At 40.9% G+C, this 143,023-nt stretch overlaps 8 protein-coding genes and 1 long non-coding RNA gene across 12 annotated transcripts in view; 7 read left to right on the top strand and 2 right to left on the bottom strand.

Annotated features, from left to right (window-relative positions):
• Positions 1-232: 232 nt before the first annotated feature.
• TBC1D16 (TBC1 domain family member 16) lies at positions 233-14,187 on the bottom strand. 2 transcript variants are annotated; one of them, XM_053452848.1, is made up of 13 exons: positions 14,088-14,168; positions 8,183-8,327; positions 7,642-7,849; positions 6,540-7,008; positions 5,995-6,186; positions 5,693-5,840; positions 4,213-4,377; positions 3,692-3,840; positions 3,218-3,352; positions 2,093-2,279; positions 1,593-1,772; positions 954-1,100; positions 233-540 (listed from the first exon to the last, which is right to left on the bottom strand). In XM_053452848.1, the coding sequence occupies exons 3-13, from the start codon at positions 7,811-7,813 to the stop codon at positions 295-297; spliced, it is 2,190 nt and encodes a 729-aa protein (XP_053308823.1). In that variant the 5' UTR covers positions 7,814-7,849; positions 8,183-8,327; positions 14,088-14,168; the 3' UTR covers positions 233-294. The 2 variants fall into 2 exon arrangements, with proteins under 2 accessions (XP_053308823.1, XP_053308824.1); XM_053452849.1 differs by lacking the exon at positions 8,183-8,327 and having other exon boundaries at positions 14,088-14,187.
• Positions 14,188-14,820: 633 nt separating this feature from the next.
• Positions 14,821-24,095, top strand: CCDC40 (coiled-coil domain containing 40). Its single transcript, XM_053452845.1, has 20 exons — positions 14,821-14,870; positions 15,494-15,542; positions 16,236-16,334; positions 16,486-16,660; positions 17,012-17,187; positions 17,425-17,508; positions 17,801-18,020; positions 19,066-19,223; positions 19,315-19,437; positions 19,578-19,699; positions 19,922-20,165; positions 20,488-20,670; positions 20,981-21,226; positions 21,512-21,725; positions 21,856-22,025; positions 22,105-22,196; positions 22,366-22,486; positions 22,675-22,863; positions 23,257-23,415; positions 23,688-24,095. The coding sequence occupies exons 1-20, from the start codon at positions 14,854-14,856 to the stop codon at positions 23,949-23,951; spliced, it is 3,105 nt and encodes a 1,034-aa protein (XP_053308820.1). The 5' UTR covers positions 14,821-14,853; the 3' UTR covers positions 23,952-24,095.
• A 1,536-nt stretch (positions 24,096-25,631) lies between these two features.
• GAA (alpha glucosidase) lies at positions 25,632-39,112 on the top strand. Its single transcript, XM_053452847.1, has 20 exons — positions 25,632-25,672; positions 27,049-27,485; positions 27,563-27,708; positions 28,449-28,614; positions 30,072-30,168; positions 30,352-30,471; positions 30,614-30,732; positions 30,996-31,127; positions 31,526-31,636; positions 32,060-32,173; positions 33,327-33,411; positions 34,047-34,164; positions 34,724-34,857; positions 34,946-35,097; positions 35,545-35,693; positions 35,801-35,942; positions 36,048-36,146; positions 36,660-36,824; positions 36,957-37,109; positions 37,475-39,112. Exons 2-20 carry the CDS (start codon positions 27,057-27,059, stop codon positions 37,535-37,537), a joined length of 2,694 nt encoding a protein of 897 aa, XP_053308822.1. The 5' UTR covers positions 25,632-25,672; positions 27,049-27,056; the 3' UTR covers positions 37,538-39,112.
• A 6,581-nt stretch (positions 39,113-45,693) lies between these two features.
• CARD14 (caspase recruitment domain family member 14) lies at positions 45,694-56,900 on the top strand. The gene is made up of 20 exons (XM_053452846.1): positions 45,694-45,946; positions 46,640-46,777; positions 47,154-47,470; positions 48,373-48,513; positions 49,048-49,164; positions 49,266-49,391; positions 49,718-49,870; positions 51,112-51,243; positions 51,400-51,488; positions 52,023-52,099; positions 52,261-52,324; positions 52,485-52,674; positions 53,479-53,605; positions 53,800-54,037; positions 54,320-54,395; positions 54,603-54,687; positions 54,778-54,951; positions 55,035-55,156; positions 55,235-55,350; positions 55,624-56,900. The coding sequence occupies exons 1-20, from the start codon at positions 45,736-45,738 to the stop codon at positions 55,829-55,831; spliced, it is 2,901 nt and encodes a 966-aa protein (XP_053308821.1). The 5' UTR covers positions 45,694-45,735; the 3' UTR covers positions 55,832-56,900.
• An 897-nt stretch (positions 56,901-57,797) lies between these two features.
• SGSH (N-sulfoglucosamine sulfohydrolase) lies at positions 57,798-65,809 on the bottom strand. The gene is made up of 8 exons (XM_053452854.1): positions 65,678-65,809; positions 64,350-64,510; positions 63,338-63,443; positions 62,808-62,958; positions 62,514-62,670; positions 60,991-61,072; positions 59,098-59,301; positions 57,798-58,838 (listed from the first exon to the last, which is right to left on the bottom strand). The coding sequence occupies exons 1-8, from the start codon at positions 65,763-65,765 to the stop codon at positions 58,282-58,284; spliced, it is 1,506 nt and encodes a 501-aa protein (XP_053308829.1). The 5' UTR covers positions 65,766-65,809; the 3' UTR covers positions 57,798-58,281.
• LOC128471016 (uncharacterized) lies at positions 60,527-60,780 on the top strand. The gene is made up of 2 exons (XR_008346085.1): positions 60,527-60,655; positions 60,698-60,780. It is a non-coding gene; the product is annotated as an uncharacterized LOC128471016 (long non-coding RNA).
• SLC26A11 (solute carrier family 26 member 11) lies at positions 65,789-74,367 on the top strand. 3 transcript variants are annotated; one of them, XM_053452852.1, is made up of 18 exons: positions 65,789-65,887; positions 67,537-67,777; positions 67,982-68,174; positions 68,389-68,474; positions 68,558-68,637; positions 68,713-68,855; positions 69,088-69,263; positions 69,466-69,538; positions 69,730-69,780; positions 70,300-70,360; positions 70,437-70,492; positions 70,903-71,043; positions 71,267-71,394; positions 71,559-71,658; positions 72,228-72,361; positions 72,465-72,537; positions 72,927-73,028; positions 74,331-74,367. In XM_053452852.1, exons 2-17 carry the CDS (start codon positions 67,562-67,564, stop codon positions 72,992-72,994), a joined length of 1,779 nt encoding a protein of 592 aa, XP_053308827.1. In that variant the 5' UTR covers positions 65,789-65,887; positions 67,537-67,561; the 3' UTR covers positions 72,995-73,028; positions 74,331-74,367. The 3 variants fall into 3 exon arrangements, with proteins under 3 accessions (XP_053308827.1, XP_053308826.1, XP_053308825.1); XM_053452851.1 differs by lacking the exon at positions 74,331-74,367 and adding an exon at positions 73,871-74,311; XM_053452850.1 differs by lacking the exon at positions 74,331-74,367 and adding an exon at positions 73,862-74,311.
• Positions 74,368-77,675: 3,308 nt separating this feature from the next.
• Positions 77,676-127,321, top strand: RNF213 (ring finger protein 213). Its single transcript, XM_053452844.1, has 71 exons — positions 77,676-77,761; positions 79,912-80,058; positions 80,381-80,544; positions 80,783-80,906; positions 81,473-81,573; positions 81,808-81,934; positions 82,190-82,353; positions 82,598-83,455; positions 84,547-84,647; positions 84,967-85,125; positions 85,512-85,714; positions 86,807-87,087; positions 87,633-87,892; positions 89,363-89,563; positions 89,699-89,885; positions 91,271-91,326; positions 91,648-91,798; positions 92,436-92,570; positions 93,137-93,238; positions 93,771-93,893; positions 94,106-94,289; positions 94,646-94,813; positions 95,337-95,483; positions 96,604-97,184; positions 97,309-97,474; positions 97,917-98,134; positions 98,298-98,438; positions 98,609-98,773; positions 99,494-100,655; positions 100,984-101,177; positions 101,356-101,511; positions 102,010-105,555; positions 105,676-105,812; positions 106,059-106,154; positions 106,744-106,862; positions 107,371-107,478; positions 107,788-108,020; positions 108,469-108,610; positions 109,065-109,200; positions 109,494-109,685; positions 109,826-109,965; positions 110,058-110,212; positions 110,383-110,583; positions 110,988-111,169; positions 111,573-111,693; positions 112,864-112,964; positions 113,364-113,546; positions 113,985-114,142; positions 114,224-114,323; positions 114,953-115,067; positions 115,436-115,628; positions 116,320-116,498; positions 116,667-116,786; positions 117,720-117,821; positions 118,199-118,441; positions 118,532-118,607; positions 119,013-119,047; positions 119,531-119,625; positions 119,946-120,105; positions 120,265-120,445; positions 120,907-121,001; positions 121,194-121,451; positions 121,896-122,028; positions 122,826-122,909; positions 123,254-123,431; positions 123,548-123,749; positions 124,062-124,139; positions 124,542-124,739; positions 125,391-125,480; positions 126,213-126,391; positions 126,741-127,321. The coding sequence occupies exons 1-71, from the start codon at positions 77,731-77,733 to the stop codon at positions 126,889-126,891; spliced, it is 16,152 nt and encodes a 5,383-aa protein (XP_053308819.1). The 5' UTR covers positions 77,676-77,730; the 3' UTR covers positions 126,892-127,321.
• Positions 127,322-131,875: 4,554 nt separating this feature from the next.
• ENDOV (endonuclease V) overlaps positions 131,876-143,023 on the top strand; it is a 12,958-nt gene continuing 1,810 nt past the window's right edge. Inside the window, exons 1-7 of the mRNA XM_053452861.1 lie at positions 131,876-131,996; positions 133,180-133,351; positions 134,152-134,286; positions 134,817-134,856; positions 135,611-135,723; positions 137,361-137,429; positions 138,028-138,156. Of these exons, the coding sequence (XP_053308836.1) occupies positions 131,908-131,996; positions 133,180-133,351; positions 134,152-134,286; positions 134,817-134,856; positions 135,611-135,723; positions 137,361-137,429; positions 138,028-138,156 (747 nt within the window). The 5' untranslated portion in view covers positions 131,876-131,907. The remainder of the gene's footprint in view (positions 131,997-133,179; positions 133,352-134,151; positions 134,287-134,816; positions 134,857-135,610; positions 135,724-137,360; positions 137,430-138,027; positions 138,157-143,023) is intronic.

Below are 143,023 nucleotides of genomic sequence, written 5' to 3'. Positions count from 1 at the left end.
GATCTCCCAACTAGAGAGCAAAGACAGCTTCATCACCAGCTAGTCCACCTTGGCCATGTCTGGTAAGGATCAGTGGAAATCCTAATGCCAAAGAACCCCCCCCCCAAAAAAGAGAACACCACTTTTAATGTGGTGCATAAGAAGGTTGGCTTCTTAGATGCTTTGGTTGAAACCAATACTAAGTTTTCCCACGGCAGTCTCATTCTCATCTGATGATACGACCCAAACTTCTCAAGGTTCCGTAGCTTTGCCCGCAATAGCTTCTAAAGATCCCTACTGAGCCACTAAAGGTCCCTACTTCCTGAAGGTGAATACATCAAGTGGTTTAGGTCCTCGCTTGCTGTCTTTGGGAGTTTTTGGTGACGTTTCCTCCACGGTGCCTCCATAGGGGCAGCTTTCCGACTCGGAGTGCTGGCCTGTGCACTCCACGGTAGGAATGTAGCCACTGTCCCACATGCCCGAACCGCACAGCTTGCAAAGGTCGTGAAGACTGCAAGGGATTTTGGGTAAGAGCCGGTACTGGTAGAGCAAACTCCGAGCCTGTAACAGGACAAAGGAGGTTACATCGAAGGTTCCAAGCACACCAAAAGAGGACTGAAATCAACAGAACGGATGGAGCTGAAAAGAAGTCAGACAAGGTGGCAGTAGCTAAGGGTGGAAAGATCCAGGGAATGAAGAGGGTGGCTGTTAAAAAGGATGAAGGAGGATGTTGTGAAAAGCATGGAAATAATTCACATGGGGATAATGTGCTAAGTTTGCATTAAAGGTCTTTTTCATTCTCTCAGACCCAAGGTAACAAGCCCTGGTTAGGTGACAGAGTGCCTTTGGGCACTATATCCTTTTACCCCCTTCTTACATCATAAAGAGTTTTTTTTTTAATGGGAAACACTCTGCAGGATATGAGGATGGCAAAACAACCAGACAACCTTGCTAACGGCTTCGTAACAACTCACCTTTCGGAGAACCAGCTCCCCATTCATATGCATGGCCAGGTTACTGAAATGCAACAACATCTGGTCGGTTGGCAGCTGTTGCTCGATAACATCATCTCCGTACAGAACCATGATAGCAACGCAGAGAAAGAGGTGGAAATAATCCGTCTGGAGGAGACACAGGAGGCATCAGGAAACCACAAAAAACTGTTAAATACCACTAAGCATTACCAAATGTCTTACTCATTGTCACAGCTGTCACCAATACATGGAATGTGGTGGCATTCAACAGCCCCACGCCCCAAACATTTTCCATTTCCTCTGTGAACCATCATATTTCTTCTTACCTTTTCATTGCTGTCATACTTAATGGGCCCGACCTTAGACAACAGACAAAATGCTTTTGGATCATTTCCATACTATGGTATGACATCAAGACCTCGTCATGCACCATTTTAAGTCCAACATTCACAGTTTTCCATGTTTTAGGCGCACATCAGCAACAAATTCCCATTCTAGAAGCCCCTAAGACTCGTGGAGCCACCACGGTAAATAAAAGACGGCGAGAGGTGGGGTAATTATACCAATTCATAATAAGAAGTCCCAATTCTGACGTAGGAATACCTGAAGACAACATGTTGTGAAGAGCTGGTTCAGTACCTGATAGTGAGCCCAGCAAGCCTCCCACATCCTCAGGGCCTCTGAATCCGAAAATTCTCTTTTGAAGCAGAGTAGGATCCAGCGATGGCAGAACAGCATTTGGAGTCCGTCCTCTCCCAGAGACAGCAGGTGCTGGTAGAACCGGGGGTACATGAGGCGAAGTAGTTCTCGGAGGTACAGCTAAGAAAGGAGTCCAATGATATGGGTTAACGTTTAATGCTGTGGGAGCTAAATCACAAGGATACTTCACGTATGGACATCCTATTAGAAGAGCATAACTCCTTCAGGGCTATTGGAGTATTGTATTCTGTTTGTTAGTACAACTCACATTTGTTCCATTCACAAAATGGAACCATACTTAAGAAAAGTAAAACGCTGCTGCTCTTACGAATGTCATGGTATGCATGATAGGTGCTGCTGAAATGCATTCCATGACACACGTCTACTCCGAAACCTTCCTGAAAGACTTTATCTGCCTGGGGGATCCAATGGCCACCCACCAGTTGCTTCTCCATGTCCTCATCACAAGGGGAACTGATAAAGATTGTATTCTGCATCAGGCCGACAAAACACCAGAACGTGTCTGACTCATCCAGGACCTCAGCGAGCAACGGGGCCACCAAGTCAGACATTCCTTGGGAATACCCCACTCCGGGGCTGTACACAGCATAATTCAGCAAGATCCTCCTGGAACGAGAACAAAGCACAAGAATCAGATGCTGAGCAGAATTTAAGACGGCATCATTGGGAGACGTTCATAGAAGACGCATTGGAATATCATAGGCGAGGAGAAATAAAATGAGTGAAAAAAAAGATTTTTGAGGAAAGGTTGGCAAAATTTAGTTTATCATCTACAACAGAGTTATAAACATTATAGAAATACATTTCATGTCGATACAAAGAAATATTGATTTTTATTTTTCTCCATATGAATGACTGTGGAATCTTTGAGTCTTCTCTCTTGCAAGGTGACACAGATGTATGTCCCATCCCCCAGCCTATAAATAATTTAAAACTATAATCCCTTAATCTTGAAGTGGGAGTAAATCATTAATCAACCCCCTAGCTCAAAAATAATAATTATAAAAATACTGCAGGAAGAGCGCAATTCCATGGAAAATATAGACCTTGTAGATACTTGAACATACATGAAACAACAACATACTACTTTATGACTTAAAGCCTAGGACGTGTTGTGTTCTGCTTTATCTATAGAAACAGAGTGAGAATATAAATTGATCCAGGGAGAAAGCACCCCAAGAAATTCAGGGAGCCAAAGGAACTACGGAAAATGCACTTTTGGAACAGAAACCATGGAAAAAAGCCAAGAAGAAACACCAAAGATTCACTTAGGGTAGAGTATTTACTTTGGACCCGCCAGGGTATCTGAGTTAAGGGTGGTTGGTAAAACAAAGGGATTGGTGATTAAAAGTCTATTGACTTTGGGTTTAGAGTTGGAAGTATGGACCTTGCTAGTAAAAAGGAATTTATATCTCAACCACAAAGCATATGCTTTACAGCATTGATGAAAATTAAGTGTGTGTGTCCAGCTCTCCCGAATTATCTACCATGGACACCAGATATAACCTCCAGCCTCATAAGCATTGGAAGTATTCTATCATCACCTCATGGCCTCCACATTGGGGTTGTCCTCTCCTCTGAAGAATTGGTTGCTACGATCCGTCCTCACCACATCTTTATCGACAGTAAACTGGACATTCCTCCAGAAGTTCTTCTGGGAATCGGGACTCATGGAAACCCTAACGAGGTGGAGGGAGAAGAAGATAATTAATAGGTCAATGTTTTTGGAATCTAAAAATGTAATGTTCCAAAATGAACCAAAGCTGTGAGGCAAAGAAAGATGCTAAGTCACCAACTACATTTTGGTCTATTGTCATAAAGAACATGGATCTGTAGAACAGACTGGTCTCCATGACCTTCAAGGTGATTCCAGACCAAATAAACTGTGATGGAGTATATGAAACCTACCCTGGTACCATCAGCGGGTGCAGAATATTTACAAGCACATAACCCGGATCATTATTTTTACAGATTACTGTTACTTGACGATTTTCATTTGCAGATATACATCAACGTACCTCTTCATCTGAATTTGAGAATATTCGTCCCTCCTTTGAACCCGAAGGGCTTCGCGCTCCTCGGAGGCGGTCTCCCAGTTGTAATATCCCAAGAGAAACGGCCAGACCTCGCCCCTCAGGGATGGCTCGATCCCTCCAAAGAATATGGCCTGGGCAGTTGATTTAAAAAAAAGATAGCACAATTACAAAAAATGTAGCACAGGTCGCAGAGCCACAAGCACTTCCGTAAGTAAGGAATATCAATAGTTAAATAAATGTATCTGGATTTTGATTCACATGCCTACAATGTTTCCCCACCACTGCAAGAATCCATACTTATAGATTTAATATAACCAGGTATGATCCAGTTCCACATCTTTAAAATGATCTAGAACTCAGCTGACAGCTACTATTGGCTGTGAGGTGATCAATCGCCACAGCCAACAGGAATCTGGAACCGAGTTGAGTTGAGCCTAGTTTGCCCCAGCCTCAAAGAACTCAAGTTCATGGGCACCTTCACCCCACAATGTAGGCAGTCTTACTTTGCGTAACTTGTATTCTTCCTCCACCTGTCCAGACTCGTTGAAATGCTGGAGCCAGCTGGCGACATCCAGACGTCGGTACATGCCTTCCTCTGGGTGGGATTCACAAGAGGGAAGATTGGGTCTTCGGATGGAGAAATGGAGACAGGTCTTCTCCTCTGTCACCTGAGAGGAAGGGAGGAGAGCGGCAATAACACCCCATTTATACATTGGGATAAACACAAATTGACCCTCTCCCCCCAATACATTTATACATTTATTTACATTTTCTCCACTCTCTCTATTGTTAAGTTGCTGATTGTTGTTGATTGGTTCAGACAATCTTTGTAAGGGTGGGAATTGAATAGATAATGCTGGTACTGCCACAGGCTGCCTCCAGACTGAACTAAACAGCTCCAAGACAATTACCCTGACAAAGCAATCGGTAGTAATGATAGAGGAATTTGGTTCCCCTTTAACCCCCGAGCCCCGTTAGCCCAGCCACGTGGTCCTGTGATTGATGCCAATGCACCTGCTCCCCGTGAGATCATTAATTACGCTAATTAGTTCCCGTCGGAAGCCCCGGGGCATCTCATAGTGATACTCAGCCATAATATCTAATGCACAATATATATGTTCCCTGGTGGGAATAACGTTACTTGACTTGTCTGCACAGCCAAGCCCCCCGCAAGGAGAAGGGACATCATTCCTATTAATTACAGTTAATTAACCCTTTTGCTTTCTGCTGGCAGAGGAATTCTCTGCGATGCCTAGAAGTCGTTCCCTGCCCCTAGGCCGGCGCATGAAGGATTTCATCTCACCGGGTTACGCGTGGCCAATGGTCCGTGTTAAAAGGACGGGGTACGGGCTGCCACCAGGGTCTGTGTGCTGCAGGCGGGTAATTAATTGTCATCATCACCCCCCCATCTGAGGTGCAGACGCAGAACGCTGCCATTCTCAGCGAGCCCTGCGGGAGGCCATCAAATGTCGCAGCGTGGGAGCAGGCTTCAAAAATAAATGAGACGCAGGCCTCGGGATTCAGCTATTCATTACCATTAAATACCTGCTTCCCTTCTTGGCCTACAACCTCCTCCGGGGGGTCCGACTATTTCTCAGGGAGGGGAGTCGTTCTAAAGGGTTAATGGGCATCCCCGGGAACACTCAGGGTTTGCCCTTGAGTCTCAGGGTTTTTGCCCCAGTCTCAGGGTGATAGGGCAGATTCTCAGGGTCACACAGTCTGGAGCAGATGAATCTACCCTCACTTTTTATTGAGTTTGGGGAAGGTCCATGTGTGACATCATGTTATGTTGCTCCCTCTTGCCCCTTTTCATTATAAAACCCCAGAACACCTGGAAATATGATGTCCCGTATTGTCCCCATTATCCTTGAGATGGTCTCCTTTCGCTTTGAAGGTGTATTTTCCCCCTCGAAAGCCTCGAGTTTATCCTGAGACAGATTTCTCCGACTCCCCATCTCTGACCGAGAAGTCCTTCTTTCTCACCTGTTCCTTCAGGTGAGTCTCTCGGCAGTACTTCCATTGCTGGAACACCTCTGACAGCTTCCCCAGACCGCCATGGTGGAAATGGAAGACTTTGTATTGACTCTCCCTGCTGGCGATCACCAATTGCCCACTGGTGCAGGCGTCGTCGCTGCCAGACACAGAGAGACGTCAGCAAATGAGTCTACATTGGGAGGAACAGCTCCGCCATATACAAGAGGACTGTCTAACCTGGCTTATAACAAAGCCATGCCAAAATATCTGGCATGACTAAGTGATCGCGTTTTGTCCCCTTAACCACCAACCTGAAGAAGAAACGCAGTGAGCGCATCTGACCCAGGTCCACGCGGAAAACTCCGCATGTCTGCTCCAGAGCCAAGAGCTTCTGCTGCTCTTCCCACCTCGCGGTTCCTCCCTGGCCGTTCACGTCCCTGAACTGGGAGTTGGCATTCAGGCTGGACGGGGTAAAACTGGTCTCGTGACTGTCGGCGTCGTCCCTGGCCAAATGAAACATAAAGGCCTATTAGTGTCTGGCATTTGATTTTAGGTAAAATGCGACTTTTCTGATCTCATAAATGTTTCCTTTAGAAATACCGACTATAACACGGAAATACCGGAAAAAAATAATAGCTGCAACTTCTGTTGGTCAAGAATGGGGAAGAATGCATGAACAATAGCTCCCCCCAGTGGCAGGTATTATTAATACAGTAAGTGCTACTTTAGAAATATCAAATCTGATAATATTCACACTTTAAACCCTAATTTCTAGGTATATAGGCATAAATTTAAAGAAGTCGCGAGATGTATTGGACCAGTAGCTGTTCCATTTTCATGGCTCTACAATCCTTACCGGTTCTCGCTTTCCAAAAATACCGAGCCGCTGCTCTCTCCCAGAGCCTCGCTAATGGGGGAGAGGCAGAAGGGCGAGGAGAAGGCATCAGAATCAGAGTCCAAAGTACTGTCCTTGCTCACTTCATCAGAAGAGAGGTCCAGAGACCTCTCCTCCTCCACCTGTTCCGTGACTTCTTCTGTAGAACCCTCAGATAGGTTCTTCTCTGCTTGAGAGTCTGCGTCCCTGGCTGTGGTGGTCTCTGCGGCGCTTTCTTTGAGACCCACCACTGCCTTGTTTTGCGTGGAGGCAGCGGCTCCCGGAGGGTGTCTGTTTCTTTTGCGTGGCGCCCGGCGGACCGGAGAACTTTCTGGTGTGATGTAACGGAGCGCCTCTTCATCCTGACGCTGGATACGAGAGTTAGGAACCCAAGCGAGGATCAAGGTGGTTCCCAAAAACTCATCTTTTTCCATGTACACACACATGTAACCTGAAAGAATATCATCACAAACAATTTAACACGGGGGACGTTCCCATTTATTTATTTAATCTCTGTAGATATTTCTACTCATGTTTCCTTCCTTGTCGTTTCGAAGTCATTGTTTTTTGAGAAACACAACAAATCTCAATTTCTCCTATAAAATACATTTTTTTTTCCTGTACCTAGGGTCACCACATCCGCAATTTTTTTTTCTGGGGTGCATATAATTTTCCCAAGTCGCTGATATCCACGTAAAAAGCTGCCCCTCCCTGCAGAATGTGTAATGTATAAACTCTCAGGAGAGAATCAGGTATTTGTTATACATCCCACAGGGGGCAGCACTTTACAGCAATATGTGAAACGCGTCTGTGCCCAGGAAAAAAATGGCGGATGTGATCACCGTAGCTAGTTGGAGGCTGAATTGCCATAGACAGTAGTTCACAAAAAAAGACCCCAAGTGTCAGACTCCAAAACTCAAGGATCATTAACAGGCGAGAGTTTTTGGATGCCCCAGGTTAATCGTGCTTGTGTCCAAGTCCTTGTCTGTTTGTGACAATCAAGGCATGGAATGAAGCACCACTGATGGAGGCAGAAAACCACAATGAACCAAACGGAGAGGCAGAAAGATTTAGATAATTTCACCTGGGTGATGAGACCCCACATCTTGCAGCAGTTCCGGGGGGTGCACACACACATTGTTCTTAGAGAATATGATCTCTCCGTCCAGCACTGAGGATGTTCCTCCTCCAGAGCCGAGCGTCAGGAGGTCGGAGGCCTTGGAGGACGCACGACGCAAGAGCCGACCCAAAGACATGGCACCAGTTCCATCATCTGCCAAACTTCAAATCACCTGCGGTAAAAGAAAAGATAAGTGGAACCAGATATCTCTGCATCCAATGTGGTTTTGGACACGCTCATAAAAGCCATAAAATGTATGTGTTCTAGGAACATCGCGTGCAGGTACAGACACAAGGCCAATACGCCGTAAGGACAACCTATTGCCACAAGCAGCCTCATGGAGACCTTCTTTGGAGACTCGCGGTTCATTCTTCTGGTGTACAGGGCGAGATAACCTCAAACTGCAAAGCACTGGGCAATCTACCCTGACAGGATAAGCAAAGAGGTCCTGGCGGTATTCCAGGAACAAGTGAAATTCAGAGAGGCGCACCACGCCAAGACTCACATTTCATTATTGACTCTGTAGCCGTCACGTGTAAGCTCTTGGTTCTATTTCGGAGCTTGAATAACAAGGTGGCCTCCAGCTGTTGATAGCTTAAGAGGATACACAATGGCCACAGGTTCCGCAAACCCTTCTAAAGAGGTCCTCTCTGTAGATCAAGGAAACTGTATATAATCACATGGAGTAATGTAAAGGTGATACTTCTCACGGGCCGGTCGCAGAAGCTTTTGGGGCCCTCAAAGATCTCTCAATCTCTAAAGCTCTAAACTTTGTAGGCCAATAGTCAGTATTCAAAGCATCAAGGCTAATTAGTGCTTCCACCGCTTCATTCAGGAACAAGACCTGGTAAATATACGGCAGCTAAAAACATATAACATTACAGGATACACGATACAGAAAACAACACTACTTAAGAATAGTTTTTACGGGAAAGTGGAGACATAAAGGATGTCACAGTAGCTTGAATTTCAAGAATTGGCCTGTGACGCGTGATACAAACCAAGGTTCTGTACGATAAGACATTCCAGGCAGGAGGCCAAAACCAGAGTGTAAACCATGCGTGCTTCTTGAGATGGGCATACAGTCTGTCTCTTTAGCAAACACCATCCTTCGTAACTTACTGGATGAATGAAGACTTCGCCCAAACCTTATCTTTGGCTGCTTAGTAAGGTGGTCAAACACATGGCCCTACCAACACCTTTCCTTGGGTTGAGTTTACCGGAGGAGCAGTAACTCCTGAAGACCCCGTGTTTGATTTAACATTGGTGTCATGTTCTCTGATGTCTTCTATATATTACTACTACAACCCACAAAATGATCTCACCAAATCCAACACGAAATCTCAGATTTCTGCAACAAATACTGCCTTGATGTATGAGTTGGAGACCATTGGGGAGCTTCTGAGCTGGCCCTGCATAAAGCATAGATGAATTTTCAAGCCATTCGCTGGAGACTCTTGGCCCTTTTGGCCCCTTCAAAATGTATTTAGGAAAGTCGCAAGTTAAAATGTTTCCTCTCACCCCAAATCATCTGCCGGTTTAGTGAATAAAGCATCAGACACGAAAAAGCGTGAACAGGTGCAAAAATGGTGCACGGTCTATTTGCCCTTATGCAGGTTGTGGTTGTCACATCAGGCAACTTGCCACAAATACTCCTTTCATTCCCTTCCCACTTCTCAAACATTGTCCCGGGCTCAGAGGCGTTTGTAAACATTTAGTCCAAACTGGTGCTACTGGGATTTCTCTACGTGGGAATAACAGTGGTTTCTGTAAAGCTGTCTTTTAAGGAGTTGGCTATACATCAAAGGGATAATCATGCCGGGTCCATACCTCCGAAGTGCCCTGGTTTAAATAAGAACAGCCCCTCCTTCCTCTCCAGATGCCCCTCTTTCCTCCCCTGATGCCTCTCTTTTGTAGGAGCTCAGAATGTTTGTTGGGTATGAGGGGATCACAGGGTTCTACAGCCCTAAAAGCCCCAATAATGTGAATATGTGTGAATTAAACTGTGCAATAAAAATGCAATACAAAAAAAAAGTTACGGTTTTTGCTTGTGAAAAAAAAGTTACATTTTTTCAGGCAAAATTTATAAAAAAACCCAACATATTTTTGCTAATCACACAGCCAGCGAGATTCATTTCCTGCCCTAAACTGATAACTTGGTGGAGAAATCACCATAAAAGCCGAACGCCATAATGCGGTGAAGGAAACAGCGGTTTCCTTGTAGAACTCGACGTCTTTTCTTTGCTTCCTGACTCCTTCTCCGGCCGATCTCCAGTAAAATCAGCGTTCCCGGGAATTCAGGACGCGGCCCCTCGGCCCTCGTTCTCCTGACTAAGCACAAAACAAAAAAGAAGGAATTGGCTTAGTCAAAGCCCTCAAAAAGCCTTTGTTTTGGGATGTTCCTGGAAACATCAATCATGCTAGGGGCACTTTGGGCACAGGACGACCGCGTCCTCTCTCCTCAACACAATGCCTGTAATAAAACATGTTAAAAAAGCCAAAAGAACTCGAGCAGAGATGTATTCTGATCTACGCCAACTCTCGGGTGATACCTCCGATGTGCCAACGCTCAATGGGCCGGTTACAAGGGAGGTCTTCCACCCGTCCAACTGGCCAAGTTACTCTATGGAAGTTGGCACAGCCTCCATAGACTACGTTAAAAGGTGCTGTACACCTTATGATGTCACGTCCCAACATATGATGTCATATCCCAACGCATGAACGTCTGAGCCGGCCCTGTATAATGTATAACTCAATGTATAAGGAGACTTTGGGAAGAAAAATCAACTTTACTATACTTTAACTATACATTATACTATACATTATACTATACATTATACGGGGCCAGCCAAGCTCTTCCTTCACTGGGGTTGGAGTTTCATGACGTATAATTAAGTCAAGGAGCTGATGCACATTTCTCCTGCACACTCTCCCTTTAGTGAATAGATCCCAAAGTCAACAAACGAACCACTAGCTATTAATATAATATATATGTATAATATATATATATATATATATATATATATATATATATATATATATATACAAAGTTTTAAAGGGACTATTGCAACCATAGAAACCGGTACAAAAGCTACAAAAAATATAAATAACAAAAATTTGGAAACAAAGTAAAGACCATAGTCTGGTTATTCCTGATAATCATATTCTACGTCTGCTGTATATGTCAGAGGGCTTTCCGAGAGCCATAAATAAGAATTATTATTATTAAATATTATTACATCATTAACCCCTTCACGACAAAGCCCGTACATGTACAAGCTCACAATGCATTGTTTTTAATGGGTTTAAGGACAACCCATTGTCCTTAAAGGGGTTAATTGACATTTAAATATATGTTTTGGCCGAAACAATCAGCTTTTTGTTATTCGGGTCAGACCCATTTCACGCGGATGTACGTCGATGTCGAGTATCTCGCCGCCCCAATTTCCCAATTACAACCCTTGTGGTGTATGCTACACTATGGTATGCGTGACCTCTAAATGTATGTTCAGAATGTATGTGTAACGTGTTACTGTAACAATCCTGTTTACCTTTGGGCAGGGGGGTAACATTTAGCTATTTTAACCCCTTAACAACTAATGACATGCCAGCCATATGTACTTCTGGCCAACACATGATCTCAGTCACCATCGAAGACCATATATCACCAATGACTTATCCAGAATCCTGGGATATCCAGCATTTCTGTCAACGGTGAAGAAGGTGGAGGCGATCATGAGGCTTCGTCAGCACTCAACGGGCCACCGGGTCCTCAGTCTCCCTCTTCTACGGCTGCATTCCACCCCATGAGGATTCACAACCTCTTCTGTCCCACCTTGGCCGAAAGACCAGGAAGAGGGCTGGATCTTCTTAACCCCACGCTGAACGAGGGCAACCAAAAAGCCAGCCAACCTCTGCCATCTCTCAGGGACCCCAAAACATCTCAGACTTGTTGCCTCCTCAATCTGAAGGCCAGAAGATCAGGCGTTTCCATCTCTTCCATATCCTACAAGAGTGTCAGGTGACATGGGGAGATGCGCTTCTTCAGTGGCAAACTGCCCCTGGAATTTTTTTTGGTGCTCCCTTATTGGTCCATACAGAGAACAGCTACAACCCTCTGCTCTGGAAGGATCTTGAGTATCTAAGTTACTTTTTAACTCTATATTTACTTGCACGCTATTTCAGGAATCTGCTCGGAAACTTTTTTTTTTGTTGTTTGTTTTTAAACCAAACCAAAAATTCTGGTCTGGCTGCATTATTCCAACGAGCCGCCCGCCGGGTAATCGTGCCTTCGGAGGAGGCAGGTCAATGCGTTGCGGGTCACTCTGGCAATTAGATGGTTAATGCCTTAACATCTGTTAAAACCGAAATCACATTCTAAGGGTCACTAGGGACTTGCTGAGTGGATGCGCCGGCCATCGCAGAGTTAAAATCTTTGGAAAGACGCCGTTAAATATTTATAACCGGCTCGCCAGGACCTATCTGGTATTGACTTTATGGTTAATGTGATCAATATATACACCAATATTTTAAAAGTGGTCCCCTCCCCCCCCTGCTTTTAAGATAAAGATTAGGGGTTACGGCATTTAAACGCAGATCGGCCCCATTTGGCCCCCCGTCTACTCTAATTTACTGTATTAGCCTCTACCGCTTCTGCCAGGAGGCTGCTCCACTTATCTACTACCCTTTCAGTAAAGTAAAACATCCTTTCATTCCATCTAAGCCTCCGACCCTCTAGTTTTAGATTATGACCTCCCTCTCGTGCTTGGTTAAACAATGCCCTGAAATTGGCTGAGAGTAACGGGAGCTGCACGATCGCCCCCCCTGTGAAGGTGTTGGGAGGCGGGGGGGGGCTGCCTGCTCCCGAATGGCGCTGCGTAATGCAGGTGTATACCCTGATCCTGCTCCAGGCAGAGGTCACATGTAGAGTGCTATCGTGAAAGGGATCTCTCCGCAGCCGGAGCTCTGGTTTCCTTCCCATGCGGCCGTCACATGGTTGGATTCCTCTGGCTCTTTTCCAGTAGCGTCCTACTCCAATCCAGAGAAACATATCCAGAACAGATGCGGGGGTCTGCCTGCAAACCTCAGGTCCTCGGTCTCAGATTCGGGAGCCATTTGCCTATCCCATGCGTGTTTAAATCCCCTCACTGTATTAGCCTCTACCACTTCTGCTGGGAGGCTGTTCCACTAATCTACTACCCACAGTAAAGACATTATATACTGTATAGTGGGAGAGGACAATATACCAAAAAATATTGCAGTAATACAAGTTTAGAGGCGCTGGAACAACATAAGCGCAGAGCCCCTAAGCTATAGATCTATAGGGGGCGTTAATGATTTGAATGCGAAATAGCGGTTGGCACATGTCTGCTAAGCAATGATTTCTATTTAATGGAATAAAGTACGTAGGATACTCATGTTATTTATCTTTATTAGAAGCAGATAGTTTAGTCATCTGCGTCGAGCAGATCTAAGAAGTAAAAAAAAACTATTTATCTTTTTAGAATATTTTTTCTTTCTTAATTTGATTATTTTTTTCCTGTTAACCCCGTGAGGATCCCAGCGGAGCAGCAGATAAAGAGCGATGTTATTGTAGTTTATAAATGAAAGTGTTATATGGGGATCACTAGAACGTGTAGATGTTTACCTTGTCCTAATTATATATATATATATATATATATATATATATAGTGTGACCAGCCTGTGCATATGGTAATTGACAAAGCTTATAGCGTAATGTATAGTGCTGCACATATGGTCCTGCACAAATAGGATCTGTATTACATTAGGATGAGGAGTCTATAAGGTAATGTATACATTTATAGCCAGGGACTTTATTGTGTGCAAAATTAGATCAGTGTCAAATTATGTGAAGCCTCTATAGGGTAATATAGGGTCCTACCCCCTTTATGTGTACAGTGAGGCTCAGTGTGACAGTATCAGAAGCCTATGTATAGGGTAATGTATAGTGCTGTCACATCATGGGAAGTCTGTATGTATAGGGTAATGTATAGTGCTGTCACATCATGGGAAGTCTGTATGTATAGGGTAATGTATAGTGCCGTCACATTATGGGAAGCCTATGTATAGGGTAATGTATAGTGCTGTCACATCATGGGAAGTCTGTATGTATAGGGTAATGTATAGTGCTGTCACATCATGGGAAGTCTGTATGTATAGGGTAATGTATAGTGCTGTCACATCATGGGAAGTCTGTATGTATAGGGTAATGGATAGTGCTGTCACATTATGGGAAGCCTATGTATAGGGTAATGTATAGTGCTGTCACATCATGGGAAGCCTATGTATAGGGTAATGTATAGTGTTACCCCCGTGATCTGCACAGCCACAGTCCCCCATCAGCGATGCCCATTGCCCCCCGCGTTGCCCTGGCCTGAGTGGTCCCCTACCTGCCGGTCCCTCCGGTGCCCCCGTCCCCTGCAGCTCCTCCCGGGCTCTCTGTCCCGTCCGGCCTGAACCAAGCGTGTGCAGAAGGAGCTGAGCAGGCGGGGCGGATCCGGGTAACTCCTTCACTGCCAGCCAAACACACAGCAAACAGCGAGCCGGCTACACAACCCTGATCTGATTACAGACAGATTGCTGCCAACTCCCCGCATGTAACAATAAACAGCAGCGAGCATTCCGAGGCACATCTTACGTCTCACACACCCAGGGTACCCCGTTAACTCATCAATGGGGTCTCGCGAATCAAAACAAGCATCTGACACCCGGTGGGCTTAAAGCAAAGGTCCCTGTACACGCACACTTTAAATAAAATGACATTTATTGCAGTCGTGCTTCCATTGCTGGGATGCCCCGCGCATGAGCACGGCGGTCACCTACGGCTCTCCCGTCTATTTACCTTAATCTAGGTATAGTAACCGACGATGAATTTAAAGGGTTCCCTAGGGACAAAACCATATGCTTTGGGGGGGTCGCTGGGAGCACTCTCCATACATCAAGTTCTCTGTATTAACATAAGTAGTTAACCCCATCACACCCTGTCTACCAGCACTCTATTATTCAACACAGCGCGTCTTGTTTCTCTCTAGAACGCTTTGTTTATTTTTCTGTAGCGTGCTGGTTCACCCCCCTTCTACGTTCTTGAGTTGGTACGCTCCAAAGACTGTGCGGTCGCTCTCCCGGAAGTTGACAGTGTTGCTCAGCAACGGAAAGATGTCTGCAACCGGGAGGTGAGTATTCCCTCATTTTATTATAAATGAATGTAAATTACAGTATATAACATCCTTTAAAGATATTTATAGAATAAGGCTGACGTATTTGAAAACAATTACTAATAATTACTAGTGTTTATAAATAAACAAAAAATACTTATAAAACAAAAGGCTTAACTATGGGTTATTAGAAGAATAGATCACATTTTTTTATGTGCAATCTACTTAAAGTTGGCACCGGCAAGTTTAAATTACAATGGGTATTACATAAATGCTGCAAAAAAAGTGTCCAATCCGTGGGAAGATTCCAGTGGTTGCTATGGTGATAAGATCTTTCACACTTTGCGCCAGCATCTCCTTTTCATAACTCAGAAATATTGAATGAAATAAGCATAAACATACATGGGAAGCCTGTAATGTATTTAGGATGCAACGCCATTAACGTCCCTGTTGGTGTAATGATCAGGCGTCCCAATACTTTTGTCTATATAGTGTATATGGACAACAGGTTTAATGCAAATATTTAAGAAAACAGTACATAACGTTAAGCACAGATTGTAGTATAAAAGTATATAATAAAGCCAACCACCAAATGTCACAGTAACTCTGGATACTCAGTTAATTGTATGAAATATATTTAGCCCTAGGTCCGAAGCAGAACAAGAGGACTTCCAGACATCTGATAAGGAGGTAAGTGAAGCCATGTTTGCGTATTTTAATTTGCAGTTTTATCTTTTGGCAAAAAAAAAAAAAAATCCTTATGTGTCCTTAATAGATTCTCAAGTAACTAAACACACATGGTCCTTTAAATTCTCATACATAAGGGTACAGGTCCCAGTTCTATCCTGATGATGATGACGATCATATTCCACAGCTTCCTCTTGGATCTCATCTTCCATTTATTCTCAGTTATTCTCCTGTAAAACAAATATACTTTTGTCTCCTATAACATGGTTGATTCTGGGAAGATACCCATCCTCCCTTTCCAAGCTAAAATAGGGGGTCCCATAGCAGGGATCCTGTCATCTACATATTATTTACAGCTTGGGCGAGGAGTGTTACAAATAACTGCTATACTGCAATACCAGAATTGGAAGCAAAGGTATAGATCAAAACAAAAATATGTCCGCTGTGATGATATCGCCATAAACAAGATGCTATCCACCTTCTTATTCTCTTTGCTTGTATTTGTTGTACAGCACTGCATAATTTGTTGATGCGATATTAAAAGGTGTTGCTAATACAAAAATTCCTTGATCTATACATTTGCTTGTAATATTGTTAGCATGGTATGTAAATCCTTTTTAGTGTGCTACTTTCATTTAATTTGCCCATCATTATGTTCCAACGTAACATTAGATTTTCACTTGTTTGGCTTTTTAGGAAACATTGTTGCAAAGGGGATGGGAAACCGTAAGAGAAGATGACGGACAGGCTACTCCCCCAGCCACGGTCTCGCCACGGGGGACAGAGAGAGATGAAGTAAGTTGTTCCAACTATCAACTTGGACAAAAGATTTAGGGTTGTAGTTTGCCTTTTGTCCCTCCTCTGCTTCCGTCATTTGCCAGTCATCTGGTGCGGGTTGTCCATGAGCACCTAACGCAAATCCTTTTTCTATATTTCTTCTTAATAGGCCGAGGAGGTTGGCACGTCAGCCCAGACCGCCGTAGAGGAGCCTTTAACATCCAGAGGACTTGAGTCGATGGAGGCAATGAGCACCAGCTCTCCGAGTGTCCTCCAAACTTCCTCTGTGGCTTTTACTGAGAGATACACATTATCCCAGTACATGGAGCAGCTGGCAGAATCAGGTATAGGTAATATCACTCCCTGTGCCCAAATCTTCGCTGCGACACAGACATGAGCCAGTTTGTACAAAGGACCAGTGTTAGACAACTGATAAAGAGAAACAAAAACAGAACCAAATACAAAATATAGAGAGAAATAATCCTCCCCTAATTATATCTCTGCAAGATATAATGAAATATTGCTAACGTTTTTCCACCTTGCCAAGGCTGCAATCCATGAACGTCCAGGTGCTTTGAGCTAGCGATCCTATGGTGGTCGGCAGCTGAAGAACCAGGACTTGCTGTTGTTCTCCACCTCTCGCTCTTGCCTTTTTATCGACCCCTTGTAAAAATGTGCATGTTTTCTGGATTCAGGTGAGACCGGAGCGGTCACCTCCTCCACATATTCTGGTCTCCATCAGTTTAGCCAGCAGTTGGAAGAAAGCGAAGATGAAGATGATGTTCCTCAAGGTTTACGCGAGGAAGACGGAGCAGCCGAGGAGAAAGAAGAAGATGACGCATCAGAGCTGGTGGTTCTAGATCCCAATCATGTAAGAAAATTAGCTCTTCTATTTATGAAGACTTTCGGATGAAGCCCACAAAATAAAATAAAAATAGTATTATTTTTTATATATAAGCACTGCCACTAAACAGATGTTTATGAAACATATGAGTACCCACACCTAAAACTTCAATAATCCTGGGTTTTCTTCATCTTACAGTCACTAAGATCATTTAACTATTATTGTTTTTCTTCATGCCGATTTCATTCTTTTTTATTTTTCCAGCCCCTGATGACAAGATTCCAGACGGCTCTCAAGACATACCTCACTAAGCAGATACGCAGTCTGGATCTGGAGCTGCGAGAAATGGTATGTACAGGAGAGTGATATTTTAGGTCAAACGGGACATCTCTGTTCCTCCCCAAGCATGCTTGTGTCTGCTCGGCTATTTCCATATCTCCATGGAGATACAGAATTTCCAATAAAAAAACATATGTATTTCGTGTGGCAGTAGAGTTTTATTCACATCTTTTCAAGAGTACAAACATGCACATATATAAAATAAAATGATAATGTGGAATCGTAGATTAGGACATAAATGCTTGGAAGGATGGCATGTATGATGTCTGTAATACTCCATCTTCAATGTTACCTTTTGCAGCAAGAATCCTTGAAGAAGAACAAAAACCACCGAGATGATATTGGTGTGATCCTATATGGGATACAGCAGGAGCTGGCCCGTCTCCAGATGGGGCTGGAAAAGCAACATGACAAACATGCCCAGGTCTCCATGATCCGGCGGCAGAAAGAAGATGAGCTAGAAGCCATCAGGGATCTGTACAAGAAGACCCACCAGATGACAGGAGAAGAGCGCAAAAAAGGTAGGCCTGGTCTTAATAGCACCTTTCTCTACCGTCAAAGCTGGTAAAAAAAAAACGGATGGTGTGTACGATCAAAACTTCAGTTGACCTAGAATCCTCATATAAATTATGGCGAATCATTTTGGATACCCCTGATACTCACTCTGTGTTAAACAACCTAGCCAGGTTTGCTCACAGCCACCCTTTCTCATAATTAGTCGGATAAACAGACTCTGTTTCTTGTGATGCCCTATTTTTGGTGGTGCGCATTCTAATCAGCCCTCCTTAGCTCTTCCAGGAGAACTATGGGGGCAGAAAATCAGAAACAATGATTAGGTTTTCATATTGTAAAATCCACACCAACCATTTAATACACCTCAGCACAATCGTCTAATAGCAGACAAGCCTAAATCCCTTACTATACCTTCAAGGGAACCAAAACCTTGGTTGTGGTTTAAACTGATTGGAAGGAGGGGGGTTTGATGCCTTGCAACACAGGATGATGCTGTTCCTTTCTAGCAAAACAAAAAAGGTGATTAAGCCTTCAACAGGGATTTGATTACAAGCACAAAATGTTTAAGGGCAGAGCGTCCTGCTGAAATATCCATTACAGGGTGATGTTGGGTATCAAATATCGCATCTCTAGATATGGAAAATCCATGTTCTTTCAACCCTGTGAGTGCCAGAACGTACTGCAGCAAATTGAAATGCTAGTTGCCCTTATTCTAATGCAATGTAAGCCAGTCATACCCAGTATAACTAACTTGGATTAACTATCACTGTTTGGTTGGTTAAAATATAAGTAGGATATATATAAGGAGAGAGTAATCTTAAACGAATAACCTAAAAGATAACTCTGTAATTATTTTTTTTTTTAAATGTGTATATGTTGTATTAAAATTATTTGAAAACAAAGTTAAAAAGGTTCATATAAATACACAATGAGCTGCCATTCAAAAAAAAGGAGGCCAAGGGCAGAATGGGAATATTATGCTGTACGTTTAATGGTTCCTCTAAGCTCGGCAGGGGATAGGGTGGCATTAAATGGTCTCTTTCGACACTCCAGTTTCCAGCATGCAGACAGAGGTGGAGAACCTGGCCCTGCGGCTTTTTTACATGGAGAACATGAATCAAGACGTGCACTCGGATATCTCAGTGATGAAACGTGCCGTGCAAAAGGCGGAGGCAGAGAGGATGCAGGCCGAGGTGGAGAAACTGAAACAGGTACTCCATCTTTTTAGCCCTACTACTGTGTTTTTTCTGCAAACTTTCCTATACGTCCACCACCCACCTCTTTTCTCTCCCTCTTCCATAGGATATGTACATAGATCGACTGACCAGGGAGGCTGACCGTCTACGGGAGCAAATTGCATTGTACGATGCACAACTCTCCGCTCAACGAGATGATACTAAGGCTGCTCGGGGAGTAGTTGCAGAGGTAGGTGTAGTTAACGTACACTTCTATTTATCTATCTGTCTGACAGAGAGTACAAATGTTCAGTGAACACCAGACTTTCTCCACCCACACTACGCACTTGTTCCTTTGTGGTCTTCCAACCATGTCTTCTGTCATTGCAGGCCAGCATGGAGATTGAATCCATTGGGTTGGAGAAAAAACAGCTGTTTCAGCAATGGAACAGCAGCCTGATTGGGATGACAAGAAGAGATGAGGCCTACGCGGCTGTCCAGGAGGCTCTTAGGTATGTGCATCCTCATTGCTGTTTGTGTGCTTCCAGCTTGGTGTTTTTAGAGATTTCAGAAAAAAATTCTTGTATGAGATACAGATATTGGTGGGGTCGACATGGCATCGGTACGCCATTGTTTATTTAGCCCCTCTCTTATCCAGTGTAAGGACTTTTGGTTAAATTGTAACAAAATGTGAAAATGTAAAAAAAAAAATTTGAGTCTCTTTCTTTTTCCAGTTTGGCTCGGCAAGAGCTACGCGCCATGGACACCGAGATCGAGAGCTACAAGAAGTCCATCACAAAAGAAGAGGACAGGAACGAACAGCTGACCTTCATGTTCAACCGCACCGAAAGAGACTCAGCCATGAGCAAGAAGCTGATCGCTCAGTGTCAGGCCAAGCAGGAGGCGCTGCGCGTGGAGTTTAGCACATACATGCGTACTCTGCAAGAGACGGAGCAAGCACTAAGCAGAGTCACCGCGGTGAGCTTTTCACAAGAGCACCTTATATAAAGTGGAGTATACAATGCTTTACCCTTCAGCAATCAATGATGATCTGGCTGTTATAGGTCAAAGTACTGCCTTTTATTCTATATTGGAATAAGATCCCTTTAGTCAGCCTCCAAAACTGTTTAGTCCACCACTATTTATGCATCCCCAGTTCTTGGACTAACCAGTGATTAAGTGAGTTATTTCACAACTATAACTATTAACACATCAATATTAAATATACAGAATTTATTTGAAGACAATCGTACATCCCCAACTCATTGTTTCATGTCGTCCTCTTTTTGTATTATTAAAGGAGCGTACCGTACGTTTGAGTGAGGTGGCTACCATCCGCAAACAGATCGAGAAAGAATCCCAAGTGAAGGTGGTCCTCGAAAATCAGATCATGGAGAAACTGCAGGAGAAGATGACATCGGACAAAGCAACCAAATATACATCTCTCTTGACTGAGAAGTTGCAAAAGAGGAAACTAGATCTGGTAAGCAAGAAATCATTAGACATTTGCTTGTTCTGGGTTGAGAAAATGGAGATTTGGTCCCATGCTTGTAGTCACCTTGACTCTCTGTCACCGAGAGGGTCTTATGGATGGAACAGAATCTGTTTGAATAACACCAGTATATTTTCTGTTTCCAATAAGTAATTGTGATAGCCTTGGTTATTACCCGTTATGAAGGTCTGATGTGCTCTTATTTTACCGATTAATAAACACCGCCACAAATACAGGAATGATTTTGGGGGGAGGACACATAACCAACTACATTTAATTTGTGTGCTCTTGCCTCAAACAGGAGATAGAATTTGCCAAAGTTGAGAATGACACGGCTCAAGTCCAGCTGGAGATTAATCACAGCTCATCTCAGATCAAAAGTCTACAGAGGACGCTGGCAGAGCTAGAGAAAAACATCCAGAACACCAACGATCTGATCTCGCGCAGCCAGAGCGAGATCGCCAAGCGCACTATCGCAATCGAGAGAAAGCAGGCCACCATCAACCTATTCAGCAAACAGATCGAGTCTACTGTTGCACAGATTGGGGTATGTGGGACCTTGAATATATTTTGGCCACTCTGTATTACAGCGAATGGAATAGTAATGCAAAACAGACAATAGTCTATTAAAAAATCTAAGTTATAAAGTGCCAAAAATGATTCTAGTCCTAGAAGTTGCGTCTTATTTTGCCTAATATGTCTGCAGATGTTTTAAAGTGATATTATAAGAACGATTAATCCCACAGCATACGTTAAAGATCAGTGCCCTTGCCACACAAAGAATTTGGCCGTCACTGCTTTGTGACACCGAGATTTTTGGGGTTTTGTTTAGGGCAAGGAACTGGGGCCTTTGGAGATCCAGATCTCAGCTCTGACCAAGCAAATAGAGGAATGCAGTGCAGACATAGCGTCCATCCAGCAGTACTGGCTGCGTCTGCAAACAGAGATGGTGAGACTGACCCAGCAGAGAGAAGAACAGGACGCCTCTGTAGAGATGCTAAAGAAAGAGCTGACCATTCTCCAGCAGAAGAAAATTCGCACTGAGAGTAAGTGCTGTTAAATGACCACCTTGCATAGTTACATCAAGAAAACCTCATCCATATATTCCCTGGTTTTTGGTCTTTGAATCTTAAAAAAGACCCAGATTCATCCAATCAAATTGTTTTTTACTTTCAGATGAGATTGAGCAGGAGAAAAATGAACAGAAGGACATCGAGCACCACATGAAGAACCTAAGAAATGACATGCTTCGGTTGAACACGCTCATCAGCAAGAACAGCAGCTCCAAGGAGCAACTGCAGCAACTCAACCAGCTGATGGAGAGCGAGTTCATGAGTTCACTTCGGGTAAGGTAAAACCCAGGCACTGAGCTTGCCATGTGAAAGTACCACGCAGGGCAATGACTGTGTGATTTCTGCATTCTAGGCTGCAGAGAAAGAGTCCGTAGAGATGCAGGAGAATCTGAGATACCTCCAAGAGGAGAAGGAGAGAATGTTGCATAGCCTGGTGGAAACGGAGTAAGTGTCTCAAGCGCCTCATGCCTTTCCGTATTATACATTAATATCAGATTATAAAGCATCATCAACAGACACCTTTACAGTTAGTTCTGAAGTTTTTATGAGCCGGGAACAATTCAGATATTGACCAGTAGTGGCAGATCTGCTTAGACCAGTTTGTCGTCTCCAGGCATCAGATCATGTTGTGGGAAAAGAAGATTCAACTCGCTAAGGAGATGCGAAACGCAGTGGACTCTGAGGCTGGACAAGGAGAGATCCGAGCCATGAAGGCAGAGATCCATCGAATGCAGGTATATATAAGGACCGATGTTTGTATCACTCCATAAACTAATAGGGCGTCATCCTAACTTTATTTTACATTTTACTTCTTGCTTACGGAAATCTTGTATTTAGCTTATCACTCTTTAGAATTAGTAATCTCTACTAACCCTGCTTTGATGTTTAATACATCCACTGCTCTTTATGTGTACTTGTACAGGTCCGGCACACACAGCTGATGAAACAGCAAGAAAAGATGATCCGTGATATGGAAGCTGTGGTAACTCGGAGAGAGACCATTCTAACCCGTGGGCGCAGCGTAAACGAGAAGGACAAAAAGAACCTTATAGCCAGTGAGTTCCGCAGTAAACTACAGGACCTGAAGAAGGCGATTAAAGAGACTCATAAGGTACGGGGTAATCATCCGATCAGCAGGAAATACTGAAGAGAGCAAGACTGCCATTTAAAATTCCCCATAATTACTTTGCTGCCCCCTAGTGTTGATTGATGGTATGCATACGTCGATATAAAGGAACAATCATTTTGTACATAACTATTCCATTCAATTAAAGTCCTCTTTAGTCCTTTTGGCGAAACACTCTATTGCCGTGACTCTACCACCTTTGTCTTGAGGGCATGTAAGCATGTTTGGCGCTAGAAGAACGAGAATGCATGCACAGTAGACCTGCAGTGTTACAAGACACAGACTAATAGGCAGCAGGAGCTGACCAGAAAGTAAACCAATGTTTTTTTTAAGTGAAATCACTTGTTTGAGGCGACTTACATGTTTTGTATTGAGCAGAACATTGAAGAATCTACCAGCACTTTCAACGACCTCCAGGACTCTCAGAAATCACTCAGTGCGGCAATCGCGGATAAGCAGCACAACATCACCACCCTAAAGCAGGACGCCGGCTCCATCGAACTAGAAATCGAGCAGCTTCAAGAGAAAAAACGCCAGGTAAATCTGTCTCCTGATAGCATGTGCAGATTCTAAAATAACCTTTAAAATAAATGTGGCTTCTTTTGAGGAAGCAGCTTGTAATTTAGCAGTTATGGGCTGCTTTCTCAGCTCCAGGGTGTATAGTAATTTACCCATATATGTCACTTTTAAGACCCTAACGCAGTTGTATAGGGGTCAATGTGATATAGAGGTTAGCCCAATAAGAGCAATGAACCTAGGTGACACTGTTCACTCACTCCCTGTACATTTTTGCTTGTTTTCTGGGTTAGAATCTTTCGCAGATTGTATCCTATCAGACCCGTCTGAAGCACCTACAGGCCGTAAAGGAAGGGAAATACAACCCTGTTTGCCGCACTCCACGATCGCTGGAGGCTGAGCATCAGAAACAAGAGAGCCGCATACACACCGTCAGCACCATCGTCCACCAGATCCAGCAGGAGTATCCGCAGTATCAAAGCGCCCTGCGCAGCGTGAGCCTTGCCCTGGAGGCTCGACTAGGCACCCAGGGGAACATGTCTGAACGGTCCCAGTGAACGCACTTCTCGTTTACCCAAAGCTTTGCAATGCGGCATCCTTCAGAAGGAAACAAACAAGAACCGTATCAGTGTAAAAACCTATTGACCAAGAAAGACAACAATAATGTACAGAATAAATGAAATGCAGTAGGTTTGCAAGTACTTTCCATGTGTGTCCATGTTTTTCTTCTGTTTCCCCCAAAATGTAGAAGTTCTTGATTGTAGGGGTTGGAATAGCGTCATTCCTCAGTCTCTGATAACACAGCCGGTGTTAAGCCGGGTAGGAGACATCTTTACAGCGAAAGACGGAGAATCCATCAGGGGCATTAGGAGACCCCACCAACCCTTAATGTTACTACTTTTTACGTGATAATTCATCTGGGTTTCAGAGCTGTCTTTAGTATTAATATCCCCCCCCCATTTATTTATTTAGAGAGGATTTTTAACCATTTATAAATATTGTTGACAGGGGGTTAAAGTACTTGGTTAATTAGCACCTATTAGAAAAGACAAAGTAATAGATTGTCCTTTTTTTTCTTTTTAATAACTAGTAACTTGGAATTTGCAAAATTCAGCCAGTATGAAACTGGTATTCGCCGGAGCTAACTGGAATGAGTGTTATAGTTGGAAAATTGATGAAAGGTTAATCCGGTGTAGTGTCCGTGTGGTTTAATCAGGTGCTTATCACACAATTACCAAAAACAGCCAGCTTGTAAACGGAAGTTACAAAAACTGCTTTCACGGGCAGAGGCAAGCAATCCGCGTCCGTACCTGTCAGCAGAAACCATGGACGTATTCTGGACCCTTCAGACATCAAAAGCCAGTTCCGTGTGTGGGAATGAATCTATATTCTATACGTTCCCAACGCATTTTCCTTACCTGTGCGCTATAACTCTATAGAACAGTCCTCGTACAGTCAATTCCTATTTAACGACTTGCAAGAACATCTGTTTGAAGAGGAACTTTAATCTGCCCTTAATGACAGGCGCCTTAAGGGGAGGCTCCAGGATAAAATGTAATGCAGCAGCAAGCTGGTGGTCCAACTGGGCAACACTGAGATAGATGCCTCCATCAGTACAGAGGTTTTATGTCCTCCACTGCACCACTGAAAGGGTTAAACTGGTGGCTGATACCCTGCAGTATATGGAGCAGTGCAGTGAAAGAAATCCAGGCTAACAATGTGTCTCTCCTACCAGACAGTCAATCATAGAGCCCTCTTCATCTATTTTGGGTTCCTGGGACATAAATGTGACCCGCCATAAAGTAATAACTTCTTAATCCACTCATTAATACGCCAATTATCTGTCATCAATATTCTCTTTGTGTGGGTGCACAAAGAGAATATTATGGTAAACTACAAAAAAATACATACTACCAACAATTACAAATACGCTACCTCCCCACATATAAACTGCCCAAAGAGGGATACTTTGGTTTTAAGGGGGGGGTCAAACATATATATATATAATGTTTAACGTAGCAGGATATATATATATATATATATATATATATATATTTATCTATTTATATAATATGATATAATGTATGTATATATATATATAAAACATTATGATTGCATGAAATCCAGGCATTAAAGATTTATAATAAAGGATTCCAGCCCTCTGCACTCATTCTGCCCACACTTCCTATTTTTGTCACATGGCTCATAGTCATGTGACTTGCTGTTATTAAAGGCACTGTACAGGAGGAGGGGAGCTGTGCAGCTGGTGTAAGTGGGGGTGAGTATCTGTGTTTGGGATGACATTGCACCATCTCTAATGCTTCTTTTAATGCTTGTGCAGTAACAGGAGCTTGTGATCTGATCTTGAAACATTCAGAAAAGCTTCACCCTGGAGGACAAGAAGTACCAGATCTTTAAAAATGCTGAGTCCACTTCCTATGTGTGTGTGTGTATATATATATATATATATATATATATATGTATATATATATATATATATGTATATACAGTGTGTGCAGCACAGAGCCTAATGTAGCTGCTCAGTATATAATCCCATTGGGCTGTACCAGATTTCTTTAGGCATTATATGTTTCATCAGCTGTTTAAAATTGTATCAATTTTGTGTATAGATCGCAAATGCTTCAGAACACTGAGTACTGTAGTAGAATGCTAGCTTTTGGGTCAAGTACCATCGTCCGACTATTGTGGGATTGCATTATTCTTTAAATGGAGGTGACCAGAACTTGAAGTAACCCTTTAAGGACAGATCGGAGTGCCAGACTTTACCCCTGTGGAATTGAAAAGGTTAAGAGGCAGTTCTTTTTCATCCATTTGAACCCCAAATAGTTTTATATATAAAAATTGTTCAGTTGACTGAATCTGATAAATCTTGCATCCAAAGTGTTTTTTTTTCTTTGCAATAAAATGAAGTCCCTACTGACTTCACAGTGGAGTGGGGTCTTTGACGACTCGGTTTCGGAGAAAGGAGTGGGTTGCGTCCTTTGGCTGTCACTCCTTTCTGAAGGCTTCAGTGGGTCTCTTCTTTGGGGAGCTCCTAGAAGATCCAGTCCTCCTTAGCCTTGGGTCTGGGAGGGAAGGAAGGGGCTGCATGTCCCATTGTAGAAGACATGCAGAAAATGAAGACAGAGGACCTAGCATCCGTTGTGGCCCTTCCACTTTTGAAGTGGAAGGACTAAAAAAAAAAAATCCCACCGCCTTCTTAATGGCATTTATTTTTGGCTGCTAAAAGCCATGGTCATGGGAGTCTTGTTAGACCCCTCCACCATAGAACCTTATTGGGTCACATGGGAGTAAGCAGCGGGGGAGGCCAAACACCCCTCCTACAAAGAGGCAAATGTATATGCACATAGATTTGAAAGGACCATTTAGCTATTGGATGCATTAAAGTGCATATGATGACTGGAGTGTCCCTTTAAATAGTCAGAAAGTCCTTCTGGGTGATTAAGACTGAGACCCTCTATTGATTACACCAGTCAGTGTAAGAACTTACTTGTTTTGTAGAACAAGGTAGGTGTTGAACTCATCCAAAGGTAAACTCACCACCTATCTTGTAGGTACTTTTAGAAGTTGGCCATCAAATCGTTGATCTCATCACAGACTCATACGTTCCTAACCCATGTGTGTATTTTGCAGAAGGAAAGATGCTGAAGGGAGACTCTGGAGGAAGGACGAAGCTGAGGTCTATGGATACAGTCTTGGGGGTGTATGTTCTTCTCATGATGGGTGCAGCTTGTTCTGCGGCCCCATCTTATGCAGAAGACGCAAAATCCATGCAGTGCGAGGCAGCACCAGACAGTAGATTTGACTGCGCCCCAGAGAAGGGGGTGAGCAAGGAGCAATGTGAGGCCCGTGGCTGCTGCTACTCTCCAACAGCAAATGGTCTTGAGATTGGGCAGCCCTGGTGTTTTTACCCACCTACCTACCCCAGTTACAAGTTGGTCAACCTAACAAATACTGAGAACGGGTACCGTGCCACCCTCACCCGCTCAGTGGGGACCTTCATGCCTCATGACATCATGACCTTGCAGTTGGACGTGTTATTGGAGACTTCAACCCGCCTGCACTTTACCGTAAGTGTCTGTGGTCAAAGCTTTTACGATAATGTGTAACTTCATGTAACATTATTACCATCGTGCCTTTATTACAGATCAAGGACCCAGCTAACAAACGCTATGAGGTTCCCATTCCCACCCCGAAGGTCACCGGCAAAGCACCCTCCACAGAGTATGACATTCAGTTCAACGCTGACCCCTTTGGTCTGGTCGTCAAAAGGAAATGCACCGGCCAAGTTCTGTGAGTTCGGCTTGTGTTCTGACTACGCAAATTGTTCTTGGAGGGGAGAGAATTTGTGAAGCCCTTTAGTGGGGCGGCACATTCACGGAATGCGGTTTAGAATCGGCTTTTGGGCCTTGAAAGTCCGAGGTCGGATGAGACAATGGCTGAACTTTGTATGTGACTCGTCAAGGACGAATGATTCAGTGGATATTCTTTATCTCTCCGTGGTTTTGAAAACCAGTTTGTCGAGCTGCATACTGTGTGGCTATAAAATATAATGTGCCAAACACCAGGTTAATGCCCTGGGGGCCTGTGGCCGTTAGGGCCACATACTCATCAGCGCTAGACGTCCAGCAGCAGATTGTGTCCAGCAGTGTGTGTTGTGAAAGTATGAAAACATAACGTCCGGCACGCTTATTTGGTGGCCCGGCACTGGAGATGACTAGGCATGGCTCTAATGGTTTTAGAGAGATGGGATTATTTGTACATCTGCCAAGCAGAGACCTCTTTGCTTCGCAACCCTCCTTTATAAAGGCTGCCAGAGCAGGATCAACCAATCGAGCAGAATAATCAGTGATCCTGAGAACAGGAAGTTATGTTGGCTGCTCTTGAGGTATCTGGGCAGCCATCTTGACTTCCTGCTCTCAGGAGACATAAGATGGGTTTATTTATTGCACAGAACTGTAAAATCTGAGAAAGGGGCAGTCCAAGCCGTATTTAATTTTTATATACATTTCTTTCTCTACTGCTGATTACAGGCTCAACACCACTGTAGCCCCTCTGCTTTTCGCAGATCAGTTCCTGCAGATCTCCACGTCCCTTCCCTCTCGGTATCTCTACGGACTCGGTGAACACCTCACTTCTCTCAACCTCGACCTCCGATGGACGCGACTCACATTTTGGAACAGAGACCTAATTCCAACAGTAAGGAGACCATCTGTTCTTTTAATGGCGTGTAAGATCTCCGACAGAGGTTTCATGTTCTAGTTCCATTGAAGTTCCTGAGGCGATGGGGAGGGGAACCAAACCAAACCAAAATGAGTCCCGAATAGTGTCCTTAAAATCCCTTTCCTTCTTTGCGCATGGTTGGATTACTAGATCTTCTATCGTTGAGTAAAAAATGAGAATGCGTTGGGCCAAAGTTTGCATTAATACCAAATCTTGAGTTACTGTAACTGGAATTTTTTTTTGGGGGCGGGGGGGGAGATAAAACATTTCAACAGGACAACTAAGACGGTTATTTAGCGACTGATGTTTTTAGGGGCCGTTAATGTTAGACTTTAATCAGATTAAACCCGGTTAATGTGTTTTTTTTATTTCACCCTGTGTGAACCAACAAAGTTTGAGGTCATTAGGAATTTAGAGGAATTCATTGATGTTTATGGAAAGCTGTTGTTGTTTGCTACCATTTTACAGGTTTTAGTTTGAACACAAATGTTGTTCACAACTATGTATTTTTTGTTTTTATTTCACATTCTTAAGGGTTCTAAATCCTATTAATATATTAATGCTCTATTAATATTCTTAAATATCCCACTGCTGCCACCAACTATGTGCAAGCAACACTAGCTTTACATCTACAAAATATATAGCTAGTAAGCCGTGGAGTGGGTGCAATAAATAAACTTGTGATTCAGATTTAGGTGAGGAGTACCCAACCAGTTCCTCTTTTCGTAGTTTCATAATGCATAGTTAATTCAGCAAGATGAGCTTTTTTGACATTAACACACTCTCTGTTTAGAGTTGTAAACACTAAAAAAAAAGTTGGTGATCCCTAAAAATGCTGATGATGGGCCTGCCTTATACTATGTTTTTTTAATTTATTCGATATGTACTGTTTGAGTGACCTGCCTTTATTGAGTACGAGTAAAATTATCTTGAAGTGCTACCTACCACCTTATTTATTTAATATAAGTTTATCTGTATTGTTTGTTTCACACTTTGCTTGATGTTCTATTGAATCACCACCAGGTGGAGCAGTAATCTAAAAAGAACTCTAATAGTCAAGTAATAAACTTATTATTATTTGTTTTATATAGCTCTATCAAATTCCATAGCGCTGTACAGTGGGTAGACAGGACATAACAAGTAGTATGTAACATAACAAATTGACTAACAGAGACAACAGGTGAGGAGGGCCCGGCTCAAAGGAGCTTACAATCTAGAAATGGATGAGGCCATACTTAATGCTTTGTGTCTCAAATATTACATTCCGTATCAAATGTGTCTAACTTCATGTAAAGTATAAAGGTTTAACAATAACATGATAATGCTTGGCTATAAACTGAATGACACAGTGGGGCTTCTCAGATACTTGATGGGTAAGCAAAGGGTCAGCTGCCTCGGATACGTCTGATCATCCCTGATTTTTGCTTTCTCAGAAAGATTCCAACCTTTATGGGACTCATCCTTTCTATATGTCCTTGGAGAAAGATGGCTCAGCACATGGTGTCTTCCTGCTCAACAGCAATGCCATGGGTGGGTATCATCGTAATGTCCGACGATGTGATGGGACCGGCCATCAGCTAGCTGACACTGTGAATCTGCCCATTCGCCTTCACAAAGGCTCCTGATATGATCGTGATCTAAAAGTGGAGATATTTGGAGCCACGTCCACTTGCTTCCATGGCAGGAACCTACAAGCTTGCTTTTTATCCCCAGATGTCCTTCTGCAGGCGGCTCCTGCTGTGACTTGGAGAACCACAGGCGGGATTTTAGATTTTTATGTGTTCCTGGGGCCTGAGCCGAAAGCGGTTATCAGACAGTATCAGGACGTCGTTGGTAAGGACATTTCTGCCATGCACCAGTATTTTTGTATTGCGAAGCTCTAGGAGTGGCTGCCACTTGACATTGTAGCCATGATCTGAAAAATATATTAATTTTGAGTTTTAAATAAGTAGTGTCAAAAAACCTTCTATTGTAGGGTTCCCTTTCATGCCTCCGTTCTGGGGTCTTGGGTTCCACCTCTGCCGCTGGGGTTACTCCTCCTCAAAAATCACTCGGGAAGTGGTAAAAAACATGACCGACGCAAAGATTCCTCTGGTAAGAGGTCCTCTCCTCGCATCATAATCCAGTTCTATCTACATGTGAATCTGTGTTCTTTTTTGGGCCAAAAGTAGAACGGTTGCCAGTAAGCTTTGTTTCTGGCTCTATGGACCTCTGGCTGATGGACAAAGTAGTTACTTCAAAAACATCTCCACCAACTTTAGTCCTTATCTTCATTAACATTTCCGATGGCATTGCCATACGGGCCTTTCAAAAGATCTGTCTCTATTTCATCGTACGCTCTGTTTATTCAACTCCAGGAAGTTCAGTGGAACGACATTGATTACATGGATGCTTCGCGAGATTTCACATACGACCCAAAAAACTTCGGGGATTTTCCACAAATGGTGAACGAGTTCCACCAACAAGGAATGAAATATGTCATGATTGTGGTGAGGAAGATTTTTTTTGTTTTGTTGTGTTTTAGTTTTTGGATTTTTCTGGCTTAAATGACCAAAAACTTATTAGTCTTGGTTGGTTACTTCCCATGTCAGTGGAAGTTGCTGATGAGCTCCTAAACTTGGTTGAGGATCAGGATTTCATGTCAATGAGCTCTAATAATTATCTTTAGATTATATTTTCATTTGCACTGCCCACCAAGGGACAGCAAGACCTCCAGCTTTCCATGGTGCAGAAAATTGATGACTTCAAGGGTGTATAGCAAATAACCTTCTGGAATCACTGGGGTTGGGTGATGGGGGTGTATGTGAGATCCTCTAGGCCACGGGTTTCTTTTGATGTTGTTTATTTACTATAATGAACAAGAACCATCTCTGGCTCCATGTTTCAGGATCCAGCAATCAGCAGCACCAGCCCACCCGGCACTTACCCTCCATACGACGATGGACTCAAAAGGGGGGTGTTCATCACGAACGAGACAGGACAGCCCCTGGTAGGGAAGGTAATGACTCCGGTGGAACAACAGTGTAATATTTATCACTTTGTATTTTCTGTTTTTCTTCAATCGCTCTTCTGGTGAGCACTGAAAGCTAGAGTCATCAACTCCTCTAGTCATTTCCGTCCACCTTCGTCAACAAAGTTGACTAAAGTTCCTTAGTTGGCAAGCAATGTTGCCTTTATTTCCAGTTAAAATATTCTTTTTATTCTATCACATCGTGATTTCCCAAAATGCCGTCACGACATAAAGTGTGGGACACGTAATAAATGCAGAAAAAGCATAGTAATTGAAGTGAGATTTTTTTCCTCCAGTCCCTATTCTCTCCTGTGTCTCCTTTTTGAAACGCCACATATTTCATTTATTAAAATGGTCTTTTGCTGATGAAACCCCGATATAAATTCCGATTCCTCTCTTTTCTATTCTCAGGTCTGGCCTGGCCTCACTGTGTTCCCCGACTTCACAAACCCCGAGACCTTTGAGTGGTGGTATGACATGGTAAAGCGTTTCCATGACCAGGTGCCATTTGATGGAATGTGGATAGTAAGTATCATCATGCGGAGACGTGGCTATCAGCTGGCCAGCCATGATTCTGGGTATCCCAGGCTTCGGGGGTTAATGCCATCAGCTGGCCAACCATGATCTGAATTATCTGATCTAAAGAACATGGTTATGTTTTCCTAATTCCCCCAGATGATTAACCAAATTATGAAATGGTTTGTAAAGGTCATCTTTGGTTTTGATCGTTCTGCGAGAAAGCTAGTTGGTTTATTTTTTTTGTTTTTTTTCCTTTTCTTTCATCCTCAACCTCATAAACCACTTCAATAACTTGTGCTTCAGGCACCGTAGTTACACCTGACAGGCCATCGGGGAAAGAATCTACAAAATTTTTAACTAATCTACAATATCGTAAAAAAAAATTTTTTTAACACCCACATATTTACAAAAATACAAGCAAAAATTTGCACAGTTGTCAAACTGCCTCCCACAAAAGATACGGCGGTCAAAATTACTCGGGGCCAAAAACTTCTTCTCCCCTACAAAATGTTTTTAACCCATGGTATGCTGTTCACAAGATTCTAGATATGAGCCAGGCGATATGAGGGGCGATTTTGAACACCTTCTTTTTGTTAAAATGTGTGATTTATTCCATGTATTCATCAAAAAATGCATTAAATGCTTTTCTCCTACATCAGATGTTGAGATAAGCCAGCATAATGCCTGGTTAACCCATTTTCCTCAATTTTTACTGATTTAAATGTATGTAATAAAGAGCTTATTCAGGAGAAGCTCATCTATGTCGACCCTTCATGATCCACACTGAAGGTGACAATTTAAATATATTCTACCACCTGCTACAACTTGGAGTTTAATGCATAAAACCTATAACACCGCCACGTTATATGCGGAAAATAAACGTGTCATGGAGGATTGGCTTCTTCATTAAATTCTGTTAAAGGCCCTTTAAGTGGTAACCAAGCATAGATATGAACCAGGAACTAACGTCGCATCATTGATTCTCCCCACCACCAACCAACCGTACGGTGATGCCTTGTGTTGTTTTAGCAACATATCTAAAGGTCGGGACGCTTTATTTTTGTAGAGGAAAGTTGTGATCTTACCGTTAATTTGAAGACCTGGATTATGGTCATTTTGCCCCAACAGATTGCTAGCCACTTCTTTTCTTGTGTCGCAGGATATGAACGAACCATCAAACTTTGTCCATGGTTCCATTGACGACTGTCCCAAAAACGACCTGGAGAATCCTCCTTATGTTCCAGGTAATATTTGATCCCCCATCAGCGCTCCGGTATTGGATGTCCCGATAAAAGCCCTAGAATCTACCGCTTGCGTCTCTCTTCTATAACCCAGTAATCGGCTCTGTTTCCGAGTTTGATTTGGGGAGAGAAAAACATAAGGAGATGCGTTTAATGTCAGCTCCTGTTTTGTTTGCTCACTTTGTTTGCACCTCTTGGTTGTTTTCTTGCGCGAGATCCCGCCTGTTTGTTATTTATACGCTCCTCCTGAAATGTAAGCTGAAAATAAACAGATTTTTTTAATTTTCTGCATTAAAGTTAGGTTGGGTTCTCATCAGCTTTTGGTTTAGAAGAAGAATTAAGATGACTATAAAAGATTAAGACGTATGACCGCTTTATGACTTGTGGCATGTTCGAGTTTCTTGAACTTCTCTGCCTAGTTCTACTCGGCCCTAGGAAGTCTCTGGCCTAGTCAGATCTCATTTCTTCTGCTTCAGCTTGGTGAACCTTTTTATTAGAGTAGCCAACTCGCTATTCAGTGACTCGGCCGCATCTTCTTATATTATGTTCCTTCCCTTCGCTACTTTCTGTGTTGGGTTTTATAGGAATCTCTTGCCTGACCTTCTTCTTTTCTTGGTTGACTTTTTTCCCCCCTACAGGGGTCGTTGGAGGGACCCTAAATGCAGCAACCATTTGTGCCTCTAGCAAACAGCACGTATCTTCTCACTACAACCTCCACAACCTGTATGGACTCTCCGAGGCAATGGCGTCCCACTAGTACGTAAGCCAGAGGACACAAATCATCATTTAAAACTTTGATTTTAAGCCAGTTGCAAATAACGTTGCCCATCACCTAATAACCATTACTTGGGGAACATGATTTACTAGTAAAGTACCCTGCGGCAGTAAGAAATGAGGTGATAACATCTCAAAGTGTTATATTTAACCAAGTTCCTGGAATCTGCTGACATATACTCTGAAATAACACCTTAACGTGCCAGTCGCCTTGGGCCATGTCGGCCACCACTATGGAAATTCCTTAGTTATCGATAGTTGGGTGAATACGTTTTTAAACCATTCTGCCCCACTAAACCTAAACCGGTCTCTACTGTGTGTTTAAGTTAATTAGTAAAATAAATCTAAAATGTGGTTCAACTTCTCGAGCTCGTGACGTAAGCTACCTTGGCACTCAAAGGTAAGCGGGTGGTGATTTATAAATATAATAATAATAATGGGTTGTGACTTATCTTCCGTCCCGTGTGGATGAATTGATTCTGTACGTTGTATGTAGATGTCTCAAACTCTTTATAGAAAGGACATCTGTGCTTCGTTGCAGCGCCTTGGTAAAGGTCCGGAAGAGACGTCCTTTCATCATCTCGCGCTCTACATTTGCCAGCCACGGCCGCTACGCGGGGCATTGGACTGGAGATGTGGAGAGTACGTGGGACCAGCTGTATCACTCGGTACCTGGTAGGTAACTAACCCCGTGTATGAGCAACCTCTCAATGCATGTGGCAACCTCGTATTGAGCATACATGCCGGACTTTTCCTATTCTAGCCATACTCCTCTTTAACATGTACGGAGTGCCCTTAGTGGGAGCCGACATCTGTGGATTTGTGGGGAATACCACCGAGGAACTCTGCGTGCGTTGGAGTCAACTGGGAGCCTTTTACCCGTTTATGAGAAACCATAACACCCGCGATGCAAAGGTAACTAATCGGGTGATCTCTTTCTGTTCTACGTCTGTTTGTTTTACCGGGAATTCTGGGTATTCATCTCTGTGTAAACTCATCAGTTAACGGCTCATTCCTGGTGAAGGAGAAAATGTAAATATTGTTCCACTAAAAGAGCAAGTTTGTAGCCGTCCTTTGTTTCCGTTACGTACGCTCTTAAGCTTGTATGAGCTTGCGGAAAGAATGCCTGCTAGAAGCTCAAAGATGGCAAAAAGGTTTTGGAGAATTGTGCATTAGCTAGGTTTGGCCTTACCAAAGATGTGCTAAAGTTCTAATGAACCTCAAAACATCAACGCCTATCAGCGACAGAAGACTTTAAGGTTGTCCACCTCCACCGTGTCCCATTTGCGGACCTCCTTGGCACCGGCATCCATAATCGTCTGACCGTTCCTGCTAATAACGCCGTATGCCTTGTGTTCTTAGTCGCAGGAACCGTACGTTTTCAGCGAACAAGCGCAGAACGCCATAAGGAAAGCCCTGTATGTGAGATACACCTTGCTTCCGTATCTCTATACGCTCTTCCACAAGGCTCACGCCAACGGCGAGACTGTAGCCCGAGCGCTTTTCATAGAGTAAGTCCCTGACCTGGTGGTGGCCAAAGAGGAACCAACTCGTGTTAGCCGAGCGATACGGATAACGTCTGTATGTCTGTCTCTCTCTTTCTGCTTCGTGTATTCAGGTTCCCTTCTGACCCAAATACGTGGACAATCGATCGCCAGTTCCTGTGGGGTGAGGCTCTGCTCATTACCCCTGTTCTGGAGCAGGGAAAGACCGAAGTGAATGGGTATTTTCCGGCAGGGACCTGGTATGCTCCGGGGTCGGTAAGTTATTCCTTTTCTGAGAAGTTACCAAAGAAATATATAGAATAATTTAATATAATGAATCGTATATCATGTACTGAGCGACTTTGTATTCCGCTCTTGTAGGGGAAAGGGATTCAGAGTAAGGGTCAGTGGATCGTCCTTCCGGCTCCTCTTGGCGACATAAATATCCACGTTCGAGGGGGCCACATTTTACCTGTGCAGGTAAGACGCTGGAGAGGTGAATTCTGCCGTCCCTTCCAGATTTAGAATAAGTTTAAACACAAGATTAATAGATTAACCCTTTTAGTGATGTGCTGTGTTTATTATAAATGGCAGACAATATTTTATTTAATTTTTTAGTTATTGTTGTTGACGCGTTTAGGTTTGTCTCATGTAACTCCTCCCCGGCTGCCTCTACTGAAAGCCGCGAGCATACTTCAGTACACTTCTTGCACATGCTCAGTAGAACCCACCCTTTTTGTAGTTATTGCAAATTGATCCCTTATTGAAACCAATGGGAATAGCAGCAGCCAATCACATGAATGCTTTAAAAACAAAAAATATAATGTTGGGGTCCAGTCTGTGGTTTAATCCAAGAGTCCCCGTCCTCTACGAGAGGAGGTCATGCTGTGAGGCCATTGATGTGTCCATGTAATGGTATCATATGGTGGGTATAGTCCAGGCTATTTTTCTTATAAAACTGTGTTTTTTTGGTTAATTCTGCTTTCTCCTCAGACGCCTCTTATGACCACGGAGGAGACGCGCAGAAGTGACCTGACCCTGGTGGTGGCTTTGACGGTCGAGGGATTTGCCCGTGGAGAACTCTTCTGGGATGACGGCGACAGTTTAGGAACATTTGAGAGGGGAGACTACACCCAGATTATCTTCTTGGCCACGAATGTACGTTTTCGGCGTGTCCACCATGGAATAAAGCTATACATCTCTGGTTCTTGTCATTTTTGAGCGAGAATGAAAACGACGGGCGGATTTAACCATCGTTTGGCTAAGATGAGAACCTTTTATTTTCTGCAGAACGTCGTCCTGAGCGAGGTGATACGGCTGAACAGCCAGGCAGACGCCCTGAAGCTGGGGACAGTGGCGGTCTACGGAGTACCCGCTCCACCACGCAAAGTGGTGGTGAATGGAGTGGCCAGTGAAAACTTTGAATACAACATGGAGACCAAGGTAATTCCGATGTGCCCAAAGGGGTAAATGAACCAGCTTTCCTTCTCAGACTATTCTCTTTGGCCAAGCGTCACCAGAGGATCCTTCAACAACCAGGTCCAGAGTCCCAAAGACTCAATGGCTCAACGTTCATGGTGGCCCCGGGCTGGCCAGCTACCGAAGTAGCGCATGATGTCTTCTCCTTGCACCCTCAGTTAGCAAAAAAAAAAAGCGACCACAATTATCCCGATCGCTTTTTGAGGCCGGTATAGACACGCAGTGATTAAGGGTGCTGTTCCACCTACTCTGCAGAATTCTTTTAAAGGCTTCTGAAGATTTCCTTCCTCGTTCTCTGTCGTCTATAGCGTTTGTTTTCTGTCTTTCAGGTGCTGTCCATAAACAACTTGTCTTTGCCGATCGGAAATCCTTTTGAGATCTCCTGGTCTTGAGAAGGTGGATAATCTTCTGTATGCGATAGAAAAACTAGGGCAATGGGGGATGTTTGCTTAGAAAGACTCAGTAATGCAGTCATTTCATGTTAAATGCTTTTTGAGGAAGAATGCGGTACAATCATAAGGTGGGTCCGTCGGTAAAATAACTTTTTTTTCACTAATCATAAGCGCATAAAGCTCAGCCTAAATCAGGGGTGTCCAACCTGTGGCCCTCCAGCTGCTGCAGGACTAAATCTCCCATAATGCTCTTTCAGCTAAGGACCTGGCAGAGGAGGATGGGAGATGTAGTCCTGCAGCAGCTGGAGGGCCTCAGGTTGGACACCCCTGGCCTATATGTGTGATACACATAAGATAATGCAATCATTCGATCCGGGAGAGAGGCCGCTGTGTATCCCGGGATATCGAATATTTCTCGCATGCGTTGCATAACCGGCAAATGCTACGCCCTTGGGTCAAAAAAAACAGAAGAAAATGAAACTTTAAATTCAACGGAATCTAGAAGTAACGAAATCGGATACACCGTACGTGATCAGCGTGAGGTCATTTTCAGGATTTTTTTTTTTACTCTAAATGTGATGATCTTTTGGGCTTTTGAATGGAGTAATATAATACCCTCTCTGCTTCGCCATCTTCCGTTTAGCACTGTGTCTCGGGGGGCCACAGGCATAGAGGGAGGTCTGTAGGTCACTTAGTTTCACCGTTTAGTTAACAAGGCATTTGTGCAACAGTTTTATTGGGAGTGGGGAGGGTGAAGACGTATAACCCCGTCCGTGTATTTGGGGAGGAAGGCGGATGCCGGAGGATGTTCCAGGCACCGGTCGGAGCTGAGCAGGTCCTACTTATTCTGCGTACAACGTTTTTAGTGGAATTGAGATAATGAAAGAGTTATGTCTATAAAATATATATCGCGGAATTACCAGAAAATGTAGAAATCAAATAGAATTTTTTTTTTTTTAACAGAGGCTTAATATATCTCTGTGTCTTTGTCAAGAGCAAAAAAACACAAGGGAATTCCACTCACTCAACAAAAATATTTGTATTTAAATGCCCAGAAGGTATAAATGTCTCCCACGATTTTTCTTCGAAGTAGAACGACAAAAAAACAGAAACCACTCTGTGTTTAGCGATTGGCTAACGCGTCCTCAAACAGCTCTGGAGAAACCTGCGGATTTTACAGTTTTCACTTTTTACAAAAAATCCCAAAAATGTGTGGGTTTTTTTTGTTTTTCTTTTTTCACGGAAGTAAATTTAAAGCAATCAACAAACTTTGCGGACTCCTTGTCCTGCTCATTCGTGATCGTCGGGGATGACCGTATATAGATGTCGATTGAATATTATTAAGCGAATATACTTGGAAAAAAAATAATTTAAATCCTGTCGGATGTTGCTGTATTAGTATTTTTTTGGGTCTGGAAAACCGCAGAAAAATCAAAAATACCTATTTTGCTGTTAATGAATCGTCTTGGTGGAACGGCACCCTAAAAATATAGATTAATTTCGTATGTTCTGTAAACGGATTCTGTGCAATTAATTGAATTTCACTTTTTTTGTAATAAAATGAATTGCACTTCATGCTGCGTTTGTCATATCATTGATCAGGGGTGTTTTGGGTTTAATTCAAGTGCATTACATTTATTGTGCATTTTACTTATATTAATATATTTATTATTAATAATACTGCACAGCACTCCAGGCTGTGTTTAAATATACATTTTGTATGTAAAGTAAAGCTGCTCCTTCTCCAGCTGCCGGCAAACAAACAAAACTTTATTGAAGACCCAGCCTGCCCATGCAGAACCGCATACACGGGACGCCTGAAGCCACAATTTAGTGCCACTAATCCTTTTTAATAAAATATGCAGATTGCAACAGAGTAAATCACACAAAACCTTTACTTTATCGCTGGATAAGTAAAAATTAAGTGCCAGGAAACAGATGACCAAATACACACCAGGACAGGCTCTGCCACACCAACACCCTAACACTCACACAGACCAGGACAGGCTCTGCCACACCAACACCGAGACACACACCAGGACAGGCTCTGCCACACTAACACTCACACCTGCAGACTGCTCTCCTCCGACATGTTCTTCCGGCTGTCATGAGGTGTTCTGTGTGAGCCCGCCCCCTTGAGCAGCACGTCGCGTCTTCAAAGGGGCGGGACGAAGAGCCTCAATGAGGCACCGGGCGGCATGGTGCAGGCACGTCTGCCGCTTTAAAATTGTTAATTGGCTGGCGGAGGTGTGGTTACGGGCGCTTTAAAATTTGCAGCTGCATCAGCTGCAATGGCATTTGCCCCGCATTAAAGACGGCCCCGGCGGTCGTGCAGCCGTTTAGTTAAGATTCAGGGCGGCCCGGGGGGAAATTGCCCCCCTGCCCAGCCCGTCCGTGGTTGTGCCGCTGTCCTCCGTCACGGCAATGTGGGCTGTGCGGCCCGCTAGCGGCCCACGGCCCGGTGGTTGGGGACCCCTGCCCTATGGTATACTCGCCAGTTGGCTCCAGTGCTGTCTCAGTGACTTGGGTCTAACAAAACCCTTCGCTGGGAGCGCATCCCTGCCACTGATTGGCTGTTTGGCGCAGTCAGTCATTGACAAGAAACGTCTTGACCACAGAAGGAAGGAAGGAAGCTGCAGCAGCAGGGCTGAAGCCTCTAGGTCAAAATGCTCTAATATGCATTCAAAGAGAAAATCAAAGAGAGTTAGTGTGCTTTTTAATGTGCGTTCCTCTATAGCGAGGCTGTCGGGGTCATCGGTCGCGTGGCGTTGCTGATTGGTTTAGGCAGAGATGGCGGTCTATTAACCGTTTTGTGTGTTTCTTTGTACGTTTGTCAGGCTTTCACACTTTGCGTGGATCAGGCACGTGTATGGAAGGGGTGTCTCTTCCGCTCCGGCTGGGTCTTGCTGGGACTCTGTAATTCTTTTCGTGGCTTTCTAGGGTTTTTGGCAGCCGCGCGGCTTCTTCCTGCGACCTTTAATGTCAGGAGTGGCTGGGAACGTGATCTTATTCCACGGGGCTCAGCGGGTGACACACTCAAATATGCAGCCATTAACTTATATAACAGCCTGAAAGCTGCCGCTACGACGAGGAAGAGACGCTCGGTCGCATGGTGTGCGTGTACACGATATACATATATATATATATATATATATATATATAATGCGCGGCTTTTAACCTGTTAGTGGCTAAATGTCACTCAGCTTTTAACCTGTTAGTGGCCAAATGTCACTCAGCTGAGGCACACAGCATAATACCCGGGGGAACGCAGGGATCGGTGGCCGGATTTACAGAGGCAGCTTTTTTTTTTATACTGTAAACGCCATCTGCCCCGGGGCACGTCTGTGACGCAGATTCCGATTGCCCAAAATATATTAATCTGGGTGTTCCCCGTTCTATATGTTCAGGAACGCCGGTCTACGCATGACATGGCAAATTGTTAACTATTTATTAGTAGTTCACAACCCCGCGTTGCCACGTCATGGAGTACTTTCATATATTTGTCATGAGTTTGACATTCTCGGTGAAGGGCAGACGGCGGCTCTTTACTTACCCCCCAGGGCCAACACATTTGGCAGAGCGTTCGTGTCCAGCATGCCTTTTCCAATTAACACTAGAAAGATTATAGAAAGGACCCAGCCAGGGTGTAAGTGCTAGCCATTCAAGAAGGCCCCTGGTGGTTGGATGTGGAATGACAGGTAAAAAATGACAAAGGACTCTTATACATTTCAAACCAGAGCAGCATAAGAGGCGACTGTCACGCATTCTCTGTGTAGCCTTTGGGTTTTCGGGGGATTTGGTGTAGCCTGGGGTGAAAAAAAAAAAAACAATTTGCCAGAGGTTAAGAAAACTGTAATGGACTTTACTTGTCACGAGCTTACATGTCCATAGTGTCCCGAGATAGGACCTTAACAACCCCCCCTCTTACTCTCCTATATGTATTGGGGCGAGGCGATGCACCTATAGACCCATTTTCCAAACATAAACGGGTTCTTCATTACTGCAGATGCATGATGGGATTTGTAGTCCGCAGCCTTTAGAGTCTGACAGGTGCTGGAGGCAGGATTAGCAACCAGCAGAACTGGACTGGTTACCTTCCCCTCTCCTCCTCCTCCACCTTAATGTCATCGTTGGCTTACAACACGGCCAAGCAATCTCAGTCCGGCCCCACAAGGGCCACAGAGAGGAGAGCAGCTCATGAGGTGAGTACAACCTACCTGAGTCTGTATGAGCTCCTGTTGGGACCATTAATATATTTGGTGTATTTCCTCCCCATTGAGGCAATCACTGCTTCAACCCTTTTTGTGTTTAAATTCCTGACGCCCCAGGCGAGTGCCGTAACATGTTCTGCGTCTTCTCCCGTGTTGCGTGTTTGAGTTTGTACCCGCTCCTCTTTGCGATTATTGTATGTATTATCTATACAGAGAGGGTGGTGGATAAGTGGAACTGCTGTTCAGCATTGGTGGTAGAGATTAATAGAGTGAGGGAATTGCTGATCATTCTGAGCTTGTTGGCCACCGAAGCAGGTGGCAAATGCCAATTGTGGCAGCCACAAACCCCCAACCTTAAGCCCACCACTACCGAAGGGTTAATTAGAAAGCAAATCTAGTGCAAATTGACCAATCAACAGACGTGTACCATTGGTTTCCATGGTGACTGCTCTTTTTTACCACTTTGGACCAGAATTATTCTGTATAACTTCCTATGTCTCATTCTACATGTACACGCGCTCTGACGTTACGGTAAAAAGTGATGCCGGGGCAAAGTGTGGTCTTATTACCATAGCAACCGGTAGAATCCTCTAATCCTCAGCAGGATCAGTCTGGATTTTTTTTAATTTATTGTGCTTTTTGATTATTTTGTTACAATTTATATAGAGAGAGAAAGATAAAATTCCCGAAGCAGGAAACTGAGTGTTTTTCTTTTCTCTGAAAGGAGGAAAAGAAGGATAAACATCAGGAATGTGTACTTTGTGCGGGACTGTTGGTAGAGATTTAAGTGTTGGTTACAAATCACTGTTATGATTCATCACGCGTTTTACAGGATAAAATATATGAACCGCTCGCAGATCGCGATACACTGAGGGCGGACTACGGGTGAATAAGTGGTGCTGGCCCTTTAAGGCCAGCGACTGCACAGATCTAGCTGGCGGCCACACGCCGCCTGCTCTGGTCTGCAGTACTCTCGGCCCTCCCGGCCACCCGATGGCCAACCTGTCTCGTGTTAACGAACCACGTCTACAATAAACTCAGTGTCGAGGCTAGGCGTCTTGGCTTACGCACTGGCCATCTGGCAAGCAGTAGGCTGCCGGCCAACAGCTCACCCGATGAGCTGCTGCAGAGGCAGATCAGTGCTGCAGCGTGCAGCCACTGGCTAGTTAAGTCATTGGGTCATTTTGATAATTAACGTGCCGGGGGCCGCCTCGTTCTCCCCAGCCTGGCCCTCTTTATACGCATTGTTATGGCAGCGATGTTCTAGTGACTTCGCCCTGCCTTTGGAATCCAAACCCCCGACGCGTTTTATGCACAGAGCGGCAATTTGGTGCAACGCGTTAACTAAACCGTTTAATGATGAAACGGTTACACGGAGGACACCGCTTACGGGCGGCACGTTTACTCAACATGCTACAAACGGTATTATGCCACAAATACATCTCGACTCGTTCACTCGTTACTCGTGTTTATAGGAAACAGAATTTACCGGTGCTGAAAAAACTTTTTATTTATAATAATAATAATATATCTCTTGGAACGAAGTACCGCTTCACCACCCGCTATGTCTTTTCGAGAAGCTACGTTCATTAATTAACGCTGTACAATGTCATGCCATCCATGTCGGGCCGTCGGGCACACCGGGCGAATGCTTTATATAGCGCCAGCAGATTCCGTAGTGCTGCTATCGAGGAGTAAATTAAAATCACGCAGAGTAACAAACCGGTACAAAAGGAGAAGAGGGTCCTGCCCTTGTGAGCTTACAATCTAGTAGAGAGTGAAAACCTAGTATGCTGCCGCGCATATCAAGCCGTCGGCCACGCTAACCCCGTCAGACGGCTGCTGGCCTTAAAGTGGCAGGGCCGGACCGACGACGATGAGCCGGATCCTTTTAGGACGCGTTGGGTTCTGCAAGCGATTGTGTTGTAGAGTCGGCTGTGATTGTCGTTAAGAAGACGCGCTGGACGCGTTGGCTGCGCTTGCGTTGTGTCGGCCCATTCCACGCGCGTCGGACGATTAGTTTATTCACCGCTCCGATGAGTCATTTAGTTAGTAATTCACGTTGAAAACTGGATTGGCGTCGGCGCTCTTCAGGAGGAACGAGACATTCCAAACATGTGTTGCAAACCCTTTGAGGTTTATTCACTGATTTAACTATACATTGTAAAGGGCCGGCCCAGCTCTTCCTACAGCAGCAGCTCACTGGGATTATACCTTCATCAACGGTGTGTATTCTGAGATACTTAAAGGGCGGTAAATGCCCTGCTTGCTTGGAGGTGATTGGGCTTATGGCATTTAGGCGAGGAATTTAAACGGGGTTAATTATTTCATTGCTGAAAAGCTGATATTGTGCTAATAAGATCTAGCGCTGGAGGAATAACCGTCTCTAATTAACTCCGTTCCCTTTTGCTTGAAGCTGTCAATCAAAGTGCTTCCAATGAACTCAATGGGAACACTTTCTCATCGATGATTGACAGTTTAGGCAGCCAATCAGGCTGAAGTATTTTGAGTGTTATTATTGAGCATTAGCAGAGCCAGAAAGTTTAATCGCTAGCCCTTTTTTTCTATAGCGGTGTCAGAAAAGCTAAAAATAAGTAACTTAACTCTTTTGTGTTTGTTTTGTGGGTTTTTTAAAATCTTTTTCGTCTGTTTGAGTTGTTTCCAAGTACCCGCAACTTTTTTTTTTGCTCCCAGTTGACTGGAACTACTTGCTTACAAAGTAGACAAAACTCTGATCTGGTCGACATCTCGTAACATTCTGTCGTGGAATGTTTGTCGGCTGAAAAATAACAATTTCTATTATTGGATGTTTTTGTTGTGTCATTTATGATACCCATACCCTTAGGGGCAGATCCATGACCAGATCCTGCTCATACAGGTCACTTTAGTTGTTGGTTTTCTGTTTTAAAGCTTAAAAAAAAATAAAAAATCTGCTGCTATGGCAACTTTTTTTGTTACTGATTATAGGTGAGAAGCACAGCATACAGGTTCTCTGCATAACCAGCAACACATATGTTAAGCTGCCAGAAGTTTAATGGTATTGAGACTGTCCAGAGCACATTAGGACTGTTGACAGCTATAGCGCAAAAGCCTTGAGACTTTTAAGGTATGGCAAGGTCAAAATCAAAAGTGAAAGTCGTGTCTTATCTTCACATCTGACCTTTGTGCCGTAGTAGGAGGCATTTAGCTGTCAGAGCTTGGAAATTACACTAACCAGGTGGGGGAAATTCTTCATAGCTCACTACCTGAGAGTAACCGGGATCCGCCGACCCACCGCAGAGGTTCATGCAAGGCGGGTATCTGATCTTTTCCTTTATTGCTCTAGAAGTAGAACTAAATATTTTAATAATAATAATAATAATGTATTTTTTATTCTGCTGGTGAGTCCTCTAAGCCATTATTTTTTTTAAATGTTTATAATATAAATATATAGAATTTTGTAATATTGTTGTTTTTGTTTAAATCACAAATAATGCATAAAAAAAAAAACTGTGCTGTGGGATCAGAGCTTCTCGCAGATCGCTTATTCACAAGACGAGACGCTTTAATGACACGTAAACCTTTTTTTGGGGATGATGGACTCTTTGATTTACTTCCTGGGATTTCCGTGCATTCTCGTTATTCAGGAAGAGAGCAGAAATAATTTGCTTCCTATAGCTGGAACGTAACCGATACTGCAACATTCTTTTGTCGCTTGCTTACAAAAGAACCGATTTCCAGGGATTGCCACCAATTCTGTCTGCGCTTCTCGCTAGTGTCTGCAAACTGATACTGGAACAGCCTCCCGGCAGATGTGGTATATATATATATATATATATATATATATATATATATATATATATGATGGTACTTGGATAACCTGGAATGAATATGGAAGACTTAACTATTCTCCTTTTGTCCCCCAGGGTTGGCGTTGAGCTCTGACGTGGTAGACCACCAGGCACGCTTCCTTCCCACCAAGGCTTGGAGAGCTTAGCTTGTTTGACAATGTCGGCGAGTTGGAACGGCGACCCAGAGATCCTCGATCTGGGGGAAGAGGAACTTTGGGAGATGATAGAACAGCACAGGTGTGTAATCGTGAAAAAGCTGTCCCCGGATCGTCTCACTCCGTACCTGCGCCAGGCCAAGGTTCTTGACGAAATGGACGAAGAAGAGATTCTGCATTCTGCCAAGTTCTTCAACAGAGGAATGAGGCAAGGTGAGTGCGACCCATCCTGTGAAAGTCTTCTACTCTGGAATCCGGTTTCTGCTTCCTCGTTATAAATTCATGTTCAAGTGCGTGGTCGGAGCGTTGGTACATTAACCAAATAAATGTCATGTTTCCACTCTTTGGATAATACTTTGAAAGAAGTTAAACATGCATGGCATAGGCATACGGCTCCTGAATCTAAGAGGAGACCAACGACTGATTAAGGTCTAAGTCTCTACATCATGGGCCGAATGGGTCTCATCTGTTGTATCTGCTCGGTATTTCCTTAGGGTGGCGAAATATGATGACGATTTAAGTTTTACCCCCCCCCAAAAAAAAAGGGGATAGTAATATTTTGAACGTCACATGGGTACAAACGTGTCATAAACTTGAAACGTGCAATTAACTCGCCCAATCGACAGTCTATCAATCATTCAAATATACGTTCTTACAACGGGGTGTGAGGCGCTGTCCACAAACCCTCCCACAGGAGCGTAGCCATATTACCCTCTCTCTGGGGTTATTTACTAAAGCGAGAGTTTGCAGGAGTTTCTGTTGTTGTTTGGTTTTCCTGGGAACACCTAATGGTCATGTGACATAGAAGCAGTCACTGGTAGGTTGTTGCCATAAAAAACTGAAAAGTTATTATATATGTTTTCAACGGCTATGCTCATTTGTCTTCAATGGCCCACTATATTCTAGGACGTCTCTTGGACGTGCTCCGAACCCGCGGGAAGAATGGAGCCATTGCCTTCCTAGACAGTCTGCTCCTGGTCAATCCTAAAATGTATACCTTCATCACTGGGAAAGAGGCATCCATGGACCCAAACAGCTTTAGCAGTAAGAGACGGGAGAGTGTGACGGGGTCGGCCTACGGGCTACTCTGCAAAACTGGAACATGAAAAGTATTTGTAGACCAAGTTGTTTTAAAATAATAATAATAAATATTAATAATAATTAATAATATATAATTGATATGTAAGATAATTAATTCATAAAATATGAAAAATAATTAATATAATTAATAATATATAATGATAATAAAAATAATAATTATTATTTGTGTATTTGCAAACTAATTCCAATACGTGTGCATTGAGTATCATGTCAGTAAATTTAGGCACAGCCAAGAAGATATCTGGACATCAAGAGCAGATGAGCTATGCGTGGTCTACCTCTCTGTCTCTTATATAATTTTGTGTTTTGACCCCCGCAGATCTGATCGATAGCAGCCAGCTCCATGCCTTTCTGTTGAATTCCCTGCAAGAGGAGTTGCAAAAGGAGAAGCAACTGAATGGGATTGTCGTGCATCACCTGCGCGACCTGTTGAAGAAAGTAAAGCGGCTGGAAGCAGAGAAGGAGTCCATGCGCAGCATAGAGACTGAAAACCAGAGACTCCGCAAGGAGATGGATGAGCAGAGCCAGATACTAAGCAAATTCAAAGATAAGCAGTATGATCTGTCCATGCGCTACTCGCTTGCCCTACAAGAGAAAGACACTTTGCAGACCAGGAACCATGAGCTGCGGGAACAGGTCAGCCATGTAAAAGAACATACATGATCCTACTGCTTGCCCTGTGGCCACAACCTCAGTCCACAATACTCGTATCATCAGGGAGGTCCACCTTAAACGCTCCAAAGAACTTCCCGTGTTCTGTTTGAGAAGGCGTTATGGGGATCTTTGTATCACAATTAGTATGATTGTAGAAGGTTCCTGTTACAATCAGGTTGTTGTCAGAAGACATTTTTTTAACTTTGTTCTTCGCTAAAGTACCGGTTCTAGCCTCAGGAGACGCAGGATCTCCACACTAACCCTTGGATTATAAATACTCAGGGCTTCCACTCGCTTGCAGTGAGTCAGAGATTACAGCAGACAGGTAGAGAAAGTCCTAAAGGTTGAGAGTCATTGTATTTGGCATCGGGTGCTCCGTATTTCACAACGCCTGAAACGTGAATGGGTGTGATACGCGTTTACCAGAAGTTACTAGTTTTATTAATGCTTGCATTAATCATGCCTACAAAAATAGCCTGCTTTTGACTCGGTCTGATGCTTTCTGTACTGCTGACATGAGGCATCCGAGCTCAAGCTGTAGATTAATGGCTGAAACCCTTCCGGCCGTTCTCTTATGTTACGTTTCATTCCGGTTCTAGATTCAGCTTCAAAAATGTAAATTACTGTAAACATGGCTTAAAATATCTCTATCAACGCAAATAGTCAATAGCAGCACGCCACAGGTGATAAATAAAACCAGTAAATAACATTAATATTTTCCCAATATAGTATATGAGCCTATTTAACCAGCATAGATATCACTTCCACCGTTACGTCTTTCTGCTGTCTCCGTATTGCACTATTGCTGTCCCCCCCCACATGTATTGTTAAATATCTCTATACAAGGTATGTAATAAGGCCATTTATTAAATGTCCCCCTGTAGTTACATACTTTGAGAGAGGAACTCAACAGAGTACGGATGGACCTCCAGATGGCTCAGAGCTGGAAATCCCAAGCGCAATGTGAAGAAAACCTGATGATGTTGAGGAAGGAAAACAATCAGTTGCGAGAGAGCTTGAAGCAGGTGGGTCCGGGTTTGAAGCAGGTGGGTCCGGGTTTGAAGCAGGTGGGTCCGGGTTTGAAGCTGGTGGGTCCGGGTTTGAAGCTGGTGGGTCCGGGTTTGAAGCAGGTGGGTCCCGGTTTGAAGCAGGTGGGTCCCGGTTTGAAGCAGGTGGGTCCCGGTTTGAAGCAGGTGGGTCCCGGTTTGAAGCAGGTGGGTCCCGGTTTGAAGCAGGTGGGTCCGGGTTTGAAGCTTGTGGGTCCGGGTTGGAAGCAGGTGGGTCCGGGTTTGAAGCAGGTAGGTCCGGGTTTGAAGCAGGTGGGTCAGGGGAAGCTGGGGACTATTCAGCTCTTGGTACATGGGCTCCATCTATAGTTGTTCAATATCCAAACTGCCCAAGCTGGTGACTATTGTAGATTCAATTGTTGGCAGTTGACCTTCTTCAGGCTGGAATTATATAATTTCCGTTCCTTTTCACCGCTTTCTCTTTGCTTCTTCTACTTGCTCTATAAACGCTCATTCTGCTGCATACATCCATGTTGGTCTTGATCTCTTCAGATGCCTCTGGACACAATCAAGCAATCGGACCTGACTCTAGAAACTGCACAGGAGTTGATGACGCAACTGATCTGTACGAAGGAGAAGATTTCCTCTTCCGAGACCTTGGAGAAGTTGGTATGTGCAGCTCGTTTTCCAGAGCGGGATGCTGATGTTCCATTAAGTGTCTACAACCGGTATATTTACACAATGATAACTGAATGTTACTCTTTCTACAGTGGCAAAAGGAGAAAGAAGCCATGCTGCAGGACAAATGCAACATTCAGGCGGAGAATGAGGTCCTAAGAAACAAAGCAGAAGTGTTTCACAACCAGCTGTCAGAGTTGCAGAAAGAGCGAGACCAGGTATCTACCCGAGGTCAACATGCATGCATCGGAGAGCCAAGGCTTTGAGACAAATTTAGGACCACACTAGGGTATCTGTATTCTGTATCTCTGGACTTTTAAATTATGGTTCCGAGCCTCTCCCTCTTGGGTCATGAGCATGCCCACTAGCACAGGTCACAGGAGACATCGGGCAAGCGAACAGTTAGAAGAGACCACTCTCCGGCTAAACCTAACTTGGCAGCCGTGAGCAGGTCTCCTCCTGCCGCTTACAGTAACGTGTTGCTGTTAACTTTTTTCCTAGGATGCCCTCAGTCATGTATGTTTCTCTTGATTTGCCTGTATAGGCTTACAGATCCCGCGATACGGCCCAAGCGCAGATTAACCACTTTCTTGTGGATATGGACTCCTTGAGGCAACAGATAATGGAACTTACGGACTTCAACTCTGACCTCAGGCTGCAGGTTCGGAGTATGGAAGCGCAGCTACAGACACATAGGGTAAGAGTCCTCATTCCTGGGAACTTCCCAGGGTAGGCTACTCGGAGCTGTCCCACTTCTGGGGGAGTGGTTTCATTATGGGTGGAGCTAGCTATGAGTATGGGAGGGGCTGACCTTACATGTTGTGATTTGGGAGGGGGAGTGTGTGTGGCCACATTTTGCTCCCCTACCCAGAGAACGAAGAAACTGACTCAGAGACCCGGGGAAGCAGTGCTTCACCCGGAGACTCCCAGTCAAACCCAGAGAGTTTCCAGTTATGACAATTGTATGCACTTTACACACCTAAACAAACACAAACACACGCAAATATCCCCCAGGGAAACGGGACGTAAACAAAAGAAATGTATCAACAAAGGCATTGACCAAAATCCCAGCACACCCTCTGATGCAAACTCTCAAATATAATTTATCGGTTTCTACATAATCTGCGAATAGCATCAGCTTTAAACATTGAACATAAAAAGGACTTGTGCTTCTGTGTGTTTGCACAATAAATGTATTTGCTGCTTTAACTTCTAAAGTAAATACACGGCTTTGAGAAAACCTACATCGCACAATGCATGAAGCTCATGGTTTGGCAAATGGAGCGCGCTATAAATCCCGTTGTACTTTGCCAGCCCAAAGACAAAGAGGCAAAGTTCTTTTAGTAGCTAAACAGGCCCAATGTAAAACAAACACATCATATGCACACAGTGTACGTAACGTATACGGAATACATAACCTTTATTTATAGGGCATCAGCAGATTCCGTAGCGTTACTAGAATAAGGGAAGAGTAGAAATAAACGGTAACATTAAAATTGTCAACATACAATGTGACAGTAATATTAATACACGTTAAGAAATACTGTACAAACGGAGAAGAGGGCTTGTGAGCTTACAATCTATTAGAAGGTTGAGGGGAGAATGAGACAGATGGAGAGAAAGGAAGGAAATCATATTATCACTTTTTGGTGAGAGCTTGTGGCTTTTGAGTTCTTGCGATGTGGAGGACCAAATCCATGTAGCTGAATTAAGGAGGGCTACCCTACACCCATGGACTTCACAAACTAGCATCCAAGTCAGAAAATAGAGTGAAACTGACCTCCCAAGGGGTAATAATCATCATATATATGGGGCCAACAATGTCTTCGCACGTTCTGTATTGCATGGGGTATTAATTATTCAAGTCAAGTGCTAGGAATTGGCAGAGAGGAAGGAACAGCAAGTCCTCACCCCGTTCTTCTGTGTTCCATGGGGCAGATGACAAGTTGCCCACACTCCCCCGAGCAAAAGAAATGCACAGAATCCAATCAGAAGCAGAGACTGGTCCGGATGGATGCCATATTCCCCTCTGAAGATGGAGACAGGGTGTCCAATTCAAGCTTTTCCGAGGTACCTACTGTTATTTTAACCCAACTGTCTATTCTGTGTCTTTTCTGTTAATTCGTCTTCGTCGTATATTGGTATGTATAGCTTGGGAAAAAGAAGAGAGCGGAGAAATATGATCGAAAAAGTTCGACGCATATATGTATTTTCTTTGTGTTCCAGTCCTTGCATGATCTGTGCATGCAGAACAGCCAGGACCTTGGGGAAAATACCCATCTTCAGGAGGGATATCTTAAGGAGCTCTCCAAAAGGTAACTGAATGAACCCATCCCTCAACCATCATAGCAACTAAGGAATTTAAATAATATATTCTTTTCAAATTATACATCGCCACCTGTTGTTAAACCATAACTACCATAACCCGTTTCTTACTCATCTCTTGGAGCCAAACGGGTTGAGTCTTTCGTGAGTTAACCCTCCGGTATCCGTATCTGTGTGAAGAGAATGTATACAGGCTCATAGTCGCTTCTAAGGCTACTGGATGAAAGATTTGTCAAAAAAGAGAATCCAAACGGGGTAAATGCCAACGTGTGCTGGTAGTCCACTGCTTATCTTGGTCTTGGTTTGTCTTGCTCTTTGTGAGTGGTCTAACTACTAAGAGGAAGCCACATAGTTGGCCATTCTGGTTGGAGGACCACTGGTTAGGATGAAGGAACCTAAATTCCATCACCTAGTTAATTACTAAGTCTTGCCTGGTTAGTGTTCCTCTAGGACTGCCTCGAGGACTACTGCTGTAGAACGCAGATTGACACCAGGTTGTCCTTAAACCCGTCTTTTTACCATAGCAGCTCCCAAGATCTCCCCGACCTTCTTCAGAGTGAGAAAGCCGACACAGACTCAGAGTTTGAGGAAGACAACAAAGGTGAGGATTTATACATTTTGTCATTTAGTAATTTATCTCCAGCAGCTGAATATTAAAAGCCATTCGCTTGCAGATATAATTAACAAATAATATATAAGTATATATGACAATCACATTTCAATTGCATGACTTGTTTTTAATTATATGTTCTGTTCTATCAGGTCTGTCGATGCTGCCAACCATTGAGATGGTTGAGAGCGGTGATGGCTCCAGTTCTCTTCCAATGTAGGTAAACTGTGTCCCACCTTTGAACTAAATTTTAATTATGATCTGGAATATTTGTATGTAAATTAATTGGCTGGGTGGATGGGACTTAGCACTCTATGTCACTTTCCACTCCTGCTTGGAACTGACTAATTTGCCTTTGCCTCTTTCTGTCTTCCAGTTCCATGCCGCGGAGACGCCATGCACAAAGGATGACCAGCCGGACCACCATAATAGCTTTCCAGGGCGATAACCTCCTTAAGCAGATCAGCATCATTGGGGGGAATCGAACTGGAATTTTCATCCACCATGTGACCAAAGACTCTGCAGCAGATGAGATGTCATTGATGCCGGGATATCAGATTACAGCCGTGAGTTTTGTTCACCGACACAAATTCTTTTTTTTCGGCCACATCCAATACTGTTTCCAATCGCTAACCTAGCTGAGTATTTTGGGACTTCTTGCTGGTAGGAGCTGGAAGGTGGTTCTCAGCTGCAGCAGGCCTCTCCTTTTCTTGTGTGATTTTTGAATGTCCTTTACCAGCTGTTTTTTTTTGTTTTGAGATCACTTCCAACCTATCCCCGTTACCCTAAAATACATTAATAAAAGCAGAGCACATAATGTCATCCTCTCATAACCGCATGCATTTATTTTTTATGGTTGGAATTTAGAGAAAACGGGTCGTAGCGACTACGGTACCCGTTATTTTCTGTAGCTGTTCGACCGACGGCTGATTGGCTGCGATGGTGATGCCCCCCCCATGGTATTTGCTCCCAAATGGTAAAGGGACTCAAGTGAAGATCCCCTCTATATCATTTGTCCACCAAGAACCCTCTCAATGTCTCCAAGCAAGCAGTGCAGAATGCCCAGGGAAAGCAGCCTGTAACTGCTAAAGTGCACGCTGCTTTCTCAAAGGCTTCGCAAAAATAACTACAAGATGTTTTAATAAATTCCAAGGCAAATATTCATTAGAATACTTTAAAATGGATGACATGGTTTCATATTTTAGGAAATTCTGTATAAATGAGTTTATTGCCTAGTGAACCATTTCCTATGCCTGCGTTAAACTCCATGCTATGGATCAGGAGCTTGGCTAATGTACAGACACATACAGAGTCTTGTCAAATGATACCTTTGCCCGTTGTCCTTATTTAGGAAATTTGTGCTCTTGCAGGTGGATTTCAATGTCATAAATCCTACTTATAAAGTGGACATGGCCGGAATGACATCAGAGGACGCTCATAGCACCCTGAACAGAGTCAACGGGTTCTGTTGCCTCTCCGTGCGATGCAAAATAGATGGTATTGATATAATTTGTCTGTCTAAAAAAGTTCCATTTTGATATTTGTATTTAAATAATATAAATTATGAGTTATAATTATTATAAATTCTAACAATAAGTATCACGTTATATTGCTACATTTCATTTACTAAATATTAATATTATTGAATATTAAAAAAAAAATATTTATTAATATTAAAATTCGCCTTTCAGAATATCGGAGGCTGTTACGGGACCTAGAGAATGGGTCTGAGGTATCTGGAGACTCTTTCTATGTCCGCGTTAACCTGTCCATGCCAGGCCGTATAGGGGGAGGTCTACAAGTGACCTGTGGCGAAATCCTTCACATTAAAGACACCATGTTCAAGAATCGCTGCCAATGGTTTGCTCATAGGGTTAATGCCTACACCTTGAAGGATGGAGAGTCCGGGATCATACCCAACTACCGCCAGTGAGTATCCGAAACTATCTGTTAAGACGCACGTTCCTGTCACTCACGCTTCACTTATACCTAACGGGGATGTATATTTAGAGTAAAAACAGAAAAAAAATATACAGATCCCCGTTGTCCGTAATATTGACTGTGAATGCTAATGTTCTATGTGTTTGAATTATTATATAGCAGGGCATATTAATGTAGTCATTTTGGATACTTAGTATTATTGTAACCTTTCCATCATCAGCATCGCTTTTGCCGACTTGCTTTCTGATATCTCTCTTTATCGCCGCTTAGGGCTCAGCAGCAGCTAATTACCTGCGTCCAGCACATGACCTGGCAAATGACCTGGCAAAGTGCAGCTTGGCGGAAGGTACGCTCGGACTGCATTTCATTCTCTTCGTTGCTCTGAACACAAAGATACCTATGGACTTCGACAATAATAGAACGAGATAAAAATAATAGTCTTCTCCAAGCTTAACGAAAATATTATCTAGACTCCTTTAATCAACTAATTCACTCTTTTTTTTTTTTAAATCTACATGCCTTCGTAATATTCTCCACTTTAAATCCCCCGCAGTGTCGAAAGCAAGTGCGTGTTGTGAGTACAGACCGGTGCATCTCACACCTGCTCTGGGCATCTCTGGATTGTGGAATTTGTGAAGGTAATTCTAATCATTCTGGTTGATCTACGCAGTAGACTTGGTGTTTGTCTAATAAAATGCACTAATTAGAATTTTATTTTTTTTGTCCAGATCCTTCCTCAGGTTCCACACTGGGAAGAAGTTGCCCCACATTGATGCCGTACACCTTGGTGACCCACGTAACGGTTACAAGTCCCCGGCCTGTGTTGTTCGTTCCTTCTCTGCTTGGGAGGATCCTGAGTGATAAGCTCTGTACCAGCAAGGACTTCATGAAATGCGACACAGGTACCCTCACCGCTATAGTTATGTCAACGCGGCGTCTCCTCAGCTGAAGAAAGTATTTGCTAACCCTCTGCCGCTTGTTGCAGAGTGCCTAACTGATGCGCAGTACGCAGCGAGGTATCAGCGCGGAGAAATTATCGGGGAGAAAGAGGGGGAGAAGGTCCGCTGCTGCTTCACCAGGCAGAACGTAGAAGCCGTGGCCCAACAGGTACGAAAGGGCAAAGACCTCTGAGTTATGCCATTTAAAAGGTTTTCATATGTTACTTAAGACTGTTCTTCCTTACAGAACGCGCACTGCCTCTTGGAGCTCGGTCTTTCTTGCGTCTCCGTGCTCCTCCGGGCAGGAATATACCCAATCATCCTGCATGTCCCGCTGACGGAGAAGAGCACAAAAAAACTAAAGTACGTTGATTGGTATAAAAGTGAGGAAGGGGTTTATAGACACGTCGCGTGCGTGGGATGTTAATATGAATGAAGTTACCACCATTTCTTGATTGATTTAAGGGACGGCCATGATGAATGTCTCTAATAAGAAGTTGATGCTTCCAAAGTAATGTCTTAAAACAAACATTTTGATCCTTGGCCAAAAGATTTCTGTGCTGATAAAGGCAGAATGTCACCGAGGTACTCCGTACTGCTAAATGACCCTTGACTCATTCGTTAATTTCTCTTTAGGAAACTGCTACATTGGTGGAGGAACTGCGAAGACCTGCTTCTGGAGTGCGCTCACCGGGAAGAAACCGAGTTAGACTCGCTGCCCTGCTTGTACCGCACGGTGGAGCCAGAGAGCTGGAGTGACACCGAATCTTTGATCAGCAGCGTGAAGGAAGCCGTCACAGACGAGCAAAAACACGTCGTGTGGCTGGAGAATAAGCAGTGCTGACCTTTTGGCTTCTACCACAATCACGGAACTTCCTACCTAACCAGGATTTCCTTGTGCTTCAGCGCAGAGATACACAGTCACCAAGTAACGGTGGCTTAATGAACTTATGCGGCTATCATCCTCCAGCTTTTGGTTAACAACATAAACAGATACTTTACCAGTCTTCAGCTATTGATGAACTACAAACCCTCCGTTGTTCCCCAGCTAACAGGGTACTCAACGGTTAACCAGAATGGATATTGTGGAGCCGACTAAGCTAAATGCTTGTCGGAGATTGACCCAGAAAGAAAGAGCAGCTTCATTCCCAATGAGACAACCAGCTCTGGAGATGATACCAAGTGTCGCGAAGAATGTTGCCAATGGTCCAAGTTGATCCCAAGTGCACCTAAGGAGTTGACGTGGCCCTTGGGTCCAGTTTAACTGGACAAGCATGTAACGTAACCACTTTAAAAATGAAATAGTAGATCATATTATTCTAATATCAGTCATATCACTTGCTTATATAGTTATTATGGTCCTGATAATAAGATATTGAGCATCTGGTAATAAGCATATATTACAAATAAAATGTTGAGGTATAAATGACAATGGTTTAAAATAGTTTCAAGTGTTTGAAAAAGAAAGCAAGGTGCTATATCGCTCCAATAAGCTATATTGTATCAAAATACACGTTTTCTTTTCAGCTCTATACAATCGTAGATCATTTTATACAGTTCATTAAGCTCCCTGTATCACTTCTAAGCAACGGGGTGTGGGAAGTTTGAGGAAGAAGGGAGGCGGGTCTTATAAAACCAAAATGGCTGCATGCGCACAGGGATTCAAAATCAACAGAAAGATTAAAAAAAAACAAAAAACTCTAGCACTTAAATACTCCCAAGAGCACTTTATATAACCATGTATGTAAATGTGAAAAATGAAAGCAATTAAGGCCTATTTCCCTTAAGCACTTTAGCAATACAACTTAACCAGCAAGACTCGGGCTAGCATATGGGTCTCTAGGGTGGTTAAAGAATAAATTGAGTTTCGCCTTTAAGTCACAACTGGAGCAGTCATGGTCCAAGCAAGAGAATCAGGAAAATTTGCATGGAAAATTCTAGCATGAAATCTAGTTTCTGTTTTCACTTTCTATGGCATTCTTGACACACAGACTTCCTCTGTTGTGATTTTCGTCTTTTTCCTATCGCGTGTCTTCATCGCGAACTCGCTCGGGTTTACATAAAAAGTCATGTTGAACTAATTGAGCTATTTTGTGGTTTCATGCCATTATGTTTAATGTCCTGCTGACTTTTCAAAACTGATCCATGACGTTCTGCGGACAGACAAGGAGGTCACAGATGGAACGTTAACGAGAAGCCTTTAGAAGTTATGTCCCTATCCACACCGCTTTGTACCCTCCTGATGCATTAAAAAAAACAAACTTGGTCATGGGTAGATAGGGCACTGCATTTACACCGAAAGCAAAGCGGGTGAACAATCTCAATCTCACTTAAAAAAAAGTGGTTCACAGATGATTAAAGCGTAAATAATGTGATTTATGTTGCTTTTTGTACACTGTGCCTGCGCTATCTCTGAAGATAACAGGCGCTCTTTTCTTTGTGATTTCGCTCTTGTAGTTGTTCTATGTACTGGTCCATCAACTGTATGTTTGTAGAGTTTTTTTAATGCTGTATATACAGAAATGCAAAAAATATATTGTAAGTTTTCTTAATTTTTTAAATGGCTCATTACAGATTTATTACAGCTATATAAAAAAAAAAAAAAGTTTGCGCATCATTTTTCAAAAAGAGCTGGCTTTCTCCAAGTTATTTTCAATTATAGTAGAAAGTTTTAATACTTTCAATGCGGGCTGATGGGAAAATTCCGATTGAATTCTGCCTATGATTCTTGGTGGAGGCAAACGTAGGAGCTGGAAAATATGAATCTGAATAAACTAAATAAAAACAGTAAGTGGCAAGCGATCAATGAATTCTGTAGTTAATTTAGTTTATTATTTGTAGCAGATACAGCATAATAAATTGACTGTAGGCTGGTGAAACAATAAGGAAGCCATTTAAAAGGTAGGAAGATACTAGGAGAGGTGAAGGAGGCTCATTCAATAGGAGGTACAAGGAACGCATAAAACCCTGGAGCGAGCTATATGATCAGATTGGACGGCGTGCACTACGGTCCTCTCTTTTTTTAAGGCACAAGTCAGTATATAGAGCAGCTGCCTTACTGCAGAAGTGCATGTTGGGATTAAAGTGCATTGTTATGGAGGTTGTGAGGTACAAGCCACCTAGTGGTTTCCAGTAGCCATGCGCGTTGCATTCCATACACCTGATGCATTTGGGAACTTCACTGTGGGCAGAAGCTGTGGTATGATGTCATAGTCAGCGTGCCGACTTTCTAGCTACAGGCAAAAAAATGGCAGATCTGCACCTTTGCCGTTCCACAGTCAAGATATTCATCCATTATAGTTCATTATGAAGGGGGCGACACTTTGGATCTAATTTCTCTTCCAGAACACCATCAGGGGCACACACCCAGGGGTCTGAGGTCTCCCATTGCCACTTTTGTAATAAATCCCGCAAGGCCTTAAAGATGCCCTGGTAGCCGGGATCTCCAGCCACATTTCTTGCCTCTGAAGGGTCTCCTGATCGGTCATAGAGTTCCCAGCGGTCTCTGTAATAGTAGCTGTGAAGAGTCTTAAACCAGTTAGTTGGTTTGCCAGAAACGGTCCTGTTTAGCAAGTCTTCAAAGGTTGGGGACACATAAAAGTCCTGGTCAATGGGGAAAGGCATCTTGAAGTTGAGGTTGTGTATGAGGAGATACTGCATATGCTGGACTGACCTCATGGGATAATACATGGTGACCTCATGGTGAGACTGGCTTCCAAATACCGTAGCCCACGGCTGTTCAATTTCCAGAGCAGGAAGAAGAGATTTCCCGGTCAGCTCAACACTCTTACCAAAAACCTTGTAGTTTGGGTACGGAATAGAGAACCAGTCCAGGATGGTAGGAGTGATATCTGGAAAGAGGAACATATACATAAGCCAGATGTGGCATGTTGGCTGGTCCAGTTTAAGGAGTTGACCTTACACCCGGCTTAGTTTACTAAAGAACATTACTTTTCAAATTCCCCATCTGACCCGCTGTAATGGTAATGGTCATTTGCATATGATGTCATGAATAAGAGATACAACTTACAGACTAAATTATGTTAGGACATACAGAGCCCATATTAACAGTGCAGACCCTTCCTTAGCTACCTCTTGGTGTCTCCTTACCAAGAAGACTTGCAAACGATTCACTGACTTGCCCCCAGCGTCTTGGATGGTCTGGGGATGACACCAGAAGGGGCTCTGCTCTTCCAGACCAATACAGGTTTGTGCGTCCATTTGGGAAGGGTATACCATTATCTGAACTGAAGATGACTAGCGTATCATTCTCGTGCCCAGCACTCCGGAGCTCTGAAAGGACAAGACCTACTCCTGCCATGGATGAAAACCAAGAGGACTATGAAATTGTGTACAAAGTGACATCCTACCATGAAATAACCATCTTGCAACAATGTTACATACGTCCTCTTTTTAATGTTTACGTGTATAAAAGGATCTTTTCTCAGTCTAGTGGATAAAAATATGCAAAAGGAAGGTCTAAGAGGAGAAAGAAGTCCCCAGCCATGATGTAACATTACCTGGAATAATGTCATTACCAAGATCTCAAAATCCTGGGTTTTGATGGTTCTAAGTCTTATGTATTAAAACCCAGAAGCTACAGAAAAAGAGATACCAACGGACTTTAAATTAAGAGCCCCTCTGCCAGACAGGACAAAGACAGGCGTTGAATTAGTCTCCATACTATAGTGGAACATGGGGTTTCTAGGGAGGTTTTCTTATGTCTGGCTTTGCTGGATCTGGCAAACCTTCAGCGGTCAGCAAAGATCACAAAAAGTATAAGCCTATAAGACTAAAATAATACAATATATATATATATATATATATATATATATATATATATATATATATATATATATATATATATATACACACACACACACATATATATATATATACACACATATATATATATATACACACACACACACATATATATATATACACACACACACATACACACGTAATTACACTATAATATAATGTAATCATGAAGTCCATGTATTTTTTTTTGGTTTGAGGTCTCTTGTGGCAGGAGAACAAACAGAAATCCAAAATCCGGATTAAGAATTTTCTGATGGGCTTTGTAGTGCCCGTGTCCCATAAGCCATGTGACTGCACGTCAAAGTCCTTACCCATATTTTCCCAGGGTCAGGCAAAGTCGCGCAGGTATGTGCCAGGGGACAAGCTTTGTTTCAAAACATCCAGTAATTTTACAAACGCCGTTTTCCTAATTAGCCTAAAATCCCCAAGTCATCTGCGACTCCTCTTTCTGTGGTCTATTACAGCGGGGCAGGGAGACTTGCTGTAACATACAAACAACATGCATCTTTCAGATGTGTCCTATTTGGGGTCTTCATTTTCAGTCTTTTATGCTGGTTCATCGCAGCCAGAAGCTCTCATTCCACTGGACTGGTAAGACAGGGTGTGAAAACTCCCTGCTTTTAATGCAGGTGACCCCATACCCCTTTTCTGACCCACTCCAGAGGCTGAGAAGTGCTGGTCAAAACTAGACTACAAAGTATGGTTTAAGATTAACCCCTTAAGGACCGGGCTCATTTTTTCTTTTTGTACCCTGTGGGACCGAGGCTGTTAACACTTTTGCGGTGCTTGTGTTCAGCTGTAATTTTCTCCTCACCCATTTAGTGTACCCACACATTGTTTTATTGTTATATATTGTTTTTTTCAGGGCAAGATGGGCTTTCTTCAGATACCATATGTTTTGATCATATCACCTTATTTACTATAAAAAAAAATAATAAAACATGGTGAAAATTTGAAACAAAAAAAAAACACCTTTTATGACTTTTCTTTGAAAAATCTTTTACTAACCTACAAAAGCAACGCCGTTTAAGCGAAGAAAGTGATCGTTGATCACTTTCTAAGCTTATTTAATTTTTTGACGGTTCAGGACCGTCAAAGGTCGTTAAGTGACCGTTTTTCCGTGACGGTCCTGAACCGTCAAAGGTCGTTAAGGGGTTAAAAGTTCTGCAAAGCACTTACCTTGGTCCAGTCGGCCAATGGTGGTATATTGCGCTGCCAGATCAGCTCGGGCACTGGGGGTGTCTGGAATAAAATAGGGTACCTGAAAGAACAAGAGCCCAATGTGAAAAACATATCATGGGATACGTCTGTGCTACCTTATAATACACATCTGTCCTCTCTTTGAGACGGGGCTTTCTAGTATCGAGTGCCACCTTCTGAATTTAATATATCGTGATCTTACAAACATTATTATTCCTTCCCAGAAACCAATCCAGGATGGTTGGAATGATATCTGCAAAGATAGGTGCTGTCACGGACTGGGTCCAAGCTGATGGCTGGAAGGACCCAGCGCGCCCGATGGTTGTTTGCAGGAGTCTCGATGCAGTAGCGGAGTCTGGGGCAGGGCCTGGTGCAGGGTGACCACACTCGCCCAGGCGTTGAGCACCTAGGTAGTGCAGCCAAACACCAGGGCTCTGATATGGCAGCAGATGAAGTCCAGAACAAACGAATCCTGCAGGCACCCTGGAGCAGGCATGAAGCATATCACATGGATCACGAGCAGGATGCTGCAGGCTGGGAGAATGAAGGCTAAGCAAAGGGTTAATGTAGCAGACACAAAACAAGCAAGAGAAAGGGAGACCAGGCAAGAAACATGATACAAGATATACACGAGAAGTGGCTAGAAGCATGACATGAATTGAAAGATATAAACAGGCACAAGACAAGGAATAAACATAACCTGACAAAACATACATGGTACAGGGCACAACAAAGGACAGGGAAGAAGGCAAGGAACACAGGGGAAGGAATGAGGAGCCGGAACCCTCGGACGCTTCTCCTATAAGCAAGGATAGGACATATTAACTGGGACATGGGGAGAGGAGAGAGGAACCGGAATCCCCAGATGATTCAAGGAAGAAGGGCAAAGGTACATAAGAGACAAACAAACATGAATACAAAAACTAGCCTAGGACTACAAGATAACTATTGGAGATTTCGTCACATGATATGGCCATAGTATGCTTAGCCCACCACTACGCCAAAGTACTCCAATGACGGTGGGTCCTAACGCTAATCCCTGCTGACAAAGATACAAAACAAACCAAACATGTAAACCAAACACATAGCACTGAGACATACCTTAGACTGAAGACTGCAGACTGAGACAAACAGAACACAGGTGGGGCACACCTAATAAAGGAAGCAGAGCTGAAGCAAAGAGCCGGAGCAGAAGCAAGGAATGGAAAATAGAACAAAGCAAAAGGAAATCCAGGAATGGATCAAAGCAAAGCAGAAAAACTACAGCAGGACAGATATGCAGCTCCGCAGCCTGGGCAGACCGTGACAGGTGCTTTGTCTTGCAGCATTGACCACTTCAAAGGTTGTATGTTCATGGGGAGCTTCATCTCAGAAAACTTTTTTGCTACACTAGTTGACACCACAGATGATCCAGTATTGAAGGAAAGATTTACTACTGACCGGCTTTGTGATACGAACTTTATTATGATAATGAGTGAATCTGGAAAGTTCTAAGATCTAACCTGGACCTGCTCCGGGGTGTAGTACCGAGGGGTCCAGTCTGGTATCCTCCCCATGCCAACATCGCCATTTCCAAACTTCTCGCAGAAAGCCCCGTACTGGGGCTGGGAATGTCCACAGCGATGAGGGTCGTGAAATGCAACATACAGAAAGAAAGGCCTGGATGAGAAAGAAGTTGGTGTCACATAATATAATTTTAATAAAATTACACACAAGAGAGGACACATAAAAAAATAATCAGGACTGATACATGCGCTAATCCATAATGAATACCTAAAAATGACTTAGTACACTACCTCTGGTCCTGGCTTTCAAAGAATTTTCTGACCAACAGCTTGATCCGAGTTATGTTGCGTCCGACTTGCAGCACCGAGCTGTTCTCTTCCGTGTAAGCGAAATCAAATGGATAAACTGATTCCGGGCCTACATGCTTCTTTCCGATAACACCTATAGGATAGGATATAGAGACCGGTTACAGATGACATCTATGTGGGGCTACCAGACGTGGGTAATTAAATCTACTTTATGTGTTTGCAAAGATTCCAGCTAGTCTTCTTCACTTAGGGACACATCTGGTTCTCTATAGAGCTTTTTTAGGCGACATGATGGTACAATGTAACACAGGTTTCTCAGGCATAATAAGTCAAACAGAAGGGTTACTTTCAACAAGAGGTTGACAAGCCAGCCTGATCCAGCCTTCAGCGCGAGCGTCTAGACTCTTGGGCCAAACCAAATGTTGGGTTTGAGTTGATCCAGGTATACATTTAGCATACACCTCCATGTGGCTTGGTTTGCTGTAGGAGTTGGGTTATCACCCAGTTTGTACCTGTGCGGATGCCGGCTTGCCTGAGCAGCAGAGGCAAACTTTTGACGTCATCGAATGAGTTAAAATGGTGCACGTCCTGGTGGAGCCCATACATTCCATTCTGGTGCTACGGAGAGATGGAGAGGCAAAGCTTCAAAAGACACCTATTTCTGAGATTTATTACCACCAAACCCTAACAATTTTGGTACAAAATTGGAGCCATCAGATGAAACAAAGAAACCCAACGTATGTTTGCCCAGACGTCAATCGTGCAACTTCCTCTAAGAGACAAGAGCATGATTCTTGCGGCTATTTATCAAATCTGGGCATATGAATCAATAAACCACATTGATGCGATATCAGCCCACGTCTCTCATGTGGCCATCATGATCAGATAAGTCATCAGTGCAGCAGACGCCGCCTTTGAGTGAAGTGCAAGCTCAGCGTTTCCTTACAGTGACTGCAAGATGTTGGCACATTCTATAACAACAACAGCTCTCTCTACATAAATAACGTGTGGTTCCTGCTTTCAGGGAAAAACAAGAAGTTTTGGTAGTCGGGACATGGCGGGTTGTGAAATCCCACCTCAGCCCAGGCAGCTGACCCTGAATAAAAGTGGAAAAAGCAACAAACACTTATAATTCAGCATTTAACCCCTTAGTCACTTTTAATAAATGTCTAAGGCTTTGTTTTTTCTTCATGGTCATTTCTTAGGGGATTTAAAGTCTCAAAACGCAGATTTTTTGGGACATAAATAATTATTGCCGCCCGTTCATTTATCTCCCCATTGTTGCATTTTGTATAATTATTCCTCCCGTTGTTGGATGTTTAGGCAGCCATGGTTGGAAAGCGTAGGAAGAACATTTTAGGGCATGAAATTAAACAAAAGGCTATGTTGGTACAAGTACCCATTACATGGGCCGTCAAAATCACACGCAAGGAATATTCCCTATTAATTGCTTGTTTGTCTCCCCAAATCGGAGTCGGCTCTCACTGAAGGGTTAAAGGTTCACTGGGTGGGCAGAGCAGTCACCTGGGGCAGGCCGGTCAGTATGGCGGAGCGGCTGGGTGAACAGCTGCTCACAGAGGTGAAGGCATTCTTAAAGATGAGGCTTTTCTCGGCCAGCTCTCTCAGGTGGGGGGTCTTGATGGCCGTGTTGTTATAGACATCACTCTCAAACCCGGCATCATCACCTGCAACGCCACAAATCAACGGATTTGAAAGGGGTTAAAAGCAGACCCTCCCATGGGTTATGGAAGCACATCCCACCAGTAAAAACCCAGGGACTGCCCCACACAGGGGCAGAATAACAGAACACAAAGGTAAATGCCTACCCTCTCCTAATACACAGACATCAGGACACCTACCCCTCCTCTCCTCCTAATACACAGACATCAGAACACCTACCTCTCCCCTCCTCCTAATACACAGACATCAGGACACCTACCTCTCCCCTCCTCCTAATACACAGACATCAGGACACCCACCTCTCCCCTCCTCCTAATACACAGACATCAGGACACCCACCTCTCCCCTCCTCCTAATACACAGACATCAGGACACCCACCTCTCCCCTCCTCCTAATACACAGACATCAGGACACCCACCTCTCCCCTCCTCCTAATACACAGACATCAGGACACCCACCTCTCCCCTCCTCCTAATACACAGACATCAGGACACCCACCTCTCCCCTCCTCCTAATACACAGACATCAGGACACCCACCTCTCCCCTCCTCCTAATACACAGACATCAGGACACCCACCTCTCCCCTCCTCCTAATACACAGACATCAGGACACCCACCTCTCCCCTCCTCCTAATACACAGACATCAGGACACCCACCTCTCCCCTCCTCCTAATACACAGACATCAGGACACCCACCTCTCCCCTCCTCCTAATACACAGACATCAGAACACCCACCTCTCCCCTCCTCCTAATACACAGACATCAGAACACCTACCTCTCCCCTCCTCCTAATACACAGACATCAGAACACCCACCTCTCCCCTCCTCCTAATACACAGACATCAGGTCACCTACCTCTCCCCTCCTCCTAATACACAGACATCAGGTCACCTACCTCTCCCCTCCTCCTAATACACAGACATCAGGTCACCTACCTCTCCCCTCCTCCTAATACACAGACATCAGGACACCTACCTCTCCCCTCCTCCTAATACACAGACATCAGGACACCTACCTCTCCCCTCCTCCTAATACACAGACATCAGGACACCTACCTCTCCCCTCCTCCTAATACACAGACATCAGAACGCCTACCTCTCCCCTCCCCCTAATATACAGAGAGAATCACCGGGCTAGAAGAGGTTAAGACACCGTGTTCAGTACCTACCGATTATAAGCAGCACATTCCTTCCACTGGCCTCTGATACGAGGACACAGAGAATCCACCAAACCACAGCGGACCCCCGGGTACCCATTGGGGCTGCATCGCCCGTTTCCTGCCTTTTCTGAGAACTCCCCATCTCCCTCTAACCACGCCCCCTAATCACGTGACCCGGACCAGCCACCCTCTCACACTACAGAGGAGCTGCTGTATCAGGTCAGTGTTTTTGACAGTATTGTCTGTCTGTCCGGTGCCTTTAGTGTCTGTCATTCAGCAGTTGCCCCTCACGGAGCCCCCACCCCATTCTGCCCATTGTGTTTTCTTCACCTGCACTTAATCCTCTTCCTGTGCCTCTCTTTCTCTGTTATTCTCTGCACTGTTAACCCTTTCATTCTTTTGTGAGAAGCTGCTACTTCATCCCTTACCATTTTTTTCTACCCCGCCCCTTACCCCTCTAATTATCTTCACTGCCACTCACCCCTTCCTCATTCTGTTACCCTGTCCCTCCACCCTAATTCTGGCCGCCTCACCCCTTATGTTGGTTTATTACCCCAGCACCTTGCCCCTCATTCTATGGATTATTGAGGGATACCCGAATGTTTCTGTGCTTGAGCCTCTGGGGTAGAGGCTACAATGTATCCGAGCTCTGCATTGTTTATCAACAAGTGGAACCATCAGATACAATAACTCATTCAACCGGGAGACTGAATAGGGCTTTTATCCACTGAAATAACATTCACAGCCAGCAGTCTGATCCAGAAAGTCTCCTCTGATTTGTAATCCCCTAATGTTGGAGTTACATGTGAAGCTCCCATAGAAGATCCATTAAGGGTTAAGCTAAACTTGAGTTTTTATGCACAGTCCTGACGTTAGTTACAAAAGTGGCTGAAACATCCCGGAAAAGAAAAAGCATTTCTATATATCATTCAGCAAGCCAAACCTAACCCAGTCTGTGTTGAGCCAGAGCGCAATATCACATTTATTTTAAGTATCTGTAAAATTTACTAGCAGAAATCCTTAACATTATCATACTAATTAAGAATATACATACTCATGTGGCATATACTCATAAAGGTGTATATATATATATATATATATACATACACACACACACACATAAAGGCAATGCAGAATGGAACTTCTAGATTCAGCAGCACCGCCTAGTGGCCAAAACTGCTAACTGAACTGTGTACATTTGGTCTTAAATGTCTCAGATCAGATCAGATCAGATGTATTGTTTTTGCACACACAACGTGTCTATCGCCATACATTATATTATACATCACTGTAATAGTCATCATAACCATGACCCTTTAAATCATGCCATAGGTTTATTTACTCACTTGGCTGCCGTCCACTTATTCTCTTGAGATTCTAACCTGAAAAACCAGCTTCTGATATGTGACGTGGTAGATTAATTGCTCAAAAAAGGAGCTGCATGTTTCAGGTCTAAGGCATTACTGCTAGGCATAAGGAAATGTAGGAGAAGAAAAGGATGGAAATTATATTCCATGGAAATGATATTATTACACTTAGCATTATCCATGTAATATTGTTCTTTAGGATGGAACTTCCCTATTTGGGTCCCAAATCCCCATGTGCCTTTTCCTCCCCTGATTTCCCTTTTTAGGCGCTCAGAATGTTTGCTGGGTATGAGGTTATCGCAGGGTTCTACGGCCCTAAAAGTAATGTGGATAGAAAGAACAGTTTTATCCTTCCCTCCAAAACTATCCTTACATCTCTAACACTGTCTGGCTCTGTTATGTATTCATATACATAGGATATAAAATCTGCAGTATTTTTTATTTAGTTTAGTTAGTTTTGTGCACATCCGGGATACTACTTTCTTTTACCTCCTCTGTTAGCATGCGGTAACCGTCTCCTGCCACCATGGAGTGGCTGAATGGCCATCAAGGCAGAATCAGGAGGCTTTGTATGTCATGCTGCTCCCGTGAGATGCTGCAGAAGAGACTGCCCTTTCTTTCCTGGCTGTCACGCTATTCTTTGCAATGGTTGCAGCTGGATGTTATTGCCGGGCTGACTGTTGGTCTAACAGTGGTACCCCAGGCTCTGGCCTATGCGGAGGTCGCTGGGCTCCCTGTCCAGGTGAGTTGAAGCATACCTGGGTCTATTTCTCAATTTTAGAGTTACTGGTGATTGTTTGGGTCAACATACAGTGGCAGAATTTCTAAATATATGGAAGGGCCACAAGATAGCGGAACATGGTCATGGTGGCAATATAGGGTTCCGTTCATCTAGACAGGGTCTGTGCATGTTAAAAGGGATAACGGTTTATTTTCTTCTTTTCAGTATGGACTCTATTCCTCTTTCGTGGGCTGCTTTGTTTATTGTCTCCTTGGGACATCTAAAGACGTGACATTGGGTCCCACAGCCATAATGTCCCTCCTAGTATCAGTCTACACGTCGGGAGATACGTCTCTGGCCATTCTTTTAGCGTTCTTATCTGGTTGCATCCAGCTAGCCATGGGACTTTTAAATTTTGGTGAGTCTCTATATTAGCGTAACTCAAAGTAGAGGAACCGTTAGAGCCATGGAGCCACCACTCATATTTTTAGTGCCGATGGCTCCTGGAATTTGTCAAGCCCTGTCTTACAGGAAAAAGAAGAATGACTTGTTACGTTGCTTCTATCATAGCCCGTATTTCCATAAATGAGACCAACCTTAAAGTCTTGGTAATACCATTTTTTTATCTTTAGGGTTCCTTTTAGATTTCATCTCCTATCCAGTCATCAAAGCTTTCACTTCAGCAGCATCTGTCACAATTGGGTTTAGCCAAGTAAAGGTAGGTAAAGATATCTATGTCCCATGTCCCTTGTTCTTCGTCCATTTGTTCTGCTAGGGTTTCACTCTGATATTTTTTATCAGAACCTCCTTGGGCTGAAGAACATTCCACGTGAGTTTATTCTACAGGTATACGAAACTTTTCGCCAACTTCCAAATACTAGGTAAGAGGATGCTCAGACCCTAACATGTTTACAAAAATAATTTAGTATGGTGTTGATTGTGCTCTCCCTCTTCAGATTAGGAGATGCCATCTTGGGTCTGACCTGCATTGCAATACTCATGATGCTAAAATGGATGAAAGAACACTCACCCAGAATGCACCGGGGCATGTCATGCTGGTACCGGTTTTGCTACCTCATTGTCTGGGTCATAACGACAGGCAAGTGATCATTAAAGGAATATCAGAGATAACTCAACCTTGATCATGGTCCACATAATTTCATCCATGCGTTTCTGATTTCACATATATAGATGCAGTTTTTTTTTTAAGTTATATATCAAGAAATATCCTTTATTTAAGTGGCTATATCATTATGATGTCCGGGGATTCACTGGCTTACTGCTATTAAAAGGATAACGACTAATGGCGACTCCTTTGTGGTTTTCCACAGCCCGAAATGCCGTGGTGGTGATTGCTGCTGGACTGGTGGCTTATTCTTTCCAGGCTATGGGGTCTCAACCATTCATCCTCACAGGGAAGACAGCAGAGGGACTCCCCAAATTCAATATTCCCCCATTTTCAGAAAGCACGGCCAACGGCACTGTCACGTTCCGGGAGATGGTACAGGTGAGTGATGCCCACCCTACATATTCCTTAAGGTCATTGATTGATGTACCAGGTTGGCACTAATCGATTTACTCTATACGTGTCCTAATAAAACAGGAACACGCTTCGCCTGCATTGCTCAAGGATTGGCTTGGTTCACCTACATTCATCTAATTCTGTTTAATTTGATAATTTCCGTTAATAATCGGTCTCTTTCTCACAGAACATTGGACCGGGACTTTTCATTGTTCCTTGTATGGGATTACTGGAAAGTGTTGCCATCGCCAGGGCTTTTGGTGAGAATTGCTTAAGATTTCAAAGTTCTAAGTATAGTGTAAATACTTAATTATCATGTTTTTTTTTTAATCTAAAACTTTAAAGGGGTATGTGGCAAGACAAAGAAATAGGTCGGAGGTAATAGTTCAGTAAGTGGAACAGCACCTTTAAAATACAGGTTTTGCTAAAGGTTTTCTCTTTGTTGTTGCAGCATCTCAGAACAATTACAGGATCAACACCAACCAGGAGCTTCTTGCCATCGGTAATAACTGGTATATCAAGAGCAAAAAGTGATTTGTAAGAAAATGTGTATGAGGGTTTATAAAAATAAAACGAATTGTCTGCCCTCCATGACATCACAACTTTCTGCGTCAAATCTTATTTATGTTTAGGGCATCATTATCATTTTAAGGCATCTAGATTACTAAACGCCGCCAAACACTGTAAAAATGATGACCGCATCCAGACAAACTTACTTTTCACCCGTTGCGTACCACAACATGTTACGTGCTGCCCCCCTGCGGCGTATATGATGTATAAACCCACAGAAGGGAATTGGTTATTCAGTTACACGAACGTGCTGGGCAGCAGAATGTGAAATATATACTTGCCCCGGGACACACAGATGATGTTGTCACCCTAGTTGAGGTGCCGCAGTAATCGGATATCATTCATTGTAAAAATATTATTTATTTTTATTATCCATCAATACCCGTTGCTCTTGCGCTTTGCCAGTGTGAACACGCCAGATAGTATCTGATTGCTGTCTGTCCTTCTCCAGGCCTCACCAATGTCCTCGGTTCTTTCCTATCTTCGTATCCTGTGACGGGAAGCTTCGGCCGGTGAGTTTGCCAATGCCGTGTATAACTGTTTTCTATCACAGCGGTGGAAAGTGGTGACCTTATGCTTTGTGTTTAGGACAGCCCTTAACTCACAGACGGGAGTTTGCTCCCCTGCCGGTGGATTGCTCACAGGTGAGCTCTGATATATTTGTTTTTCATAGGGTGATGATGTGACCTTGCTATCCCACAACAAGCTGTAACCGTCACATCCTACATTCAACCAAACGGTTTAACTGTGCTATAGAGAGCAAGAATTCAATCCGTATATTCTGCATAGCTGGGTTTGTGGCCAACATAATGATGAAGGTTATTCTGGTATTAGGTTTGTGCCGCTCTTCCTATTGTGCTAGTAATATTTTATCACATATATTTAACCCATCCCATGCATGTTTAAATTCCATCACTTTTTTAGCGTTTACCGCTTCTGATCCAACGAAAAATTGTATTACAGAAAAACGCAGTTTTGGACGTCCTTCTGTCTTTTGTCGCTATTAGAAGTTTAATGTACATGGTGCTCAGCATATTTCCTCCTTTTTTCACAGGTGTTTTGGTTTTGTTGTCCCTTGCATATCTCACACCTCTGTTCTTCTACATCCCAAAAGCCGCCCTCGCCGCGGTGATCATCTGTGCAGTGGCGCCCATGTTTGATTTGGGCATCTGCAAAACCCTATGGAATGTTAAGAGTAAGTAGGACCTTACATTCTCTTGTGTATTATCTTGGACTCACCAGGCAGAAGTGAATGGATATATCAACAATCAGAGCTCCAAAATAGTTCTGTTAGTAGAATCACAGTTTACAGCCTGGAGTTCCCAGGTTTAATCTAACCTAACATCACGAAAAATGTTTTTTTTTTGAGTATGGTTAATATTTAATATCAGTCATTAAAATACATTCTTTGTTCTCAGAAATAGATTTGCTTCCATTCCTGATAACCTTCCTTCTTTCCTTCTGGGAAATCCAGTATGGCATCCTTGCTGGGATTCTAATCTCTGTGGTTATTCTATGCTACCCCATTGCGAGGCCAAAAATGACGGTAAGCCTGGAGTATCATGTACTGGGTTAGGTTGGGATACTTTAGGACGGATACTTTATCAGCTCTTCAATTCTGTACCATCTTGAGAAGGCGTTGGAAACTTAAACTGTTGGTAAAACCTGTTAATCTACATATTTTTTAAGTCTTTCTCCTCACCCTCCCAGGTGTCCCAATCAAATGGCTTAACCTTGCATTTCATGAGCGGGCTGAACTTTCCAGCCATGGAATTCCTCCGAGATTCCGTTTATGAGAAAGCTCTTGCCGGTAGGTATCTTACTTACATACAAATACCATGATGCATCCCTTTTGTGAAAATGATTGTCCTTTTTTGTGATTCACCAAGCTTACAATACCTGGGTTAAAAAGCAGAATATTATGTCTTTGCTAAAATAATATATATGATTTGTTCTGTCGTATTCATCCCATCTTTTTGGGTACTTATTTTAGGAGACTCTCCTATTTCTACCGCAGTCTCGCTATGTGGAGTAAAATGGGACAGTTATTTAGCTGCTGGGTTGTCGTTCTTACCGCAGTCATTTGTATTTGATCCAGACTCGAAGCCTTAAATCAAGGTCGTTATCTGAAAACTTTATATTTATGACCGTTTCTGACCCTTCTACCAATTTTTTTTTTCTTTTATCAAAACTAGTCACAGTTCATCCAATCAATGCAATTGCTCTGGAACCATTGGGCATTAGTATAAGAGACTTTTTTTATCAAAAAACAAAAGGTCTGAAATAACCTAGTGGAGAGTAGGAATCGTGTACATTCTGAGAACAGGGAGTAAGGATGGCTTACATGGTAAACAGATACAACCAATCTCTTATTCCCAGTGTCGCCCCCACGCTCTGTGACATTGGATTTTTCTCACGTCATAACATTGGATTACACAGTGGTGGTCGGGCTCCGTGATCTTCTGCACGAGTTTAAATCCCAGGGACTGTCCCTTACTTTTTGTGGACTCCAGGTAAATAATGATGGACTTCTGTCTTTATAAAATATTTAAAATCTCATAAAACCATCAAATACTTGCATACCTGACCTTGACCCCTTTTTTTTTTTACCCATAGCCTCAACTTCTTCAGATGTTATTGGCAGCCGATTCCAAGGCCTTTCATTGTCTTCAGGGACTTGGAAAAACAGGTGACACCGTGTGTCTAGGTTTACATAGATGGACACTTTCTGGCTCTGCCAAGGAGACTGGCTTTTTCATAGATTCTACATTGTCCACACATTGAGTTTATTCAGTCAGTGGTTAAATTGACGAGTTCCTGTCAGAAAATGAACTTGACGTTAATGTGCATCGTTGACCTTGGTGCTTACCTGGGTGTGATTTCTTACTCCAAGTTCTGAGAAACCGTAGACTAGCGATAGATCTGCTCCAGCAAAGGTTGGACATAGATTGTGTGCGAAGATCGCAAACTTGGTACTTTTTAAAAATGGTCCTTGGTGAGCAGACGTCCCATTACATAGCATACTGTCCGCGCTACTAAAAAGTTATGCTTAGGGTGTCTTCTCTTTTGTATTTTCAGGAGATCTGTATCAAGAGGAAGGCAGCACAGAGCCGTTGCTCCATAATGTTACGAGGGCCTCGCCATAGGACTGTGTACCGGACTGGGCAAGACGAACCGCAGGTTAGTATCCGGTAGTTAAGCTTAATTTCTTTCCAATGGTTTCCAAAAACCATTATTAGATGGACAGATGGCTTGCAATATATATATATATACATATATATATGTATATATATATTTATTTATTTTTTTGATTACAAATTGTCGGATAAAATATATAAAAGTGTGATGCATAATTTATACTGGAGAGCAATACAACAGAAGAGAGAACATACTGATATTATATCATAGCACCAATAAATCCACTTTTACTTGCAGATTTTTTTTCGGATTTGTGACGACAACAACGTCACAGTAACCAGATTATTTAAGAAAATGAATGTATTTAATAAACAAAAAGTATGATGCATTTCAACACTGTAACCATCAATCGGCTTTGATGAATCATAATGTTAGACTTATACAAGTATTCATTTTAACAAATTTTGGAAAGTCTGGAAACAAGGAGGGACACCCTACGAAAAAAAAGGAGAAAGCTCCTAATTTGAAATTCATTGGTTTTTTCCCTCCTATTCTCCCTCTCTCCCCACCAAAACTGACAACCGTTCTGTTTCTACTTATCCGCTCCACCTCCGATTTTTTTTTTTTTTCTTCTCCTCTCTCCTGATTGGAGAATTAATCATTAATTCATCTTGATTAGTCCAAAAAATTATCTGGGGTATTCGTTGCAGTACCACTTTTGGCCACTAGATCATTACAGACATGTACATAAATTATGAATATTATTATTCATTTTTATTGTTTTATATAGCACCATCATATCATGTAGCGCTGTACAATGGGTAGGCAGGACATAACAAGCAGTATATAACATAATATAACAATTTGTCTTACAGAAACAACAGGTGAGGAGGGCCCGGCTCAAGCAAGCTTACGATCTAGTGCTTCAACTTCTTTTATGTTAACAAAAAACATATGAACCATCGACCTGTAAACGAATGAGATGTTCTGTCTCTACAACATTGTTTGCTTGCCATAGGGGCTATTGTCTCTTATCTATGTGTATACTGTATAAATTGTTTTTTATCTGCTAAATGAACATTTTACTACAATAATCAAACATTCTAAATTTAATATTAAATCTATTAGCGTGTCATTAATGTCCAATTGTGCTCATTACTTGCTTTTGGATTTGGGTACAGGGAAAGGATTTTCTGTACACAATGCAAGCGTCTTACTATCTGGGCACTGCTAAAATCTACTGAATTCTGCAGACATTAATGTTAACAATCTTACAGAATATTTCACTGGTTGGCATAGTAAAGGTTTGTAGGTTATGTTTCAAATCGTTGGGTTTTTTTCCAGCTTTTATACTCTACAGAAGTATTGAGGAAAGCAAAGCAAGGATGGATTTATGTGACTCAAAGCGGAGAGGGGTCCTGGTTGCAGAGCTGTTGGTTAGCAGCTATAAGGCTTGTTGAATGCAAGATGGATACATACATGGATGATTGGTTTTACAACTTCAAGCTACAAAGACTATACATACAAAGGGAAACCTGCAATATATACTATGTGCGTTCAAACACATCATAACCTGATTCAAAATGCTCAGTTGTGACTTCAAAGACAGACGCACCAGTCCTAATTTTGTATTCTTTTAAAGGGCATGCATCGCCTAAACTGTGTTTACAATATGAAAGGGGAGCATGACAAGCCATATACACATTGGGCTACCAGAGTTGCACATCTAACCAAGTTAAACTGGACCAGTTATTCCAAAATAGAATGTGGGTAATACCAAATGTATGCCATGTGCAAATGTTTGTGTGAAATAGTAATCTTAATAAATGTTGTCAGTGGTGGGGACCGAAGGGAAACATATTTGGGAGTTATTCAGTTGGCTTTTCATAGTGCATAGAGAAGACTGTGAAAAAATGTATCTCACTACAACTCTAAATTCAGTTTATAAGCCCCGCTTCAGTAAATTTTACACCTAGCAGATGTTTTTTCATCATCTGTCCACAATAAGCTTGTCTTTCACAATGTGTAGAAGGGATAATGCCCACTTAAAAACCAGTATTTTCAACTGTACGAATGAATAAAAAAAATACATCTAAAAACTGCTACTCTGTTTTCGGAAATTTAATAAAAAAGAACTTGTCTTTAAAATATATATTAATGCTCACTGTGTCTGGAGTCATCGCATACACCTTTGGAATGATTGGAACGCTATGTACAACTCCTCTCCTTTACTGTACATTTGTATTTCTTCTTCCTGCCTCTTGTCGAGTTTTGATTTTAGTGGACAGCATTCATACTTTCCTGAGGGTGTCACATTTTGAGTTAAATTAAATTGTGAGCTGTTGTTGGTGAATGGGGCAGGGGCAGAACTAGAAACCACAGCCCTCCCAAACAGCGTGTGAGTGCTACCTTTGCCCCAAGCATCATCTTAATCCCAAATACTCTGCCAGTGCCATTATTGCTCTCAGGCAGCTTGTCTGTGCCATCATTTCCCCCAAACAGCTTGTCTGTGCCTTCTTTGCCCATAGCAATATACACTCTGTCACACATATGAAAAAATGTTTACACAAATTGACAAATGCTAACATACATACACATGCATACACATACACTTGCATATGCTCACTCATATATACATATTTACGAACACAAACGGTTACACACTCATGCTAACACACACTGTATCTCACACTGCTTACGCATACATGCTCTGACACAAACACTTACAAAACACATATATGCTCACACACATCTATGCTAACACACAAAAACTTACACATGCTTCATGCTCATACATACAAATGCTTTCATATACAGATTCATACTAACACACACTTATACACATTCATGCTCACATACATTTATACATAGACATTCATGCACACATACACATTAATCCTCACATACATGCAAACATACATACCCCCTTCTGTTTGTGGTGAAACACATATAAGCACATATAATATTCTATCTCAGCGTTTCCATGTGTTCCGTTGTGTTCTGGGACTATGCATAATGCGTATATATGCAAACAAGTGTGTAGGTATTGATTTATATAGCGCCATCATATTCCACAGCACTGAACAATGTGTAAATAGAACATAATGTATGTGAATATGGAAACCAGAACAATGTTTGGCCGTGTTAAAGGACACAAACATCTTTTGAGGACCAAGGCTTTAGACGTTATTCTATGGGAAACTATTCATTAATGTGGATAGGCCTCCTCTAGCTGCTATGGGCTATAAATCCCATGATGCTCAGCTAGTCAATAATGGCATTAAATAGCAAAAATCTTAATGCACAAGATATGGTGTGATAAATAAAATGTAAAAAAAACTCAATTAAATGTATAAAGGTTTACAAGGCCGCAAGGTTGGCATTAAATCATGAGGAACTGAAAATAGGATCATCCTAAAGAATGTGGTAAACACCAGTTGTCTGCTTTTACTGATCAGGACAGCTATCCAACACTACATAATTCAGTTGTCAGGGACTGACTCCACGAGATCCAGGACTGTTGGCTTCCTTTAGCTTCCTAGTCCATACATCAGCCTGATACCACTGTCCAGCTTTGTTGTTGTTCACACTGAATATTCAATTCCCCCTGCCTATAAAGTGCTACTTATTCACAATTCATATTATAGATTACATGCAAAGAAAAGAAAAAGTTATTATGGAGCAGAATTTTAAAAGTGGGGATATTACCATGGTAACAATTGAATCACAATGCTGATTGGACCATTTCATTGGTTTCTATGGTTGTAAGACTACTTTCAAGCATTGCACCAAAATCCCAATATTTTATATTTAAAGAAAACTGTGCAAGTTAAAGAACACAAAAACAAAGCCAGAAAAAGCTAAAGGGTTAAACAGAAATATTACCATCAAACAGACCATAAAGAAAGACCGAGGGAGAAGACCGAAGAAAGGAAATTGAAACAAATATAAAATTGAGAAAACGAAACTTTCTACTCAACATAAAAGAATAGAGACAGGAAATAGCTGCACAGAAGGCAAGGAGCAGATCTGTCTCTGAGGCTCAGCCAGAAAACAGAGGGATCTACAGAACCCCCCAAAAACACATTACCCCAGGAGGGGCAGAAACTCAAAGGTAAGTGATCCTCTACAGGGATTTCATTTCGGTTGCACTTTAAATGGTTAATGCATGGAATTCAGGCTGGTTTTGGGCTTGTTATTACAACTTCACTGTATTTTTTTTTTTAAAAGGTGAAATCTAAAAGTGCCCATCTGCCCCTCTGTTATTATTTAGCTATCCTGATTGGCACCAGACTATTGAAATTATTAATTAAATGATAGGTTTCATGTAAAACGAATATAACCTCAGCATTGTCACAGCAGCCCTGGAAACCCTGTGTAGGTTGTGAGAGTAGTAGTTACAGGTGTGGTTCTACATGGTGAAGATTTAATGGTGCATGTATTGTAATCCAGCTAGAGACAGGGTATGGATGCTTTGAGAGGGGTTCTTGTTGGCTGTGAATGCATTGATAAGTGATACTTGTAGCTGTGTTTGCAGCAGCGCCCTTTGGGGAGGATGTGATGCTCTAACAGGGGCTTTCATCATGTCAACCCACAGTAAACCCCCTTCCCATGCGGGTATCTGGGAGGGGATGGGGCATTTAGTGAGGGTTCAGTGCAATCCAAGAGTGATACAAAGTATCCGTGAAAGCCCGTGCCGGTTGGCTGTGAAAGGGTCACTTGATGTGCTGTGTAATCCCAGTGAATGCGGAAGTGCTGGGCTGTTGCAGGCTGGGGTAGGTGCAGCTTTCCCATTTCTGCCCTGCTGTGGGTGTTTAGGGTGTATTTCACGTCCAGTTGTTTTTTCCCCCCTTCAGCTAAACGGCCCATGTGCTTCTCTGTATTAACCCCTTAGTGTACAGTCATTGCTTTTTGGATCCTTTGTTTTTAAAACTTACTCCTATATTGGGGATCTTTAATTGTCCCCCCCAATAGTTGGGTAAGGAGATGCCCCTATTAAGGGGGAGACCCCTGCTTCAGACATCTACCTGTTTTTATTTACCCATTCTAAGATTAAAGGTAAATTATATATCAAAAGCTCGTTGCTCTATATGTATGTATATATTTTTTATTTATTTTTATTATTTTAATTAAAATAACTTTTAAATTAAAAAATGTAATATGTACATTATTACATATGATTTATTTTTGCCATGAATGTGCATACCATAATATTATTATTTATACTAAATCCCCGGCAGAATGTTTTTGTTGTTGAATACTACCCTTAACAATAACATTGATAAAATGATACTTGTAATGTTCATATAAGAAACTAAACAAGTTAAGTCTAATTACTCATAAACTAAGAAATAATTTACCCCCAAAGTGTAACTACTACATACTTGGTTAATACGCGCTTGTTATTTATGTTAAACATTTTACTGGCATATTTTAGTACCTGGCATGCATTTACCACTGTGGTTCCTTATCTGGAATATCTGGCCCCAGCATGTTCCTCTATAATTTATGTATATATCACTCGTATGTTAGTACCAGACAACCCACTTCTTCCGCCCCACACCGTTCCTCCTTTTTTTGGTTTATCGCATTTTCCAAACCACCATAAAATAGTGGCTAGTAAAGAAGGGATTTTTTTTTTTTTTTTTTAAATTTTAATTCCATGCTAGAATAAAACCCTTTTATTTGTTATTTTAATAAAATGAAATAAACCTTCAAACTCCCACCTTCAGTGGTATAAATGCTTGGTTAATCTGGACATAGCTCTCAAATGGACCACAACATACGTTTTATCTATACATCATGCTAGCTAAATCATTAGCTGGGTTAAAAAAATCTGCTTTCTTAAGCTTCTTTCCTAAGTAAACTTACCGGCCGGTTCTGTAGTTTATGTATGAATTTAACAGGCATTAAGATATATAATCAAATAATACGATATATTTGCTAGCAAAATTGGCAGTAGTTATCACGTGGATAGAGACAAAGCCCGTGCTGTATTCATTGTTATAATGCCAAAAACATTGTAAGGTGTTGATAAACGTGAGGGTCAGAGGCTTAGACTGAAAGTAAGGAAGTTTTACTTTCCTGAGAGGGTGGTAGATAGGTGGAACAGCTTCCCAGCAGAAGTGGGAGATGCAAATAGATTGAGGGAATTTAAGCATGCATGGGATAGGCATATGGGTGAATATAAAATGAGACCAACGACTGATTAAGGTTTGAGGAGGAAAAATGAGCAGACTAGATGAGCCAAATGGTTTCGTTTTCCCATCAAATTTTACGACATTCTGAGTGCTAACAGCAAGCTTTTATGGAACGATAGCTTAAGGTCAAATATGGAAAGCAACATGCTCCCTCGGACACCTTCCATTCTGTGGTTCTTGCGCATGTCCAGCTAGCTCAGCTTTGGGCTCAGTCCGTGTTTGGCTTGTGCTGCACCACAGCTCAACTCCCTTACCTCAAATAATAATTAATAACCGAAGTCAATTAACTTCAGGTTGTAGGATGGGGTAACAAGACAGCCTGCCCGTAAATCAGATAATGTAACTTGTTCTTAGGGCAGATCCTGCCATAAATCTTATCTAGAAACCTGGCCAGACCCCGTCATAAAAGACACCAATTGCCATGCCTAGGCCAGAATGAGAAACTGCCTGCAGGGATTTTCTGCACTAAAGTAGCAATTCTTTCATGATTTCTGTACTTTCATGTACCCATGAGCATAAAAAGAACATCAATACGATCCAAGAATTAAAAGGTTAACCTTCACAAAATAGCAAATTCAGTTTTGATTTAGCATCTGATCTAATGTACACTGATGAGCAGGCAGTCTGCGTGAGTCATTGCTTGCCTGCAGGCGTAATCTATCTCGTGACTCTTTTGTTTCACTTTCACTGAACTAAATCTCATGGATTAACCTTTTTGTTATCAGGATTCCGGGAAACACACCATCTTGGATTGCAGCTTCTCAACATGAAGTGTGTCCAATGCGGACACGTAACGCAAGATGTCGCCCCCAAATTCTGCAGCGAGTGTGGGAAAAAACTGTCTCCCTCGGTTACTGCCGGTGTGTTCCAAGGTACCCATGTTGCCATTCTTCTCTTTCATGAAAATTCTCAACATTTCATACATTTTTATATTTATTGGGGGGAAAACAAACGGGTAAATAACACACACTGATTAGGGGTAGTAATATGTAAATGTCAATCTGCAATATCACAGCCACAATCTAAGCTGTCACAGCTAAGATTTCTACAATCTATCTGATTTAATGTGTAAAAGTTACCCAAGTTCTAAATCCATTTAATTTGAAAGTGATAAGAGCACTAGTATTTTTCTTCTTCACCTTCTATATATTCTGTACATTTCAAACAGCATCTTCAAATATCTTTCCTCCGCAGGCGATGAAAATGCAAACCTACCTTCTCTTTCTGAGATGGAAGCGGAGTCTTTAAAAGATAAAGCCCCTCCGTCCGATTTGACGCAGAGCTGCCGAGTACCTAACGTGCAAGTGGACGAGCCGGCACCGTTGCAGGATGGTTTAAACGCTACATCTGGGAGGAAGGTTTGTGTAAACTGGATTCAGATATTTAAAGCCAGCATATATTAGATTTGAACAACGTGTATGATATGTTTAAAAAAAGTAAAGGAAAAGTTTGATCTATACAGGGCCTTCTTGAAAGCTTGTCTATAAAGATACTCTGTATTAAAAGTTGAACGTGTTAGTAGAAAACTATCTGGAAGTTGTTTCCTGACACATCGCTGAACCTACTTGTTGCTGGCATTTTTGTTTTGCGTTGCAGAAAAAGAAAATGAATAAAAATAAAGGTGCAAGTGCAGGTTTGGAAACTACGAGTTCATCCATGTCAGGTTTCTCCAGCTTGGAGGATTGCAGTTTGCCCAAACAATTAAGAGATGATGCCGAAGGTAATTCTATATGCAACAGTTATAATATGATACACAGGACACCTAAAATATTTTTATATTATGGATTTGACCAAAATGTGGACCTTTTAGCCTACAATAGACCATTACATAGTTGTAAAGGAAAATACACCTAGATGAAATATATATATATAATCAATACCCAGATGCTATGTTGAAAAACAACCATGAACAGGTTTCCATGATGTGTGGTCACAGGGTTTTTGGGCTATGTAATGGTTTTGTAATGTTGGCTCTAGAACATCACAACAGAATTTTTTAGAAACCTTTTTACTATGCCCTTTATGCAATATTTTAGAAACTGGATTAGGATTTTATCCATAAATACAGCCCTCATTTTTTCTTCTCTGTTTATTCATGTTGCCTTGGTTTACCTTCTAATGTGGCCACAATTATCAGCGTTAATTGTAACTATGAAGGTTGTTGAAGAGTTGGGTGGATAGATAGGGTATTGCTTCATCTGTGCAAATACATGTTTTAGTCTATTCATCTTATATGTTTGATGAGAATATTGACCTAATATTGACCAGAATCTTGGAAAATTCTAGTTGCAGATGAAGTCCGCTCTTTCAGCTCATCACATAGCAGCCAGTTTTCAATTGTTGATGAGCCAGCACCATTGGAAGATGGTTTAAATTCTGTAAAAAGTGTAAGTATAACATCTCAAAGATCAAAGATGGATCAAGAGATCCATAGCTGCAGGTTATACTCCTGCTCTGAAAGATGTTTTTAAAAAACAATTTGGAAAGACATTTTTAGAATGCTGGTCACGGAACCTAAGTTACATTGTTGTTTAAAATCAATTGTAAACCAAAACCAAATTTGTATACACGTCAAAAAACCTAATAACTGATTGGACAATCCTGTAACTTTTGCATTCCAGAAGAAGAAGAAGAACAAAAAGAAGAGGAAACGTGTAGCTCCGGAAGCTACAAATTCACTCCCAAGTTTCTCCAGCTTGGAAGATGTCAATTTGTCCAAAAAGTCAAGAGATCTAAATGACTCAGAAGGTAATTTTATGCAACCATTATAATCCCTTGATTCAGCAAATGAATGTCACCTATAAAGAGTTCTAAGGCTAGTCCACCTAGATAACCAATGTTTGGGTGATTGCCAAATAGCATTTTGGTTGTAGTGACCTTGATTCATGGTCACCTAGTTTGGTAGCACTGCCAAAAATAAATTAAAACATTGAAAAAAATGCCAGTTAGTGAACACCAATTTCAGTCGTTATAAAATACATGAATATTTTATCATGTAACCAGGTCCTACGTGTGGTGGGAATCCAAACCTACCACCTCTTTCTGAAGAAGGAAAAGAAGTAACTGGAGAGAGAGCCTCTTCTTCCAATGCATCAGAGAGCAGCCAAGTCTCGTATGAACGTGCGGAAGAACCCAGTGATGGTTCAAATGCAACAACCAGTAAAAAAGTAAGAACTATACTTAAGATCAGCTAACAATACAGAATGTTTATAGACCTTCTAATTCTAATATGTGCATGTTGCAGGGCTTGCTTATCTTAGTTTTCTTGTTCCATTTTAAGTTCAAATTGGGCTGAACCAGTCCTTTATTGTTCATGACAGTTATCTGTAACTCATTTTTTGTCTTTATATCTGACTTGTTGCTGCATGCTTATTAATGTATTTCCTTGTTGGTTACATTTTCATATTACAGAAAAGAAGGAGAAATAAAAACAAGGGTGCCAATGATTCTGATACTACCTCACTCACTTCAGTTCCCCAAATCTCAGGACATCGCAGTATTTCAGGAAATGAAAGTACAAATGAAGGATATTTGCAAAACAAAGAGGTTTCTCCAGGCACTGAAGACACCACTTTACCCTCAGCCACGGATCCACCACTCAATCGAGAGGAGCACAACAAAGCAGGGCTACACCAACCTGATAAGGATTTGACGGACAGATTAGTTTCTGAATCCAAGGATAATCTTACAAGAACTGAAAAAGAAACAGACAAAGGCTGTTCTACAGTTGAGAAAGGGAGATCTTCTGAAGTGGAAGAAAGAAAGGTTAACCTTGAGGAGGGTTCAACATGCAAGAAATCTGAGGAAAATAACAGTCCAGCCAGTGAGCACTGCATGGACAGCACACCGGACACAAATAATACTTCATCCAAAGTTCAGAAAGGTGGGCCATCTGAGAATTACACACACAGAGACAATGTAAGCGACAAAACAACTACAGACAACCAAGTTACACACAATCAGAACCCAGAACCCAGCATTGCTAATGAGAAACCAAATAAGGATGAAGGCAACAAGGTCACAAAGGAAAGTCTTCAAAAGGGTAACGAAAGAAAGAAAGGTCCGGATCCCAAGAACAGGACAACCAATGCGAAATCAGGAAAGGACCAGGAAGTCCAAAAGGATGAAATTAAGAAGGCTGAGCAGAAGGCTGCAGCTAACGCTTCTGCCAACCCCAATGGAGAAGACGATGTAGAGACAAAAGGAAAAGGTTCAAAAAGCAAAATGGTACAAAGTGAAGATTCTAAAACCAAAGCTAAGGGTCCTGAGGTGAATAATTATATAATGCAATATTAATACATTTACATACACTATCTACTAATGTAATTAATAGACTGTTTTAAGCCTTGCTAGGTGCATGTATAGGATGTAGCAGATATCCCAGTCTAGCCTTACAGTAGTAATGGGCATAAGCACAGCCAGATCTGCTTTACTAAAAGCGAAGTCATGAACTATGTTTTAGATGCTTTCAGCATTGTTGCTGTGTATTGCGGTGAATCTAGAGGCACTTTCTGTGCAGTACAAAAAACGCCTGCCAAACAGTTTGAGGGAAAGTTTGGTTTCAGTTCCTTTACTTCACTATAAATTAGGAAGGGCAAATTTACTTTCTCCTCATTTAATTATACATAATGCAGGGCCAGCTCAGCCCTTTTTGCAAGAGACGCTTTACAATTAATAGTGCATTCGGGGAAATAAAAACACACAACTCTCCTGCACCCTCCTTTGATATACAGCAGTATAGGGGCTTCAGCTTTTATTTTTTATGATATTTGGATTATGTGGATTTATTAGGTCCTCATTTTGTAGAATGTTCATCATTTGATTGTTTTGTGTTTACTCATTCAAGGCAACTCAAAATATTTTTCTAGAATTTAGGACCCCATCAGCTTTTTCAAGGCTAAGGCTGATAGCTATTGAGCTGCACTTGCATCAGACATTCCTTTTTAAGTAAATACATGATTATTTATTCAGTTAAAAGTTGAATAATTATGTAAGTGGTCAGGCTGGGCTTCATCAGTAATATGTAAGTATTGGAAATTTCCATTAGATTTTAGCGGATTTGGACACTATAGAATTAGTACTCATCCAAAACCTTCAAATTTCATATATATACAAATGATGGATCTTAGAAGGTTATAAAATAATGAAAAAATGTACAGACAAGATGGGGCAAATGGTTTTTATCTGATATCAAATTCTATGTTTCTAAAACAGCTGCTGTAAAAGGTTATTTTTTTAAAGGCTAATTAGCAAATAATAATTCTGCTGTTTAACCTTAACATTCATGCCAAGGTGGTACACCTCATTTTCCGTTCTTATATATTCTTATATAAAATATTCTATAATTATGTATATCATAGAAAAACAGCAAGTCTGAAAAGGAAGAGACAGAGATGAAAAGAAAAAATGCTTCTAGCAGCCAAACGTGCGTTCCAGCCCAGGAACAAGCGCGTTATACAAGGTATGCAAAAAATACAAACAAATGGGAATATCTCTCTCTACCACTGGTCCACACGAAATGCATGATTTTTCTGTTTTGAACCGTATCAACAACTTAACTGCCCAATTTTCATTTTGTAAAAATCCTGCGTGTTTGAGTCATGTACAGATCCTGAGCTGCTTGTTCCAGATACCTGATAATGAAATAATGATGGTTGCATTGAACAGTTTCCCCGGAAAGCTTCCCTTGGCAATCCTTCAAATAGCTTTCCCACGTTAGGCCAACCCATCTATATTAAAGGTTTATTTGCTGATGTTCCTTTTATGTATTGTATTTGCAGATCAACAGATCCGGCTAATTTTATCACGGTATATTTTCACGTCATTGTTTCCAAGGACTTCAATATAAGACCCGAGGAAGATAAAGTTGTAGTGAGGGCTGGAAGAATAAAAGGATTTAACGATTGGAAAGATGACATCTGTGAAATGCATTGGTCACGGTAAATCATTTGGATTCCATTTTTCCACGGTTTCTCCAATATTGTGTGCTTGGTCGCAGTGTCTGGCCAGCAATGTCACAAAGTAATACACAGCATGTGACCCTCTGCATGCGTTACGGAGTATTCTGCTTCCCAGGTATAGGTAGTAATAGGTTTGCTCAGAGATTTCAGTAAATATCCTTTTTACAAACAACGTCGTCAATGTTCTGAAAAGTATGATGTATACCTTTACTATGGAAAATCAAAAAATACCCCATTCTGTATTTTTCTCTTCCTAGAAAGACCATTTTTATTAGAAGAAGAAACCACGTGTTCAGTGGCTTCATTTATGTTACCGAATGCATCTATTTAACTGCTAATTTTCTAATGTAACTCATATTTTTTAGGGATTTAAAGGATCATGGATATCTATTTGAAGGACATGTCAAAATGAATAAAGAAAACATGAATAAGGATATCCCATACAAGTACCTATGCCTGCATAAAAAGAAGAAATCGGAGTATGAGTACATTTACTATGTTGATGGTCCAGAAAAAACGGATGTGAATCGCCGTCTTTACATCAATTCAAATTTAACATTTGATAGAGGTATGCCGTTCTTTCAGCAGGATCACTTATGATTCTATTTCCATTGCACAAAACAAGGACACTTTGTAGTTTTTCTTGTTGGCTTTCACCAATTTCATTTGTTGAATTGACCTCTCAGTTATTATATGCAGTTAAAGTGCATGTGATGGCTTGCGTGTCCCTGTAATGATATGTCAGAGCTCAGTAGTGATGAAGGCCATTGATTCATTTGGTAGGAGCTTAATATATTTATCAATCAGATAATGACACTGGGCAACATGTGCTGTTGGAGTACAAGACCGCTACTATTTTTTATTATTGCAGTTCCACGTGACTGGATTTCAAAATGTACCTTAACACATCTGAATTATGTTTATCTACATATGCAGTACATATGGGACGTTTTAACATTCCAGTTTGAAGTACTAGATCCCTTCAACCTCCTACTAACTAGATTATAAGCGTGCAAGAGCAGGGCCCTTAACACGTGCTAATGTTATTCTATGTATTGTCATTGTTAGATACTTTTAATTCTGCTATTGTAACATCTCTATGGTATATATACAGTATACTGTATCAATCACGTGCACGAGCAAATAAAGGCCTTCAGATCCCTAAAACATGCCTAAAAATAATGATTTAATCAGTGGAAATCCAGCCACATTTATAGGCATTGTGTTTTAAGGGAGATTTCTGTTTTCTATGCGTCAGCATCCTAATCTGTCTAGTTGTTTGCACGGAAGATGCGTAAAGGGAGCCTGTTGGCCCATCGGTGAAGCCAGGCAGAAACGGTAAATTCATTAGCTTGGATGTCCACATACCCGACACTACATGATTGAGGTCTGGAGTTGCCATTTAAAACTCTCCTCACTATGCAAATACAGAGGGGTTTCCTTCAGTGTTTCCCTTGAAGACAAAAGTTAAGCCTGATTGGCTGTTTAATTACAATCAGTAGCCATACGACCCAACTGTAACACGATATATTGCCGTAGGGGCTGGAGAGAGACAGTTTTTACAATCTTTTTTCAGTATTTGACAGCATTGTTAGAGAATTGTATGTTAAAAACCCCAAAGTCTCAATATGTTTGGTGATGATGTTTCTTTTTGTTTTAGAGTGGCATCAATATGATGACATTTGCATGAAAGAAAACAGAGGTTTTTTAAGTTATCTAAAATCCATGGTGACTGAAAAATACAACAACATTTCTAAAGGAAAACTAATTGCAGGAGAGATCATGCTTGATAGTATCTTCAGCATTCTGAGCACCAGCGATGCCATCAACGTATTAAATTTCTTTAATCAATTGGAACAATTTTTTTTTGTGTACAAGACACCCTATGTGTTCGTAGACACAGCAAGGAAATGGGATTTGCATAAATTTGGAGTCAATGAGGTAATCAATAATTAGAGATTTTGTCATGTTTCTGGTATGTTCCATGAAGTTCTATCCATTCATCATAAAACGTAATTAATTCTCTTCACTGCTTGAAGGCAAAGACCTGGTTATCTTGTTGTCATCCAATATCATTCTCTTTAGTACTTTCAGGAAACACGTTGTACATTAATGTTTTCAAATGAAAATACAGAGGCAGAATATATCATCATAGTTTGCAACTGACAGCATGGACAAAGGAGAGGGGTTTTTGAGTAATTGCCTCAAATGACTCAAAATTCGGCTAACTGAGATATAATGGATTGCAAGCTTTCAAATGTATCTAGGTCTTTTCTTCAGGCATATTACCTAGATAGTCTTGAAAGCTTGCAATCTATTACAGCTAAGTTAGCCAATGAAGGTATCATCTTTACCAAATATGCTCTTGTTCTTTTTGTGGCTAACATGGTACAACTCTAAAGGGTATAACAAAATGATTTAAATGCAACTTAATAAGCAGTTATCTTTATTGCCTGACTAGGACAACCTTTTTATCTATCATTTAGGTAAAAACCCTGGTTTTGAACGCACTGTTTAAAATTGTGAAGCCCTTCCTGAACCGAAATTCAGTAACAGAAAATTCCATCATAAAAGACAGATTGGTGGCTGGATTAGTCTGCGTCCGAGTTGTCCAAACCTACAATATCGATGTGACCAAAGAAATGCTAGCACAAATATGCAGTGTTCTATGTATGGAGGAAAAACCAAGAGAAGTATTGCTTGATGAACTTACAAATGTGAAAGGCGTTTTCTCTAAAATCCCACAGTAAGCATGGTGTAACTATTTTTTTTTAAATTATAATACATATATCAGTGTGTTTAGTGTAGTTCCGTCATCTACATACCGTGTTTGCTCGATTATAAGACGAGGTTTTTTTCAGAGCAAATGCTCTGAAAAATACCCCTCGTCTTCTAATCGAGGTCGTCTTCTAATCAGACCTCAAATAGAGGTCTGATTATGAGACTAAGATCCAGATCCCCCGCACCGCTGCAGGGGACCTGGATCCTCCTGTCTCACCCCCCCCCCATCGTACACACACTTACCGGTGCTTCCTGCTGTATTGCCGGGGCAGCGGGTTGACGTCTACGCGATCCGCGTAGACAACGTCCGCTGCAGCCGGAAGGAGGTGTGGCTAGCAGCGGGGGTTGTCTGCGTCCGTCGCATAGACCTTCCCCGACTGTCAGAGATCAGAGTGCGGCACCGGTGCGGGGAACTTTGATCTCTGACAGCCGGGGAAAGTATACGCGACGGACGCATACAAACCCCCGCTGCCAACTCCACCTCCTTCCGGCTGCAGCGGAAGGCGACGTCAACCCGCTGCCCCGGCTGGAAGCACCAGTAAGAGAGGGCTGAGAGGGGTGAGAGAGGGGGAAGGGGGGGTGAGAGAGGGGGGGTGAGAGAGGGGGGAGAGAGAGAGTGTGTGTGTGTGTGTGTGTGTGTTAGTTAAATGGGGGTATAGGGTGTGTGTGAAATGGGGGCATAGGGCATTTCTGGAGTGGCGTTAAGGGGGCATTTAATAGAGCACTCTGCCTCCTGAAATGCCTTATACCTCCCTATATGCCACTCTGCCCCATAATATGCCTTTTAACCCCCTAAATGCCAGAGTGGCATATAGGGGTATAAGGCATTTCTGGAGGCAGAGTGGCACATAGGGGGTCAAAAGGCATACCATGGGGCACAGTGGCATATAGAGGGTTAAAAGGCATATCATGGGCCACAGTGCCATATTGTAGTGGCAAGCCTGGGGGCAGATGTGCTTAACTGGGGGACAGGTTGGAAAATACAAGAAATAAAAACAAAAAAAATTTTTTTCTCAATCATAGCTTTTATTAAAAAAAATAGTTTACATGAATTAACATTTACTGGTAAAACTTTTTTCCTTTGGGGTCATCTTATATTCAGGCTTTTTCTTTTTTTCCTAAGTTAATATTCAGATTTTGGGGGGTCGTCTTATAATCAGGGTCGTCTTATAATCGAGCAAATACGGTATTATGAATTATGTTATAATAAAATGATCTCGGTGAGCCAGATGGCCAGTCGCGGCCTGGTTAAAAGCTATAGAACTTCATACAAATTGGCAAGCTTCGACCAAAAGGAAGTCAAGTTGTATCCATACCATTCAGTTACGTATATATTAAAAAAAAGGTATAGGATGATATAGTTTGTGTATCAACATCTTAATATCCATTACTCTTATAATTATATAAATATTTTTTTGATTAATTCTTATTCCAGAATGGATATTCATCTGAGAAAATTGTGTCAGAGCTGCATTGAACAGGATGTGGAACACTGGATTTGGATCTTACCGTTGCTACACGCATTCTCTGCATCATGTAATCAGGGTGATGTTTCCACAAAATTGAAACAAGAAGATGTTTGGGCTGCATTGGAAGGGCTGGAATATGAGACCGTAATTAAGCGTGCCAAACACAGGTACTTTTTATGCAGTTACTCACTATGTTCGTGCCATTTCATGTATTCAATCGTAAAGTGAGTGGATGAAACGTGTTTAGTATGAAGTTACATTTAATTATCATCTTCTATAAAAATCTTTTTTTGCGTTATCAGTGATCTTCTTCAAATGATGATAACAAAGAAGCATTTGCTGCAAACGGACAGATCTTTGATTCGGTCGTGGTTGTGTTTGGTACCGACAGAGAAGATGGGAACGTTTTTGGCACAAGTTCCTTTTACTGTCGCAGATGCACTCACTGCGTGTTGTTACAAATTTCCTCGTACTTACAGCAAAGTTGAGGTTTGTTGTCTTTTTTTCCCCTTCTCTAGAAAGCCAGATTAAGATTCTGTGGGGCCAAACCCATAAGTAACATTGCTGGTTAGCCTTATTTTGCATACTGTGGTAAATTTAGGAGCCATGGGTGGTATACATACATACATGCATACATACATGCAACTGACCTTACGTTCTACACCAGGCCCGGACTGGGACAAAAAATAGGCCCGGGCATTTAAGCCAGAGCAGCCCATTTTTATTTATTTATTTATTTATTGTTAAAGCCTACCCTTCATGTACCATCTTTGCATTTACTCACTCATTCACACAAATCATTAACACATTAATTAATGCAGTCTCACAAATCATTCAAGCAATTCATCCACACATGAATTCATTAATTGTCATACGCATTCACGCAATTCATCCATACATTTATTCATTCATTCATTCATTCTCATACGCATTCACACTACCCCTTCTCCCCATCTTATCTGCCCCTTCTATGTTCCCCCTTTTCACTATGTACCCACTTCTCAATATGTATCCCCTCTCCCAATTTCTCACTATCTAACCCCCCTCTACCCTTTCTCACTGCACCCCCCATCCTCACCCTACTCCCTCACCCTACTTACCTTGTTGCCGGAGCAAGCAGCAACTGCGACCGGGCCCGCGGCAGGGCCGGATTGATTTAGGGGCTGATGGAGATGCAGCTCCAGGCCCCTACCTTAAAATAGGCCCAGTCAGGGCTGGGCCTATGCGGCCTTTACGGCCGCATTAACGCAGGGCCCCTTAAGCCCGCCGCAACTGCGACCGGGTCCGCCACTTAAGGGGCCGGGAAGCCCCCACCAGGGCCGGTCTTAGGGGTCTGCGGCCGCACAGGGCTTAAATTAAAACACCGGGTTTTTTTTTTTCAACTTTATTTAACATCCTCCATGTTAAATAAAGTTAACAAAAACTTTATTTAACATGGAGGATGTTAAATAAAGTAAGAAAACCCCCGATGTTTTAATTTAAGCCCTGTACGGCCGCACACCCCTAAGGCCAGCCCTGGTGGGGGCTTTCCGGCCCCTTAGAGTGGCGGACCCGGTCGCAGTTGCGGCGGGCTTAAGGGGCAGGTGCCCCTTATGCCCTGCGTTAATGAGGCCGCATAGGCCCAGTCCGGTCCTGACTGGGCCTATTTTAAGGTAGGAGCCTGGAGCTGCAGCTCCATCAGCCCCTAAGTCAATCCGGCCCTGCCGCGGCCCGACCCACCGGGCAAATGCCCGGTGTGCCCGATGGCCAGTCCGGGCCTGTTCTACACACATGTAACATTAAAGTGCCAACAAATCTTAACTCTAAAAACTTAAAAATATTTTGTAGCGTATCAGCATATATGTATATGTTAAATAAATCATTTTCATTTATAGGATCGTCAGTCTGTTTTAACGAAAATTTTGCAGAAAATCAAAGATCTCAAAGACAAGTAAGTATCTTAAGTGATTCCATTCCTCTAAACTCCTTTTTGACCAATTTGTTGTGCTAAATATATGTTATTTCCGTACGATTAAATACTATGCTTTGTTATATTTTAATGTGTACACATAAACTGTTATATCAGGGCTGGATTACACTCAATCCAGGATAGGATAACGATATCATTCATACTTCTGTCTCAACGGCTGGATCATCACTTTTGAATGGACAAGCAGAACTCCCTTCCTTGTATGCCTTGCAATCTTTAACATATACCTAATTTTATTTTCTGTTACTGACACTTTTTTTGTCTTTTCAACATCATTTGAAGGACCACCAGCACAGATTCCCTTTTGCTGTGCTGTGATGCAAGTCTTCACCTTCACAGTATTGTGTGTGCAAACCCACGATTCAATATGTATGAGCTACCAGTCTTGACGGCAGAGATCATTCTAAGCCTCATAGGATCTGCGGTTCAACAGGTAACAGTCCAAGCTTGGTATGCGGTCTGGTGGCTTTTCAGCAATTCCCACTAATTTTAAGGGATAACGGGAAGAAACTCTTATGTGCGGAGGATGGAGGTGCTGACACTATTCAAATAGACGTTATCTTGAAGTTAGTCCTCACTGCTTTAATTGGGGGATGAACTATAAATCATGAGTATCTTAAATGTAGTTGCTACAGTCCCCACGTGTTCAGCAAATCATTGAAATGCAACATTTCGATAAGCTGGAGAAAAAAATGTAAGGACAAAATGTCATAATCTAAATTTAGAGAGTCAGAGGCTTGGATGTAATGCAATTAAGTTTTACTTCACTGAGAGAGTGATGAATAAGTGGAACATATTAATAAAGTAAAATATTTTTAACATGCATGAGATAGGCATATGGCTAGATGGGCCAAATGGGTCTGATCTATTGGCAAATTCTATGTCAATGATTTTCAAAGAGGCTTACCAAAGTGTGGGTTAGCAATGGACCCCAGCATCTTAGTGAACTACCCAAGACATTTTTTTTTCTCCAGGACAATACAGGCTTTAGTGAATATAAACCTATGTCCGGTATACGATTCCACATTGTATCCCAAAATTCCAGAATTTGTATTTTTTTTTCCTTTTAGGAAGCAAGTAACGAGCAGCAGCCAAGATCTGAGCTTCAAGAAATCCAAAAAGTTTTCAGAGAGACTGTACGTTTAACTATAAACTGGTTACAAGAAAAGTACTCATATTTAAAGCTAGATTCTACAGAGTTAAAGGTAAATGATATTTTTTGTTGCCACAATCATTTGCTGATATTAGACCTGATGTTGTACTGAGATAATAGCTTCTCTCTAATATTTTTTTTTATTAGGGATACTCCATCTATCATATGCACTTTAATGCATATGATAGCTGAGTAATTGTCTCTCCAGCAACATGACACTCAATGTCCGGCGTGTAGAGGCCATTATTATTTATTGTTTTATAGCACCATCATATTCTACAGCGCCGCACAATGGGTAACCTTGAACCATCTCAATTTCGTACAAATTACTCCCAATCTGTCTCTGCTTTGTATATCCATGTAATCTTACATAAGAGTTATGCGAGAACTAATAGAGATGGTAGCTTTAGGGGGTTCTAAGCATAGTTACGACCATTAGAGCTTAACATGCATGTGTGAATATGTTGCTTCCGTGATGGGGATGGTTGCTCAATGCATTAGCATTACAGTAGCAATCTGTATATTTAAATATATGTTACAGGCATCTTTTATACATATACTATGTTGTAGACTATGTAGCATGGTGACATACCTATGAATTTGTTGTTTTATTTCTAGTCCTGGAATTGTTTTCTGTGTGCTGGTGAAAACGCTGGAGAAGATATCAATGCAAAATGGAAAGAACATCTTCTCTCCGAGCTGCGAATGAAAATTAAACAGGTAACTCCTTAATAAAGTCTAAACATATATTTTATTTGGCTGAGCTAGCCAAGAAGCTGGGAGCAAGGAAAGAGGGCCCTGGTTTTGCAAGCGTACGACCTATTAGCTGGTTGGGGGGGGGGAGACAGAAGGTAAAGGATCCCTAGGGTGAGGATGATTTGGTTTTAGCGAAGGTCACAAGGTGAAGTCGGCGACCTGGTGATCTTGAAGGTTGGGGGAACAGATGGTTCTCCGAAATGCAGGTTGTGTGTTAAGATAGATTGTAAGCTTTTCTGAACAGGTAGGTTTTAGTCAGCGAGAGAGAGGTAGAGAATTCTGGGGGGGAAAGAAGCAACACAGATAAAATATTGAAGACGCATGTGGGAATGAGCGATAATAGTGGAGGAGAGAAGCAAGTCATGGCCAGAGCAAAGAGGGTAATTAAGGGAGGATGTGGAAGACGATAGCAGATATATACGAGATGTAGTGCTGTTAAGAGGTTTTCTTCGCTATGTCATAAGTTAATATAGTAATGGTATCTTGTGTTTTACAGGCAGAGGCAATTGATCAGATTAAGATGTACTGCGACAAGAAAACAATGTTTGAAAAATACCATGTATCTATAGGGAAATGTATTGAGAATTGTGCCATTGAAGCTGTGCACGACGCATGCCAGGTAAAGACCTCCAAGGGGGCAACATTATGCTTCCCGTTATGTATTTTTATAAAGAATATTAGATTTTAACATATGTGCTGCCAGTCCCACTGAGGGATTGAAGCTGATTTGTGTATAATGTGGTAAAACAGGTTGGGTGGCTGGTATCATTCTGCCATTTTTTTTCCTCTTTCAACCTTATATTAGAAATGTTTTGTTGTTTGTATTTTTAGACCCAAAGAAATATCTTGAGCCAACTGAAAATTGGCAATTTAAGAAACTCTGGCCATTTGGTCTCTGCTATTATTAAAACTTCTTGGCCGAAGCGTGACGATGGAAATCCAATTACAGACAACTATGAGGTTCTGCAGCACTTAATGCAATGGACTGATGCAGAATTTATATTCAAACTGTATGGTAAGGTTTGCCCACACTTTGTTTACCAGAATTATAATATAATACTATTTAGTTAATTCCCTGCATGAAGGATTCTGAACAAGACATGGTTGACCATATTGGTGGGGCTGACAAGGCTAGCTGAGCATTGACTGTGGGTCAAACCTGAAGAGTCCCCAGGTATGCAAATAACTTCCCAAAAATACCCACAATAAAAAATGTGGAAGCTGATAAATGAAATATCCTTTTATATTACTGTACAGCTTTACCCTATGGCTAACATATAGTTCATTGTGTGCAGTATTACTTGTCTATATTATCTTCTGCTTCAGAGTTTATAATCTAGTTGTACACTACAATATATATTTCTCTTACAGGGACTAACCCTAAGAGCGAAATGCCTGAAGACATTGAAGAACTGGTAATGCTATCAAATGCAGTCATTCTAGATGCTACACATGGAGTAATGAATGGAAGTATACAGCTGGAACGTCTGGAATGCATCTTGGAGAACAAGAAGCAGTTCTCAAACATATGTAGATTAGGTAAGTCATTGAAAGTTAAACGTGACAGCAGGTAACACCAAATTGGCACCTCTAGTCTGCAAATCTTTCCTGTTTGCTCAAAGGCACCAGACAGCTTACTTGGTCCTTGGCCCCGTCTTATATTCAGGATAGTATTATCGGTTAACCATTACAACACTTACAGATAAGAACCATTGGGCCAATCTAGTCTGATTCCCACACAGTACTATAGGATGCCAACGTATCTTTGCATCAATGAAATAAATCATCGATACTTAATCCCTACTAAATTCTTAAGGTGATTTTTTTCTTTTTCTGAATACAATGTAACATGTTGAGAACGGTTGAGAAACGGTTCATGCTTTATAACAATACGTAGTCTACAGACCAAGAAGTGACCTCGAGATTCTTAAAGGTTTATGTGACTAAATCTTAACTCAATGAATACTAGACAACATAAAGATTTTGCAAACACACTATTTTTTTCTTTTTGGATAAAATGCAACATTCAGTTGTCTGTTCATCTGTAAACCATTTTATTTAGTAACTGAAGTAAAAGAAAAATTTCCAATATCCCGCTTGGAAAAAGTGTTACAATGGAGACAGCAGGAGATGCAGTCTTTGAAAGAAGAACATGATTGTGTGGACAGTTTGCTGAAGATGTGCCAGACCATCCGAGAGTCTATAAATGGTATGGAAATCCATATATCCGTAGAATTACACATTTAAAGTGTTTTCAAAAAGTTTCTGTAAAAGTTAAATTCAATGTGTTTTTATTTCTGCTCCACTTAGGAGGCTCACCGTTTCATGATTATCTATCATGTTAAGCAAATAGATATTTAATTTTATTATTTTCTTTGATTAATCATATTAATCATATTAACCAACACAGAGACAATTAAGATGATTTTACAGTTGTTATTGTGTTCCAATAACCAAAGTATTAAACATGAGACAACATTTTACATGAGTAAAGAAAAAGGGTTCAAGCTTTCAAAAATATGACAAATCACGTTTCCAATGTGACTAGTTTATCAGAATAGGTATTATTATTATTATCTTTTATTTATATAGCGCCAACAATTTACGCAGCGCTTAATACAATACATATATTCAAGGGGTATGACAAGACGAGAATTGAGAGAGTAAGACAAACCGATACATTAGGTGGAGAGGCTCAGCTCGCAAGCTTACAATCTTCAGGGAATGGGGTGACAAACATAAGGCCCAGAGAAAGGTTGAGAGGTAGTGTGGTGGTTGTATCAATGACAAGGAAGTTCTAGCAGCTAAGATGGAATGCTTCTCTGAAGAAGTGGGTTTTGAGATGTTTGTTGAATGATGGGAGGGAGGGTGAACTCTGAAGGTTCAGGAGAAGTAGATTCCAGAGATATGGGGCAGGTAGAACATCTTAACATATATTACCTAAATGGCTGATTGTTCCTCATGAATTGCAAGCTAAAACAGGATTTAAACATTTTGTATTGCATATGGTTCTACATGATGTCATCAGTGACAGTCCCATCAGTTTAAATAAGCTCTTGAGCCAGTGTTGCGTTTACCAGTTTGTTTGCTTTTTGTGACAAGTGAAGAATACGAGCTCTTCAGTTTAGAAAAATATTTCTATAGCTTAATTGTTATTTTTATTATTATTAAATATGTCTATTTAGTACTGTGAGACCACCACAACATATTAAATCCTAAACTACCGCAGAGATGTAGCAGTAATACTAAGTCACGGCTATGATTTGTAAGATACATTACTTTAGTGAATAAAAAGAAATTCTGACATGCGATGTTCCTTTTCTTTGTAGTTGATCTTTCAGAGATTGAGGAAAGGCACTCAGAAAATTTGCTACCGCAAAAACTGAATGAATTGGTGTCTGTAAAGACTTTTGACCCTGAAGACCAGCCAAGCAATGCTGTTTCATATTATAATCTCAGTAAAAACGTGATGACTATGGCTCAAAAACTTCACACTCTAAGAAAAAGTTGTATTTTCGCTACATGTTGGGAAAGTGAAGCTTGTTGTGTTGAAGATTCAGATGACTTTGAATGGACCATTGATGATTTAGTGACCACATTGTTCACTCCCTGTTTTGACCTATATAAACAGATTTATGAAGACCTCAAATCTGGTCTGGTGACATTTGATGTTGTGGACACTTTTTTGAAGGATTTTAAGAACAATGACAGTGAATTGCGTGCTGAATTCCGCATCATGCAACGTTTACGCACAGAGGATAATGGTCAATGGATTGATGAACGCCTAACGCAAATCAAACAGTACCATCAACTTCATGTTGCCTTTGATTCAGCCAAGATTGTAACTGACCTGAAAAATTGCTTACACCTTTCTGGAGATTTCAGTACCCTGGACACATTGCTGCACTTTGTAAGTAAATATTGTTATATAAGTCAGTTGTTGTTCAGGTTGAAGCTGATGTTCAGACTAACATGTTCACTTGGTACGATGAGGAGTATTAGAAACATTGCTTACCATGATATCTACGCTGCAGGCTGATGACTTTGAGAACTACAAGCAGAAACCTTTGTCTTGTATCAATGATGAAATCATGAAGACAAAAAAACTTCTGTCGGAGATAACAGAGCAACGAGCCAAATGTCTTAAAGAAGTGATACTGAGAAAAGACTTTTTCTTTTGGGTGAAAGAAGGATTGGAAGGTGAATTAATGCTATGTCTCTTTCTGCCAAACATTCCATCTCTTTGTTTCCTCACTTGTCTTTTATGCCAACGTCTTATTTTCCTTATAGTCGTGTCTTATTTTTACTAGATGCTGTCCCTTTTCATATTTATTAATGTCTTTCTTCATAGTTACCTCATTCATTCCCTCTTTATACCCTTCATAACAACATTTGTTTTCTCAAATTACTTTGCATTTCCTTCTTTCACTTTCCTCTTTCTATACATCATGTAGAATGATCCACCTCCACATCACTAGATGATTTAGTGTATTTGTATGGCAACGTGCTGTTTATCTGCAGCTATTTGGCTGCTGTAAGATGCTTGGAAGTATACAGAAAATCAGTTTTTATCAGTTTTATATATATTAAAAAATGAGCCGTCTTCGTGAACTTGAAGTGATTATGCACTTTTACTGTTTAGATATTAATGAACTGAAGGTGTTTGTTGACTTGGCCTCCATTTCTGCTGGTGAGAATGACATGGATGTAGACCGCGTGGCCTGTTTCCATGACACCGTTCTGGGGTATTCTTCACTACTCTTCGAGCTGAAAACAGACTTTGGATTTGATAAATTAATGGGATGCTTTAATAAACTCTGGAATGCACTAGAAAATGACCAAAATCTTCCAAATAAATTGGTAAGTCTAGGGGAAAAATGCTCTCAATACATTTAATCAAATGAGAACAAAGGGAAATGGCAATTAGAATAAAGTGATCAACTGCACAGAAGTCTAGACACATTTGAATAATAGATCTGTCGCTGATATAGGTTTAATATATGGTTGTTGATTTCTTTATTAGAGGGATTCTGCTCGTCATATAGAGTGGCTTAAAACGGTCAAAGAGAGTCATGGGTCTGTGGAATTGTCATCTTTGTCCTTGGCAACAACAATTAACAAAAAAGGCATCTACATCATTCAAGCACCCAAAGGAAACAGAAAGGTGATTTGTGTGATTTTAGTACATCTGTATATGTATAAAGCAACCTATCATAAAACTCTTTATATTAAAGCCCAATCTAGATTCCTATCTTTACTATCAATAAATCACATATTGGTCAATGCGTAAAGACACACAGTTGTTTTTTTATTCATTTTTGATGTCTCTGGCAGATTACTGCAGACAGTGTCCTTAGTTTGACACTTCCAGACGGTAATGAAGATGGTGAGGAAGTGCGGACCTATAATCTAGAAGAGCTCAAGGAGCTTCTGAACAAACTCATGCTTATGTCTGGGAAGGGGGAGCAGGGCAATGTTGAAGTTGAAAAGTTTTCAGAGGTAACAAATGTCATGTTAATATAAGTAATTGTAACTTGGAAATTAATATGTATGTCTAGATATAGTATACCATAATATTACAAAAGCAGTATTTGAAAGGGGTGATGAGGGGGTCACTGTATTCTTCTAATATACACAGATGGACAAGCTTTACTCTGATCTCTGACAGCTGTGGAAGGTCTGCGTGATGGACGCAGACAACCCCCGCTGCTAACCGCACCTCCTCTCGGCTGCAGCGGAAGTTGTCTACGCAAATCGAGTAGAGCTCTACACGCTGCCCGGACTAAGCACCGGGGACTCAGAAGTACCGGCAAGTTGGGGGGGGGAGACAGGAGGATCCTGGGTCTTAGGTCTTAGTCTCATAGTCAGACCTAGTTGAGGTCTGATTATAAGACGACCCCGATTATAAGACGAGCGGTATTTTTCAGAGCATTTGCTCTGGAAAAAACCTTGTCTTATAATCGAGCAAATACGGTGTGTATATATATATATATATATATATATATATGTGTGTTATTTATCTGTATCCCTATTATATCGTATATGTGGATGTGAAACCAAGTTGGAAAAGATCCCTCCAGAGGGGTTTCCCAGGAAAATCTTCAGACAGTTTTGAAACACAGCATTCCACAAAAGTTTAGGAATTAATAGGTTCTTCTGTACAATACAATGAACATTGTTTGCATGTTTTGGGTTTTGATTCTTTCTTCTGTTGCACAGATTTTTTCCAATGTACAAAGGCTTGCCAGTTCGTTCATTGATCTTTACTTGGCTGGAAATATGTTGTTCAGGACTTGGGAAGCATCAATCTACTGCTCTGATGACATGAAAGATGGAATTAGAATGAAGTTCAATGTCGGTGATATTGGTGAACTGGAAGCTCTGGGATCACTTACTGAACTGCTTCCAAGTGTGTGCAAAACTATTGAAAACTTCTTGGAAGAGTGGATAGCATTTATGAACAGAGAGCGATCCCAGCTTTACTACTTAAACTATTACACCGCAGAGCAACTGGTTTACCTGTGCCAACAGTTTCAGAGGAGAGATATACAGGAAGAGGCTCTTGTAATGTTATCCTTTATCAAGCATGAGTGCACAAAAGTAAACAATGTTAAAGCCTTATATTACCCAAAGACCAGTTGTACAGACCCCTCGGTTGGTTTTGGCTCTCCAGATAAGATGGGATTTATGTCAAAATTAAAGAAATGTACAAATGTGATGGAGAAGCTGGGGGCTGTCTGGGATTTTTCCATGAATTATATGAGCTCCTTATTCCCTGAATGTCTTGATATTGACAGACTTGGCCGCTGCTTGGCAGCTTTGGCAGATGCTGAGGAGACACCAGTGATGCGTGATCTTCATCCCAGTCTACAGCAAGGTTGTCCTAATTTGGTCCTTTGTCACAGATCAGAAATTTTGTCTACCACTATTGCCACATACATGCATAGTTCAACACAACCACTGCCATCATACGATGAAGTTCTCCTCTGCACACCACAGACTACATTTGAAGAAGTGGCTTTATTTTTGAGGAGATGTCTCACCCCTGGCTGTAAGGGTAGAAAGATCTATAGCTTGCTGTTTGCAGATGAACTCAGCTATGAAACAGCATACAAGTCAGAACAGCTGTTTCAACAGTTACAATCACAAGGAATGGAAAAGTATAACCTTGTGATTCTGTGCAACAGTGACAAGGAGCACTGCTACATCCCTTCTGTCTTCAGCAAATACAAAGTACACCTGATTCCTCAGAGACCCCTATCTGAAATACAGGGTTATTTAGCAAACCACTTTGCAGTCGGTAAAGATATCATCTCAGCAGCTTCCTGTTTTAAGAATGGGATGAGTGTTGGTATAGTGGCATCCGAACGAGCAGGAGTTGGTGAGTGGAAGCAGCACAGACCTAGTGTTTGCATTACATTGGACAGATTTGGATATTATATTTGACAAACACATGTTTTACCTGAAATAGCTATCCAACAAACATGACTTTATATAACATGATTCATGTCACACATGGTACTAATCATTATTGTTATTCAGACCTCTATGCATTTGGAAATTAGTACACAACATTAACCATGCCTGGGAAATCCTAGCTGGTTGCCATGTCTGTGTCTCCCGGGTAGCCATTGATATGAAGGTGGGAGTGTTAGTGTTTGGTCCCTGTCCATTCATGATTACCATAGGATAGACTTACTCTATTTCAGGTAAGTCTCTATACGTAAAGAGATTGCACAAAGCGCTGGAGGACAAATTTCCAAGCAAGAAACCGATTCATAAAATTATTCGACTGATCAAGTCAAAGGTTGATGAAAACAAGGTGCTTCAAACACTTCTTCCTTTTCTAAGACGCGAGCACAAAGCCAGACCTATTATATTTCACATTGATATTACATCTTCCGTAAGTATATTTTTTAGTAGATTCGTTATTTTTTCTACTGCCATTTCTTCCACCCGCTCATTCTTTTCTTGTCTCTACTTTAATGTTCTATCTCTCGCTCTCCTTCCTCTCATTTTCTTCTCTTACCACATGCTAGAATATAACTTCATTGTCCACTTTTTCTTGTTTTTCTTGTAAGGTGAATAGTGGAATTTCAGAATTTCTCTTCAAGCTTTTGGTTCTGCAGTACCTGATGGATTCGGAAGGACGAATATGGAAATGCCATCCCTGCCAATTATACATCATTGAGATCCTGGAATGCCCTGGTTCTTTGTATCAGAAGCAACCAGTATCTGTAAGTATTAATAATAAAAACAAATGCTGCTGAACTTATTTTGATGAAGGTAGAGCATTAATCTGACTGCACTTTTGTAAAGTTCCTCAGTGATGTTGTATATCTAAATAATCTCCTACTATGATCTCCTTTATCAAATGAACTCTATAAAATATATTAATGTCTTTCAAATCAATCCCGTTTTCGCTAACGTTACCTTGTGCCCTTGAAACGTTACGGTTAACAAGGATGGACCTGACTGCTACTTCCTCAATAGCTAATTACTTTGTGGATTAAATATTTCAACGTCATTTGTAATTAAAACAGAAATTAGGAAAGTATGTTGTAAATCTTTTATGTCTTGTACATATCTTTGCATGATCCACATAGTTAATCTATTATTAAAATCAAATCTTATACGTATCGTCTATACATATTGTATTATTATTTAAATGAAAACAAGCATATACTTGTATTTTTTCTTTTGTTTATTAACTAAAGTTGTTTTTTTTAATATAGATTCATCATGCAAGGCAGAGTTCTTTTACTGATTTTTTCCCCAAGATATCATGTCGTTCCCCAAAAGAGGTACTGGCTAGAGTCACAGAGAATCACTCTAAAGACTCCGGGGACCCAGAAATGGACACTGAGGAATTTCGTAGCGAATGTTTTCAGAGACCATTCCAGTACTTGGTTCGTTTTCAGCAAAATCGTAATTTAGATGCCTTTATATATAGAAAAGGCTCTGTGGAAGGAACTCCAGCAACATGTCTCCAGATGTTCTTACTGTACTGTGGAATGATTGATCCATCTTGGTCAGAACTAAGAAACTTTACGTGGTTTTTAAACCTTCAGCTGAAAGACTGTGAATCTTCAACATTCTGCAATCCTGAATTTGTTGGCGATACTCTGCAAGGGTTTAAAAGATTTGTAGTAAATTTTATGATACTAATGGCAAAGGACTTTGCAACACCTTCATTGCACATTGCAGATCAAAGTCCAGGAAGGCAAACGTTGGACCTAAATGATACCCGTGAAGAAGACCTTGCTCCTTTTTTGCTACGTAAAAAATGGGAATCTGAGCCACATCCCTACATTTTTTTCAACGAGGACCACGTGTCCATGACATTCATCGGTTTCCACCTGCGTGTAAATAACGCAGGTGGAGTGGATGCAATTAATCCTAGAAATGGCTGTGTAATCCAGAACAATGTCATGACCCAACAACTCTATGAAGGGTTAAGGTTTCAGAGAGTTCCTTTCAATGTTGACTTTGACAAGTTACCTAGAGATGAAAAAATAAGCAGACTATGCATGGTCTTGGGCATTCAGTGGCCCTTTGATCCTGATGACACATATGAGCTCACCATGGACAATATACTCAAGATTTTGGCCATTAAAATGAGGTTTCGATGTGGTATCCCTGTTGTAATCATGGGGGAAACCGGATGTGGAAAAACCAGACTAATAAAGTTTTTGTGTCATCTGTGCAAGGGATTTGCTGAAACGGATAACATGAAGCTTGTAAAAGTCCATGGAGGTACCAGTGCTGACACAATCTACAAAAACATTTTGGAGGCGGAAGTTAGAGCTCTCAGAAATAAAGAACAATTCCAATGCGATACTGTATTGTTTTTTGATGAAGCTAATACAACAGACGCCATCAGCAGCATCAAGGAAGCCTTGTGTGACCATACTGTGGATGGGAAGCCTTTAAGAGAAAACTCTGGACTGCAGATTATTGCTGCCTGTAACCCTTATCGGAAGCACACTGACGAAATGATTGACAGATTAGAGTCTGCTGGTTTAGGGTACAGAGTTAAAGCAGATGAGACCAAAGAAAGGCTTGGTACCATTCCCTTAAGACAGCTTGTTTACCGTGTACATGCCTTGCCTCCCAGTGTAATGCCACTTGTGTGGGATTTTGGACAGTTGAACAATGAAACTGAAAAGAAGTACATCCAACAGATTGTACAACGGCTGGCAAAAGATTTGGGCATTTCCACCGATGACATTCAATTATTAACTAATGTACTTTCCACTTCTCAGTCATACATGAGAAAAAGAAATGATGAATGCAGTTTTGTTAGCTTGAGAGACGTGGAGCGATGCATAGAGGTCTTTAAATGGTTTTATAACCATAGTGGTCAACTATTACAAAACCTGAAAACGATGGGCCATAAAATGCCAACTACAAAAAATGTATCAGTTTGGTGCTTGGTCCTTGCTGTTGGTGTATGCTACCATGCCTCTTTAGAGGCCAAAGAGTCCTACAGAAAAGCTATATGTAAAGCTTTTCCACGGCCATACAATGATCCATCAGAGATACTGCAGGAAATCACAACTATGCAGGATCTTTTCTTATCTGGGGTACATTTAAGAGATACCATTGCCAAGAATCTTGCTTTGAAGGAAAATGTATTCATGATGGTTGTCTGCATTGAACTTAAGATCCCTTTATTTCTCGTTGGAAAGCCTGGGAGCTCAAAATCTTTGGCAAAAACTATTGTAGCAGATGCCATGCAAGGCCAAGCTGCTCATACAGAGCTATACAAATCCCTTAAACAAATCCACCTGGTTTCCTTTCAATGCAGTCCTCACTCAACTCCTGAAGGCATCATAGGAACTTTTAAGCACTGTGCTCGCTTCCAAGAGAGCAAGAATTTGGATGAATATGTATCTGTGGTCGTCTTAGACGAGATCGGCCTCGCAGAAGACTCTCCAAAAATGCCCCTAAAGACTCTTCATCCTTTGCTAGAGGATGGATGCATTGAAGATGATCCCTCCCCTCACAAAAAGGTTGGCTTTATAGGAATCTCTAACTGGGCACTCGATCCAGCAAAAATGAACAGGGGAATTTTTGTATCTCGGGGAGATCCTAGTGAAAATGAACTTATTGAAAGTGCTAAGGGAATCTGCTCCTCTAAGAGACTAGCCTTCCAGAAGGTTAAGTCTCATTTCCAAGACTTTGCAAAGGCTTACCAAAAGGTTTGTGACACTCAGAAGGAACAAAATAAGGAATTCTTTGGATTGCGTGACTTTTACAGTCTGATTAAAATGGTGTTTGCATATACCAAGCATTCACAGGAGGAGCCGAGTTTGAATCAGATAGCTCGTGCTGTCTTACGGAATTTCAGCGGGAAAGATGAAATCAATGCCTTGGAAATTTTTATGCCTACAAAAGGAGAAACCCTTAGAGACAGTAATAAAACATTGGACTTGGTGATAGAGAACATTAAAAGTGATCCAGATGACAACGAATGTCGGTATTTGCTTATACTGACGAAAAACTATGCTGCTTTACAGATCCTCCAGCAAGCTTTACGTACAGAGGATCAACAACCTGAAATTATATTTGGTTCCAGCTTCCCGAAAGACCAAGAGTATACTCAGATCTGCAGAAACATCAACCGCATTAAGATCTGTATGGAAACCGGACAAATGGTCATACTTCTCAATCTTCAAAATCTGTATGAGAGTCTGTATGATGCACTGAACCAGTACTATGTCTACCTAGCTGGCCAAAAATATGTTGACTTGGGTCTTGGAACACATCGAGTGAAATGCAGAGTGCATCCAAAGTTCCGATTGATTGTCATAGAAGAAAAAGAAGTGGTGTACAAAGATTTTCCAATACCTCTGATAAACAGACTTGAAAAGCATTACTTGGATATAAACACTGTTCTAAGTGATAAACAAAAAAGTGTTGTTGCGGACCTTAACAACTGGATAGACTATTTCACTGCTGCTAAGACGGAACACCTTTTGGAAAAACGAGAATATAGCCCATCTGATGTATTTGTGGGATACCACTCAGATACCTGTGCTTCAGTCGTTTTGCAAATCACCAAAAACCATGCAGATCCAAGCCATGGAAGTAAAAGAACGGTGAAGGATGCAGCAAAATTGGTCTTGTTGAAGTGTGCGACACCTGACTCTGTCGTCCGTCTTGGTAACAAAGAATTAATTGATGAATATTTCAAGAGACAAAATCACGGTTCTCTTCTGGATTTTCTGCACAGCCACATTGGTACAGAATCTGGCAATCAAGCATCATACACAGAGGTAACTACTTTGTCTAATCAAAATGCTCTTATGATAACTGAAAGCATTTCTGGACTTTTTAAAAATGTATTTTTCTACTGTATCTACATATTAAATTGATTTCCTCTTTTCGCTTTCAAGATAACCACGTTTTCTCGGCTCCTTACATCACCTGACAAGAATATCTTAGAAGTTGGGTTACAGAACCAGGTTAAAAACATTGAAATCTTGTCCCTTCAACAGTTTGACACAGAATATTCATTCTTGAAAAAAATAAGGTAAGCCTCTGGCTCTAGCTAGCTTTGCAACTAAAGAAAAGATTTCTAATAATAATACTTTGATGAATTTTCACCTTTATATCTCCCAATTTCATTTCAAATGTCCATAAGGACACTTTTGTCTTAGGCACTGCGGTTAAAAAATGGGAGGAGGCTTAACCAAGATTTTTTAAGCTATTAAGTTAACTTATTACATTATTAGTTGCACTTTGCTAAATATATTTTCTCATGTATATCCTTATGAAGGGGATTCCTTGAACATGCACGTGGAATTCAAATTCTGATTATACAGACCGATTTTGAGGAAGGTTCTCAAGGAGCTCATCTTGTTGCATCAGCAAAGTAAGGAGCTTCGTGCCATATACTATAATATTTATATTGGGGTTGACAAAATAAATGTGTTATTAAGTAGGTCATAAGCAGTTATATGTATTGCTAGAAAAACAAAGGCAAGGCAGATAAAGATTTTGGGACAGTTAAACTTATATAAACTTTAATAAAATCAAGATGTCTATTGGAATTATAATAGTGATCTGTTTAATTCACATTTAATTTGCCAGTAAGATGCCATTTTGACACTTTTTATGTGTTCCTGGCTGTTCCTGTTTCCAGTAAAGTTCTCTATGTCCTTGACTGCTAACTATACAAGTAGTTCTCACACTGTGTTCTCCATGATTTCAAATATCGTTTAGGTGCTTCTTGGGATGATACAATGAGTATATGGGTTTAATTGTGGGCAGTTTCTTAACCAGGATAACCCTTTCCTGATCTTTACTGAATTTGAGTTTTGTATTAAAAATTACCTAGAGCTTGAAGGAGATTGATAGAGGACAAATATCCTTTCTTGTTTATATTGGGGACTGTCTGCTTGTCCAACTACTGTTGGCATCTAGTTTATTCTGTTAAAACTCACTACCAATTGTTTACTTAGGTACTCCACAGTAAATGAAGTTAATAAAGTGAATATTGCGGATGTCTCGGTGTTTGTTTATTTCATAACCAAGCTTCCCAGAATGCACGGTGGGACATCGTACGTTGGCTTCCGTGGAGGTAGGGCTTTTTTTTATTGAAACAATAAAAAAATAGTTCAACAGCGAAAAATGAAAACAATAGTATGTTTGCCTGTCAAAGAGGATACTACCTGGGAACTCTGCAAGTTTGACCCAGAGTCTCTAATTGAGGCACAGTTTCTCTGGCTTTGTCCAGGAAGTGCATTTGGCCACACCCATTCCCTGCCCACTTCTCCTCCTACTTATTGCCCACCTAATGCTGTCTGAGGCTAGCCTCGCCCCATGTAATGCTAGCACCTCCCCCTAACAAAGCCATTCCTTCAGAAGAGGGAGAGTTCCAGGAAGTCTACCCTGGGAAGGTCGGCAGGTATGCCAATCTTATTGGATGCAAGATACAAAATACAATATACACTGTTGTACAACTATCAGATAAAGCTGATTAGTTTAGACTTCTAGATAGGTTAGTCAATAAAACACAAGTTACTACTGACTGGCTTTAATCCATTTGCTTGTTGCTGAATAAATTATGTGATATCTGTCATTATCAGGGCTGTGGCAATCTATACATATAGATGATCTAAGGAAGTCAAAAGATATGGTGTCAGACATAACGGACTTACAACATTTCACCATAAGCCAACTGTTCCAAGACAACGGTAAGACATCGCTTGCCTCTGATGTGAACTTAGTAATAAGTTACTTTAATTGTTATTTATTCTTTTAGAATACAATAGATTGTAAGCTCGCATGGGCAGGGCCCTCTTCTTTCTGCACTTTTTTACATATGTTAATGTTATTGTTATTTTAAATTCTCTTTGTTAAATATTTCCTGTTGTAACAGAGCTATGGAATATGGTGGTGCTATGTAAATAAATTCAGTATAAATATTAGTAATCATATAATTTGTTTACAACATAATATTTAAATGGGAATTCTTTTTTATTTTTGTATTTTTTTACTCATAGGAACCAAGAGTATGCATGAGAATGGGAAAGCAGTTGAGAGTGATCGAGAAGAGTACAGAATACAAAATCCAGAGGCAGATGTTCAAATGGCTGATGAGAGCAGTGAGCGGATGGACTGTGAGCCAACTCAAGAGCCAGAAATGGAAGATGAAGAAATGGATACAGATATCACCAATGAAACTCACACTCCCAAAGTGACTCCTGGCTGGGAGACTGCACACAAACCTGAAGATGTAGGGGTTGCTTTTTGTTTTTATTTCAGTCACATTGTAAAAGCAACCACATGCACTGTAAACATTAAATTCAAGGTTGCCTCTTTGATTTTCTTGCTCTCGTGTTTCATGTACCCAGTGGGAAGTTGTTGGTGTACCCCAATGCACAGGAGGCAGCCATGTCTTCCGTTGTGCAGCATACTTCACCTAGCTGGTGGCAGGGGAGAATCTGTGATCATTCGTTAAAGGCTGATTTTGTTTCTCTCTCCTCAAATTAGAGGACCACTTCAGCCATATATTGGTGAAATAAATGGATATTGGAGTCCACTAACTGGAAAATGACTCCTTCTAACTTAGGGGCCCCTTTGTAGTGAACAGAACCTTATAATAGAAATATCCAGAAAATTCTCAAGCCTTCATAGAAGAAATTGTGTGGGATAAAAATGGATTTCATCTTTTCCTTTTGCAGTTAATAGACACTACCATTCTCATCCGGAGTTGTGTACAAAATGCTATAGGAATGCTGAGGGATGAGGAGAGAATTTCAAGTCGCAACACTAGGAGGGTGGACATACTGATAGACCTGCTGAGTTCAGAGGACCAGATAAAAGGTATGACACGTATTATTTACATTACGCGGCATTCATAAAGTGGGTTTTCAGGGATGAGCAGCCACGCACGCAAGTATAGGATCACCATTTGTAATGGCAACCATCGACTTACTGTAGCTCTATATAGCGTGCTAGGATTGAACCCTGTAGCACTAGGAAAGCATGATAAATCATGCTTTACTGCCTGGCAGTCCAACATCGGACTCTTAAAGGCAGAAGTATGGGAATGCACTTTCCTGTTTCAGCATGGCATTGTACCTTTCCACAAATGGGGGTCTTATATAAAAATACTTTGTTAGTCAAGCCTAATTATCAAGCACTAGTGCCTAACCTCGACAGCACTTTTGTGCCTGAATGAGAGGTAATCCTTGTAAGTTCTGTTGCTACCACATGTGTATATATATACTTGAAATGTATATATGATAACTATTCTCTGATTCTTTTGGCTCCACAGCCTCCTTCTTAAAAATGCTAAAACGTCGCCTTCACCTTATACTTAAAGACCAGGAAGAAAATGCTTATTCAGCAAAAGAGTGGGTCATACGAGAGGCCGCTAATCCTAAAGCTTTACAGGAAGCTGGTACTTTCAGGTAAAGCATGTTGTGTGCAAAATCAGGTTACAATATATACCCCTAGGTTGGATTTTCATAAGGTCAACAATGCATAAGAAAGGTCAAATACGGTACTTGTTAATTCTAAATTCCCATGCATGTCTCTAAATTCTCATCAACTCTCCTTTTTGCTTTGTAGTTTGGTATAAATAATGTTGCCCAGGAATATATATTTCATATTGGCTGACTACAGAATAATTACTTTTAGATGATTTTTGTAGTACCTTGTTAGATTACTTAAGAAAATCCTTTTTTTTTTTCTATATATGCAGGCAAACCTTGTGGAAACGTATTCAGACGTCTGTAACTCCCATCTTGGCACACCTTCTGTCCATACTGGACTCTGATGCCAACCTGGATATTTTGGTGAACCCCGATGTGCCCGACTTCCTGAAAGTTCTGTGGATGTTTATTTTCAGTAATGAACATTTTCTAAATATTTCCTATTATAGAAGTGAACAAAGGTACATGTAATTCCTTTACTATTCCAACATTCTGCATATGGAGGGTTTAGGCCTCACTTATCCTTCCTCAATGTACATGATGAGACAGTTCGTGGAAATTAGGAAAAGCAGTTTATCCCCAAGTCTGTTTTTGTTTTCAGCTCTCAAGCCAACACAATAAGAGTGAAAAACAACATGAACCTCATGCGTTGGAAAACAAATTGCATACCCTTCAGCTGGAGGATAAAAGACTATTTGGAGGGAATATGGGCACACGCTCAGTACATTGAATCCTCGCATGGTATGGGTCAGTGATAACTCTCGCATATTCTGAAGCAAAAGAAACAAAGGGCTGATTTTGTTTCCTTTCTAATATTCCCATTCTTTCCTTAGGTTGTGTAGAGAAATTCTTACACATCTTCTCAAAGGCCCCACTGGGAAAGCACCTTTCCTTACTGAGCAAGGATGACCAAGACACGGTCTTCTTGTTCTATAAGAGAGACTTCATCATCCTAACCATGAATGTTTCATGTGATATAGAGTTAATGGTAGGCTTGATTTCTTTTTAAGTTCTCAGTTTTAATAATTACTTATTTTTCCATGGGACTTTTAGGTACAGTGCTTGTGATGTCCTCATGAATAATGTGTTTGGTTAATAAATCCCAATATATATTTTTTTAAGATTATCTTAATCTTACTCCCTTACATTGTGTTGCAGCTTATGGAACTTGCTTTTTCGATGTGTATCGAGGAGTTAACACAATCAACAGAAGATACTGAGTTGACTCTTCCGTGGGTGCATCTGGCCTATCATACATTCAAGCACAGGCTGCAAACTCTATCTAGGATTACTGCCCTAATGCCATCAGTCCTAAAAGACCTTGAGCAAAAAGCAAAAGAGATGAGCAATGAACAGATGGTAAGACTCTACTTAGGAAGTGGGGTAAAGATGATATTAAAGGAAGCCTTACGAGTATATTGTAAATATAAATATCTTTATACGGTCAAATATCCTGGCTATACAACATCTGCATGTACGAGTACTAAATCCTGTATCATGTGCCCCGTTAGCAGGTTAAAAAGGCACAACAGACAGTGTTAACAGGATCTAATAATTTACATCAGATATTAAGATTACAGTCAGATGATATATTTTGGTCTTGGTAAACAATTAAAATACCGGAATAAAGAATGATGTCTGCAATTTACTGAATAAAAGGATTTTAGTTTTTGTAAAATGCCTATCGTTCACAATTTATTAAAGAACACTGGGAAATGTTCATTAGACAATTGGATACGTGAATTGTATGATTTATCCCCCAGGTTATTGATATTTATGCTGCCATCGCTTGCTTAGAAAGGTTGAAAGAGTCTTTACTGACATCGGACCCAAATACTTGTCTTCGTCAAGTAAAAAATATACAAATGACCATGGAACTTATCTGTTCAGAAAACTACTTGCAGGACCAGAGTCCTGTGTGCATACCAGGGATCAACCACATCAGGTGCATATGTAGGCTGGTTTCGACATGTTCTGTACATTAATCTTTTGGGTACCAGAAGGGTGAATGAATAGATGCTCTCTAATCCTAAAATATTTGCCTATAGGTTTTATTCCTCCCTTAACAGAAAGCAGGACATTCCTTTGTAAATTCTACTGCCCGCCCCTGATCAGAATAATCAATTATTTTATTTATATATATATATATATATTTCTACTAGATGGGACAATTACGGGATGGCAATATGTTTGGGGCAGCTCCTGTCAGACCATTCCTAGGCTTGAACCTGATATGGTTAGTGATTAATAAATAGTGCTACCATAAGGAATCTTTATTCATTATATTTGTTTTTCACTGTATCCAATTTTTACATTCAGTAGTCTCACTGTATCTTTCATTTTTATAGGTGCATGTGGAACAGCCTGTATTCCATGGCTTTATTTGTAGAACATGTACTATTACAAAGCAATGAACAGACTTTGGAGGTAGAAGAACTGTTACAGACAAGAACAATTCAGCTTGGCGCGGTAAAAAACACAACAAAAACATTAATATGTAATCAGGATATGAAGGGGAAAGAGAAGGCAACCGCTTGGAGTTTGCCCAAAAGAGCAATGTTGCTGAAGGGGCATTTCAGGTGGTAGGAAAGCAAATAGCTGCGATAGTGAAATTATGAATCCCAAAGGGAGAAGTGTTTGTTAATGTGCGTGTGTATGTGTACATGTGTATGTTTATACACCCACACACACACACACACTCACACTTACTGGCCACTTTATTAGGTGCATCTGTTCAATTGCTTGTCAATTGCTTGTCAAAGAACCACTCATTACAACCAAGGTATGCAGAATACCATCTCTGAACGCACAACACATCGAACCTTGAAGCAGATGGGCTACAGTAGCAGAAAACCGCACCGGGTGCCACTCTTGGACAATGGAAGAGTGGAAGAACATTGCCGGGTCTGATGAGTCTCGATTCCAGCTGTGACATTCAGATGGCGTGGTCAGACTTTGGCGTAAACATGAAAGCATGGATCCATTCAGGCTGGTGGTGGTGTAATGGTGTGGGGGGGCATTTCCAATTGAGCATCGCTTAAACATGACAGCCTACCTGAGTATTGTTGCTCACCATGTCCATCCCTTTATGACCACAGTGTACCCATCTTCTGATGGCTACTTCCAGCAGTATAATGCACCATGTCACAAAGTTCACATCATCTCAAACTAGTTTCTCGAACGTGACAATGAGTTCACTGAACTCCAATGGCCTCCACTGTCACCAGATCTAAATCCAATAGAGCACCTTTGGGATTTGTTGGTACAGCAGATTTGCATCATGGATGTGCAGCCGACAAACCTGCAACAACTGCATGATGCCATCATGTCCAAATGGACCAAAATCTCTGAGCAATGTTTCCACCACCTTATAGAAAGTATGTCACAAAGAATGAAGGCAGTTCTGAAGGCAAAGAAGGAACCAATCCGGTACAGCAAGGTGTAACTAATAAAGTGGCCAGTCAGTGAAAATCATAAGAACTTTACATGCCCCCTCAAACTTACTTACTTAGAGCCTATTAGATTAGACTTTTGCTTGATGCTTCTAATCTTCTATGCTATTTTTCTAGATTTGATCAATTATTTAGTTTGGATGTTTAATCTATTATTGTTGCTGTAACTGATTTATTTCTTCAATAGATCTTAGAGAACTGTATCGATATAAAATCTGAAAAACCCTTCCTGGATGTTGTTGGTTTTCTTCATGACTGCAGAGAGGAAGTCGGTAAATCTACATCAAGGTAAAACAATAGATTGTTAAATGATGGAAGAACTTTATATCGAGGCAACTGATTCACAGGGATGCAGATGCAGGAAGACTTAAAATGTGATTTAGTTCTCCACATAGCTTCTGGTGTCAATTGTTTCGGTCTTATGAAAGCTTAGAGAACAGCCATCTTTCTCATTCAACATTCCATCTATGGTGACTGTTTTTATTATCTTACCTGCAAAATGATCAAATATAAACTAGGACATGGTCCTAGCATTAAGCAACATTGGTTTAGAACCTGAGCAAATATAATCTAATATCTTAGATCAATTATATTGTTATGTCTATAAACAGGTGATCTCCAGTTTTAAACCTTCCTTTATAAGCAATGGAATTTATTAACAAAGAAATGTAATATTTCTCCCTTAAGGTTTGGCATGCCAGTGTGTTCAGTCTGCCAAGAAGACCCCAATGAGCCAGTCTGCCTGACTTGTGATCATATATTCTGTCGACGTTGTATAACACGTTGGTTGGAGTCTGGAAGAAACAGCTGCCCTCTATGTAAAGCCATATTACCCGAGGATGTACCCATTGTTGTGTCAGAGAACGTCAGGTACTTTTTTACCATGCGAATTAGGAAGGCACACATCACAATTCCATGGGAGGCCCGGCGTCATTCAATTTGGGGCAAATTCAGCTTCGTAAAAGTGCACATCAAAACTAATTTGGCAGACAGCAGTCTTTGTGGCATGTTACCCAGTCCCTGGGTCTGGGGTGTCAATGATTACTTAAGCCAGGCTCAAACAGTGCCGGACTCTGCCCTGGGTAGTGAATATAGAAGGAATACAAGCCAGACGTGAGCTGGCTACAATCCCTCCTCTCAGTGAGGAATATGATTCTTGCAAGTGTCTGCAGTGATCTCCTCCGGGTGCACAACCTTAAAAAGTTTTGAACTACACCTGAATTTAACCACCTCATCCAGAGTCTACAAAACAATGTGTAAGCTGTCATCTTCTCTTGACACAATATCGTTCTGATGTCTCTTTGACAGGGACGCCATCCAGAGAAGTGTTCAGTTCAGACAACGGTGCAATGGATTCTTCATTGACATTGTATGCACCATGTGCTTTAAAGATAACACGCCTCCCGACACCGAAGTGATACTTCATCTTCTTGACTTGCTTTTCACCACCAAAGATGACCAAAATGGTAAGTGTTTCTTTTCTTTTTTTTCCAGGTGGATGTTGCTCTCTCGTAAATGGGCTGACGTTTTTTCCTTTTTCTTTAAAGGTTCAAGGAATTATACAAAGGCTCTTTCCCCATTTGATGACGCTGTTGACAAAACTCCAGTGATCCGCTCTGTAATATTGAAGTTGCTTCTTAAGTACAGGTAAATTAAAGCAAATAGAACTCTGTGATATATGTTATGCACAGATAAAATAAATTATAATAGGTTTAAATGGGAAGTCCTATCTACTAATAACTCAGTTTCAGGGAGAAATTGGTCTGTAATGGGAAAATCCCTTTGGGCTAAAATTGCAAACTTTCTTCGCCTTGAGCTATCGCTATGGGACGTTTACTGTGTATTTTATGTGTGTCTCTCTCAACTGTTCAACGGAGAGAAAGAGAGAGATAGATCAGTATGCTTACAGTCAGCAGCCAGCCTTTAATGAAAATATTCCAAATGGTGGTTTCAAGTTGCAACTTTAAAGTCATCATAATCCACTATAATCCATAAAGCAGGTGGAACCCAGGCAATGCAAACTTTTACTAAGGACCCTTTGATATTTAAGCACATTATAGAGGTACCGGAGTTAAGGAAGTCAATATTGCCTTACTGCTTGCAGGCTCTCATGTTTTGGGCAATGAAAACAGAGCTTCTGCAATATCTTGTATGTTTTAATATGTAGCAAGGAGATTGCAGTCTTAATTTTTCTCATACATGAAGTATACATTTTACTGATATATTGTTTTTGGACAAAAGTGTATTATTTTTTCCTGTGTTCATTTTTCCCCTAGCTTTAATGAAATAATAAATTATGCCGAAGAGTACTTAAAAAGAGTACAAACTAATCATATTCTTACTAAAGAGGATACCACGGAAGTATATATGCTGTTTCTTAACTGCCTGGAGGTAAGAACTATTGTTCGGGGATGTTCAAATTCAGTTGAATTTTTTTTATGTATGTTTACATAAAGTATAAAATGTATTGCTGTAGGAAGCTGATCATTGGACAAAAATAAGTGCAGTTTTGTAATATCAATGATTCTTATTCCACACCAACAGTTGCCTTTGTAAGCTTCCAATATAGCCATCCAGAAAAAGTCAGTGGAGAAGAATTCTGCTGTTTCTTGTGGAACACAGTAGAGCTACAATTAACATGCTTAATTCTGTATATAAGCCAAAATATGTGATTTGGTCTTACAGGGGCTGATCTCAAGAATGAGATTATTGCTAAAGTATATATAAAATATTGTTCTGTTTTATTTCCTTACTAATAGGATGCTCTGTATGAAAGGAGACAAGGTATCAACAAAGATGCGCATCTTAAAGAGGATGGGGAGTTCCTGCAGCATTACCTACAAAACAGTCAACGCAGACAAAAAGAGTCAGTACTATGGAAACTTCAGGACATTGCCAGGATTAGGTTGGCGCTGGACCTGGCAGCTGAAGTGCTCTTTGAAGAAACTGTCCGTAAGTATAAGACTGTGGGAGACACGGACAAGCCTCGTAGCAGATACAGAGGTTCAGTTGTTCATTTTCTGTTGAACATTTCTTATAACCTTGAAACACACAGACACTGACCTTTGTATATTTAGAGTGATGGTTTACTATCCTATTGAGCCTCACCAATGAAGAATGCATATTAAATTACTGTGTACATAGTTGTACATAATATGCATTATTCATCCGTAAGTCGAAAATAAGTAAAAGTCGTTTACTTTGAGAGAAGAACAAAAGGAGCGGGACCTCCTTCTTGTTTGATGTTCACACAACTTTTGGATACTTATAGCACTAGTAGGAAAACCCTCCTACTGAAATCAAGAGGAGCACGTTCTTTACGTGCCAGTGGTGGTCCTGGCTGGTGGAGACTATAGCATGTTTGTGCAATGTCAAGCAGAAGGGCACATCAACAGCAAGCTGAGGGAACTGGGAAAAAGTGGGGGGTGCATATGGGTCTGCTAAATCGCTCTATGCAAGGGGACAAAATAATAAGAAAGAAAAAAAGGGGACACTCAGCCATCAAATGAATTAAAATGCATACGCTGGCTTGTGTCCCTTTGGGTTTGAAATATGTGTTAGCTGTCTGCACTATCTTACTACAATAGGAAATCCTGTACTTTTGTATTGTTTCCTTAAGAAAAAATTTTAAAATGTATTTTAGGAGGAAGCGATACGTTTTTGCAGAATGTGGTTCGGTTTTGCACATATTCTGGCAACGACTGGCACAGGGTTTATTTAATCCGTAAATTGGCGAACCTCCATGGAATTGATGCAGTCCAAAGACATTTCAAGGACCACAAAACCCGATGGATGTTTCCTCCACAAATATTTCAAACACAGGTACAAAACATTTATTTTCCCTTTTCTCATTTTCATCAATTAATTCAGATTTAATTGTGACATACAGAATGGCTAAACAGCAGGTTACTTTACTCGTTTTGTTGTATTTGACACAGGGATAAAATGCTTTACTATGTACGGTTAATAATGAAGTGTATGTTATTTCAGGAGCAAACCAACCAAATTGACCTGTTCTTGGTGCATGGTGAACCCTACAGATATTTGAGAAATGGTCTTGGAAAAGCATTGCTTGAATGTAAAGAAGAAAGCATAAGAAAAGCAGTAGAGGTACAGTGTCTGGTGTTGTATGAATGAATTGTGCAGATAAATAAAATTATTTAATCAAAATGATTTTAACAGTGCACAGTAGAGCTGTTTACCAAAGGATTTGCATTCTGTTTCAATTCATCTTGCAAGGGCAGGGACCTTTCCAACTCTTGTACCAGTGTGCCTTATATTTGAGCAATTTTTAGTTTTGTATATTGTTAATCTAAATATTAAATTTGTAATTTTATTGCAGAATACTGCTGATGTTGTTTAAATAAATAACTAATATATATAATGAAGTCACAAAAGTAGCATTATGTTATGTAATATTCTTTTCTACATTTTATTTGCATGAGGGGAGTAATCATCCAAATCCGGTGAGCAGGAAGATGATATATTCTGTTTGCAGACACTCATAGCAATGCGCAGAGCACAGCGTCACTTGCACTAAGCATACTCAAAAGTGATGAAATTTGGCCGTTCATTTTTAATTCCAAACCATTTTCTTCTTTCATTCCTTTCTAAAATCCAGATATTTATCATTTATGCCACCTCCTTAAACTGAATTAGACTCCCACTTATTCCCTCACTGACATATAAACACAAGACTTGTCCCAATCTGTGCAGTCCGGTTGAAGACAATGTCATAGCCACAATGAATTTAATCTGTCTATACTTGTAGTGGCTTATACTAATCATAGTTGTGGCACAGTTGTAGCTCCCATCAGTATGCTCTCTCCTCATTTATTCAAGATGTATTGCGCACATATATACTGAAATTGCTAAATTAAACCGTGCAAAGTCCTTGACTTAAGAGGTAGTTGATCATGTATCCTAGTATTGTAAAGCCCCTGGCTATCATACTGGTTTCTTGCCACCTCATTTGAAGCCATGTTGGCTGCAAAACTCTGTAGAGATAATAATAATCTTTTGTGTGTTTGTTTTTGGTCCAAGGAATCTAAAGGTCCAGATTGTGAGCTGTCTGTTCATATGCTCCTTGCGATCTTCAGAGAAATAACCATGCAGCATGGATCTCAAAACCAAGACGCTGCAGCAGTAAGTGTTCATCTTACGGAATCCTGCGGATCTGTAGTTTTTCTTGATTACTTGTGCTAACTGGAGTAATACGAATTGCAGAGGACCAAAACAGAATAATCTGTGTCCTTTAGGAAACAGGTCGCTTTAAAGATGACATATTTAGGCACAGAAAACCTGTAAAAATGTTATAATTTACGTTTTTAAAATACGGTATATTGTTACATTAGTATCGAGATTAAACCGTCTATTAAATAATCCATTTCCCCTCTCATGGCAGAGACTTCTCATGGCCCTGCTAATAGATAAGTAAACTCAACAGTTCATCTACTAAAAAAGTTATAACAAGAAGTTAAAAAAATCCATTTTGAGATCCCTCATTTTTGTGCCCCCAACAGGCACCAGATTCTGTGATAACCTACGTCCAGAAAGCCAGATGTCTCCAGGACAGAGAAGTTCAGCAATTTTTACAGTCCCTGCTCAATAACAGCCGGCCCATCCTGAGAGTTTTCCCACAGATGTCCGGCGTGCAAAGTGCTGTTACCGGAATGATCGTACACTTTGCCGCTATTCTCCTGAAAGTGAAAAATAATCTTCTTGCTCCACTTTTTAATTTGGCTTTTGCCCCAAACCGAATGCAGGTAAAACGGATAGTCGTTTTATGAACTTTCAGATGTTTCAAATTCTAAATTCAAAACCCAAGTAACCCCGATCTCTAATGTTTTTATTAGAATTCCTTCCTACCCACAATGCCAGAGGACACGTTTAGTAAGGCTAAAGGTGCCTTACCGGATGTGCAATGGTACCGTAAGTATAATCTGTGTTAATAAAATTCACAGTAGTCGGGGGCATCACACAGAAAAGTGTAAAAGGGTAATATATCGCACACAAAAAATGAATGCAATCATTAATCACTAGTGTTAACTATGGTGGGTGAAGTACTGGAGACAAATACACGTCTTCATAGGATAAATGAAGTAGGTAGGACAGGAAATGTACCTAAAATATTATGCATAACTGTAAAAACAATCACCAAATATTTATTGTTTTAAATCTGCATCAGAACAGAAGATTTGGCCCATTCCTCTTAGAACTCATTTCAATTTGAATCCCTTCTATGTATTATATGTATTTCTAAATTTTAATCACGATCACTTTTGGCCTTTTTATGAAGAAGTATTGTCTTTAATTATTTACATTTCTCCTTTCTAGTTTGCCCAAATGGTCACTATTGCGCAATCGGGGAGGTAAGTTTACTCATTTTGTTTCTATAAATGCATTTTATTTTGATGTTATGAAGTTCTTAAATCGAGCCTGACCTCTGACTAAATTTTGAAAATGAAACTGAAAACATATTTACTGCTATCAAGACACGATCAGTGAATGGGATACTCAGTAGCTCTTAATTAGTGAGTCTGGAGGGAATACAACCGATGAAATATTTTATGTTTCAGAAATTTTAATAACTTCCTTTGAAGAAGCTAAGTTTATTATTTTCAGTAGTACAATTTTGAGAAAATTGTTTTACTGATGAAGTTATTTGCTGCTCCGAAAGCTAGTTATTTTGAAAGACTTCTGATACTTTCAGCGGCGAAACCTATGTAGTTCATGGTTGGAACACCGTTGTTCTGGGATAGATGTTCAGTGACTTGAAATGACCTTCTTGACTCTTCATCCATTTATGTTTAAAGTTTAGTATTTATATTTTTATATATTTTATATGTTTATAGTGTGGTCGACCAATGCAAATCAGCACCTGCGTGGACTGTGGGGCAAAGGTTGGAGGAGTTAACCATACACCGCAACCAGGATTTCAGAGGATGCAGTAGGTTTTCACACCATCGTGGCTTATAAATTGTCATACAGTAAATATAATTATATATATAAATATGTATATGTTGATCTTGATAAAAGTACTTGATTATTTAGTAATAAATATCCTATTGCTCTTTGTCCCGGAAACTCAGCATATTTCACAATGATTGAGATACATCTGTTAATGATTTTTGTGATAGTTCTGTTTCAAGTTAAAGCCCAGCATAGACTCAATGCAATTTGAGCTTTCATTTGTTCTTCTTGCTACCTGGCCAATAGCTTCATGATTTATTTCATTCATAATATCTGAGTAACTATTTATTTAAATAGACATGAGACTGACCAAACGAAGCATGGTCACGTTCTGGGAGATCCAAAACGATTGGAGGATGCTGTGGCTCCAGACAGAGAAATACCTGCTCCTGCCTTTATTGTCTTGAGGCTTCTGACACACCTGGCAATGCTCCTCGGAGCAGAAGAAGACACACAGGTATTTAGGTTACCATTGTCACACTTCAAAAGCTTAGAGAGTAATTAAGTCATTGAGAATCTGCTTCTTCTTTAGAAAATCCTTATGGTAAATAAGATAAATTGTGATTATCAGTTGGTGAAATTGTTCCCTCGTAGATTACCATCTTCTCTTTTGCAGAGCATGCAGTTTATTGTGAAACCACTTGTGCCAAACGTTGGAACTTTCCTTTATAACCATATTGAAAAATGCCTCGAGCAGCTTAGGAATTCCCTTGGAAAAAGTGCTGATGAGACCACCACAATCATGCACCTTGTTTTCTGCCACATGCTCAAGAATCCGCACCAGCATTCTGGGCATTGTACGTACTAACAATAATAATAATAATAATAATAATAATGACAAAGAGTGGCAGGAACATCCACCATTCTAAGCCATAGATCTCCAGAGATTGGCCTGGTGAGAACTTTGAAACAGTTTATCCCTCTTCACACAATCGCTTAATTAAATGTAGAAGCTCTGTGATATCAAAATACCATCTCTGGGGTACCAGCTAGATCCAGAAGAGATATCTGTGTCTACAGATCTTAACGAAAAAGTAAAAAAAAAAAAAAAGAAAAAAAGTGCAAATAGATGACTATTTTTATTTTTATGCTTTGTACTTGTAAAATGCAGTCTTCATTGGTGAGGCAGCATTGGGCCCTTAAAGGGAAAGAAGCCTTGATCCTAATGGGTTACACATGTCAGGCGCTTTTGTTATAATGGAATTTTCTGTACCGCGTGAAAAAAACCTATATTAATGCAACGTGTCTTAATTATCAGGGCCTGTTCAATTTGATGAAACCTGGTCAACTAAAGAAGGACGAAACAACTGGGAGAAACATACGAATACAATTTTTGTTGACCCTGTGCTCAAGGTAAGATAACTATGCATCTCTAGATGTCAATGTTGTTGCAATGAAACAAAGTGACAGAAGGGTGCTGGGTTGTACAGCTACAGGTTTTAGTAGTAGAACGAGGGAGGTGGTTCTGTCACTTAATATTTAGGAAAATATTGTTAAACTTCCTGAAAAGACTACTTCTCTTAAGAGCTCTTTATCTTTATCCAGACGCTGAATGCAGATCTTCAGAAAGTAAAGAAAATGATATGCAATGATGAAAGAATAAGTTCCAATCCAATTGTTAAAATTGTGTATGGTGATCCCCTTGTTAATGGGGACCGCTTGGTGTTACCAAAAGACTCCAGTGTGCACTGTTCAAAGGTCTGGAACTGCAGGGAAAGGCTCTCTATTGAATATTTACGTCATGTGGTCCAGCAGAAGAACGGGAAGGAAGAAGTGCCAATATTGTGGAAATTCTTGGAAAAAGTAAGTCTAACAAGCCACACATTCTGGAACAGTTGTTTAGGGGCACATGTATCCTGATACTAACGCAGCTTGTAGCTCATTTTCCTGTAGTCTATGTAGATTGCAGTGTATGTAGTAACCCGAGGCTCATCATTATAGTTGTGCCAGACTGCAGAGTATATGTATGTAGGAAAGCACTAACATATAAATACACACTCCCTACAAAACCCTCATTCATAACTTCCAGTTTAAAGTATTCTGGTACAGGAACCCTGGGTCCGCTATCAGTTTATAGATCTTTCAGATAATCCATTCCCTTTTAAAAATAAAGTGAAGCCAGTTAGGACTGCAGTGATCCCTTTCTTTTCTTTGAATGTTCTTAATAATTTACATAGTCTGTGACCATAATCCAGCAATGTACTAAGACTAACATCCCACTCAGACCCACTTGTATTTCTTTGGAAGGAAAATGAACTGAGGACGGTAAAGTTCCTACCAGAAATCCTGAATCTCCAAAAAGAACTAGTGAAAACGTTCCACAATAGCAGGGACACAAGTCTACAAACAATAGAAACATTCTTAACCACTATCGGATCAGGTAAGTGACGCAAACTATAAATGTTGATTTCAAAAGGCACCATCGTGGCAACAATTGAAAGGTGAGGTCAAAGAGCTTCACAGTATTACAATATAAAAATGTTATGATTAGGATAGCAGGCACCCTTAGGCACAAAAAAACACGAGTAACTGGGGCTTGGGCAGGATTAGCATTTAGCAAAAACAACACGCTTCCATAGTACACATAAAACATAATACTTTAAGCAGAAATATAATCTTACTTATTACCGTATTTGCTCGATTATAGGACGACCCTAATTATAAGAAGACCCCCCAAAATGTGAATATTAATTTAGGAAAAAAAGAAACGTTTAATATAAGACTACCCTATAGGAAAAAAGTTTTACTAGTAAATATTTATTCCATTTAAGCTATTTTTTCATATTTATCAAAAACTATGATTAAGAAAAAGGCATTTCTTGTTTCAACCTGACCCCCAGATATGCCATATACCCCTATATGCCACTCTGCCCCCCTCAGACTTACCAATGCATTCCCAGACTTGCCCCCCGATGTCTAGTGGGGGCAGCCGGCGGACATCTGTGTGATGCACGTTGACAACCTCTGCTGCTGCCCGGCACTTCCGCCAGGGCTTCTATGACGGAGAGCCCTCATAGAAGCCCCAGCAGAAGTGCTGGGCAGCAGCGGAGGTTGTCTGCGCGAGTCGTGCAGAAGTCCGCCGGGTGCCAGAGAGGATGATCCAGATCTTAGTCTCAAAATACGGTAGATATCTGTCCTATAAAGTGCATAACTCTAGAACGTATTTATTTTTCATAGAAGGGGCACGATTTATCCTTAAGAAGCATATTGAAAACTATATATGCACATGGAATCGACTCAAGCAATCGCTATTTACAAACGGTAAGAATACAGATGTACAGACTCTACTTTGTGCTGTCCGGTTTTAGACTGTATATTTAAAAAAAAGATTTGATTCTAAATGCGTAGAACCATCAGAAACACCATGATGTATTGTAGCTTCAACGTAGAGAGTAATGCTGTGATTTTCTGTGAAAGTTAAGATTAGCCTATAATTCCAACAAGTGACAGGCTTTAATATTGAGATTTAAATAATTATTTTGGCTATTTATTTTGTAAGGTTTTTATTTATGAAGAGAAAATGGCTCTTCTACCCGTTTTCTGCCAATTTAAACAATCCTTTTATGTAAAGTATTAATTAGACCATGTTTCTTTGAATGTTTTAGGTGAGATAAAGCTTCCAGATGATATGTGTCAAGATATTAGCCTGCAGAGTGAAATTTCCTTTCTCCTTCCTCGTCGGCAAGGAAAAGGACTTTGCGCAACAGCGCTGATCAGTTATCTTATTACCCTGCACAATGGTTTTGTACGTGCCATGGAAAATTACACCAAAGAGGAGCAGAAGTAAGTTGAATGAAGTCGTTTACCTGATTTGTCACATAGGCTTTCTGTATTTCCGGCAATAAACTTTTTTACCACTAGATCGCATTACTTTGTTCTTCCCTGTCTTTTATCTCCAGGTATTCCATTAGTGCTTCGGAAGTGATGGATGTACATGTCATAAGCTATGAGGTGGAAAAGGATCTGGTTCCTATAATTCTGTCCAACTGTCAGTACAGTGTGCAGAGCGGGCAAGAAACCCTGCAAGAGTTTGACCTTCGCAAGATCCAGCGCCAAATCATTAGCCGCTTTTTGCAAGGCAAACCTTTAATAACTTTGGATGTAAGTAACACATTCTTAGTGCACCAGCGAGTCTTGCTGCTTAAAGCAGCCAATCAGCGGCAGGAAAGCTCTCCCAATGAAATCAATAGGAGAGCCTTCTGGGCACACGCATTGGGGTCGTGACCTCTGTTACCGATTCATCAGAAGCCCCCATGCAACAGAGACAAAATATAACAATAGACAAGGAACACATAAGAACTTTGTCAAGCGGTTTTGCTGTGTTCCTTGCCATGTTGTTACTTATTTAATGTTAAATGTTATGTTAATCTACCAGTGCACCTGTTTTATCAAGTACTTCCCATCTCATCACAGGGATTGCCATCCTTCATTCTTGTCCAAGATCGGAACTATGAGAACATATTCATGGAGGTGAAGAAAAGGCTGCCCCAGGTAACTCATGCTGCAGACTATAGCAATTTGCTGGCATGTTGCAGTCTTCCACAATGAAAATTTGAGCTGAATGGCTTTCTTTCTCAATGGTATCTTAACATATTGTAGCTTTAAAGCAGGGACAAATGTTATCTGAATGAAAGATCTTTTCTCTATAAGTAAACCATAAGCCATAAGAAATGGCAGAACGGATTACAGCGTGTGCCATACCGTCACTAGCACAAGTGGCATCAAAAGTTGACAAATGGTTTTTAATTAGTAACGCAAACATTCCCTGTCTTCATAATTACTAGAAATGTATTATGTTTTTTATTGCTTGGCATTTCAGTATAACCAATCCCCTTTGTCCTGCTCACAGAGAATCATGAACACTTGCTTATTCTTCTTTATGGTTTTCCTTAGGAGACTCTTCCAAATTCAACCATAAATATTATAAGCAAAGATCTGAATGCATACAGCGATGTCTGTGAAGCCCTGCACATTGTTGATGTCACCCTGGGATTTCTTCCAACATCAACTAAAGATCCAGAAAATGTGTTCACTAAATACATAGAGGAAGATCTACATATGGTAGAGGAGACCAATGTCCACATCCTTGAGGTGAGTATTCTCTCAACCAGTATTACAGCTTATATTATGGCATTCATGGAAAAAAACAATGCCGTGCCTCAACGAAGGTAGTACTGTTATGTTTGTATGCTTTAGGTGGATACATTGCTGATACTTTGTTCCTTCCACCTAAACTAAGACACAACTGAACCTTCCATTTCCCTATATCAGAATATCAATGTGACGGTTCCACATGTCAACGTATTACAGACTGGGATGTTATTTCAAGCACATGATTATCGAAGAACTTAGATGTTTTAATATTTCTTCATGACCAGCAGAATGGTTAGGTGTCTCATTGGATCATCCGTCTTATTTACCATGCTTCTCGAAAAGCAATGGTCCTCAAAGCAGAGGGATTACTAAAAAGTATTCCAATAGATCGGTACCTAAACCCAAACCATTGGAGGTTGCGTTTTCTTGCAAATAACTCTTTTTTTTAAATTCCTATAGCGTCAATTTCCCATTATCATCATCTCGTCTTGTTTCTCTACCGCTTTGAGTTGCTGTGTATATAATTAGTCGACACAAGACGGTCAACTGAGCCTGGCTTCTACGTATACCGCCATACTACATGTATAGAATTTACATGTATTGAAAATATGAAATCACAAAGTTATTACTTATTTTGTTTATTTTTAGGCCTTGGAACGCTGTCGCTTGAAACATGTCATAGCTCTCTGGCAGCTGCTTACAGCCCTAAAGTCTGAGCATCTCCTGAGACTTAAAATGGTAAGGCCTAGGAAAATTCTAAAATAACCCATAAATCTGTATCAAATAAAAACATTGGTATAAACTGTACTTAAACCCTGCCACTAGCAACGCAAGGTGTCAGTGACCACCACACATCTAAGGAAAGCTGGGCCCACCTACTGGCTCAGTGTGGTTCATCACAAGTAGAGAATGATGAGTCGGCGCCAAACCGAAATTAGAGGTTGTAAACCTCAAGCAGCAGATATCATAAAGTAGTAATAGCATTGGACGGTTACCAGAAGCAAGATGCAGAGTAAGAGTCATCAACGTCATACTTAAAAGTTTGTTTCCAAAGTGGAACGCATGATATACAATAACCTAGAAACCATAAGATGAAGTACGAGGTTAGGGAATCACAAACCCATGGAGCAGTTACAGGATTTCTTAGTACAGGTTTAAATAGCCAGCCCGTAAGGGGGGACATAGTCTGCAATTAAGTGCAGAATATGTGCTCCACAACAAGGTAGTAACAGCCTGCAAAAAGGCTATGTGCCTGTACTGACACAAAAATCCTTTATTTCTGAAATGTCAACACAAGCTGGAAGAAACTGGATATGTACAGTTTTTACTGTCAGAACTAATTATGGATCAACAGTAGCTAAAATAATCTCTCCAACATAAACTGGTATTGTCAAAGGTGCCTGATGACGCAGTAAAGTTAAAACGTTATCTCTGATTGCTGTTTCTCCGTGATCTTTTGAAAATTTTCAGGACCCATTTGCTGACGTGGACAAAGCGTATAAGCAGCCGCTGAACCAAGATAGTCAGCAAAAACTGAACATGTTCTTAGAACAACATGGACCGAACCTCCTCCTCCTTGAGCTCCACGAGATGATTCTCCTGAAACTGAAAAAGCCACGGAGTCCTGACGAATTTAAACCTGCGTGGACGTAAGTTGGAAAAACACGCACAACCTTTTAGGTCTTGGGTATTTTTTTTTGAAAGATAGGGAAATTTCAGCGTTCAAAACTGACTCATATTTAGAACAAAAAGATTCCAGAGAAGTGCTTTAATTTAAATATTTGATTTTTGTATCATTGCACTGTGTGTTCATTTAACTAATGAGATCTTTTGCCAAGCTCAGTAGTATTTACTTACCTCATTCTTGGACAACCAACATTAGAACGTAGCTGCCTCTCTTTCGTAGTCATTACACCTGATAAATGTAAAATGTTTACCTTTGCATTCCAAATTCTATCCTTTTTAACTATTACGTTTGTTTATATATTATTTTGACAGATTAAGGGAGACGTTGGGGCCGTTACTTGATGCAAAGGATGTATCTTTTCCTGAATTAGAAGCTTATTTCCCTGAGCAGATTGCTTTAGCTCATTGTATAGAGGCGTGGAAGATCACAGCTGCCAAGAAGTGGAAGCGTCTTCAAAAATAAAGAATAAGAAAACCTCCAAAATGTCCCCACACTCCATCGATCATGTTGGTTTCCAACATCCGACACATTTACTAATGCTGCTAACAAGTGCTGCCTTTAAGTATCATTAACGGCTTTATGGCCTCACTGATTCAGAATTGATCAGAATGACTTGCATTTCAATGTAATTATTTTAGGAGACATATTTGAACTTCACATAAGCAATATTTGTAGTTCTAGTACACATTTATGCATTACTAGTACATAGCGGGTTGTCAATTTCCTTAGCAATTTTTAGAAAAATAGTCTTAAAATATATATTCTAGGTTATTCCAGACTGATTTAGAAATGAAGATTATTTTCCTTTTTTTTTTGCTACGTGCTATAATGAAGTCAAGGTTTACATATATATCACTGTCTCCAGTCAAAACCCAGGTTACAGCTGATATGTTCATATCCTAGTAACCACTAAGTAATACAGCTCTTGTTAATATATAAGATATTGTGTTACATTTCCTGTACAGTTAGAGAATAATTGCCTTGAATTATGTTTTTTTGGACCAAAGAATATGCACTTACCAGTTCTAGTTTTAATTCAAGCACACACATTGTTTTGTTTACAATAACCAAGAAGTGAACTGTTTTGTGAAGCCATAGTACAAAAGATATTGGAGTATTTAAAATCCAGATATTTCCAGCATGAGGGGGAAACAGGTTGTACGTATATATAGTATTTTTGAAAGAAAGACTTATAAGGGAAAGCCAAGTTTTGTTATGGCTACTGGGGACATTTTTCTAAATATTAGACAAATACTAGAAAGGTCGTGGAGCTTGGACTACAAATGATAGGATCACCAGAACATAAAAAATAGCTTGACAATCATCAACCCATTAAAATAGATGTAATCTATATATATGGGGACAAGGCTGCTACCACTGATTTTAGATCAGTCATCACCTGGCATTTGACTAAACGTGGCCAAAACCACACACACTTTTTTGGATGACTTTTAACTCAGATCATCCATACACAAGCGCTGTATGAAAATATAACATCATACAAGGTGTGTTAAAGGAACAGTTTACTTTTCCATGCATCCCATCCGACCAGTATCCCTTAAAATAAACATATATTGAAAGCACAGTGAGTTTATTCTGCTTTAATCTTGCAAGAATAATAGTTAGAGTTTAGTTTTATCGAGAAAAACGTATATCGAGGGATTTGCACTATACTGTATTTTTGGTGCTTTCAACTGTTTACCTTGTGTAATTCTGGTCCTTATGGTGTTTTCACTATGAGTCTGATTTACAGGAACCTAATAACATTCCAAGGTAAAGCAGGGATGATTCCTACAATTTACTGTTGCTATTTCTAACATTAACTGTAATATCAATACCCTACTTTAATTAAAGAAATGTTCAATAAATTGTCTGTGTATTTTTATTTTACTCTAATCTATAGGGTTAACGCTAGTACCACTGATTTTACATCAGACATCACATGGCATTTGGCTAGTGTAGAATACGCCTAGTGCAAATTACCCTAAAGGTCTTTTGCATTCATGTGAAAAAGTTGCACTCCTTTCTTTACTCACTATAATCGATTTCTGACGCTTCCCTGGAACAGCAAAAACTAGAATCAACTGCCGATGACTCTTATATGGCATACAGATCCTCAGGTGTAAAGTATGTTTTTATAACAGATTATTCACATACAAGCAGTATAATATCATACAAAGTGTAATAAAGGGGCAGTCTTACCAACCAGCATTGTTTACCTGTAGGAGATAAATTAAAATCCACTTACCTTTAGAGAAACTGCAGCTCCACAGCTGCAACACGTCATCCCTTGAAGCAGCCAGTCAGAAATCAACAGAAGCCGTTTCTGGATATAAGTGCAGGGGTCCCATTAGACCCTCTGGAACTATTGTGAGAACCGGCACTGAAGCTGGCTGGTGTGAGGATGCCACAATAATTTAAAGGGGTTACTCCGCTATCATATACATTACAGTGTATATGATGACTGCAGTGTCATTGATGATTACAGTAAATCTGTACTTTCTTATAGTAGATTGCCGTTTAGAATTTTTTTTACTAGAATAGAACTGTTAACTGTAATATCAAAATTGAAAAAAAAACCTACTTTAATATACTAATTGTTTTATGCATTGCTGTTGCTTTTTAATTGTGCCTTCATTAACTGAATGGTAGTCTTTTTTCCATAAATATATATATATGCATGTATACAGCAATATAGATGGTACTTTTTTTTTTTTTAGGTCTGTTATCTCCCCACCAGTCTTTCTGTGTTCTATTTTTTTCTATTATTCACCAATACATGTGCCCAATATCCTCTTAATTTGCTTGGTATTCCATAGGCTTGAAGGATCTACAAAATTATAATTGTGATTCACCATTTCATGCATAAAAACCAGGTTTACCAATTTTTAGAACAGGGCTTCCTACAAAAGCACAAAATAATAAATACAAATATTTTTGATATTAACGTTTTGCTGATTGTAAAGTAAAACATTCTCATGTTTTTCTACACAATTCGACGAGTACCCATTGTTGAGGTCATATACATATCAAGTCAATTTTCAGTTCTTACAATCTTGTCTTGCTGGCAAGTCCTTATCCAACAATGTTATTTGATTTTGTCATTAATGTTTGAAAATTCACTGTGAATCCTCTACATCATCTTGTGATCGGTTAACACCTTTCGTTCCATGTAATGTCATCAGAAGAGGTTATTCTCTACTCTAAGTGATAAGTTACCAAATCTCAATTTTATACATGTGGATAGGTCTCGCATTCAATACATGAAGTCGTGAGCACAATTATAAGAAAGGACTGAGAATTCAATTATAGTTATTTATAAAGATCACAAAAATCACATAAATCCAGTGTGGAGTGTGATATAGAATGTCTAATAAAGCTTATATGCATACAGAACAGTCAATCTCGATATGAAGTCTAGCTTCAGTCTCTCGGTCTGCCCCAACATTGTAAAAATGACCACCAAGACCAGGTTGCTGAATTGTTTTCGCAGAACCAAAACATTCTAATCTTATGACACAATAAAAAAAAAATCTTATGTAAAGGAAAAGCACTTATTTTGCATAGTTGAATCCTTGACCATACTTTTACTGAGGCCTGTAACAATCTCACTTGGATAATTGCTGTTTTTTTCACTTGTTCCTTTGAACAACTTTCAGTAACCGCTTTAATAGAACCATCAAGCCTAGCAGAGAGATCACTGGTGGTGAAATAACAGACAAGCACCCATGTTGTTTTTAAATACCTATATGTCAAGGTAGGCAAACAAACAGTAACATTTTAATAAAGTACATACTTGGTTCTACTTGTCGTCCTCACAAGGCAAAGTTCTGGAAAATTCGCAGGGGATCCGATTTTCTCTTATCTTAAGCATCTTGGGGAAACATTGAAGACAAATTTCCCAAGCGCCAAGCTTGCATGGCACTTACACGGTTTTCTTGCTTGAGCCTAAAGAGTAAAGAGAATCCCCTGAATTAAAATTTAGGTAATTATCAATCTCTTACCAACTAAGCCCCTAAATTGGTCCTAAGTTCACAAACGTAATTACAGTGGTCTCAGGGGTCGCGATTGCTGAGATCGTGCATCCTGTCATCATCAAAAATGATTGTTGGCGAGCATGACAAGAGGCTGGAAGACTTGTTCCTACATGACCATGGAAGCTGTATTTGTCTAGGTACGCAGTGAGAGAGGCGGCGCTCATCACCATAGCTTATCCATCACCACCTCTGGGTGGATTTGCATGGTGGGGTCAGGGGGCCCAGCGGTTTCTAGTCATGGCTAAGTTGATTAAACAACACCTACAAGTGCTTTACTGGAATATCATGTATCGAAATCTCTGCTGAACCATACAAAAAAGTTCAACTCGCGGCTATATACGTAACAAATCCATAACAATTAAACTTTTACAATTCCTTGCCATCAAAAATGATGGCAGCCGTCGCTAATGCTCTTGCAGATGAATGGCAGCAGATCTTAGCAGTGTTAAAACACCCCATTGAAAAGCCTTCCAAGACTAGTTGAGAAGACAACTTGGAATGTTGGAATGAGGTGTCCATCAGAAGATGACCACATGCTTTTGGCCAAATAGGATATTTTTACCGGCATGATTAATGCTTGTGTCAAATTGTTTTGGTGTAAAACGGTCTCCTTCGGCCTTTTGCGTATTATTCGGCTTTTTGCGTAAATTATTTTACCTCATTGAATATTAGATTGGTGAGAGAACAGGTGCAATTTTTTTTTGTCATCTCGCCTTCTCCTTCCAACCCTTAAGAAGGCAGCCGCCAAAGGGGGACATTAATTAACAGGAATCACGTAATTTAGAAGAACAATCATCCAAACGCACGGACAAGTAAAGTCGGCTGCTCCCGCGATATACAATAAATTATTTTCTTTAATCAGTAAACCGCATTACATATGTTAACTTAGTCCTTAAACTGTGAAGTGTAATAAAGGGTCGTCCTCAAAATAAATGTAATATTTCCAAATTGGGCAAATATATTATATAAATCATATAAAGCAAGTTTATGGCACCCACTTCATTTTATATCTACAGAAATAAGCCTTGGTTTATTGGTGCCATATACATATATATATAAAAATATCTATATCAAATATAAATTACACCTGCCTATATATATATATATATATGAATTAAGTATAGGCAGGCGCAATTTATATTTGATATAGATATATATAGATAGATATATATGATGTATAGAGAGATTTATATCTGATATAGAAATATAAATATATATGACTCCTACCTATATGTATTTTTGATATATCATACAATATTCTGTGTGGGGAATGTAATAATATACCGGTATATGGGATAGTGTATATTCACTTCCTGTGATAAGTATGATGGTAACATGACTACGCCCCAGCTTGCTCAACACAACTGACTGGGACGGGCGACTGTTTAGCTATGACGTCGCTAAATGGAAAGCGGAAGAAGGGCCAGTCTTGCGCCTCACCATGGAGCCTACTGGGGGCCCCGAAGTCCTCTCTAAACAAGAGCACGAACCCAGCGACGATATGGCGGATACGTACAGTAAATGGGAGAGGTAAGTGCGCGCCTCAAGAAAAACGCGCGAAAGAAGAGGTACACAGCAGCCCACGGAAACGCTTCCTGACTGGACGTTCTTTTGCGTTTACGTCACTACCTGAGGGATGACGGGAGTTGTAGTTGCTAGGAGGACGTCCCCACTCATCCTTTCATAAAATATTTTGCTTTTGCAGCCGATATATTTCCCTTAGCCAGACCATATATTTTTATGTTTCTGTGGTTTTGTAAATAGTTCGAAAGGGAACTATTATATCCCAAGTTGTCTAGTTACAATAAAAATTAGAAAATGCTGGTGTGTATTATTTTTGGTCAAGACCATTGATTTAAGAGAATAAAACCAAGTGTTTTATTTATTTATTTATTTATTTATTAAAATCAAAGCGAATGTATCTAATTGATTTCCATACATTGGGGTTTTTTCAACTTCCCATGACATATTAACTATATAATAGACTATGATAAACTCTGTAATGATGTTTAGCTAATGGTAGCAACCAAATGGGTATAATGAAGTAAAATATTCTGAATTTCCATCTGTATTGAAATATATTAGCTGTGATACAACAGCAAGAAAGGCACCAGTTGTGATGTCCAGATTGAATTAAAGCTCAATATGAAGTTCCAGCTCGTTTACCTGGGGTCCCCGATTTGGCGTAACATTCTGCCATCTTGGTTGGGGCGCCACCATTATTATGAGGGCTGTCTCTGATGTCACTTCACTCTTTGCCCATGTTGTACCTCAGTCCTACAGCTATCGCGCCAAAACAGTTTTGCGTTTCCATGCATTGTATATTGTGGGAAGCCAACACTCGAGAAAGATCAGGAATGTCCTGATCAGATCATCTTGACTCTGGACCAAGCCCTAAGAGCCATTCAGTATATGTATTTCCTCTTTAAATTTGTTTATGTAACTCGAATTTGTAGAACCTTTTCATGAGGAAACCATTTTTATGTAATTTAACATCTTCCTCATGTAATGAAGTTGATCGGCCAACCAAGAAGACTTGTCCATCATTGCATCACACTTTCTTGTTGCCTATTTGGTAGGATATAGCTCCAGATATGCTATCTACTGAAGTCATATTTCTGCATTTGTTGAGTATACTGTGGGGTATGAGATAAATTATTGACAGAGAAAGAAAGCCCAATATTTGTCTGATACGGTTCCCCGTTTTGTCCAGGGAGCAGGCCCTGCTGAAAGAAGACCTTATAAATTACAACACCGAAGCATGGCAGGATCATCCTGAATTTTCGGGGTTGGAAAGAGTTGGAGGCGTAGACCTTTCCTATTGTAAAGAAGATGATAAAATTGCTTGTGCTTCGCTCGTAGTCCTGAGCTATCCAGATCTGAAGGTAATGTTTCCAGCGCCATCTCGACAAAGGTAGAAGGCGACTTGAAGCCCTTGAGCTGATGCTGAGCTCCTGCACATGTTCTCTATAGCTAAGGTTGGCACAAAGGTGGTGTTTTAAGGGTTTTTGAAATGCAAAGACGATGTGCAGCATCTGAAAGATTCAGATTTCTTATGCCCAGTAGCAAGGACACCGGCGTCCGTGGCAAAGTTTGTGAAGATCAATAGAACATCATGAAATTATCTACCAGAGACCCCAGTAAATGTCCTCAATAAGCAATGTTGGTGCCTACCAGTGCTATGCCAACATTTCCCCAAAACTGTGTCATCCTTCTCTGTTACCAGTGGTGGAAACAATTGCCTATATAGGACAGACTGTCCTGAGCATTCTTGCCATCACATGATTGGATTCATACTTCAGGGTCCATACCAGACCACCAGGATTTTGTCTCAGATTCCCTATGCTCATTCTGAACCCATTGCCTGCTTATGATCTATAGGCAATATTTACCTTTTTTTAAACTATACTAATGTATCATCTGGCATTTGTTATCAATAACTGCTTGACTGCAAAATATTGACTGTTTAGCCCAAGGCATTGTTTTGATCTCAGGATACCACAATCGCACACAAGGCCACCCTTACAAAGAACTATCTCCAAACGATAAACTTGTTCTAGTAGTAATGCATTTCATGCAATTTATGAAACAACCCAAACTCTTGCAATTTACCAGTTGAATGGTAACAAAGCACCATTGGAAGTGTAGGGAGCGTCACTGAATGATGATCTTTATTCCTGATTAGGTGATCTATGAAGACTTCCATATGGTGGCCCTCAGCGCTCCCTATGTAGCGGGATTCCTGGCCTTCCGAGAGGTGCCATCCTTGGCTGATGCAATTCACAGGCTACAGGAAAAGGATCCAAGTTTGATGCCCCAGGTACACCAAACCCTAAACTCACTGGTACTTAATCACCATACGTTAGCTTAATCCCCATTACTGTACTATTTTCTGGGAACCTATTATTTTAAATGTACTTCGAAGTCTCTTAGTGTCTAAGAAAATTATTTCAATGTACCGTTGAATACATTTTAGTAATACCCAACTTTTCATCTAGGCTAAGCAATGGAACAGTTTCTTGTCTTTGTCAAAATATAGTAATTTGTGCTATGAAACAGAAATTAGCTGTGCTGTGTTTTCATGTCATTCTATCAAATAACATACTTCAATTACATCGTAGAGAACTTAATGTTTTAACTAAGTGGAACGACACCCTTAATTTGGGAAGCAGTCCTTATGAAGGTGCTGACACCTTGTGGTGAAAACCAGTTATTACACCTCATCTTGTTAAACATAGGTATTACGGCATAGGGGTTATTTTATGTACATACATTGACCTTGTAAACGTATACAAATCATTCACATAGTCATCAGAATATTATGTCTGTTAATGTGTATGTCTTTTGCAGGTGCTCCTTGTAGATGGCAATGGAATCCTGCATCACAGAGGTGACTCCTCAATTTCATTCATTTATATCAGTCTTTTGTCATTGTGATGAGCTCACCCCTTAGACAGTCCGTATCAATAATACAATATTTATTCTATTAAATTGTTACAAAACCTCTGCTTTTTTGTTTTGATTTGAACAATGTAGGAAACATTATATAAACAGTGAAGATATTGCATATTCGATATACTAAAATGTTATACAAATTGTGTCCTTGATATGTAAATAGCTTCCATCTCTTCACTTGCAAAAACATAATATTCAGGGATATGATCTTTAAATTATGGGGAAACAGCTTCTTGATCCAAGGAGAGATCTCCCTGCCAGTCTGGGGTCAAGAAGGAATTTTGTTTGCCTTCTTTTGGATCAACAGCAAGAAATAAAGAGATATGAGAAAGGCTGAACTTGGTGGACGCATGTCTTAAGCTAACCTTTTGTTTGTAGTCAGCTCTAATTTTATCTTAATTTTCCATGGAACTGGTACATTATTTTAACTGGTACATAACCTCTGTGTTTCTTCTTTTATTTAATTTAACTCTCATTGATAGTAACTAAGTAACTGATTGTATGAAAGAATTCACAAGAAAATCTTAGAGCGAGCTAGCAATTTACAATGTAATGCTGCATTCAGATCTTATCTCCCATATGCCATTAAAAACCCATAATAAGTACATTGCTGACGGGGTATAATAATTAGGTTTGGAGATAATTAGAAATGTGACATTTGTTCCTTAATTTGTCTTGAACTTCTGCAGGATTTGGGGTGGCATGCCACCTCGGGGTCCTCACGGGGCTACCTTGCATTGGGGTTGCCAAGAACCTACTACAAGTGGATGGTCTGGAGAATAATGAAGAACACAAAGAACAGGTAAGTCAGTGACATAACTTTTCTTTTGCTCAGTAGAACACTCAGGACTGTTACTTTTAATGTTAGAGGGAACTATCACTCATACAGCCTTGAGCTATGAGTTGAAGATATTGTAATTATAAAGGCTACCAGAACCAAATGAAGCAAAAGGGCAGGCATATCATAACTGCAAAGAACATTTGTACAAATACTGAGAACGGGACGTTTACTGCATCTTTTATACACAAAAGATGTGTTTCTAACTTAATACTGTAAGGACCAAGCATGCTAAGAGTTCCAACCTCTTATCGTTTATAGTCTTTTGGGTGTTGCGAGTCTTTTTGGTATGGACAGTACGTAGAATCTGAAATCCCTTATTTCGTAATAGGATTGAACAGGCATCATCTGTACCTGGAGAGACCTATAAAAATATATTCCTCTAAGTCTTCTTTAAAATTAGTTTTTTTTTTAAAAAAAAAGTTTTATTTCCATCGACGTGCGACCTATCCATCGTATAATTTGTCAAAGCCGCTTCTTTGAGCTCGGTTGAGTATACCCTTCTTTTGGGTTCGTAAAGGCAAATAGGCTACAGGGTGATAGACTAGGATGAAGGCCTAGAACGTCTACACAAAGGATTACGGGCGGAAGCTGTAAATACGGTCAGTCCCATCTTATTAGGACACTAATTACTGACAAAGTACAGCACGTTTCCTTTTCTTTCCCATAAGGAGATGAGTTGCACGGTGTAATTTATCCATTCATTTGAAGTGTCTCCTACCATATTGATTCCTATCCCACAGCCAGAACAGATTGATTGGAAGGGAACATCTCACTCAGTTGTTTTCTTATTCTGATTTTTTTTTTCCCGTTCTCCCTCTACAATCGCTCTCATCCATTTCCAAAGAGTGTATATTTGACAGTAACACTTATTAGCATATTACTGGCAATGGTATATTTTGTTACGCGTCCAAATAACTTCAGCCCTATTAAAAGAACAGTAAAAGCTATAGGCAGACTAATAAGCCTTTAAACATTTTTTGTCTTACTGCTGTGTTATTTTATATATATATATATATATATATATATATATATATATATATATATATATTCAGCATGGTGTACTGTGGGACGTATGCAGAGATATCTGTATGTAACTCTCACAGCCATCCCAATTTAAATACGTCCTTAATAAGCCTCAAGATTGTAAGCTTATGAGCCGGGCTCCCTCCACTAAATGTGTCTGTTCATCTTACTCTGTCAATTCTACCTCTTGAATATATGTATTGTATTAAGTGCTGCGTAGATTGTTGACGCTATATAAATAAAAGATAATATTTAAAATAATAATAATAAGCATTGATGGCGCTATATAAAAAATAAATAATAATAAGAATAATAATAATAATAATAATAATAAGCATCCTGATTCTTTACATCAATGATTATTTGCCTGGTGAGCTTCAATATTTTAGTTCATTTTTAAAGTGATGAGTCAAATTAAACTAAAATGAACCCAAAAATATAATAACGGGGGGAAAAAAAGTCTTCACCTTATGGCAACAACATTACTATCCGCCAAGCACCATTGGACTGATGAGTTGGAGAAATGGCCATTGCATACCGGGAAAGAACTGTTTTTATTTTGTCTTTTCTTCCAGATACGGCAGCTAAACAGCGGAGGAGATTTTTTCAACCTGACAGGCAGCTCTGGCATTGTCCTGGGTACTGTAAGTAAACGCTGCGCAGACTTTTCACTCTATAATATATAAATGAACTTTTCGATACTTACAAAAAAAATAAAATATAAATAAAATGACACGATATACCGTATGTTCAAAACAAAACTCAGCAATGGGGGCTATAAAATCTATATGCATAAATCTAAATAGCGAGTACCCACAGAGAGTATTTTTTCCTAGCCAGGCCAACATCACAGGACATCTAGCCTCTCCGTGGATAAGGTGTTTTTTCTATATATGTATTGATCTCTTTATACATATTGTTTTCTTTATTATTTTTATTTTGTAGCGTGTCATTTTATTTACATTTTAATTACTTTTGTGAACGTTTTTTTGTGTATTTTTATTTTTATATGTTATTTTTAATTTTAAATATTTAACATTTTTAAATTTATAATTATAAAAAAAATATATATTTTTTAATATTTTTAATATTATAATTTTTTTTCAAAATTAAACGCTGTCCAGTGAGTTACTTATAGTTCCAATGTGTGTTGGAGGAGTTTGGTGCTTGTTTAGTGAGGACAAAGACCAAATATCCATATCTCATGTGATCCATCAGTTTTTTATTTCTTCCCCACTACAGGCTTTGAAGAGCTCCAACAAGAGCTCCAAGCCCATCTATGTCTCAGTTGGCCACAAGATAAGCCTCGGGTCTGCGGTAAAGCTGGTCCACTCCTGCTGCAAGTACAGGGTTCCCGAGCCAATAAGACAGGTGGGTTATCAAACTGCCCTCTTTTAATCTTGACTGTGACAGGCCATCAATGCAATTATGACGCTCAAGAGGTAAGTGGTGTGGTCTCTTAGAAGACAAGGAGGAGAGACCTACGCAAACATGACATCTACATGTATTGTTAGACAGTCAACCAGCTGAACATATTGTATGTATTAGTCTGTATACTTGGGACAATTTCAAAAGTTCTATGGCGTACGGATGGCATTAAACATGAACAATATGCCTTGAGGTCCTTTTATATATATATATATATATATATATATATATATATATATATATATATATATAGATATATATTTAAGGCTAAAGTTTATGTTAGAAACAGAGCCCCTTAAACCAGTAGCCACCCCGGTACTTCATAGGAAACGTTTGTCTTGGGGTGTAAATTTGAGTTTTAAATCCAATTTGCCTTGAAGACCCTCAAAAGGCGAAATGTTGGGAAGGAAGGTATTTCTGTAACTACTTACAAACATAATTAAATGTGCAAGGCTGGGGGGGGCATGTCTAATTGCCTAAAAAGATATGATTGTTTGCTGATGCAAAGTTGTTTGCATTCTCTTCCTCAACTCCCCAGAGTAGGCTTTGAGATGGTGCCTGCATCGATTACATGCGTGTGAGCAAAGGCACAGGACATGGGGCTCATGCATCTTTGCTTACCGCAGTGCTTGCGTTATTCATTATGTTGCTTACGTTCCGACACGTTATGCAACAGAGAAATCTTGTTTGCAGTAAGCTACTTACTCCATGACTTACGGCTGCTTTCCATCATACGTCCAGCTGAGTTGGGCTTAACCCTTTCTGGGCTTTTAGCGCACCCTCTCCACAACTCCAAAAAATGGCTAGGTCACAACAGAAGTATTATATGTATATGTGTAATATATCAGAGCCAATAAAGCCCAATGGCCTTCTTTAACTCATTGACTATACTGTGCTATCATTCTGCCAGTCCGCACTCATAATGCCTATAATTTTGCAATTATTATCTCAATGAAATCGTTTTAAGCCTGATGTGTTAAGAAAAACAAGGTAGCCTTCAGGGGCAGAAACAAGGAATGTCCACCAGGGGGCAGAGTAAGACAAACATCGTCTTACTGCCTTTCACAATAACCCAGACTGCAGGAGCGTTAAGGCCATGTCTGTTAAGGGGGTCCGGATGCCTCTCATAATAATGAAATCAATCTGAAATTGAAATGTTGGGCTTGAGTATAAATGACATATTATATCACCGACCATTCACAACTGACTAATTTTGCCAGCAGACATAATAATAGTGGCTGATTATGCCTAGGGGCTTCTCGGGATCTTTATTGTATGATGCATGGAACTGCTGTTGGTCCTTGTATACTAAAGAAACTGCATTTTTTGTTCTTCTTGTACTTGTTAAATTAAGAATGTGGGCTTTATTGGTCTGGGTATTTGGATACCGACCATTCTACAAAAGAAGGCGCATTTAAACCCTTGCTGGATCCCTTCTTTGATTCTTCTGTGCAGTCTTTCAGTGGAACGTGTTTTTTTTGGACATGATTAAGAAGTGGTTATTGAGCCAAATGGTCCCTTTGAAGTCACTAATGGCACATGGGGATATGCAATTGTCAATTGCAAGTTCAAAATAGAAGCAATCCTGCTGGGATTACGGGAGATTAATTCTTCACTTTGATGCCTAAACTCCTCATATATAATAAGATGTGTGTAATCTGCCTAAGGGGTGAATTTACGGAGCACATCCGCACTATTCTGTCAAAAAGAACGAGAAAGGAACTGACCGTGATAAACGTTACTGTACTCTCTCTGGTGTAGGCTGGTTGAGGGAGAAAGAAGGGCAGAGGCAAGGGGTAGGGTGGATGAGGTAGAGAAAAGAAATCGAGTATAGCATGGGTGAGGGAAGGAGGACACGTACTGTAGTGTGGATGAAGAACAGAGAAAGGCAGAGAGGAGATGGACGAGGGAGAGAAGAGGGCAACAAGCAGGTATATAATGGGTCAGTGCAAGATGAATGCAGTGTTCAGGGGCGAGCTGGAAGAGGTAATAGAACAGGACACTGAAAGAGTGCAGGATGGATAGGAGACGGGCAGAGAAGAGCGCAATGTATAAAGTATTCATGCATTTAGAGAGCCGAGCTTCCGCTCACATTGCTCTGCTGGAGTTAAGTCGGCTCATGATTTCTTGATAAAATTAAAAACAAATCAGATTTGATCATATCTTCTATTAGAAAATATTTGAAAATTCTTCAAACAGTAGCAAACCAGAGTACCCTTTCATGGGCAAGACGGCGGCATCTATCTGTTTCCGCATTATGTCATCTCTAAACCTCCCTTTCCTTGTCTGTTTGGAAGCACCTCATCGTTGGTCGCATTACTCATGGTGCCAGTTTCACACGACAGCTCTGAATTAAACCCTCAGCGTGGTCCACGCCAAATGAAATGGAAATAATAGGTTGAGATCACTGTCCATTTGCAACCCCACAAGGATGGAATCGCATCCAAAACATCCCGGGAAGTCAATGAGATCATAGAAGTGTGCAGCAACACCAAGCACCTGCCAGTAGAGGGCGGTCTCGCACAAAGCATCTGCAGAGGAATTGAGTTTTTTTTTTGTCATGTTAACCTAATAAATGGAGTTTTCAGTCCTCCCCCGCACCACATCACTGTCTATCACAGAGGGTAAAATGAAAGATGGATAAGGGTCTCTGGATTTTCAGATGAGTGATTTTATTGTGGGTTATTATTGTATACAGGGTAATCGCTCACAAAACTAACCCACCGCACTTTTTTTTTTTTTAACCAATTATTCTTAAAGTAAACATTTGGTCGTTGAAGGATATTTTATTAATGTATAATCATTGTTTATTTTACGGCGCCAGCGGAAGCGAAGTGTACCAAGTAGATGGTTTAAAGAGCCTGGCTCGATGGAGCTTTCGGTCTAGGACAGGAGCTGTACTGCATTTTGCTAAAGAACTCTTTGGGGCATATTGTCGCAGGTGCTGAAATAATTCTAAGCTTTATATGCCTTAATACCAGGTTCCTGGAAATCGCCACAAAGCCTCGTGCCTGTTCTAAGTGCTTGCCACCTGGCTGATATCTCACGAATCTGGGTGTAGATATAGCTGTCAGTGTTACTGCCGGGTTCATTAAAGGGTTATTGCCCGTGCGTCGGGAATGGTGTTATCCGGCACTGCGGTGTTGCTCTCCCCTCGCCCCAGCTGAGTCTCTGTAGGTGAACGATGTGTCACCTGGCAGAAAGAGCCCTCGAACGAGGGTGCTGAAATAAATACCGGTCCCACCGCCTGCTGCCGGTGGAACGTGACACGGCTCCTTGGGGAGGCAATTAAAATATCGTAGTGCGTATTGTGTGGAAATGCCCATCACATGGAGCTGCAGCCAGCCTGAACCTGCAGTAGCGTAAGAAGAGAGGATTTGAGGAGGGAGGGCAGCACCGCAGATCGCTCGGCTCCTACATTATCCGCTTTCTACATCATGTTCTGTGCTTGGGTTACACGGGGCAACGAGCCGGGCACTGGGCGACTGGAGGGAGACGACTATTTTCAGTATAGCAGGCCAGCTTGGCCATCCTTCTGCCATCATAAACCTGCCCCAAATGCTGGTGCCCCATACAAGAACAGTATAGAGAGCCCATATTCCTGCATTCACTATGTATGGACACATTGTAGCAGTGTGCCCCATACACGTTTATGTATGTAAACTTAAAAGGGGTAGGATAAAAGCGCTAAAAGCAACAACAACAAAAAACGAGAGAAAAAAAAAAAAAAAAAGTTGTTTATGTATGTGTGCAGGAGCCAAATGACTGTGACCAGGGGCACGTTGACAATGGGCAAAATGGACATTCGGTGGCAAGGGGCCCCCATTCGCTACATATTGTCATTTATATGTTGTCTGCACTGTATAGCAGGAACACAGTGCTTATTGAGCTGGGCAGTATAGGGCCCACCTGGTCCATGGGGTTCCTCTACATCAAGAGGCATTCTTACTTGGAGGACCATCCATTCCATAGGTGTCTGTACAGGCGACACCACCAATGTATCTAGATAAAAGTGGGACATCTTGGTTTCCCTCTTGACCAAGCAAGCTGTACAATGATTGTTGCTATTCTATTCTGTACCTAGCTGTCTTTTGTTTGGTCTTTTCATCTCAGTTCCCTCCTTTACGTTTCTTCCTGGCCCCATTCCAGTCTTTGTCCCTTGTATAGGCTAAATTAAGATGCACATCTTGTGATGCTAAAGCAGTGTGATGTGGACTGACTTAATACTTAATGAACAGCGACAGGCGGCCTGCTTCAAAGTATAAGCCGCTGTACTGATGCAAAGTCCTTTATCCCGGGGGTTCTGACTCTAGAAGCTTCAGAGGAAAGACTTTGATATCTTGTGGACTTTGTCATACACCCTCAATGCCCATAAGGTAATAGAGTTCTTGCCTGTGGAATCCTTCAGTTCAACGCAGCTCTTGTGGGTTGCAGCCTCATAAATTCTGCTGTTACCGCAGCACAATGACATTTTAAAGATGTTCCTTGTCTTCCAGTTTCTTTAAGAAACTCTACCATCTGAAAAGTGTTTACAGGATGGCAGTAGAACATAAATATTCTCTATATTGCTTTGGCAAAATTGAAAACAAATACATAAATAAAGTGATAGTTTGTTCACTATCCTCTCGGACATCAGCATGTGTCGCCATATGCAAATGAACTACTGCAGTGTAGCTTGAATTAGCATATGTGTTCAATAGCAGAAAGAAGGCGGAGGTAACTATTCATTTTTCTCTTGATCTGTACATTTGCTTGGAATTGGGCTTACGCTGTGTATAGGTAAAGACCAAGAGTGCTGTCAGTGGTAACA

The sequence above is a fragment of the Spea bombifrons genome, chromosome 13 (assembly GCF_027358695.1).
Source record: "Spea bombifrons isolate aSpeBom1 chromosome 13, aSpeBom1.2.pri, whole genome shotgun sequence".
NCBI classification, from domain to species: Eukaryota; Metazoa; Chordata; class Amphibia; order Anura; family Pelobatidae; genus Spea; species Spea bombifrons.
Note: the sequence above shows the minus strand (reverse complement) of the source record. Positions and strands in the feature narration are given on the sequence as shown.

Coding starts and splice junctions, on each gene's coding strand:
- TBC1D16 (XM_053452849.1), bottom strand. CDS start 7,813: ATGTCTTTGGGTCGGCTCTTGCGTCGTGCGTCCTCCAAGGCCTCCGAC. Junction 6,187..6,539: donor TTTTTGGAAAGCGAGAACCG/GTAAGGATTGTA, acceptor TCATTTGGCCAG/GGACGACGCCGACAGTCACG. Junction 5,841..5,994: donor TCACTGCGTTTCTTCTTCAG/GTTGGTGGTTAA, acceptor TGTGTCTGGCAG/CGACGACGCCTGCACCAGTG.
- CCDC40 (XM_053452845.1), top strand. Junction 22,197..22,365: donor CATAGCCTGGTGGAAACGGA/GTAAGTGTCTCA, acceptor TGTCGTCTCCAG/GCATCAGATCATGTTGTGGG. Junction 22,864..23,256: donor CGATTAAAGAGACTCATAAG/GTACGGGGTAAT, acceptor TGTATTGAGCAG/AACATTGAAGAATCTACCAG.
- GAA (XM_053452847.1), top strand. CDS start 27,057: ATGCTGAAGGGAGACTCTGGAGGAAGGACGAAGCTGAGGTCTATGGAT. Junction 30,733..30,995: donor CCGACGCAAAGATTCCTCTG/GTAAGAGGTCCT, acceptor ATTCAACTCCAG/GAAGTTCAGTGGAACGACAT. Junction 32,174..33,326: donor CATTTGATGGAATGTGGATA/GTAAGTATCATC, acceptor CTTGTGTCGCAG/GATATGAACGAACCATCAAA.
- CARD14 (XM_053452846.1), top strand. CDS start 45,736: ATGTCGGCGAGTTGGAACGGCGACCCAGAGATCCTCGATCTGGGGGAA. Junction 49,871..51,111: donor CGCAGCTACAGACACATAGG/GTAAGAGTCCTC, acceptor TCCATGGGGCAG/ATGACAAGTTGCCCACACTC. Junction 55,351..55,623: donor AAGAGCACAAAAAAACTAAA/GTACGTTGATTG, acceptor ATTTCTCTTTAG/GAAACTGCTACATTGGTGGA.
- SGSH (XM_053452854.1), bottom strand. CDS start 65,765: ATGGGTACCCGGGGGTCCGCTGTGGTTTGGTGGATTCTCTGTGTCCTC. Junction 64,511..65,677: donor GAATGTGCTGCTTATAATCG/GTAGGTACTGAA, acceptor GTGGCGTTGCAG/GTGATGATGCCGGGTTTGAG. Junction 63,444..64,349: donor TACTGACCGGCCTGCCCCAG/GTGACTGCTCTG, acceptor ATCTCTCCGTAG/CACCAGAATGGAATGTATGG.
- SLC26A11 (XM_053452852.1), top strand. CDS start 67,562: ATGGAGTGGCTGAATGGCCATCAAGGCAGAATCAGGAGGCTTTGTATG. Junction 69,264..69,465: donor CGTTCCGGGAGATGGTACAG/GTGAGTGATGCC, acceptor TCTTTCTCACAG/AACATTGGACCGGGACTTTT. Junction 72,362..72,464: donor TTACTTTTTGTGGACTCCAG/GTAAATAATGAT, acceptor TTTTACCCATAG/CCTCAACTTCTTCAGATGTT.
- RNF213 (XM_053452844.1), top strand. CDS start 77,731: ATGCGGAAGTGCTGGGCTGTTGCAGGCTGGG. Junction 101,178..101,355: donor ACATTGATATTACATCTTCC/GTAAGTATATTT, acceptor TTTTCTTGTAAG/GTGAATAGTGGAATTTCAGA. Junction 110,584..110,987: donor AGATGAGCAATGAACAGATG/GTAAGACTCTAC, acceptor TTTATCCCCCAG/GTTATTGATATTTATGCTGC.